At 46.3% G+C, this 144,179-nt stretch overlaps 1 protein-coding gene across 1 annotated transcript; it reads right to left on the reverse strand.

The window, feature by feature from the left end:
* Positions 1-3,682: 3,682 nt before the first annotated feature.
* Positions 3,683-76,833, reverse strand: PODXL (podocalyxin like). Its single transcript, XM_053407187.1, has 8 exons — positions 76,270-76,833; positions 25,122-25,565; positions 24,237-24,550; positions 23,797-23,868; positions 12,170-12,326; positions 10,539-10,600; positions 6,641-6,808; positions 3,683-4,160 (listed from the first exon to the last, which is right to left on the reverse strand). The coding sequence occupies exons 1-8, from the start codon at positions 76,352-76,354 to the stop codon at positions 3,966-3,968; spliced, it is 1,497 nt and encodes a 498-aa protein (XP_053263162.1). The 5' UTR covers positions 76,355-76,833; the 3' UTR covers positions 3,683-3,965.
* Between the last annotated feature and the right edge of the window lie 67,346 nt (positions 76,834-144,179).

Consider the following 144,179-nt stretch of genomic DNA (forward strand, 5'->3'; position numbering starts at 1 on the left):
AAGCGCACTCCATTGTCTCTCGAGACAAGTCGGGTTCCAGCACCAGCTAGGAGATAAACCAGTGGCACTTCTACTGGACTCCAGCTCCCATCAACCCCAGCCTGCAAGGGATGATGGGAGTTGTAGTCCAGCAACACCTCGAGGGCCATATTAGCTTTGGCTGCTTTGTTGAGGAAACGACGCTTTCACTGGAAGGTGAAGTGGGCTACTGATGTCACTGCCCCAGCCCAGAGCTGGTACCCACTTGAAAGATCTGAGCTGCGAAGAATTACACTCCGATCTCCCCCATGCCATCACTACCTCGGTCCAGTATATCTGAAGGAGCGTCTCCACCCCCATCGTTCTATCCGAACACTGAGGTCCAGCTCCAAGGGCCTTCTGGCGGTTCCCTCACTGCGAGAAGTGAGGTTACAGGGAACCAGGCAGAGGGCAGAGGGCCTTCTCAGTAGTGGCACCCACCCTGTGGAACGCCCTCCCACCAGATGTCAAAGAGAACAACTACTACCAGACTTTTTGACGACATTTGAAGGCAGCCCTGTTTAGGGAAGCTTTTAATGTTTGAGGCCTTAGTGTATTTTAATATTGTGTTGGAAGCTGCCCAGAGTGGCTGGGGAAACCCAGCCAGATGGGCGGGGTATAAATAATAAATTATTATTATTATACCTCTTGACACACCTGGCTGAAGAGAACAGGTTCCTCTCCATCCACTAGCAGCCATGCACTAAGAAACAAGGGTCTCAGAAGCCCTTTCCTTGGAACAGGAAGGGTGGGTGAGTGATGGAGGCAGAGATTGGGATAAGGGGACGTATTGCCATATTTGGCCCCCTCAAAGCTTCCAGTTGCCAGTCTCTTAAGAAGAGACCTTGGTGTGAGCCTACAAGACAACATTAATTTTCTTATGGCTATAGTAGAATGCCAGAAATAGTTTCTTTAAAAATAAAAAATCCGTGTGGCACAGCCACACAGTCACTCTAGTATTTATCAGTGAAGATAGGAAAATGTTATGCTGATCTTTTCTGCAAAGGCAAGGTATTTAATAGGAGCTGCTAGAATCCCCTTTTTCCTGGAATCTCCCTGGGCTGATACAGGAAGATGCAAGAACTGACCGCTCTGACATTTGAACGCTTCCTTCCTCCTGCGCCGAACTCAAGCCGGGCTAGTAAGAGACTCTAAATTTACAGCCTCTGAATTTACATCTCCTGCCCAGAGAATGGCTTTGCCAATGTTTGGGAGTTGGGAGTTCCTGTTCAAATGGATTAGGAACCTACCGATTTTTGACGGCGGGTTCCAAAGTTATATTTGACCTAAGATACAATCCAAATAGCTGTCATAAATCTGCTTTTAAAAAAGAGGGAGGGAAGGAAATATCAAAGGATCCACCCATCTTCCCATTGTCTCTCCTCAGAGGTGTCACAGCTGAGGGAAGACAAAGGGGCAGATTCATCAAAAGCCATCACATTGTCTTTTATTAATGGGACTTAAGGCATGTTTTATCTCATTCTTAATCTTTGTCTTCTGAATAGGACTAGGACAGGGTCTCATTTTTTTTTTAGCCGTTTCCGTTCCTATAACTTATCTCGAAAAGCATGATGAGATGTTCTCAACAACTTTCCCGTATCAAATGTGCAAGGGGACGAAGAAGGGACTTGCGATGGGTTCAGAACAGTTGTAGCGTTGGTTCCTTCCGCCCACAGCGATTTGTGTAAAGTCCATAAGAGCATCTCATTCGATGATTGTGAAATCCAATAACTAGGCTTAAATTAATCGACGCTTTGGAAAGGTCATGTTTTCCAAAGCATGACAAGAACAATGTGGGATTTTTTTAAAAAAGGGCAAATTTGGGAGAATGAAAGGCTTTGGGCCATCATCCAATTCCCTTTCCACAGAGATACAAGCTTCCCTTCTTGAAGAAACCAGAGGCCTTTCTCTTGGGCATGGTCGGCCAGTTGGTGTTAAAAAAGGATAGAACTTTCTTTATGTATGCTACAACAGCAGCAAGAATACTTATTGCAAAGTATTGGAAGACGCAAGATTTACCCACTCTGGAAGAATGGCAGATGAAGATGATCGACTGTATGGGATTGGCAGAAATGACTGGCAGAATCCGTGACCAGGGAGAAGAGTCGGCGGAAGAAGACTGGAAGAAATTTAAGGACTATTTACAGAAATATTGTAAAATTAAAGAATGTTGAATGATGTTGGATTGAAATTAAGGGGTTTCCAGCTGAAATGTTTTGAGATAAGGATTTGCTGAGTAAATAATTTGAATTGGAATACAAGAAGGGGAGGTATGAGGAGGTCAGGGAAATATGTCATTGAAAATTAAGTATTGTGAACTGTATTAAACTTTTTTGCTTTTTTCTTTTTGTTTGTATAAAATTGGAAACTTAATAAATATCTTTATAAAAAAAAAGAGATACAAGCTTTCCTTTGCAAACGTTCCACTGTTTCAGACCCCCACAGCTAAGATCCCCTATTGCACATGCAAGTTAGCTCACTCAGTAGCTTTACACTCTAAATTGCACCATTAAATGGATTTATGGATCAACCATGCATGTCAAAGGCACAAAACCCTCCACCTTCTCTTTCGATAAAAGCAACGGGTGGCTGTTTCAACTTGCATTGACTAAATATTGCTATAGCTATTATTAAGAAGAAAAACATGAGATGCTCTTGGAAGGGGAAGTGCGCAGATTAATGCTGGTCCCTTTAGCTCAATGCATTATTATATCCTCCCCTGTTTTTCTTTTTGCTATTTACCTTGGAACAGTTTTCAAAGTGGGCCTATAAACCTTGCTGCGAGCCTTGCCTTGCTCCCATGTACAAGGCGACGGTCTGCATGCAGAATGTCCCAGGTGCGATGCCCCGCATCTCCAGGTAAAACTGATCAAACCCTGGAGAATCGCTGCCGGCCAGTGTAGAACAGTATTGATCTAGATGAGCCCAGTGTCTTCTAGTCAAGTATAAGGCAGCTCCTATGTTCCTGCATACAAATCTCTCTTCTGAAATCCGAAGTTGTGCCACTGGGCTAATGCTCCAGTCGTAGCCCGTTTGGGTTTTGCGGTGCTTCATTCTTACACACACAAAAACCCCGGTCCCAAATTTGCATTCTACAGGAAGAATGCAAAAAAACCTGAATCCTCCTTGCATGGCTGGCACAGATTCACTGCAGGCGCCAGCTGTTGCAAAATGCTTACGTACTGGAACGGGCTAGTTAATGGCCTGATCCTGACCTACGAAGATCGGGAGAATGTTTTTTAATGCGTGGAGAAAACAAGTGGAGTGATAGAACGACCTGGGGTGGGGCAGGTAGAGAGAGACAGCCTTTTTTAGCTGTGCCCTGTTGCCAATATTCAGAGTCTCCTATACGCCGGAGCCCAATGCACCTCGGGTTTTGCATATCTGGTTGAGTTTTTGCATAATGCGCCCCCCTGCGGCCGCTAACCGTGAGGGAGCGATGCCTTGCAAAGCTGCCTGCAAACGGCAGAAGTTAAGCTCCTACTCTGCCCTCTGAACAGGCGCTCCCACCTTGTTCTCTGCAGCCATGGTGACTAGAACCTTGGCTCCTGTTAAAATGAGCATCACATCCAGCCTTGCTCTCCTGGTCCCTTGGCATCCAGAGGGGGAAGGGAGTGGGAGAATCTCCTGTCTGCCCTGCTCAACACTTAAATAGGAGGCACAGTCATTAAAAATATATATATATGTACACATATACACACACCAACACATAGAATTTGCTTAGAAAGCTAATGGGATTTTAGAAAACAAAACCAAACAAACAAAACAAAAAGGATTTGGCCACGGCAGATGCCCCCTTGACAAATCCTCTCGCCCAATAACCGCGAGGCCTCTTCTGCATGTCGGCACTTGTGGCTGCAAGTTTTGAGTTTTCTGTGTTTTCGAAATTTTCGCTTAGCACAAAGTTCGTTCTCTCTTTAAAAAACGAAACAAGAAGCCCCAAACAATTATAAATGCGTGTCCTCTTCATCCTCCAGATCCTCTTTCGTTAGGCTGTCCATGGGGACGATCCAGCTGTCTCCAAGCTCCCCGTTCAGGTTGACCTTCTTCTCCTGCATCTCTGAGGAGGTCTCCATCACCTCCAGGGTCGGGTTGTCGTGGTAACCGTTCTCCATCGTCTGAAGTTCCTCGGTCAGGCGCTGCTGTAAGGCGGGGACCGGGGGGGGGTTGGGTAGGAGACATATGAACAGGGACTGAAAAAAGCTGAAACCATAGAGTTGTGGTAAGGTAAAGGTAAAGGTTTTCCCAGTAGTGATGTATGGAAGTGAGAGCTGGACCATAAAGAAGGCTGATTGCCGAAGAATGGATGCTTTTGAATTCTGGTGCTGGAGGAGAGTCCCTGCAAGAAGATCAAACCTATCCATTCTGAAGGAAATCAGCCCTGAGTGCTCACTGGAAGGACAGATCCTGACGCTGAGGCTCCAATACTTTGGCCACCTCATGAGAAGGCTCCCTGGAAAAGGCCCTAATGTTGGGAAAGATGGAGGGCACAAGGAGAAGGGGGCGACAGAGGACGAGATGGTTGGACAGTGTTCTTGAAGCTACCAACATGAGTTTGACCAAACTGCGGGAGACAGTGGAAGACAGGAGTGCCTGGCATGCTCTGGTCCAGAGTTGGACACGATTAAATGACTAAACAACAAAGGTAAAGGTCCCCTAGATGGTTAAGTCCAATTAAAGGTGACTATGGGGTTGTGGCGCTCATCTCACTTTCAGGCCGAGGGAGCTGGTGTTTATCCACAGGCAGCTTCCCGGGTCATGTGGCCAGCATGACTAAACCGCTTCTGGCGCAATGGGACACCATGAGGGAAGCCATAGCGCACAGAAACACTGTTTGCCTTCCCGCTGCAGTGGTACCTATTTATCTACTTGCACTGGCATGCTTTCGAACTGCTAGATAGGCAGGAGCTGGGACAGAGCAACAGGAGCTCACCCCGTTGTGCGGATTTGAACCACCAACCTTCTGACCGGCAAGCCCAAGAGGCTCAGTGGTTCAGACCACAGCGCCATCTGCATCCAACAGAGTTTACCACAGAGTTGAAAGGGACCCAGGTGTCACCTAGTCCAAACGCCTGCTGGATGCAGAGGAGTGGTAGCAGGCGGCAGCTGGGGAACCCCAAGGGAAGAAGGCTCAGAGTGGCGGGGGGAACGATGAGTGGTCAGAGGGAGAAGGCTGGGAGGAGGAGGTGTCAGAAGCTGGCGAGGCAACAGGGCTTAGTGAGCAGGGAGAGTCTGTGGCAGAGAGAAGTCCAGAATCAGAATTAGAAGCTGAAAAGGCAGAGATGAGTCAGGCTGGTGAACATGCCAGGAGGGTCTACCCTCCTGCTATGACCAGCTCAGCTTCTCCCTGGTCTCCCAGGACCAGAAGAGGTATGAAGAGTGCAGAGCAGAGACAAAGCGATGAGTGTAGTGGAACTGCAGAAGACAATTGTATTTCGAGGAGTTAGGTGGCATGTCCCTTTCCCTTTAACACCCCCTGTTTGATTCTTGTGTTTCACCCACCTGTCGGGAGTTTCTTGGGTTCTTCTGTGTTGCAAGCGCTGGCTGGATGCCCGGCTGCAGGTAGTGGGAGACTCTCAGCCGCTCTGTATTAGTTCCATCTCAGGGTCCTGGGCTAATCATGAGTAATGCCTGGTGCACTTGATTACATCAAGGCAGGCTATAAAAGCCATAGGTGGGAGGGGCCTGGAGAGCTTCTGGCCAGATCAAAGGACCTGATGCTGGGAGACCGACGGTTGGGGTCTTTCTCCTGCTGCTCTACCTGGGGCTCCGGGCAGCTGAAGGGGAGATTGGGTAGCCCCTGTCGGGTATGTTTTATTTTATGCTTTGCATGCCTGCTGTTTATTTGTTGATAAAACTATTTTGGTTCCCCTTCCACCTCCTCATTCCTTTTGTCCTGATATTCTTGGAAAGAACTGCTGTGTTTGACAGCACAGGAGTCTCAGATTGCTTGGGAAAGACCCAGGTGAGGGGACGACTCTGGAAAGGCAGAGACTTTTGGTCCTCGCCCCTGTCCATTGGGGCAAGACCTACTGGGAAGAGCTGCCGCGCTCACGGGGCCTGAGCTGTTTTGTTTCACTGATGCATTGCGAATTGTGGCAGATAGGCTACCGACACCCGAAATTGACACTCTGCAATGCAGAGGGTTAGGGTGAGCACTGCCGATGTCTGCAAATGAAGTGGGATATGGGAGACCCTGGCCATAGCTGTCAACTTACAGATTTGAAAATAAGGGATCAGCAGCCAAAATAAGGGATCAACGGTTACTTTGATAAAATACATATTTTGTTGTGTGCAAATGGCTTGAGATACCCATTAGGTCCATAAATTACCATATAGCATATATTCAACACAAAAAAAGCAACAATTTGTTGTTGACAAAGGACAGCTGGACATAGAAAGGGCCCCATTACCTTCAGTAGCTTATTTAAGGGACATCATCAATAAGGGACAGCAGCGGGACATGGCGCTGGGATAAGGGACTGTCCCGCCAAATAAGGGACGCTTGACAGCTATGACCCTGGCTCAGAGCAGATAACTCAAGGGTCGGGGGTGTGAAGCTTGGCCCTACAACTCCTGCGAGGCCCATTTTGATGGCGCAAAATGCAAAAAGCCTGTTTACCTGGTCCTTCCTTTGGGAGAGGCGTTGGTGGCAGCAGCCGTAGATGGCGGCGCCAAGTAGCAGAGAGGCAGCCATGCAGACAATGGTGATGATCAGAGGCATGCTGAAGCGGTCCTCTATGTCGGGGTCCCTGCTCCTGCCGCCATGGGTGATGTTCTTCACTCCAATCTGTCAAAGGAAGAGGGGGGTGAATGGCTGGGAGCAGAGGAGTCGCCAGGGAGAGAGGGGCATTGGCTGGGCTACTGCAATGCAAGCTACATGGGTCTGCCCTTGAAGACTTATCCGAAAAAGTCAACGGGCGCAAAACGCCGCGGCCAAATTACTGGCCGGGGTTCCAAAACAGCAAAAGCCCTGTTTCAAAACACCAATGCGGCTGGCCACTTTGTCCCAGGGCCCGATTCAAGGTGATTAATTCCCTAAAAGACTTAAGCCCCCAATATCTGAAATGCCATCTGCATGGCTACTGACCTTCTTAAGGTGCGCAGAGGAGCTCTGTGTGTGGTTCCTGCCCTTGGAAGTGTGGGGGATAATGACCTGGGAGAGGATTTTCTCTGTGGCAACCCCTAAATTATGAAAAGCCTGCTCCACGTTGGTGCATTTAGCATCTTCCTCGTACTGCTCTGGAAGACCGCTGCAAACGCTCATCAGTTATCTTTGTTTTGTGGGACCCTCCTCTTTTACAGTACAATGCTGTACTGTTTTTAACACTCGACTGGAAGCCGCCCAGAGTGGCTGGGGAAACTCAGCCAGATGGGCGGGGTATAAATAACAAATTATTATTATTATTGAGAGTCCCATGGACTGCAAGAAGATCAAACGTATCCATTCTGAAGGAAATCAGCCCTGAGTGCTCACTGGAAGGACAGATCCTGAAGCTGAGGCTCCAAGACTTTGGCCACCTCATGAGAAGAGAAGACTCCCTGGAAAAGACCCTGATGTTGGGAAAGATGGAGGGCACAAGGAGAAGGGGACAACGGAGGACGAGATGGCTGGACAGTGTTCTCGAAGCTACCAGCATGAGTTTGACCAAGCTGCAGGAGGCAGTGGAAGACAGGAGTGCCTGGCGTGCTCTGGTCCAGGGGGTCATGAAGAGTCAGACATGACTAAACGACTAAACAACATTATTATTATTTTTATTATTATTATTATTATTATTATTATTATTATTATTATTATTTTTTTTTTTTACTGAATCTGTCCTGTCCTGGTTGCTGATGTTTTTCTTATTTAATTGTAACTCATTTACTCTAATTTCTGAAGTATGAGAGAGATGATGATGATTATTATTTTGCACCTCCTTGGATTGGCACCTTATGTGCAGTCACCACCACCCTAAATTGGACACTGAGGGGGAGAACCACTTGGAGCTCCTTGGAGAGAAAGTTAGCATAAAAATGCAATAATAATAAATAAATAAAATTTTCAGGAGCGTTACTCCCCAGAGGGAGTGGAATTTTACTACTTTCAGGAGACACCGGGGGCCTGTCCCTTAAAAGACTTTTTAAAATTATTAAATAAAAAAACCAAGCTGATCATCTGACTTAGAAGATTAGACGACTGAAGGGAGGTTACCGTGTTCACCACATTTTTTTAAAAAAGAAGCTCCATTGTGGTTGCTCACACAATGACCCCATCAAAGCTCTCCACCCTGCCAGCTGCGTTTCCTAGACTAGCAGGAAGGGACAGAATGTGCCTTGTTCCCAGGGCATCCCAGACCAGGAAATGCAAACTTGATGGAGAGAGTCAGCTGTGGTTGCTGTACGAGCAGTTGCAATGGGTGCAGCAGTGAAGTTCGTTGGACTAGGACATGGGGAGACCCGTGTTCAAATCAACACTCGGCCATGAAGCTCAGTTGGTGACCTGGGGCCAGGCACTGTCTCTCGGCCTAACCCACCCCGCAGGACAAAATGACTGGAGCGGGAGAGCCTTGCATGGTGCGCTTTGCACTTCTGGGAGGAAAACTGGGATGCAAACGGATTAAATAAGGCTCTTTTTCCTTTTTAAGTGTGTGTGGAGAGGAGGGGAGAAGCGCCATTGGGTGTTATTCAACTAAGTTTTGCTCAAGTGTAGGCCCACTGAAATTGACAAACATGCCTGAGCCAGGACCATTAATTTCACAGGGCTTAAAAACGTAAAGGGGCCCCTGACCATTAGGTCCAGTTGTGATCGACTCTGGGGTTGCGGCGCTCATCTCGCTTTATTGGCCGAGGGAGCCGGCGTACAGCTTCCGGGTCATGTGGCCAGCATGACTAAGCCGCTTCTGGCAAACCAGAGCAGCACACGGAAACGCCGTTTACCTTCCCGCCGGAGTGATACCTATTTATCTACTTGCACTTTGACGTGCTTTTGAACTGCTAGGTTGGCAGGAGCAGGGACCGAGCAACAGGAGCTCACCCTGTCGCGGGGATTCGAACCGCCGACCTTCTGACTGGCAAGTCCTAGGCTCTGTGGTTTAACCCACAGCGCCACCCGTGTCCCTCTTCACAGGGCTTTCTCTTGAGTAAAACTTAGCCGAGTACCACTCATCTGCCCAACCCCTTAGACCCCCATCTAATTCTGCTATTCAGTCCCCTCAAAACTCAGTGCCCCGTTTTTGAAGGGGTTTCCCTCTAAACTCCCCCAATTTCTAAATACAAACTAGGCTAAAAATATAGCACCAAGTTTAAATCCCCTGGCTCTTTTGTGTTTCCGAAGAGGCCTCAACCTCCCTTCTTATCCCTTGGGGGATGTCTGACATCTTGGCTCAACTGTTACTTGCTTTATTTATTAATTACATATTCCCACCTTTTTCTCCAAGGACCTCCTCCCCCCCCCCATTTTATCCTCACAACGACCCTGTGAGGGAGGTTAGACCAAGAGGCAATGACCGGCCAAAGGTCACGCAGTGAGCTTCCTGGACGAGTGGGGATTCGAACCCAGGTCTCCCAGGCCTAACACTCTAACCACTACACCACACTGCCTCAATGTCAACTGGACACAACATCAACTGGACCACCTCTATTCATCTACTTCCTTTGCCCTCTGAAAGGAGAGTGAGGCACGGCTGACTTGCCCTTGCAAAATCTCCGCCGTGTCTACTTCGCCCAAACCGGTTCCTGCTAATTCTATCTTTAATGATGATTTCCACTCGTTTCCCCAGAACATGTGTTAAGCTAACTGCCCTGCAGTTTCCCAAGTCGCCTTTGGATTCCTTAAAAACAAAATAGAAAAGCGTTCCATTGACCACTTTCCTAGTCCGACACTCTAACCACTAGGCAACACTGTCTCTCTGCTGCTGATTTAAGAGGGCTTAAATCAGCCCCCCCCCCACAAGGGCACCACCTCACAAATAATATTGTGAGGGGCAAGAGATAGGCTTCCAGGTGTCATAAGAAAGTGCAGAGATAGTGCAGGATAGTGCGCACCCCAGAAATGGTCTCTTTCAGCTTCTGCCTTCTGGAAGAAGGTACAGGGTTATAAAGACTAGGACTAGCCGCCTGAGAAACAGTTTCTATCCAAATGCGATTTTGGTTTTAAACGCCTTGTAATGCGTCTGTATGGGAGTATATTGTATTTAATTATGGGGTATCCGAGTTTTTAGGGGGCTAACCAGGCTGGGATAGCAGGCTTGTTGGTTTTTGAATGTCTGATGTAGATTTCTTCAATTTCGTTGTTCTGTATGGAACAATGACAATAAAGATTATCGTATCGTATACGGGCAACTGCTTTGCTTCCCTGCCTCCTTCAGAGAATCACTCAGCAAAGCACCCTTCACCCTTACACACCTTGAAGGGCTGTCCTTGAACCCCAGTTGGCAACGGCCGGTTGCCAAGCAACACTTCAAGCTAAAGATCTGAAGATGCCTGACTGAAAAGGCGACAAACCGAAGGAATGGGACTTCCTCAAACATCCTCCTTACCTTTTCCAGCTCTTCCATCTTCGCCGCCAAAGACTCAAACAGCTCCTTATCTGCAGAGTTTGCTAACAGAAGGAAACAAAAGGTGAGGAGAATAGAAACTATTTATTTACCTTTTTAAGGCGGTGCAGAAAACTGTGTGGAATAGCAACACATGCGGCTCAGTCATTAGAGCATGAGACGCTTTATCTTGGGGTTGTGGGTTCCAGTCCAATGTTGGGCAAAAGGTTTCCTGTGGGCTGGTGTGGGGGACTCCCTGGTCCTGAATGGGGTAACTGTGCCCCTGAAGGACCAGGTGCAAAGCCTGGGAGTCATTTTGGACTCACAGCTGTCCATGGAGGTGCAGGTCAATTCTGTCTCCAGGGCGGCTGTCTACCAGCTCCATCTGGTACGCAGGATGAGACCCTACCTGCCCACAGACAGTCTCGCCATAGTGGTGCATGCTCTAGTTATCTCCCGCTTGGACTACTGCAATGCGCTCTACATGGGGCTACCTTTGAAGGTGACCCGGAAACTACAACTAATCCAGAATGTGGCAGCTAGACTGGTGACTGGGAGCGGCCACCGAGACCACATAACACCGGTCTTGAAAGACCTACATTGGCTCCCAGTACGTTTCCGAGCACAATTCAAAGTGTTGGTGTTGACCTTTAAAGCCCTAAACGGCCTCGATCCAGTATATCTGAAGGAGCGTCTCCACCCGCATCGTTCTGCACGGACACTGAGGTCCAGCGCCGAGGGCCTTCTGGTGGTTCCCTCATTGCGAGAAGCAAAGTTTCAGGGAACCAGGCAGAGGGCCTTCTCGGTTGTGGCACCCGCCCTGTGGAACGCCCTCCCATCAGATGTCAAGGAAATAAACAACTACGTGACATTTAGAAGACATCTGAAGGCAGCCCTGTTCAGTGAAGTTTTTAATGTGTGACATTTTAATGTATTTTTAATCTTCGTTGGAAGCCGCCCAGAGTGGCTGGGGAGACCCAGCCAGATGGGTGGGGTACAAATAATAAAGTGAGAGCTGGAACATAAAGAAGGCTGATCGCCGAAGAATTGATGCTTTTGAATTATGGTGCTGGAGGAGACTCTTGAGAGTCCCATGGACTGCAAGAAGATCAAACGCATCCATTCGGAAGGAAATCAGCCCTGAGTGCTCACTGGAAGGACAGATCCTGAAGCTGAGGCTCCAATACTTTGGCCCCCTCATCAGAAGAGAAGACTCCCTGGAAAAGACCCTGATGTTGGGAAAGATTGAGGGCACAAGGAGAAGGGAACGACAGAGGACGAGATGGCTGGACAGTGTTCTTGAAGCTATGAACATGAGTTTGACCAAACTGCAGGAGGCAGTGGAAGACAGGAGTGCCTGGCGTGCTCTGGTCCAGGGGGTCACGAAGAGTTGCACATGACTAAACGACTAAACAACAACAACAACAAAAAATTATTATTATTATTGGACTGGTCTGCAACTACCAGGGCAGCAGAGCACAGGTATGAAAGTTCCTAGTTCTTACTCACGGGAAAACATCATCATCCCAGTGCACTCCAGGTGTTCTGGACCACAGCTGCAGCCAGCACATCTGGAGGGCGCCAAGTTGGCAAAGGCTGCCCTAGGGGCTCCCAGCAACACATGTGGTACCTACTCAACACAGCCACCTCGAGGACAGCCAAGTATTTGGGGTCGTCTTTGGAAGCCAGCCTCGCCAAACACCCATCCCGGCTCTGGTTGAAGGTGGGCTTCACCGCTTTGCAGAGGACATTCAAGAGAGCGTTTTTCGCGGCGCTCTTCTCCAAACTGTTCTGTAGAAAGAAAGAACAAAATTCGCCACGGTTAGGGCTTTGCCTAGGGCAAACTTGCTGGCGGCTGCCACCCTGGTGGGAATCGTTTCCTAACACAGGGGCAGCGTTAATCATAGTCTTCAAAGCAGAGAAAAGTGTGGGGTTCACACAGAAACCGGGGCGGGGAATCAATGGGATGAGAAGCCTCCAAGTGACTGTAGCAGCTCTTCAGTCTTCTAGTTGCCATGGGAAAGCCTCCTTTCCAATGCATGGCATGAGAAGACTCGCAATGTTAATGCTGTGAGCCTTTCTTTTTTATAAAAATATAATTTTTATCAAATTTTGTGTTTTGCAATTTAAAATACTCATTTTACATCCTTAAGATATCAATGACTTCCCTTCTTCTCTTTCCATGGTTCATTTTACATATCATAAATCCCTGCATATTTTACAAAAACTATACCATTCAGTATTCCATTATTGCATCCATCTAAACTTGTTTATAATAATAATAATAAAATCAGGAATATTAGATTTTATTATTATTATTATAAACAAGTTTAGATGGATGCAAAGTTCAGGAATATTAGACAAAGCACCACTACCTTTGGGACAGGACAAGTTAGAGAAAGTGATACCACCGTCAGAAAAAGAGGAACAACTGGGAGCAGTTGGAGGAAAAGCGATTTAAATACATCATGTCTCTGCAACTATTAAGCTGGAACATTCATGGACTGAATTTCCCGGAGAAAAGGAAGAAAGTCTTTCATCTATTGAAAAGAGAGCAATTGGACTTGATTTGCCTACAGGAAACACATGTAATAAGGCTACATAGGAAAATTCTGATTAATAAAAGATTGGGCCAAGAATTTATTTCATCGGACAAGGTTAAAAAGAGAGGAGTAGTTATTTATGCAAAAGAGAGCCTATCACCGAAATTTGTTTTTAAAGATGAACAAGGAAGATTTGTAGCAATTGAAATTCAAACACAAGGAGAAAAAATTATGATTGTAGGAGTATATGCGCCGAATGAGGGGAAATCTGAATTTTTTAAGAAGTTGCATGAGACTTTGTTGGATTATATGGACTATAACATTATTTTGATGGGAGATATGAATGGAGTGGTATCCACAAATATGGATAAGTCACAGAGACAGGTAGTAACTAAAGATGGCAGACTACCAAAAACCTTTTTTGAACTGATTGACAATATGGACTTGATTGACTTTTGGAGAACTAGGAACCCCCTGGGTAGAGAGGGAACCTTCTTTTCTGAAGCCAAAATGACATGGACAAGAATTGACCAATTTTGGATAACTAGAGGATTGGCAACTAAGATCCGAAAAGTAGAGATCTGCCCTAAAACGTGCTCCGACCATAACGCCGTGAGAATGGAGATGAAACTAACACCAACCGGTTCCTTCAGATGGAGGATGAATGACACCTTGTTCAGAGATCAAGAGGTCATCAAGAAGGCCCAAAAAACTTTGAGAGACTATTTTGAGATAAATTTGAACACAACCATTGAAAAAAGAGTAATCTGGGACGCAAGTAAAGCAGTTATGAGGGGGTTTCTGATTCAACAGAATTCAATAAAAAGGAGAGCTCAAAATGAGAAAAAAGAAAAAATCTTGGAGAAAATAAAAGAGGGCAAGAAGAAATTGAGAGTGAAACCTAACTCACAAGAGATTCTGAGAGATATAAAGTTATATCAAGTGCAATATATGAAGATGACGAGTCAGGAAATTGAATGGAAAATTAAACAAATGAGACAAAGAACTTTTGAATCGGCTAATAAATGTGGGAAATTGCTAGCTTGGCAGATGAAAAAGAGACAAAAACTTAATACTATTACCAATTTGGAAGTGGAAGGAAAGAACATTCAGAATCCAGTAGAAATCAGGAAATGTTTCCAGAGGTACTTTAAAGAGCTATATACACAAGGGCCTCAGAAGGAGTTTGATATAGACCAATTCTTAAAAACAAATGGATTACAAAAAATCTCTCAAGAGAACAAGACAATGCTAAACTATAAAATTACAGAACAGGAGGTAGAAGGTGCCATTCAGAGTATGCAGCTGGGCAAATCTCCAGGGCCGGATGGTTTAACCTCAAAATACTACAGAATTTTGAAGGACTGGATAATTAAACCATTAAAGGAGGTTTATAACGAAATTTTGGAGGGGGAAAAAGCGCCAGAGTCATGGAAAGAAGCATATATCACACTTATACCGAAAACTGAGTCTGAAAAGACACAACTTAAGAACTACCGCCCCATATCCCTACTTAATGTGGATTACAAAATTTTTGCTGATATTTTGGCCAAAAGACTAAAAAAAGTATTAGTGGAAGAGATTCATAAGGACCAAGCTGGCTTTCTCCCAGGCAGATATTTGTCTGATAATACGAGGAATATAATTAATATCTTGGAGAAGTTGCAAGTGGACATCAACACTAAAGCAGTTTTAATTTTTGTGGATGCGGAGAAAGCCTTTGACAATATTTCTTGGAGTTTCATGAAGAAAAATCTTCAGGGGATGGGGGTTGGTCAAGGGAGAAGAGTTGGTGGAGGAAGACTGGAAGAAATTTAAAGACTATTTGCAGAAATACTGTAAAATTAATGAATGTTAAAATGATGTTGGATCGAAAATAAGTGGTATTGGTATTAAGATTAACAAGAATATGCAAATATGGATTGATAAATGAATGAAAATATATAGTTATAATAGGTTAAGATATAGAGTAAAGATGGTTGAAAGAGGGTAAGGATTTGCTGAAATATCTTTGTGAATGGGAATACAAAAAGGGGAGGCGAGAGGAGGTCAAGGAAACAAGTAAATAAGTCCAAAGATATTGAAAAATGAATATTTTTTCTTTTTAACTTTTTTTTCAACTGTTTGCCTTTTTTTGTATTTTGTACTCTTTTTATTCCTTTTTTCTATGTGTGTTTTTTCTTAGTTTGTTAATTGTTATAATTTTAGTTTGTTAATTGTTGTTATAATTTTCTCTATTTTGTAAACTTATGTGTTTTTTCTTTTTTTTGGAAAATTTGAATAAATTTTTTTTAAAAATATAATAATAAAAATAAAAATAAAATAATAACAATTTATTATCTATACCCCGCCCATCTGGCTGGGCTTCCCCAGCCACTCTGGGTGGCTTCCAACAAAATATTAAAATACAGTAATGCATCAAACATTAAAAGCTTAATGTCCCCTCATTGCAAGAAGCGAAGTTACAGGGAACCAGGCAGAGGGCCTTCTCGGTGGTGGCGCCTGCCCTGTGGAACACCCTCCCAGCAGATGTCAAGGAAATAAACAACTACCTGACTTTTAGAAGACATCTGAAGGCAGCCCTGTTCAGGGAAGCTTTTAATGTGAGACATTTTAATGTATTTTTAATCTTTGTTCGAAGCCACCCAGAGTGGCTGGGGAGACCCAGCCAGAAGGGCGGGGTACAAATAATAAATTATTATTATTATTATTATTATTATTATTATTATTATTATTATTGAGAGACAATGGAGTGTGCCTCCAGGGGTGTTAACCACTGTGTTAAGCAGAACCAAAGTGACCTCCCTAGGGGGGAAAGCTTGGGCAGGGTGCATGGTCTGTTTTCCAGCGATATCTCCCCTTTTTCTTCAGGCTGCTTAGTCCAGGAGGCAGCGAGGAGTTCAAAAGCCGCCTCTTTTCAAAACCACGAGCCGGACCAGGCTTGGCCTCCATCCCTCCGTCTGGTCCCCTGCCATTCTTTATCTGAAGCCTGCAGCTGGGAGAGCGACAGGAATAGTAACTCCCACAGGGTCTCCTCGCGGGACGAGGGAGGGGCTGCTTTCTGCCACCCCTGCAAAGGTCGCATTTCCGCCCCCTAAAAAAGGAATGCAAGAGAGGGCGTGGACCCCCACTCAGTATCACAATAAACCCGACTCTCCCTTCCTCCGTCCACATGGTAACAGCCTGGCCTCAAGGAAGCTACAGTTCTGAAATGGTCCCAGGATGCTTGTTTCTTGTAATAATAAATAAATAAATAAATAAATAAATAAATAAATAATTATTTATACCCCGCCCATCTGGCTGAGTTTCCCCAGCCACTCTGGGCGGCTTCCAATCAAGTGTTAAAAACAATACAGCATTAAATATTAAAAACTTCCTTAAACAGGGCTGCCTTCAGATGCCTTTTAAAAATAATGTAGCTGCTTATTTCCTTCACATCTGAAGGGAGGGTGTTCCACAGCGTGGGCGCCACTACCGAGAAGGCCCTCTGTCTGGTTCCCTGTAACCTCACATCTCGCAATGAGGGAACCGCCAAAAGGCCCTTGGCACTGGACCTCAATGTCCGGGCAGAGCGATGGGGGTGGAGACGCTCCTTCAGGTATACAGGACCGAGGCCAGAAAGTTAGAATGTAAAGTCAGAACGGATCCTCACCCTCCACTGCCTTGCGGAATATCTTTGGACCCCATCAGGCAGGCCTAGAAAGGGGTCTTGTCGTCTGAACCTCCATGCACACTTGCCCTGGCTTGCACCCCAGGGAGGTCTCTTTGGTGCTTCTGACGCACCGGTTTGACTTCACCCCCTGAGGTGCACTACAATGTCTCTCGAGAACCACAGCCTGTCAGACGTATCAATTAGTGGCAACTGAGATGCCAATTGATCCTACAATGACAGTGAAGCGAGGGAGAAGAGGAGTTTGGATTTGATATCCCGCTTTATCACTACCTGAAGGAGTCTCAAAGCGGCTAACAGTCTCCTTTCCCTTCCTCCCCCACAACAAACACTCTGTGCCACATGTGGTGCAACGGGACACCATGACGGAAATCGGAGCACACGGAAACGCCTTTTATCTTCCCGCCTCAGCGGTACCTATTTATCTACTTGCGCTGGTGTGCTTTCGAACTGCCAGGTTGGCAGGAGCTGGGACAGAGCAACAGGAGCTCACTTCGCAGTGGGGATTCGAACAGCCAACCTTCGGATCGGCAAGCCCAAGAGGCTCAGTGGTTTAGACCAGAGCGCCACCCGTGTCCCAGGCACATTAAAACGGCACAGTCTTAACCCGCAAGGTTGTACCAGCATCACTTAGCTTCAGTTAATAAGAACATGAGACTGCTTTACCAGGATAGCGGCTCATTTAGTCCGGCATTCTATTCTCGCAGTGGCCCCTTTTTGTTTGATTGCACAATTTCTTTTATTTAGCAGGATTTATACCGCTTATTATTATTTTTTTAACCCTTATGTGGTTTACATAAAACAGTACAAACTAGTGATCAAGACAGACGTTTGAAACAGCAGATTTAAGATGATATTAATAGACAGGATTGTAAGTTTTTATATGCAGTGATGGCAGCAAGAATATTATTGGCACAAAAATGGAAGCAAGAAGAATTACCGACGAAAGAAGAATGGCGGATGAAATTGATGGACTCTGCAGAACTGGATAAATTAACAGGAAGGTTTCAAAACCTTCGGGACCAGAGTTTCTTAGAAGACTGGAGTAAATATATGAACTATTTGAAAAGTAATTGTAATGAACGGATTACGCTAGTAGGATTGCAAGAAGTTTTGTAAGGACGACTATTTGAAATATTGCAAGAAAGACTATGAGGCGAATTACTAGTTAATGATAATTAAGAGTAATAGAGAAATTAAGAAATGCAGAATAAGTGATAAAGAATGGAAAATGATCAGAGGTGTTGAAGGAAGTCTAAAATATTGTATAAGATAAGTAGTTATGTTATATGATTGTTGGAAATGATGTTAGAAAAAACCCAATTAAAAAGTGTGTGTGTGTGTGTGTGTGTGTGTGTATATATATATATATATATATATATATATATATATATATATGAAAGACAACAGATTTAACAGAATACAGTGGTACCTCGGGTTAAGAACTTAATTTGTTCTTGAGTTCCTTTCTTAACCTGAAACTGTTCTTAACCTGAGGTACCACTTTAGCTAATGGGGCCTCCCGCTGCCGCCGCCGCGCGATTTGTGTTCTCATCCTGAAGCAAAGTTCTTAACCCGAGGTACTATTTCTGGGTTAGCGGAGTCTGTAGCCTGAAGCGTATGTAACCTGAGGTGTCTGTAACCTGAGGTACCACCGTAATAAAAAAATAGATAAATGAATAGTTTTTAAAATAAATATACGCATAAATTTATCTGGGTAGATATACAAAGAAGTGTTCAGAAGGCACCGACAACCAAACCAACCAAGGCAACTGCGTAATGTCAAGAAGCTGGGAGTTGCAACAGATAGGCAGGACTGCACTAAAAGATTGGTTTTTTTTCTTTGCAAATGCAGTTATGTGGTAGCAGTTACGTCTGCGGGCGAAATGTCTCTGCCCTTCTTCCCCAGGAGAGACAGGGTTCCCCATTTAAGGCAGCTGAAAGCAGAGCAAAGTTCTTTCTCCCTTTCTTTTCCTGGGTGGGTAAGGCTGAAGGGGGAAATCGATGTCCTGGATTGTTCACTGTTTTGTCTAAATATTTGGAGAAATACTCTTTGGAGGTGCTAAGGGACGGGGACAGGACGCCGCGGCCTGCCAGACAGGAAGGAACAGTCCCTGGGCGTGGAACGACATTGTTAAGATGGATTGTTAAAGGGGAGGGGGTCAAGGTCTCCAGGAGAACGGAGCTGCGCCTGAACATCGCCTCCCCTCACTCAAAAAAATAAAATAAAAAATCTAGATCATATCCTTTCCCTTTCCACAGTCGAAACGGACTCACTGTGGCAAATTTAAGATTTTAAACAAAGCTGCTCAGGGACGAAATGTGAGGATAAGGAGAAGGGGTTGGAAGAGGACAGGCTGAGATGGAAGGGGGTTTGAGGAAAACCAGAATGGCGAAGGGGTGGGAAAGGTCTCTCTCTCTCTCTCTCTCATTGATTTATGAGGGAAAGCACTTTGCGCATGCTCAGAATTGCTACTACCAACTATTTAAAGGATTCTCCTGAACAGTGGGCGTTTTTGCTCTTTTTTATTTAATAACATTTTATTCTTTTTTCCATACATGAAAGTTACATTTGTTACTCGACAATTGCCGTATTTTCCTGTGTATAAGATACCCCCTTGTATAAGACGACCCCTATTTTTTTTTAACCCAAAATTAAGAAATTAAGTTGTTTAGCTTTTTTTGGGGGGGGGAGGTCGCTTCCACCAATCACTCACCCGCCTGCCCACCACTGCCGATCGCTTGCCACAGCCACTGCCAATCGCATACCTCGCCGCAGCCTCCAATCGGCCGCCCAATTGCCACTGCCAATCTCCTGCTTCCTGCCGCCATTAATCGCATGCCCCCCCCACATTCACTATCCATGAATAAGACGACACCCAATTTTTGCCTAATTTTTTCTTAGCAAAAAGCACTGTCTTATACGCGGAAAAATACGGTATATTCCAATGCAACAAAACTAGAGACTTCCTGCTTAGCCAGCACCAATGTTTCTAACTCAAATGACATATAGATACATTTTAAGGTTCCTTCTTGTCTAATTTCTTCCTCTCTAACATGTTTGCTTAATACATTCTGCTATTTTCTTACACTGCTGTGGTCCTCAGGTATGGGAAACAGCCTTTTTATATAGACTAGAAAGGGTTTCCAGTTTTCCTGAAAAGATTCTAAATTTGTCTCTTTTATCAGTGCTTTAAATTCTGCCACCTCTGCATATTCTAAGATTTTCATCAACCGTTGTCCCTTTGAAGATGTTCTCTCCTCCTACGATTTCTATGCACAGAGAATCCTTGCTGCTGTGGCCACATACATAAATGCTGTTGAAGCTTCCTTTGGGATTGCGCTGACTGGATGAGGCCAGTCCGGTTCACTCACGGGGTACCCTCCCCCCATCCCTTCCTCCCCCCAAAAGTCCACTTTGCACCCCTCTATGGCCTTTCAAGCATTGCACATTCTTTGGCGAGACTTAACAGGCCTGGACAATCTGAGCTAATCGAATTCCCACACTAGCAGGAATCTAAAACTAACATCCCTTCCCCAGAATGAGGTAATATCACTTGAATCAACAAACCGAGCACCAAACACATGCTGAATCAGAGAGAGTGAGAGAGAGAGAAAGTTTGGGGTGGGGTGGAAGGAAGAAACCCCCCCCCACTGGCCCCAGTCAGTCAGACGTCAAACCCCAAGCATGTTGGAGTTATAGCAGGAATTTGGTTCCTGGGTTTTCGGACCGGGTTGGTACATTAAAGGCTCAGGAGACAACTCTCCCCCACCAAGAAAGAGAGAATACAGTCATACCTCATGTTACGTTCGCTTCATGTTACGTTTTTTCAGGTTGCGTCCTGCAGTGACCTGGAAGTACCAGAAAGGGTTACTTCCGGGTTTTGCCGCTTGCACATCCACAGTAGTGCTAAATTGCACTTCGCGCATGCGTACAAGCGCCAAATTGCACTGCGCACTTGCAGCGCTTCAGGTTGCGGGCTTTTCACGTTGCGAACAGGCCTCCGGAACGGATCCCGTTCGCAACCAGAGGTACCACTGTAATCTGAGATTCCCACAAGTTTAAGGCTGGAACTAAGCAGCCTTTAGCTCGGCTAAAGTCGCACTTGAGGTACAATGGCAAGCAAATTGGCATAAGGGACATTTGGTGATAAGAAGCAGCTGGTAATAAGAAAGAGGCATGCTTCACCCTCACCCTCCCACTGATTCTTTATCTTCTTTATCTATCAGGGCAGAGTTTGGAGGAGAATAAAAAAACTTCCAGAAAAAGGCTCCCTTGCAAATGTCAACTCCACACCCAATTTTGGGCGTCACTGGGCAAACGAGGGAAACCATTGTAACTTTGCAATTTCCTGAAGGGAAAAGTATAGTGAAGGCAGGTGTCAACAGGCAGGGAGTTCCAAGTGTTAAGTGATGCCACACGAAAAGATTGAGTCCTTACAAATGCAGAACTGGGATTATGTGCCAGTACCTCAAACTGGAAAGGGCCGCAGGTGGTGCTGTGGGTTAAACCACAGAGCCTAGGACTTGCCGATGAGAAGGTCAGTGGTTCGAATCCCCGTGACGGGGTGAGCTCCCGTTGCTCAGTCCCTGCTCCTGCCAACCTAGCAGTTCGAAAGCACGTCAGAGTGCAAGTAGATAAATAGGTACCGCTCCGGCGGGAAGGTAAACAGCGTTTCCATGCGCTCCTCTGCTTTACCAGAAGCGGCTTAGTCATGCTGGCCACATGACCCGGAAGCTGTATGCCGGCTCCCTTGGCCAATAAAGCGAGATGAGCGCCGCAACCCCAGAGTTGGCCACGAGCGGACCTAATGGTCAGGGGTCCCTTTACCTCAAATGGGAGCTGTTGGTTGGGCATATATGGGGCAAGGCGATCCCTCAAGTAAACTGCGCCCAAGCCATTAAGGACTTTATATACCAATAGCAACCCTATGCATTTACTAGGAGCAGGAACGTTGAAAACACATTGGCAACAAGTGTTGAAAATGACCCCAAATGTAAGGTGTTTTTGTGACCTCGTGAAGAGGAACTTGGAATGAGGCAAGTGGGTCATCTGAGCCCTTGAGGAATATGTTGGGAAAGACCCAAATCCAGGTTTGGCTTTCTTCACTGACCCATCCACTGGAATTGCTTCCCACCGATCTACATGATCTGCAGCTGCTTTCAATGTGGAGCGGAACGCCTCAGGTAGGACTTGGGGGGGGGGGGACTGGCTCTGTTTGCATTTTGCCGTGAACCCAATTTGCCCTTCCTGGAACGGCACAGGGGCTGAAATGCAACTATCCTTCAAAACGAACACTTTACCAAAATTTTGCAAAGCGCACGTCCAACCACATTTCAAGAGGAAGTGCGCATAGATTGGTGAAAATAACAAAAATGCACATTGCAAGCCAATGTGCACAGACAAATGTTTATGTGAGGGGAAATGCACACTGAGGCATTTTTTTTAAAAAAAAGACAAAACACATTGCAAAACTGACACCTATATTTGGAAAACTAAAATTAAGACTGAAGAAACCCAGGAACTGAAAGAAATTGACGTGTTTGTCTACTCCAAGCATCAGAGGGTCTTGTTATCTGTTGAGAACCACCTGGGACAAAGGAGGGTTATTTTATTCATTTCTCCTCCTCCTGAGAGGAAAATTCTGTTCCTAAGAGAGGCCTGACGGAAGACACCCATTATTTCACAGCTGAATCTTGCCCTGCAGGGCAGCGAAGGAAGGTGAGGGAGAGGAAATTGCTATTGTGATTGTGGGAATACCCCCAGAACACCCCAAATAACTGTGGGGTTAGACAGTTCTGGAGGATTTCACGAGGGTCTGTTTCAAAACGTAATTGGCGCTTGTCGTTAGCGATTATTTCCGACAATGTCCCTGCGCAAATCAGGCCTGCAGACTTCCTGACTTGGCTGCCGGAAAAGATGATATCACAGCTGCCATAATGAGCTGAAAGACACTCGCCGCCTTGATTCACACGCTTGCAAGTCAACTCACAAGGGACAAGGGCAGGAGGGAGGGTACTGGAAACTGGGGGCCCCATGACTGTACTTAACCTGCTGTCTATTTTTAGCTGAATTGTAGGACTAACCTGCTGGACGTTGCATCAAACACTTTGCAGAGTGCACCCTGCAAACATTAAGTCTTAAAAATCCCAGCTGGATGGGGTTTTTTAGTGGATGCTGACAATTCAGAGCTTGTTCTGGCGGCTTTCAAACCACCCATTTCAAGTTAAAATGTGAATCCATCCCCATATGCAAATACAATGGCTGAGATAGGTACCTGGCCGCTGTAACCACACCCAGCTGGACTGCTGCAATTGTGTGGCATGCGGGGCAATCCTTGAAGAGTGTCTGGAATCTGCAGTTTGCTATCCGGAGCAGCGAGGAAGTGGGATCTCACTAATTCAAGCTGCTAGCATGGACAGCTTGGGACCAACTAGCCTGAGTGTTAAAATCCACTTAGGAGGGTTTGCTGGTGTTCAGGTATAATCAGTAAGCTTTGTGTATTGATTTCCACATTAGCTGAACTTTTAAAGGTCACTTGTAATAATATGCATAAGGTTTTAAAACTGGATAGTTAAGAGTGTAAGATTCTGTGGACGAGTATAAATAAGTAAAAAAAAAAATTGGAACCAGGAGGAGGAGCTGGAGGGAAGTCAATTAAGATGTATGATTTTGATTGTGATGTTCTTTGGGTTTTTTTTATTGTATTTTTGTTATCATAAAATTAATAAATTGTATCCAAAAGAGAGAGGAAAAGTTGCTTTTTCCAGGGTAGTGCAGATGGCAAAGAAGGGAATAGTGGCCAGGTGGCGGCAGCAGTGAGTAAAGTATGAGGCCAACCGGGGAGCTATCACAGCCTAACAATTTCAGGAAACTGAACGCTGAGCATTGTTTAAACTTGAGGGTCTTCAGAAGACGACAGCTCCAAAAGGGAAAGCACTATTTATCACCCCAGGATAAATAGTGCTCCCCCCCCCAAGGAGAGAAGCTCCATAAAATTCTAATCGTATGAGACCACCAAAAAGAGACTCCTTGGGAGGTACTTACACATGGCGTGGATTGGTTCAAGGTCAAAATGATTGCCTGGTCTTCTGGTGGCACCACTTTTTCACAGACAATCTAGGAAAAAACCAGACAACAAAAAGGCTGAATGAATTCCCATGGAATGGAAAAAACACACAGCATCTCTAACGAAAACAAAGGCTGTCCACAAAGGCAAACCTCTGGCCTCACCCTTGTTTGGGCTCTGCAGGGAAATAACGCAGTTGGAGCCCAGAGAGAAAAGTCCTGAGAGCACTTTACTGAGGCAAGCAGAACAAAAACGGTGTATAATTTGAAGGGGGAAAGGAACGGAAAGGTTTCACCTGTCTTCCTCCCGGCCTTGTACATAGCAGGGAGACCTTCAACCAAAGCATTCAGGGAGAAAACTCCCTCAGAAATAAGCAGAAAGTTAGAGGATACACTGCTTTGGGCTGAGCCCTGGGTACCTTGGTCTGGGCTACGAAAGAAGTATCGGGAAACGCGACGGGGGGCTGCGGAGAGGCTGAGGGGGTCTTCCTTGTGACTGAAGTCCCAGAACTTGAGCTGGGCGGTGGTGGAACTGCTCCCGCCGTATGCGTGGCTGTGCTGCCCGCCGTCCCCCCAAGTTCTTTCGTTGTCGCCGTTCTCGTTGTTGACTCGGCTTCCTTTGGCTTCTCTGTGGGCGTTGCAGCAGGGACGACGGCCTTGTTTGTAGATTTCTCTGCTGTAGAAGCAACAGTGGTGATGTCTCCTGAACCTGGCGTGGTGCCTGGGCTCTTCCCTGTTTAAAAAGAAAAAAGCCGGGGTGAGGAAAATCAACACTCCCTCCTAACTATTATTACTATCTAATTGATTTTTGAATTTTATTGTTATTCATGTTTTTATACTGCATTTTATGCTGCTTTTATAATTAAGTCTTTTAAAGTGTTTTAAATTTGTTGTTAGCCGCCCTGAGCCCGGTTTTTGAACCAGAAGGGCGAGATATAAATAAATTATTTATTATTATTATTATTATTATTATTATTATTATTATTATTATTATATGCAAAACCACGACTTCCATGGTCAGTTTTCTTTTTCACCCGAGAACGAGGCAGGGATTTTTCTGAATAAAACACCTTGCAGTCTGGGCTCGCAGGCACCTTTCACACTGGCGTCTCTTCCGCTGCACCTGTTGAACTCTCAGCCTGATAGGAGGGCGTTCCACAGGGCGGGCGCCACTACCGAGAAGGCCCTCTTTTGACGAAGGGTGGTATATAAATTTAACTAATAAATAACAACAACAACAACCACTGCTGCCAGCCAGTGTGGACAGCACTACACTAGATGGGCCAAGGATCTGAGTACAGTACCTGGAGTGGCAGCAGCTGAACTGCCTGGCTTCAGAGTCGGGGCACTTGTTGTCACAACGCCAGAGTGTGGCGTCGAGGTCACTGCTTTTGACCCAACGCCTGGCAAGGACGTTGTTGTCTCCCGGGGGGTCGCAGGTGTAGTTTTGGTTGATGCCACTACAGTTGGTTTGGGGGTGGTTGCAGCCACTGACGTAGCTATGGCGACAGAAGATCCCTTGACTCCACTTGAAGTTGTGTCTGTGGGTTTATTAGTGGTCCCCGCAAGCGTACTCAGTGGGGGGCTTCCTGCAGTTGTCGAGACACTGCTTTTGGCTGTAGTAGCAGAGACGGTGGTCTTCAGGGTCGCATTTGGAGGAGTGGTACTTCCGGGGGTTAAGGTGGTGGACTTAGCACTGCTTGTGGGCGTCACCAACGTGCCACTCATGGTTCCAGCTACGGTAGTTCCTAAAAAGACTCAGAGAGTTAGGCATGTTTTGGAAATGGTTAACTTGTTCTCTTTCCCCCATCCCCACAACCTTCCGAAGGACATCATCATCGCTAACACCATTTACTAAGCAGAGGCTAGGTGGGCCTCTGCCATGGATGCTTCAGTCGAGATTCCTGCAGAAGATCCTTGCAGGGTCAGGCCAATGCCCATCTAGATCCTGGTTCCACAGCGGCCAACCAGGCATCCCTGCGAGCAGGACCTGAGCACAACAGATCTCTCTTGGCGTGCGATTCCCAGCAACTGGTATAAACAATTGGCTTACATGCTGCCAGCTAGCCTGGGATAACCGTTGCTCCCAAGCTCTGATTGGTTCATCTATTCAACATGTGAGCTAGAGGCTGAAACAACAAGCTATGAGCTAATGCACAGTCAGTGCAAGGAGAATCGTAAACCACTTTTTCTGTCTGAGGGCCACATGGACAAGCACCCAAGGGCCACACATGCCTGGGGTGGGTAGGGCCAGAGGGAAAAAAATGGGCAGAGCAATGGATGCAAATATTGCATACACACTCTTTATCTTCCATCCAGCCAAGCAAGGAACATGTTCAAGGGCATATTCCAGTCAGGCAAAAAACATTTGGGGTGCAAAGGAGGGTCAGTGGGGGGCCAGTGAGACGGGCTGGGAGGATCAAATCTGGTCCCTGGGCTTCAGTCTCCCGAGCTTTGTGCTTGCACTTTGAATTTGATCCTATGAGAGAGACAGATTTCCTCTAGTTTAGATTGAGATCCTGAACTGTTGGTTGTGAGTCAGGATAGAGCAGTTATACCTAGAGGCAAGCTATTGGTTTGTTTGTGTATTTTATTAGAACAATCTCATTCATAAAGAAATAAGTCATAAAGGAATAGGAAAAACAAATTCTGAAAAAGAAAGGGGCAAAAGTGATACAGTAGGTAAAATCTATACATTTCCTATAGAGAAAAATGTTATACTCCTGATACAACTCTGGTTATTCATAATGTATTACATTCTGTATAAACTCATTCCAAATATCTGTACAGTGGTACCTCGGGTTACATATGCTTCAGGTTACAGACGCCTCAGGTTACAGACTCCGCTAACCCAAAAATAGTACCTTGGGTTAAGAACTTTACCTCAGAATGAGAACAGAAATCTCATGGCGGTGGCGCAGCGACAACGGGAGGCCCCATTAGCTAAAGTGGTGCTTCAGGTTAAGAACAGTTTCAAGTTAAGAACAGACCTTCGGAATGAATTAAGTACTTAACCCGAGGTACCACTGTATTATAAATATTTCTATTTAAGGCCATATTGGAGCAAAGCACCAAAGGCTTAAAAACAAAACAAAAACAAAAGCAAGAAAGGAAAAAGACTCGTCTCATTCCTTCCGTCCCTCCTCCACCTTCATCTGAGCCATTTAGGGGGTCCTCTTGCATCGCGTTCCCGATTCTTGTCTCGGGGCCATTTCCTATCTGGACAACTTCCTTCTACGTCCAGCCACCTTTGGTGACACGGCGCTTAAGGCTGGCTCAGAATCTATTAATAGCAGGAAAGGGAAATGCAAAAGAATAACTTCGGGAGGAGCAGGAGGGGGACACACCCAGCTCACCCCGTCCTGAGCCTGCTTGCGCCAACGTCAGTGGCATGGAGCCATAGAGGTGGTGGAATGCGAAGCAGAACTGTCTGAGGAACCACTGGCACTCCTGAGTGTGGGGACTGCAAGCTGGGCTTTGGGAAATCCCTTTTTACCTCTGCAGCCTTTTCCGATTAAGTGGGAGCAAAGGGGTTAAAGGAATCAAAGGCTTCTTCGCAGACTCTCTCAAGAGCAGCTGAGTTATGAGGGAGACTGTGAAGAAGAGAAGGTCCCAGAGTTGTATTTCTCCACTCCTGGATTTTTTAAAAAATTGCTCGCCATAAGCAAGGGAAGCAATGAATCTCACCAAAATCAAAATCTGGTCAAAAGAAGAACTTTCCTGCTGTTGCAAACAAACCTCCAAGTTGTCTGAAGATGCCTAGTTTGCTCAGCACAAATTGCCTATGTAAAAATGCATCGTTTGAAGGGATATCGCGTTGCAAAAATGTATGCGCTAGCGAAAATTGCAGGCAGAAATGGGCGTCTTAGGAGAATTTTGCACTAAAACGGTGATGACTTTTCAGGAGGACTTTAAAAAGGCAAATAAATCACAAACTGACATGGAAATGTTAAGGACTGGAGCTAAGGTTGGAAAAACGGGAAACCAAAATTGAGATATTCAAGTTTCATTCCTCCCTTGACGGGTCACCAGGGCAGGGTTAACTGACGGTGCTTTGGCCTTTGAGCTGAAGATAATAAATGCTTGTCTTTGCCGCCAGGGAGAGGTTAAAACCATTCTCAAAACCCACACGCAGTTCTTGCTCCCTATCGCACACAAACCTCCGAGGGGACAAGCTTGTTTGAGGATGTGTTGCTTGCTCCGCTCCCAAGGCGCTGGCTAGATAAAAATAATTTTCTGGCTCGGGCCAAGCGGATGGAGGAACTCGGCCTCCTGCTCTTATCAACCCGGCCCAGACGAGGCCAAGAAGGGTAACAGGTTCCTGACGGGCCTTGCTCTACGAGATAGCTGGGCCAGAGGGCGGCTGGGGCAAAGGCTTCTAGCCTAGTCTGGGACGGGATCGATGGCTGGCAGGGAAATAAACGTTCACGAAAAGCACCATATGGTAGCCTTGGAAACCTAGGGCCCGTTTGCCAGGAACAGAGCTCTCATTCTCAGTTGAAAATGTCTCGAGGAAGGGGCTTAGCGGTTGAGAAGAAGAAGAAGAAGAGTTTGGATTTGATATCCCGCTTTATCACTACCCGAAGGAGTCTCAAAGCAGCTCACAATCTCCTTTCCCTTCCTCCCCCACAACAAACACTCTGTGAGGTGAGTGGGGCTGAGAGACTTTAAAGAAGTGTGACTGGCCCAAGGTCACCCAGCAGCTGCATGTGGAGGAGCGGGGAAGCGAACCCGGTTCGCCAGATTACAAGTCCACCGCTCTTAACCACTACACCACACTGGCTCTCTAAGCATCTCTTGAGCATCCCCCAGCAACTCCAATTAGAGTTGGGGACCATACCCTGTCTGAAACCCTGGGAAGCTGCTTCCAGTAGTCATGTAATGTCAATGTCCCGTCAACATCTAGGAGCCTGTAGGTTCTCCATCCTGACTTGAAGCACCATCAGCTTGCAGGGCTTGGGGAGGTCTCTGCTTTGAGAACTGGAAGAGTCGTGTTGCATCAGAAGGGACAATACTGATGGTCTTTATAAAAGAGATTGCCTTATCATGAGTCAGAACATGGATCCAGCTAGTTCAGTATCTCCTACACCTATTGGCAGGGGATGTCCAGGATTTCAGGCAGGGGAGCCTCTCGCAACCCAACCTGGAGATGCCAGGGGCTGAACTTGGAGAGCCAGTGTGGTGTAGTGGTTAAGAGCGGTAGACTCGTAATCTGGTGAACCGGGTTTGCGTCTCCGCTCCTCCACATGCAGCTGCTGGGTGACCTTGGGCCAGTCACACTTCTCTGAAGTCTCTCAGCATCACTCACTTCACAGAGTGTTTGTTGTGGGGGAGGAAGGGAAAGGAGATTGTTAGCCGCTTTGAGACTCCTTTGGGTACTGATAAAGCGGGATATCAAATCCAAACTCCTCTTCTTCTTCTCCTTGTACATGTCAAAGCAGATGCTCTAACACTGAACTGCGAGCCACCAGCAGAATTGCAGTGTGGCATCTTCCTTTAATGGCAGCGCAGTCCCTGCTGATTTTCGGTTCCAACAAAGCTAAAGGATGTTCCTATAAATTACTGCTGGGCAGGGCTGGTGCCCGAAGCTGAACAAAGAGACCCTCTTCTTTTTTTCAGGCTGCTAGAAACAGATTTGCAAAGGTTGAGCACACCGTTTAATTTGAGGGATTTGAACCACAAAAGATGCCCTTCTAGTGCTGGGTTAGCTTCTCGCTCTGCATACCTTTTGCTTCAAACCTAAAAGCCGGTGAGGGGGGGGGAGAAAGATTATTGTTTTTAAAATGAAGCTAACTATTGACTTGCTAGTGAGCCGTGCCTGTAATATCAGCCCTAACATTGACCTCGTATATTCGAGTCGCAAGAAAAAAACCTCTCAGTCATGAGTCTTATGAGACAATTGAAAATATACTGTAGTAAAGACCAGATGTTTTGGCTGGCTAATTCATAGTCACGTAAGAAATTTGCCCCTTCCTCATTTCAAGGAAAGTTTAAGCTATGGTTTTCCCAGTAGTGATGTATGGAAGTGAGAACTGGACCATAAAGAAGGCTGATCACCAAAGAATGGATGCTCTTGAATTGTGGTGCTGGAGGAGACTCTTGAGAGTCCCATGGACTGCAAGAAGATCAAACCTCTCCATTCTGAAGGAAATCAGCCCTGAGTGCTCACTGGAAGGACAGATCCTAAAGCTGAGGGTCCAAGACTTTGGCCACCTCATGAGAAGAGAAGACTCCCTGGAAAAGACCCTGATGTTGGGAAACATGGAGGGCACAAGGAGAAGGGGACGATGGAAGACGAGATGGTTGGACAGCGTTCTCAAAGCTACCAGCATGAGTTTGACCAAACTGCGGGAGGCAGTGGAAGACAGGAGTGCCTGGCGTGCTCTGGTCCATGGAGTCACGAAGAGTCGGACATGACTAAATGACTAAACAACAACAACAACAACATTTCAAGGAGCGCTTTTTCATGAAGGGTACTTCCTGATAGGAGTTCGTTGTGAAATTGGTATCTATTTATTTTATTTAATTCTTCTGTATACAGTCAAACCTTGGATCTCGAACGCCTTGGCTCCCAAACAAATCGGCTCCCGAATAATCGAAACCTGGAAGTGACCGTTTTAGTTTGCGAACTGTTTTTGGAAGCCGAACATTTGACCGGGCTTCTGATTGGCTGCAGGAGCTTCCTGCAGCCAATCAGAAGCCACGCTTTGGTTTGCGAACATTTTGGAAGTCAAACGGAGTTCTGGAATGGATTCCGTTCAACTTCCAAGGTACGACTGTACTGCCTTTCACTCGTAGATCTCAGGGCAGTTCCCAACATAAAATTACAATACAAAAACCACAAAATATGTAATAAAAACAAGAACTACAGCAGCAAATCAATACCCCCCCAATCACACAAAACATTTAAAAGGGCATAATTCTCAAAATGCTAAGGCGTACTCATTTCTCATTTCAACTGGATTTCCCCTCACCACACAAAATCCAATTAATTCATAATAACCCGCTATGCATCTGCAAGTTTGGTAAAGGTAAAGAGACCCCTGACCGTTAGATCCAGTCATGGCCGACTCTGGAGTTGCAGTGCTCATCTCGCTTTATTGGCCGAGGGAGCTGGTGTACAGCTTCTAGGTCATGTGGCCAGCAGGACTAAGCCGCTTCTGGCGAACCAGAGCAGCGCACGGAAACACTGTTTACCTTCCCGCTGGAGTGGTACCTATTTATCTACTTGCACTTTGACATGCTTTCGAACTGCTAGGTGGGAAAGAGCAGGGACCGAGCAATGGGAGCTCACCTCGTCGCAGGGATTGGAAACACCGACATTTTGATCAGCAAGTCCTAGTCTCTGTGGTTTAACCCACAGCGCTACCCGCGTCCCACAAGTTTGCTAGTGAGCTTTAATTTCATATATTTGGTGGGGGTGATGTTTTGTTGAGGGTTCTCTGGGAAGGGACAGATAAGTCAAGCTGCAACATCTGTTTTGGACCGGCCATCCCTTCTCTTCCTGCCTGATAGTTCCTCTTTCATTTCCTGAGCTCTGTGAGTTGGTTTTTTCCATCTCTCTCACCGCGGACGATTTTCCAGGTTTTCCCGGAAATTTGTTCATGGAGAAGAGCTTGCGGGTGGGGGGCAATAGGTGTATTTATCCAGCGTGCTCCTTATGCACAGATGTGCGAGCAGTAGTTCTTCTTCTGTGTGTGCTGGACAAGCTTTTTGGGCCGCCGCCCCCTTGAACCGCTCCATTGGGTGGATTTCAGATGCCGCCTTTCCCTGCTGGAAAAACGATTTGCTCCGTCACCTTGCCGAACTTCACCTTCCCCTGCCTTACTATCTCACGGAGTGAAATGCAGCAAAACAAAATTATCGTGAGGAAAGAAAGCAGCTCAATGGAGAGAGGCTGCGGCCTTGAGGGCTTTTTAGTTCAGAGAAGTTCATAAGATTATGCCTGGCCTGGGGAAAGCGGACGAGGAAATTTTGTCTCCCTCTTTCACAACGCTAGAAATTGTGGACGTCTCATGATGCTGAACGTCAGAAAGATCCAGGGCAGTTAAAATAAAGTCCTCCTTTATGCAGCGCGTAGGAACTGCGGGTGGCGCTGTGGGTTAAACCACAGAGCCTAGGACTTGCCGGCGGTTTGAATCCCCGCGATGGGGTGAGCTCCCGCTGCTCAGTCCCTGCTCCTGCCAACCTAGCAATTTGAAAGCACGTCAGAGTGCAAGTAGATAAATAGGTACCGCGCTGGTGTGAAGGTAAACGGCGTTTCCATGAGCTGCTCTGGTTCACCAGAAGTGGCTTAGTCATGCTGGCCACATGACCCGGAAGCTGTATGCCGGCTCCCTCGGTCAATAAAGCGAGATTAGTGCCGCAACCCCAGAGTCGGTCACGACTGGACCTAATGGTCAGGGGTCCCTTTACCTTTACCTTTAGGAACATGCTCCCACAGGAGACAAAGATGGCCACCAATTTAGATGGCCTTGAAAGAAGATTAGACAAATTCATGGAGGACGGGGCTACAAGAGATGGCTAGGGAGACCCGGCTGGATGGGCAGGGTATAAATGATAAAATTATTATTATTACTACTATGCTCTGCCTCCACAGCTGGAGCTAGTACTGCTTTCACCCAGTGAGCTTCATGACTGGGTGGAGATTCGAACCCTGATCTCCCAGGTCCTAGTCCAACACTCTAACACCACCACCACCCTGGCTTCCTAGAGTCCTTCTGCTGGGGGGGGCAGCTCCATAAATTGAGCAGGTAAATAAATACGGGTAAAGCAAAATGTAACTTGGAGAAGGATATGAAGTATTTTCCTTGAAGCTTGAATTTGTTTTATTCTGGATTGTTTAATATGATGATTTATTGTGTTGTAAACTGCTTTGAGGTTTCTTTTCTTTAAAATATAAAGCAGTACAGACATACTTCGGGTTACAGATGCACCAAAACCCAGAATTACTGGAACTGGTTACTTCTGGGTTTCGGAGGTTGCGCATGCGCAGAAGCGCCAAATTGCAACCTGCACGTGCGCAGACGTGGTGCTGTGGGTTGCGAACGTGCCTCCCGCACGGATCACGTTCGCAACCTGAGCGTCCACTGTATATAAATGAAATAAAGAAGAAGAAGAAGAAATTTAACTGAGAAAAAAACAGTGCCTAGATATTCCGTTGTGGCCACCGCAACCTAGCTTTAAGGTGCCATTTGATAATTAGCTAATACAGTGGTACCTCAGGTTACAAACACTTCAGGTTACAGACTCCGCTAACCTGGTAGTACCTTGGGTTAAGAACTTTACTTCAGGATGAGAACAGAAATCATGTGGCGGCAGCGGGAGGTCCCATTAGCTAAAGTGGTACCTCAGGTTAAGAACAGTTTCAGGTTAAGAACGGACCTCCGGAACGATTTAAGTTCTGAACCAGAGGTACCACTGTATATCTGAGTTTCAAACACTGGTGTGCTCTAACAGTGCTTTCGAATCCCTTGTGGGGCAAACCTGACCACCAACCCTTTGCAAAACAGTGCAACTTATTTTTGTGTTCTGCAGAGTCCTGTTCCAATACAATGCAAGGGGAACAATACAACGTCGCCTAGTTATGCAATCATATCTCTGCCATTGGCTCAAAGGCTTTTTGTGCGAGATGGTCTTTAAATAGCTTTGAATGGGAGAAAGGGGGGAGCGCTGGCGTTCTCCACCCTTAAAAGAATGGGAGACTCTCCCCTGCCTGCCAAACATTCCTTCTCGTTCGTGGATGCTGGGAAGCTCCACCGTGAATACCCTTTGTTTAAATCAATGCAATTCTTGGACAAATGAAAATAGTAGACCCGGTTGTCAAAGGGCAAGGTGGAGACCCACAGGGGCTGATACGACCTCTTTCTCCCAACCTAAAGGCAGTCTTGGGGTTCCCCAATTTGGGACAGAGGCACAGGGCTGGTAGACAGGAATAATTCTCTTCCTCATAGTGCCCCCTGCAATTTAAATCCCCTTCCCATTGGCCAACGGGACAGGGAAGATAGGTGCAATACTGGGATGAGGAATCACAGAACTGCACACCTGGAAGGGGCTCCGAGGGTCATCTAGTCCAACCCCCTGCAATGCAGGAATCTCAGCTAGAACATCCCTGACTAGAGAATGCAACTTCTGCTTAAAAACCTCCAAGGGAGGAGAGGCCACCACCTTCCACTGTTCAGCAGCTCTTCAAACTATCAGAAAGTTCTTCCTGATGTTCAGTCAAAATCTCGTCGCTTGTCATTTGAATCCATTGGTTCAGGTTCTACTCAAGCAGCAAAAGAGACGCTTGTTTCACCTTCAGATATTTGAAGGTCGAGAAGGGCATGGGTATCAGGCACGGAAACACCGTTTACCTTCCCGCCACAGCGGTACCTATTTATCTACTTGCACTGGCGTGCTTTCAAACTGCTAGGTTGGCAGGAGCAGGGACGGAGCAGCAAGAGTTCACCCCATTCCAGGGATTCAAACCACCGACCTTCCAATTGGCAAGCCCAAGACGCTCAGTGGTTTAGACCACAGCGCCACCCACTTAGATGTTTCCCACAAAGTCATTGTGCAGCCCAAATCCTATGCTTATTTACTTAATGGGACTGGCTTCCTAACAACCCAGTCCTCTGCAAAGGCGTGCTGAAGCACATGCAGAATCCTGTAATCTCATGCTCAATGACCTCAGAATATGTCCCACTGACCACAATAGGGCATAAAAAGGTAAAGGGACCCCTGGCCATTAGGTCCAGTCATCACCGACTCTGGGGTTGCGGCGCTCATCTCGCTTTATTGGCCGAGGGAGCCGGCGTACAGCTTCCGGGTCATGTGGCCAGCATGACTAAGCCGTTTCTGGCGAACCACAGCAGCGCACGGAAACGCCATTTACCTTCCCGCCAGAGCGGTACCTATTTACTTGCACTTGGACGTGCTTTCGAACTGCTAGGTTGGCAGGAGCAGGGACTGAGTAACGGGAGCTCACCCTGTCGCAGGGATTCGAACTGCCGGCCTTCTGATTGGCAAGTCCTAGGCTCTGTGGTTTAACCCACAGCGCCACCCGCGTCCCACAATAGGGCATACACAGGGAATAATCGTGGTATCAACATAGGGACGAATTATAAGGCCAACCAGCTACAGCCTCTCTCTGCTGCCTTCAAGCTGGAGTTTGTCAGAGAGGTGGAAGACCACCAAATGGGGGGGGGGAGAGGAAGGAAAGGGAACATCGGTGCCCCCCCTTTTCATTTTTCCAGCTCTGCACAAAGGATCCCATCTGGCCCTTGTTATTGACTCATGGCTCAAGGTTGGGGGCGACTAGTGGCACCAGCTTCAAGAAAGCATCTGAGCAATGTGGCTTCGGGGATGCTCGATGTCTCGTTCCCACCGCTTTGCACAGCAGTGGGATGTTGACACAGTCTGTGTTTGGGCATTTCCCGTCTCAGGCTGGAAGGAATGTAGGGGGCAAGACTCTGGCAATGCGCTAAAGGAGGGAGAAGGGGAGGGAGGCCGCAGAAGAGTTGCCGCGGCAGATGTCAGCCCAGGCCAAGGTGGTCTTGGAAAAAAGCACCCCTGGTGGAGTTTGCAGAAGGTGGCAAAGTCTGATGAGGACTGCGCACCCACAGGACACATAATCTGGGGACTGCATCATCCAGGGCAAAATTACTGGGTGGAGAACATCTTCAGAGAACATCCCTTCCCCTGGTCAAGGGAATAAACAATTCTGAGCACCTTCAGCTAGAACAGGTTGCAAAACCTGCAAGAGATGCTCTTTATAGCAGCACGGAAAATGTGCCTCATTAATAAGAGGGGGATATTTTACAAACTGGTTTATCCTAATGGCATATAAATCACAGGTTCGGACAAATATCAGCCTGGCTTGTTCAGCAACGTCTAGGCAACACGATGACCATGTACATACTCAATAGACAATCTTTATAGAATTCCTTCAAACCATAACAAGTCCAAAATGAAATCTTTAGTCTCAAAGTCTCTCTGAAAATCTTTAAATGAAGCGAGGTACCAGACTCTGTGCGATGAAAGACAAGCTGTGAAGCTTTGTGTATTCAGCAAATATGATGTCCAACACTGAACAGTGATTCCGGATATTGACTACCGTTTCATAGAATTCTTCGTCAGCGTGGTGGGAGGATATAAAATTGCTTCATAAACCCATCTTATTTCAAATTAATGTATGTAAATGAAAATATCAAATGCTGTGGAGCAGTGCTCATGTAATAATGTACCGTATTTTTCGCTCTATAACACGCACCAGACCATAACACGCACGTAATTTTTAGAGGAGGAAAACAAGAAAAAAAATATTCTAAACGAAATAGTGGATATATGATTTTTGTGGTTCATGCTGTGGCCACAGACATGTGATCTGACAGTGAGTTTGGAGTAGCCCAATGCAAAAATCCTGAGGATCCATGTGGATCCATGCTTTGTAACCACGGAGGAGGGAAGGAAGGGGAACCATGGATCCTCTGCTCACGACTGCAGCAGATTCCCCCGCCACCTGCAGGCATTCGCTCCATAACACGCACAGACATTTCCCCTTACTTTCTAGGAGGAAAAAAGTGAGTGTTATGGTGCAAAAAATACGGTAGTCACTGCTGTTCAGAGGTCTGGTTCAAACATAAGGGTTTCAGTCTAATCAATCATGGTTCATTGGCCTACAACCTACTATAGTATGGTTTATTGAATTTGTATACCACTCTTCATCTGAAGATCACAGAGGGCTAGAGAATGGGATTCTTAATTTCAGGGAAATGGGTTCAAGTCCCATATTGGGCAAAAGTTTCTTGCATTGCAGTGGGTTGGACTAGATGACCCTTGTGGCTATCACGGCCTCCTGTGGGAGCCTTCTGAAATATTTCTCTCTGTTGGTACCTTGGATGGATTCAAACTGATTTCATGTACAGTGGTACCTCAGGTTACATATGCTTCAGGTTACATACACTTCAAGTTACAGACTCCCCTAACCCAGAAATATTACCTCGGATTAAGAAGTTTGCTTCAGGATGAGAACAGAAATCATGCTCTGGCGGCGCTGTGGCAGCAGGAGGCCCCATTAGCTAAAGTGGTGCTTCAGGTTAAGAACAGTTTCAGGTTAAGAACGGACCTCCGGAATGAATTAAGTACTTAACCCGAGGTACCACTGTACATCCTATCATAGACTTGACTCCTTCCTTTGCTGTGCCTTCTGTCGTCAGGTGAAGACTGTTTTATTCCAGCAGGCTTTTGGGGACTGTCTGTATTTTAAGGAAAGGGCTTTTAAATAGTTCTGCGCTATTTTTACTCTCTGTATTTTAACAGTGCTTTCATATTGTTCTAATTTAATTTTAAATACTTTTAAGCAATATGCATTCAGCCTTCTGGATTTTATCTCTGTTATTTTAAGATGAGTAAGTTGCCTTGAGTCCCAGTCTGGGGGAAAGGCAGGATATAAACAAATATAACAATATCATTTGCAAACATTTTTGTTTTTATGATTTTTTGTATAAAACACTTTTTTTTGTTTAAATGATTTTATGTTGTTAGATTTTAAATTGCTTTCAGTTGCCTCGCAGGTAGGGCTGGGCGATATAACAATATATCGTCCGAAGCCGGTTTGAAATCCGTAGCGTGATATCGGTTTCATAATTTTTGACCTGGCAATATATCACAAATCATGGTGTGTGTTTGTGTGCTCTGCAAAAATCACAATGTGGGAAAAAACCATGAAGCCACCCATTGCCTCTACATAAGGTAAAGGTAAAGGTACCCCTGACCGTTAAGTCCAGTCGCGGACGACTCTGGGGTTGCGGCGCTCATCTCGCTTTAGTGGCCAAGGGAGCCGGCGTACAGCTTGCAGCTATGCATCTGCAAGTTTGCTAAAGGTAAAGGTAAAGGGACCCCTGACCATTAGGTCCAGTCGCGGATGACTCTGGGGTTGCGGCGCTCATCTCGCTTTATTGGCCGAGGGAGCCAGCGTACAGCTTCCGGGTCATGTGGCCAGCATGACTAAGCCGCTTCTGGCGAACCAGAGCAGCGCACAGAAATGCTGTTTACCTTCCCGCTGGAGTGGTACCTATTTATCTACTGGCACTTGACACGCTTTCGAACTGCTAGGTTGGCAGGAGCAGGGACTGAGCAACGGGAGCTCACCATGTCATGGGGATTTGAACTGCTGACCTTCTGATCGGCAAGCCCTAGGCTCTGTGGTTTAACCCACAGCGCCACCCGCATAGCACCGGCCTTATTTCAGACATTGTGATGTATCAGTACATCACAATGTTTAGGCTGGTGAGACATCACAATGTTGAAAACCAGGTATCACCCAGCCCTACTTTTGGGAAGCCATTCATAAATGAAAAAAAAGTAATAATACAGATATTTTGGATTTAGAAGGTTTTAATAATATTTTTGGGTGGCATGCATATTTGTGGTACGACAAGGTTAAAGCACATAAAGGGTTTAAAAACCATATTGTCAGAAAAGCACTATTAAATGTCTGGACTAGATATAAAGATTTGTTGGAAAACAAAACCCCAAGGTGGTTGTCGCCAATGGAAGCTAAGGCAGTTAAAAAGTTAAATATGGAGTCTAAATGGCCAAGATATTGGGAAATTCTGGAAAAGGAAGGGGACAGACTGAGATTGCAGAGTTTTGAGAAACTAAAAGGGAAAGTGAGAGATTGGTTGCACTATCATCAAATAAATGAAGTGTTTAAAATGGACAGTAAAATTGGCTTCCAGGTGGAAAAATCAAAATTGGAGACTGAATTGTTAGAATCCAGCACTAGAAATTTGTCAAAAATGTATAATTTGCTGCTGAAATGGAATACACAAGATGAAACGGTTAAATCAAGTATGATTAAATGGGCTCTGGACATTGGTCATAACATTTTGTTTGCTGACTGGGAGAAGTTGTGGACCACCGGGATGAAATTTACGGCATGTAATGCCTTAAGAGAAAATATTATGAAGATGATCTATAGGTGGTACATAACCCCAGTCAAGCTTGCAAAGATTTACCATTTGCCTGATAATAAATGTTGGAAATGTAAGGAAAAGGAAGGTACATTCTTTCACCTCTGGTGGACGTGCCCGAAGATTAAGGCATTCTGGGAAATGATCTATAATGAACTGAAAAAGGTATTTAAATATACCTTCCCTAAGAAACCAGAGGCCTTTCTCTTGGGTATTGTCGGCCAAGGGGTGTTAAAGACGGATATAACTTTTTTTATGTATGCTACAACAGCAGCAAGAATACTCATTGCGAAGTACTGGAAGACACAAGATCTACCCACTCTGGAAGAATGGCAGATGAAGGTGATTGACTACATGGGCCTGGCAGAAATGACGAGCAGAATCCGAAACCAGGGAAGAGAAGCAGCGGAAGAAGAATGGAAAAAATTTAAGGACTATTTAAAGAAATATTACAAAATTAATGATAGTTAGAATGATGTTGGACTAGAAAGTAAATGGTTACTATTAGTAACGGTTAAGACAAGGAGAATAAGGAAGATAAAATTAAATTAAAATAAGGGAAGATTTGTTGAATAATTGACTAGAAATTGGAATATAGAAAAGGGAGGCATGAGGAAGTCGGAGAAGAAAGGTATAAGAAATTAAGATCTGAAATTGTACTTGTTTTTGTTTTTGTTTGTTTGTGTATTTGTTGTGTTTACTGTATTGTAATGTTATGTTTTTGTGGTTATAAAAAATTCTTTAATAAAAATATTATAAAAAAGAAAAAAGAAAAAAAAGTAATAATAACTTATACACACCCCCCCCCAACCTGAATTGGAGGGGGTTGGACTAGATGGCTTCTGAGGTCCCAACTCTAGGATTCTACGCTTTGGAAGCCTGCCTGTCCTTACAGTCCACACAGAGGCTTTCAATCAACGTGAAGCGTGCTCACAATGGTCGACTCTTGCAATACACACAACAAGCCAGACAGACACTCATCCCAGCTCCCCAAGCGCTAACAATCTCACAAAGGCTCACCAGCCCCTCTGCACTGTACAGGAGCTGATAAGAGGAAGCAAACGCAGTTGCGCCCCTGGAGAGCCTTGTTAATTTGGGCTTGCTGATTTTCTGTGCAGACAGCAAGATAAGCCCTTCAAAGGCTGTTGGCTGAGCTGGATCAGAAGGATGCCCACCCCTTAAAAAATAATAATAATTAAAAGGAGGGAGGGGGGAAAGCCAGCTGGCCACAGGTCTCATAGCCTTCCTACATCCTAGACGCCAAGAGGCTGAAGACGAAATCGGCTTAGCGCCCGAGGCTAATGAGTCCTTTTCCCAATAAGGCCAGAGGGCTTGTTCCATTTCACACATCTACAGACGAGGAGGGAAACTGAAGCAGGAGAAGTAACCCCAGGAAAACAAAGAGAAAATCCAATTCCTTCTGCCCTGCTTCAACACACACACACACACACACACACACACACACACACACACACACAAGCAATATGGCTGGCATCTCTTTTACTATTATTGCTATCGTTTGGCCCGGATATCCTGGAGCCATTGCTAAGGTAGGAGGCGATTTGCAAAGGAAGCGTCAGACCCCAGAGTTGTGCAATAATAAATAAATATAACAACAACAACAACAACAATAATAATACTAACAATAATTTATTATTTATACCCTGCCCATCTAGCTGGGCTTCCCCAGCCACTCTGGGCAGCTTTCAACAAAATATTAAAATACAGTAATGCATCAAACATTAAAAGCTTCCCTAAGAAGGGCTTGCCGGCTTTTCCAAGTCCCTGCAAAAGCTAAGCAGTTCTGGGTGGCAGCCAATGCTGCCTGCACTGACTGGCAGCAGCGCTCTAGGAGTTTCAGGCAGGGAGTCCCTCCCAACCCTGTACATGGAGAAGCCAAGACTCAGCCTGGCACCTTCCACATGAAAAGCAAATGCTCTGCGCATGAGCTACAGCCTTGACAATGTGTGCATGGAAGACAGATGTGTTAAGTCAGACCACTGGTCTACCTAGACTAATACTGTCTACTCTGACTGGCAGCAGCTCCCACCAGTGTCTCAGCCAGAGGTCCTCTCCAGCACTTCCTACTTTATTCATTTTCAAAACTATAAACATACAACATTAAACAGTACAAAATCCAAATATCGAGATTACTCTGAATCTCTTGACCTTCCCACATCCCTTCCATGGGCCTTTTAATTCTATTTTCAACTGCTTACCAGTACTTCTCCACTTTTTCATCTTCCTAAGTTATCTATATGTTCTGTTACTTTACAAGTGTATGTAAAATCCTGCTAATGTAGGCCAAATAAATAATAATAATAATAATAATAATAATAATAATAATAATAATTTATTTATACCCCACCCATCTGGCTGAGTTTCCCCAGCCACTCTGGGCAGCTCCCAATCGAGTGTTAAAAATACAGCATCAAACATTAAAAGCTTCCCTAAACAGGGCTGCCTTCAGATGTCTTCTAAAAGTCTGGTAGTTGTTTTTCTCTTTGACATCTGGTGGGAGGGCGTTCCACAGGGCGGGTGCCACTACCGAGAAGGCCCTCTGCCTGGTTCCCTGTAACTTGGCTTCTCGCAGGGAGGGAACCACCAGAAGGCCCTCGGAACTGGACCTCAGTGTCCGGGCAGAACGATAGGAGGGCGGCAGGCTGGGGGTGCCTGCTATAAGCAGTAAAAAACTTTGGCAGGATTCTAAAACAACACTTGCAATGTAACTAGAACTATGGTGAGAATTAAGTATTAAGAAAATATGGACAACATTATAAGATGCGGTTGGAAAAGAGTAACGATGGAAACCACAGAAGGTGTGGAGGGGTGTCTGGGGATTCAGAGGATCCTATGTGTATATGATTATGATTCACCGTATTTTTCGCTCTATAAGACGCACCTAGTTTTTGGAGGAGGAAAACAAGAGGAAAAAAATATTCTGAGTCCCAGAAGCCAGAACAGCAAGAGGGATCGCTGCGCAGTGAAAGCAGCGATCCCTCTTGCTGTTCTGGCTTCTGGGATAGCTGCGCAGCCTGCATTCGCCCCATCAGACGCACACACATTTCCCCTTACTTTTTAGGAGGGGGAAAAGTGAGTCTTATAGAGCAAAAAATACGGTATTTGTGATAATATTTGTTAAAGGCAAAAATGAAATATATATAAGTACAGAGAGCAAAATGAGGGGAACGGGAAGCTTTGCAAGACGGATGCAAGTATAACTCGCTTGGTCAATGCCACCCCACCCCCCCAATTCCCTCACATGAAACCTGTCTAGGTGAGAATCGATCTTCCCCTTTCTGTTTGCTTACTTGTATGTACTTTGCTGGGTTTGCAGAAACAAGACGTATTAACGCTGGCGCTCATCATGTGTGCACTTAAGCCGCGAGGAGGGGAGAAAGGGGCTCTCTGAATAATTCAGAGGAAAGCGCCAGAATGACCAGCTAAGCAAAGAATCCTAGACAGCACAGAACTTCCCCTTGACCTGGGAGTAATCGCTAATGTGTCATCAATATCTAGTAATGGCTAGCCAAGAGTCTCGCTCAGCCCCTTTGGCCTCAGACAGCCCAGTCTCTCAGCAATTTTATTTCACAGGCTTAGTTCTTCCTCCACCCGTTAGGATGGTAAAGGTAAAGGTAAAGGGACCCCTGACCATTAGGCCCAGTCGTGGCCGACTCTGGGGTTGCAGCGCTCATCTTGCTTTATTGGCCGAGGGAGCCGGTGTTTGTCCACAGACAGCTTCCCGGTCATGTGGCCAGCATGACTAAGCCGCTTCTGGCAAACCAGAGCAGCGCACGGAAATGCCATTTACCTTCCCGCCGGAGCGGTACCTATTTATCTACTTGCACTTGGACGTGCTTTCAAACTGCTAGGTTGGCAGGAGCAGGGACCGAACAACGGGAGCTCACTCCGTTGCGGGGATTCGAACCGCCGACCTTCTGATTGGCAAGTCCTAGGCTCTGTGGTTTAACCCACAGTGCCACCCGCGTCCCTTGTTAGGATAGTACAGAGGATGAATGGTGTGATTGTCTTAGCTAGACACGGCATTATGGCTGCAGGGCTGTACATCAGGGTTTTCCAAACTTGGGTCTCCAGTTTTTGGCTTACAACTCCCACAATCCCTAGGCTAGAAGGACCAGTGGTGAGGGATGATGGGAATCGTAGTCCAAAACCAGCTAGAGTAGAGTCCCTAAGTTTGGGAAAACCTGGTCTAGATCAAGGCATTACGGACCCCAACTCCAATCAGCCCAAGCAAGCATTGCCAGTGATCAAGGATGATGGGATTTGTAGTCCAAAACCTCTGGAAGGCACCACACTGGCTTCCCTGTTGATGGACATTACAACAAGGCAACTGCAAGTCAGTATTGTTTAAAACAATGGAAAAGGCAAAAAATAAAAAGAGGGGGAGGCAGAACAGACTTATGGCTGAGCACATGCAGAAATGGCATGGAAAATGAATAGGTGGTCCAGCCCATCACTTATGCAGACTAGGGTTATAGCAATACAGTGGTACCTCGGGTTACCAACGCTTCGGGTTACAGAAGCTTCAGGTTACAGAGTCCGCCAACCCGGAAGTAGTACCTTGGGTTAAGAACTTTACTTCAGGATGACAACAGAAATCGCGTGGCGGCAGCGGGAGGCCCCATTAACTAAAGTGGTACCTCAGGTGAAGAACGGTTTCAGGTTAAGAACGGACCTCCAGAACGAATTAAGTTCTTAACCAGAGGTACCACTGTAATAACTCTGTACAGTGGTACCTCGAGTTACAAAAACCTCAGGTTACAAACACTTCAGGTTACAAACTCTGCTAACCTGGAAGAGTTACCTCGAGTTGAGAACTTTGCCCCAGGATGAGAACGGAAATCGTGTGCCAGCGGCGCAGTGGCAGCAAGAGGCCCCATTAGCGAAAGCATGCCTCTAGTTAAGAACAGTTTCAGGTTAAGAACGGACCTCCGGAACAAATTAAGTTTGTAAATAGAGGTACCACTGTATAGCGCTACAACACTACTAAACAGCCAACGAAAAAACCCTCACTTTGGGTCCCTAGAACATTAAGGAGGTTCTCTTGTGCTGGTTGAATTCAGAATTCATCATGCGAAAGGCTGGGCTGGATGAACCCCAAGCCGGAATTACGATTGCCAGAAGAAATATCAACAACCTCAGATATGCAGATGATACAACACTGACGGCAGAAAGTGAGGAGGAATTAAAGAACCTTTTAATGAGGGTGAAAGAGGAGAGCGCAAAATATGGTCTGAAGCTCAACATCAAAAAAACTAAGAACATGGCCACTGGTCCCATCACCTCATGGCAAATAGAAGGGGAAGAAATGGAGGCAGTGAGAGATTTTACTTTCTTGGGCTCCATGATCACTGCAGATGGTGACAGCAGTCACGAAATTAAAAGACACCTGCTTCTTGGGAGAAAAGCAATGACAAACCTAGACAGCATCTTAAAAAGCAGAGACATCACCTTGCCAACAAACGTCCGTATAGTTAAAGCTCTGGTTTTCCCAGTAGTGATGTATGGAAGTGAGAGCTGGACCATAAAGAAGGCTGATCACTGAAGAATGGATGCTTTTGAATTCTGGTGCTGGAGGAGACTCTTGAGAGTCCCATGGACTGCAAGAAGATCAAATCTATCCATTCTGAAGGAAATCAGCCCTGAGTGCTCACTGGAAGGACAGATCCTGAAGCTGAGGCTCCGATACTTTGGCCACCTGATGAGAAGAGAAGACTCCCTGGAAATAGACCCTGATGTTGGAAAAGATGGAGGGCACAAGGAGAAGGGGACGACAGAGGACGAGATGGTTGGATGGTGTTCTCGAAGCTACCAGCATGAGTTTGACCAAACTGCGGGAGGCAGTGGAACACAGGAGTGCCTGGCGTGCTCTGGTCCAGGGGGTCACAAAAGTCGGACACGACTGAACAGCAACAACATTGTGCTGGTTATTCGGCGTTGATCGGCCATTTTGTTTCTCTTCTAAAGTTAGCGTTTTGAAGGGTTTTCTTTTTTAAAAAAAGAAAAGCATTGCTTTCATTGTATTCAGGTGCGAGGAAGGGTGGGGCCCCGCCTCAAGCCCCTTTGGCCTCTGCGGGAGGGAAAGGCATTATTGTCTCTGTGTTCCTTCTCCGCCGAGACTCCTGGCTCCCTCTCTGACCTTGGGGAGTAGAGGCAGCGCTTTCCTCCTAGGCCTCCGCCTTTCGCTGGCTATTAATACTGGACGCTCCAAGTCGGCCCATTTCCTGGCTCCCTGCCCTCATTCAATCGTAGGCCCTTACTTACCAGCAGCCTTTTACTCACAAGGAGACCTTGCTTGGGCCCAAGGGCTCATTTCAGGCCACCGCAGCGAGGGTGACTCGCTCCTTACTCCTCGGGGGACAGTTGACTGGGGAGTACGGAGGGGCAGATCTGTCAATTTGAGGTTTTTTTTCTCCCCAGTCTTATGTCCAATTTCTACATCCACGTCAGCTTGAGAATTCTTCACCCCCTAAGAAAAAGGTCCCCATGAAAATTCACCAGCTTTTGACTGCACACCTCTCCAAACAAAATTTTGCAAAGCAGTTTTCCTGAAGATAATGCATGTTTATATGCTATTTTACATTAAACCCTGCAGTTATAGGCACAATTTCCTCTAGAATACAGTGGTACCTCGGGTTAAGTACTTAATTCGTTCCGGAGGTCCGTTCTTAACCTGAAACTGTTCTTAAGCTGGAGCACCACTTTAGCTAATGGGGCCTCCTGCTGCTGCCGCACGATTTCTGTTCTCATCCTGAAGCAAAGTTCTTAACCCCAGGTAATATTTCTGGGTTAGCGGAGTCTGTAACTTGAAGCATCTGTAACCTGAAACGTCTGTAACCCAAGGTACCACTGTATGCATTTTTGTGCACTTAGCCTGGCTGGCGTACTGAAATTGCAAAATTTGGAGAAGAGCGAATTTTGAACTAGGGCCATGTTTCGGTTCACATACTGTTTTGCAAAGTGCAAATTAGGTACATTTGCTTTTAAATGCAAACTGGGGCTCTTTTCGCTCCCAGCCAGTACGTACCACAACTCAGTTCCTTCACCTCTCAGGTGGGTTTAATTGCCATTATAAGAGAACAAGGGAGGCGTTCATGGTGAATGCCAGCACCTCTTTCTCTAGAAAAATAGCACTCATGCAAACTAAATCGAATTTCTTCCCCCAGGCCTACTGTACATGGCGGGAAGAGTAGTCTGACTGACTCCTCCATCTCAAAGTTTCCCATTTTTCCTTGATCCTCCTCTTTGCACTATATTTTTCCTCCAATCCTCAGTCTGGTCATGGCTCCCCCCTTTTAGGACCGGCTCCAGAGAGCAGCAAGTTTGGATCTATGCTAGGATCCCCAAACCAGCAGAGGATTTTGCAAATCTCTCCCAGCCGGTGGGCAATGCAAGTTAGCCTCAGCTCCCAGCAGGTGATGAGGCAAACTGTATTGTACATCGTCTCTTAATCTTGAGGGCCAGAAGCCCTACTTTGTTTCCTTTAGACTTCTCAGACTTCACAGGTGTGGTCAATAAAATATCTAGTGAGAAATCTTTTTGTAAAAAATAAATAAAACAGATGGTCAAGATACAGAGCTGGGACACCAGTGCAGTTAGGGAAAAATGTATAAAACTAGTTCAAATGTATGTTGGAAGTGTAAGGAAAAGGAGGGGACATTTTATCATATGTGGTGGGATTGTAAGGTAATTAAATTCTTTTGGGAAATGATATACAATGAAAATGTTCCATCTAACATTTGTCAAAAAACCTGAAGCATTTTTGTTAGGGACTGTAGGGAAAGACATGCCAAAAAAGCGGAAAAACATCTTCATGTATGCGACAACAGCCGCGAGAGTCCTAATAGCACAAGGATGGAAGACTGAAGAAATTCCAACTAAAGAATCATGGCAAGAAAAATTGATGGACTATGCAGAACTGGCAAAATCGACACATAAGTTATGGGAGAAGGATAACTGTGATTTTAAAGATGAATGGGAACCCTTTACAAAATATTTGAAGATGCAACAAAGTGAATTGGACTCCTTGGCAGGTTTCGAATAAACATTCAGACACTTTTTATTGACAATAATTAGTTAAATAATTTAAGGATCTATACAACTTTGTAACATGCTGAGAACAGCAGTCTCAGAGAAACCAAAGGCTGGAACTGAGGGAAGTCGGGGGGGTGGGGGGGTTCTGTGGGGGAGGTTGGGAAAAACAGGGAAAAAAATAAGGATGATATGTTTTGGATAATATGTTTTGTTTATATTTTCACCCGCGGATGGTCCAGGAATCAGTGTGTTTTTACATGAGTAGAATGTGTGCTTTTATTTAAAATGCATCTCCGGGTTATTTGTGAGGCATAGGCATTTGTTCATTATTTTTTCCAAAATACAGTCTGGCCCACCACATGCTCTGAGGGACGGTGGACCGGCCCACGACTGAAAAAGGTTGCTGACCCCTGATCTAGCCCTCTGGCCAACTCTGATTGGCAACAGCTACCTGGGGACTCAGGTAGAGAAGAGCCTTTCCCATCCCCTGCTATTTTACCTTTTCAACCTGAGATGGGACGGACTGTATATCACAGATTTTTTGCATGCAATCCATGCGCTCTGCTACTGAGATAACGGCCCTCTGGAAAATTTTGCCAGGAGATGTTAAAATATCCACATGGCGCAGTAAGCAATCGCCTGCCTTCTGCAAGGTCATTAGCAACCACAGGGGTTTCTGTAGCAGCAGAGGTGGAAAAGGACTCTGCAGTATTTTTCAACTTTGGCTCCGCAGGTATCCTATCATATTTGACCACTGCCGTCGCTGGATGGCGATTATGTGAGCTGTATTTTTCCAACAGTATCTGGGGACCCACATTCAAAGAACCCTGTGCTAGAAGAACCCTGTCTGGGAGAAATCTGACTCTTGGACAAGCTAGTCAAAGACCTTAGAAGGCTACTCAGTGTTGGGAAGTCCAGATCAGGGAGACAGGAATCTGATACCCTCCAAAAGTTGTTCGACTGCGGATCCCATTATTCCTGACAATTGGCCAGGTTAACTGGAGTCTCCAGTAATATCTGGAAGGACACAGGTTGCCCCACTCCTGGCTTAAAAGAAGCATTTAATTAAATAATCATCATCTGAGAAATGTTTTTTTGAGGGAAGGAGACTGGCTGCACGTTCTCAGCTTTCGTATTTGATCTTTAAAATCACTCTTTGCATTGTACTCCCAATTTACCGCCGGGTGTGTTTTAATTGGCACTGTTTTGAAGCTGCAAGCAGGCCCAGGTTAGCGTTCTGCACAGCCATGTGGCAGGCTGTTTGCTTCAATAAATAGGCCAAATCAAAGAGAAATCTTCTGGGGCCTCGGTGGAAAACAGATCCCCAGAACAAATGGCCTAGGTCCTGGTGCAGACTGACTTCTGGGAGTTGCTGGGAGAGGCTGGTCAGAGGGGGTGCAAGAGAAGTGAAAGAAAGTCTTGGAAAAGCTACTTGGTGTAGACAAATTTCACAGATCAGTGAACACAGTGGACTCCTTCGCTGCAGGAAAAATACGAGAGAAGCCGAGCATCAGCCCTGCCTAGGCTTTATGGTCCACTCCTGTTAGCAAACTCACGCAACTGAGTCATTCCATTGGGAAATGGGGAACCAGAAATGATTCATTCTGAAGTCAACGGTACTGCAGAAAATACAGCGATTGTGCGGGATGGGTGGCTGGAGTCAACGGTTCCAAATACAGTGGTACCTCGGGTTACACACGCTTCAGGTTACAGACGCTTCAGGTTACACACTCCGCTAACCCAGAAATAGTGCTTCAGGTTAAGAACTTTGCTTCAGGATAAGAACAGAAATTGTGGTCCGGCGGCGCTGCAGCAGCAGGAGGCCCCATTGGCTAAAGTGGTGCTTCAGGTTAAGAACAGTTTCAGGTTAAGAACGGACCTCCGGAACGAATTAAGTACTTAACCTGAGGTACAACTGTATGTTGAAGAAGGCATTTATACATAAGGGGTGCATTTGGGCATGGGGATTATTTAGCTTTCCTGGCCACAACGCTAGCGGTCCTGTTATTATAATTTCCAACATTCCTTTCCCACTGTGCTACCCATTGTGTGATGAAACAGAGGCTTTTGGACCAACCTCCCAGCATGCTGTGCTACCTTTCCATCACACCAGTGGGCATACCGTGGCACAACGAGGAATGTGATTGGACGACACCGATCTCCTCCATCCTTCCCACACCTGCGGGCTTCTGTTCCCCCATGGCTTCTCCATGAAAATGGCGAGAAAGGGCTCCTCCTTCCGTGTAGCCATTAAGAGCTGAGAAGCGTCTGCTGTCATCTGAACTGGGAACCGTGGTAATGTCAACTATGGTTAGCTTAAACAAGCCAACCCAAGGAACCATGGTTTGACGTTGGCTTAAGGCTGTCACCTCAGGCAACACACCAAACCACATTTAAGGGGAACTAAAAGGAAAACCTTCCATATTCCTCCACTGGGTCGTGCAGCATTTTTGGGGGGAGCGGGGAAGAGTGTGAGAGCCCATGGTTTGTTCCTACTGGTTCATGTGGCACTTACAGCATGATGTGCGATTTCAGCCAGTTTCAGGTAAACTTCCGTCCACACTTCCTACAGCACTCCTACATAATGCCCACAAACAGCAAATATTGCACTTATCCCACTACGCCAACCTCTTTCAAGCTTGAGTCCCCAGATGTTGTTGGACTACAACTCCCATCATCCCCAGCTAACAGGACCACTGGTCAAGGATGATGGGAGTTGTAGTCCAACAACATCTGGGGACCTAAAGGCTGCTCTATGCAAATGTTCAGCAACATTCAGACTATATAGGGCTACCTTTGAAGGTGTCGCGGAAACTACAGCTAATCCAGAATGTGGCAGCTAGACTGGTGACTGGGAACGGCCGCCGAGACCATATAACACCGGTCCTGAAAGACCTACATTGGCTCCCAGTACGTTTCCGAGCACAATTCAAAGTGTTGGTGCTGACCTTTAAAACCCTAAACAGCCTCAGTCCAGTATACCTGAAGGAGCGTCTCCACCCCCATCGTTCAGCCCAGACACAGAGGTCCAGCTCTGAGGGCCTTCTGGCGGTTCCCTCACTGCAAGAAGTGAGGTTACAAGGAACCAGGCAAAGGGCCTTCTCGGTAGTGGCACCCACCCTGGGGAACGCCCTCCCATCAGATGCCAAGGAAATAAACAACTATCTGACTTTTAGAATACATCTGAAGGCAGCCCTGTTTAGGGAAGTTTTTGATGTTTGATGTTTTATTGTGTTTTAATATTGTGTTGGGAGCCAGCCAGAGTGGCTGGAGAAACCCAGCCAGATGGGTGGGGTATGTATTCATGTATGTATGTACACTGGTACCTCGGGCTACAGATGCTTCAGGTTACAAACTCCGCTAACTCAGAAATAGTACCTTGGGTTAAGAACTTTGCTTCAGGATGAGAACAGAAATTATGCAGTGGCGGCGCAGTGGCAGCAGGAGGCCCCATTAACTAAAGTGGTTAAGAACAGTTTCAGGTTAAGAATGGACCTCCGGAACGAATTAAGTTCTTAACCCGAGGTACCACTGTACGTATAAATAATTATTAACACTAATAATTCATTTTATGCTCCGGTTTTGAAGGATTTACTCCCAAACATGGTTACACTTCTTGTGCCTTCAAGGAGCAGCCAAAGTTGTTCTTTTCTTTTTTTAAACAAAAACCACACACATCCTAAATACAATAAACAGTAAGGTCCTACGGTCGCTTTATTTAAAATTCTCAACTTCCGCTTATTTGGGTCTCTAAGTGGGAGAGGTCTCTTCCCCACTTTCCTGCTTTTTAGCCTGGAAGGGAAACACCCTTCCGACTCAACTTCAGAAAGAAACTCATCTGGGCTTTCAAAAAAAAGAAAAGAATGAATAACAGCTGAACCATCTCAAGAGTGTTCTCCCTGATAAGGGCCGTTTGAAGGCACTGAGGCGTCCTTTGATCTAGGCGTAGTTTTGACCCCGACACGGCAGACTTCCACAGTTCAGTCCTGCCCGAGATCGCCTTGCTTAGCTAATTGGGAGAATAACCTGCGGCACTGAGTCAATATCCCTCTAAACAAAGGATGCCGAAATCCTCCTTAATCTCAACCAAAAGAGCAACCCCACCTCCGACCCCCAACTCCCAGAAATTCACATCCTTTGAAATCAGCCATGGGAAGAGTTGCTTCCCCTACGTTCAAAGTGCGTTCCAGCTGAGAAGAGCGTTATATCTGTCAGACTTGGCAGGGTTGCACACCATCCCAACGGGCCGGGTTTGATCATGACACAACGCTGTTTCTCGCTGCGTGTTATTTGCTTCTTGGGGTGTACAAAGTTTAGGCCCAGCGCCATGACAATACTGACGAGAGGATGAGCGAATGTGTCCATTTTGGCTCATCTCCACATCTTGTTTTGCAAGGCTCAAGTTCAGCTCACCTCACTTCCACATACGTCGGCGAATTCTTTCGTTTAACAGGCCCCCCACAAAAACTCAAAAACTGGGGGTTTTTTGCACGTTAATTCCCACTACATTGTGCACACTTGCTGTGCGAGCTTTTCACTGACAGACGCAGTTGTGCACGCATGCTTAGGTCGCACAACTGCATCAAAAAATGTGCAGGATTCTGGCTACTGTGAGAACAGAATGCTGACTAGCACATTTAGGGTCCCCTAGCACATTTAAGGTCCCCATCCCTAATTTGCGGGTTGCCATCCGATTAGATTTCACTTTGATTCTGATTTGATTTTAGGATGCATTTTAATTGATTGCTTAATTTTACGGTAATACGTTATACAGTGGTACCTCAGGTTACATACGCTTCAGGTTACATACGCTTCAGGTTACAGACTCTGCTAACCCAGAAATAGTGCTTCAGGTTAAGAACTTTGCTTCAGGATGAGAACAGAAATCATGCTCTGGCAGCAGTGGGAGGCCCCATTAGCTAAAGTGGTGCTTCAGGTTAAGAACAGTTTCAGGTTAAGAACGGACCTCCGGAACGAATTAAGTACTTAACCCGAGGTACCACTGTATATTCGATGTTAGCCGCTCTGAGTCCGGTTTTGGCCGGGGAGGACGGGGTATAAATATTATTATGATTATTATTATTATTAGATGGGCTGTTGGCCTGATCCAGCAGGCCCTCTTCATGTTCCCAAGTTCAAGCTGCAAATTGGCCCACAAAACGTGAATTTGTTAGGCTCACGTTAAACAGTGAATTGGACGGATTTGTCCCCCACTGCCAACATCAACCTAACATCACCACCAACCAACAGGATGGAGTGATACTCGCATGAGGAAAGGCTGAAGCATTCAGGAATTTGGAACGTGAGCAGAGGAAGGCAACTAAGATGATAATAATAAATAATAATAATATTTTTTTTATTTATAGCCCGCCCTTCCCGGTTCAAAAACCGGGCTCAGGGCGGCTAACAACAAGTTTAAAGCACTTTAAACACTTAATTATAAATAAATTAATTAATTAATTATAAAAGCAGCATAAAAGACAGTATAAAAACACGAACAACAATAAAATTCAAAAATCAATTAGATAATCCCCAGGGCTAGCTGGGTGAATTGGTCCTTCTTGGGCCAGTGAGGAGGCCAGGGGAGAATTAGCTGTGGGGTCTCAGAGCGGGTGATCTTCATAAAAGGGGAGGGGGAGGAAAGAGAAGGGAAATAAAAGATCAGGCTGAATTTAAATTAAAGGCCAGGCGGAATAGCTCTGTCTGATCAAGGGTCTAGAAGCCAAGCCTTATGAGGAATGGTTGAAGGAGCTGGGTAGGTTTAGCCTGGAAAAGAGGAGACTGAGAGGAGATAGAATAGCCATCTTCAAATATCTGAAGGGATATTTGGGAACAAGCTTGTTTTCTCCTGCTCTTGAGGGCAGGATTCGAACCAAAGGCTTCAAATTAAAAGCAAAGGAGATTCTGACTCAACATCAGGAAGAACCTTCTGACACTAAGAGCTGTTCGACAGGGGAATGGTCTCCTTCGGGGGGTTGTGGACTCTCCTTCCTTGGAGGTTTTTAAACAGAGGTTGGATGGCCATCTGTCATGGATGCCTGAGTTGAGATTCCTGCATTAAAAGGGGGTTGGACTAGAGGACCTTTTGGGTCCCTTCCAACTCTGCAGTTTGATTCTAACACTATCCAAGAGCATCAGTCTCTCTTGTGCAAAGACTGCCTCCAGTCACAAGCTGCGATTCCAGTGAAGTCGCCGAGAATATATACTGTTCTGCAAGCCTGCGGCGTTTATTGGAAACTGCAGAAGGATGAGTTTCTCCCCGAAAGGCTGATTCCTCCGGGAGATTAGTTATAGGAAACTTGAGAGGCAACCAAAGGCAAAAAATGCAATCTAGGGGGAACGGAGACAGGTTGGGGTCGCATTGTTGCCTGTTTCTTTGCAGCAGATCCTGCAATTTGCAAGTCACGAATGTTCTAGCTCAGTGTCTCTGGAGAGCAGAGATGCTCACCCAGGTATTATGCGACCTTTTATCCCGCTTGCGGTGCGGGCACCAAAATGACTTTTAGAACTCATTTTGTACTCTTGCAGAAGCCAGAAGGACTCGGCCATCAGAGCTCGTCTTATTATGCTGCAGGAACTCACTCAGTCTGCTGTGGGAAACTATATATATCTCTCTGCATATCTCTATATAACCCAAATAGCAAAACAGAACTTCATGAGACAAAACAGCTAAAAACTAAACCCAACCAAGTGAAGGCTGGTATATCCTGCCGCCGAAAACTTTACAGTGGTACCTCGGGTTAAGAACTGAATTCGTTCTGGAGGTCTGTTCTTAACCTGAAACTGAGGTACCACTTTAGCTAATGGGGCCTCCCGCTGCCGCCGTGCCATTCCTGTTCTCATCCTGAAGCAAAGTTCTTAACCCGAGGTACTATTTCTGGGTTAGTGGAGTCTGTAACCTGAAGCATTTGTAACCTGAAGCGTCTGTAACCCGAAATTCTTAACTCGAGGTTAAGAACGGACCTCCGGAACGAATTAAGTTCTTAACCAGTTAAGTTTTTAACTGTATAGTGGTACCTCTAGTTACAAACTTAATTTGTTCTGGAGGTCCGTTCTTAAGCTGAAACTGTTCTTAACTAGAGGTGTGCTTTCACTAATGCGGCCTCTTGCTTCCGCTGCGCTGCCGGCACACAATTTTCGTTCTCATCCTGGGGCAAAGTTCTCAACTCGAGGTAACTCTTCCAGGTTAGCAGAGTTTGTAACCTGAAGTGTTTGTAACCTGAGGTACCACTGTACAGAATTATTACAGTGGTACCTCTGGTTAAGAACTTAATTCGTTCTGGAATTAAGCAAAACAGAACTTCATGAAGTTCTTAACCTGAGGTACTACTTTTGGGTTGGAAGAGTCTGTAACCTGAAGCATCTGTAACCTGAAGCGTCTGCAACCCGAGGTACCACTGTATTTGGGTCTTCTTAGTTTCTACGCTGTTGCGGGGCTCAAGTCTGCTCAAAATTAATTTGGAAACTCAGTGCAAATAGAGATTATTTTGGGTGAGCAGTAGAGCAGCTGTTCAGTCCCTGGAATCTCCAGTTAGGCTGGGAATGTCCCCTGCTGGAAACCTGGAGAGCTGCTGCCAGTCAGGGTAGACAACATTGAGTTAGATGGAGCTATGGGTCTGACTCAGTAGAAAAGCAGCTTCCTAGATTAGGAGTCAGAGGTCATGAGAACCTTTCCCATGTTGAGCATGGGAAGGGAAAGAGGGCATGCACCCTTCCAGGTAGCTGTGGGATAATAAATATTATTTTAAATAAATATTATTAAATAAATATTATTTAAAAAAAAACAAAAAACAAAATGACTCCCAGGCTGCACACCCTGTCCTTCAGGGGCACAGTTAGTTGTTTCAGGACCAGGGAGTCCCCCACACCCACCCAACCTCTGTCTCCCAAAAAGAGTACTTCTGTCTTGTCAGGATTCAACTTTGCCACTTCCCCATTGTTCTGCTCTTGAAGCGAGCAAAGGAGTTTGTGGGGACCAGCTCTCCAAATCTAAAGCAAGCTACCCTGGGCTCAGCCAAATCCTTGCATCACAGAGCTCACTGCTTGTAGACGTGCCTTGCTTATTATATAATAGCGCTCAAGACATTGGCCTGGGTGCGTGTGTGCATAGGGAGAGAGACAGCAGTGAGGAAGAAAACGCAATTGACATGGATATTCCAGGATCTCAGCAACTCAATAAAGCTCAAGAAAGTAGGTCACTCTTCTGAGAGAAAAGGAGAAGATTAAGAGGCAGCCTCCGAGAGGTCACCGAATTCACTGGAGATGAACAATTTGTGAGAGAATCCATTAAAAACAACAACGCCACATTCTGCAAAGCGAACCCTTTTTAATATGTAGTAGAGAAATAGCAGACAGCCTGGGAGATCCAGGCCCCCTCCCTCCCCGAAGAAAATGGCTCATTACGGAAGGAAAGGAAATGGAATAAGCACTTATTAATCAGAGCTGACCAAGCCTTTCCTGAAAAAGGCCGATAGAAATAACACTTTGAAGTATCCTAAAGTATACGTGCAAAAAGGTTACAGAAATATTCTCTCAGCTCTGGAAACAGTCCTGAAAGGCATGGACTACATCCAATTCTACTCCTGCTCAGAGTAGACCTAGTGAACTGAATGACCTTGACTAACTTGGGTTCATTCATTTCAGTGGACCTTTTCTGAGTAGAACTTAACTGGGTGCAGCACAACGTTATTCATACTCAGAGCCAGCTCCCAGAAATTAATAGACCCAAGTCAGTCATGTATGTATGCAGCCAATAGGTAGAATTCGGTGCAGTGAGATTCAAACACTTGCTCCTACACATTTAGCCCAGCATCCTGTTCTCACAGTGGCACACCAGATGCCTTGTGGGAAACTCACAAGGAGGATCTGAGCACACGTTGGCATTCAGAAGCATAGCCATCCTGGCTGGCAGCTATCAATCTCCTCCATGCATTAATCTGATCCTCTTTTAAAGCCATGTAGGTTTAAACCTAGACAGCATCTTAAAAAGCAGAGACATCACCTTGCCAACAAAGGTCTGTATAGTTAAAGCTATGGTTTTCCCATTAGTGATGTATGGAAGTGAGAGCTGGACCATAAAGAAGGCTGATCGCCGAAGAATGGATGCTTTTGAAATATGGTGCTGGAGGAGACTCTTGAGAGTCCCTGCAAGAAGATCAAACCTATCCATTCTTAAGGAAATCAGCCCTGAGTGCTCATGGGAAGGACAGATCCTGAAGCTGAGGCTCCAAGACTTTGGCCACCTCATGAGAAGAGATGACTCCCTGGAAAAGACCCTGATGTTTGGAAAGATGGAGGGCACAAGGAGAAGGGGACGATGGAGGACGAGATGGTTGGACAGTGTTCTCAAAGCTACCAGCATGAGTTTGACCAAACTGCGGGAGGCAGTGGAAGACAGGAGTCCCTGGCGTGCTCTGGTCCATGGGGTCACGAAGAGTCGGACACGACTAAACGACTAAACAACAACAAGTTTAAACCAAACCCTATGAGGAACAGTTGAAGGAGCTGGGTATGTTTAGCCTGGGAAAGAGGAGACTGAGGGGAGATACGATAGCCATCTTCAATTATCTCAAGGGCTGCCCAATGGATTATGGAGCAAGCTTATTTTCTCCTGCTTCAGAGGGTAGGATTCGAACCAATGGCTTCACGTAACAAGAAAGGAGATTCTCACTCAACATCAGGAAGAACTTCATGACAGTAAGAGCTGTTTGACAGTGGAACGAAGGTTGTGGACTCTCCTTCCTTGGAGGTTTTTAAGCAGAGGTTGGACGGCCATCTGCCAGGGAGGTTTTATCCGAGATTCCTGCATTGCAAGGGACCCCTGGGGTCCCTTTCCAACTCTACAATTCTATCATTCTAGGTTTGTGGCCATCACCACCTCCTGTGGGAAATGATTCCTGTGCAGTGTATTTATTTCACATCTTTTGCAGAAAATGGGGCAGACCAACGCACGGACCACAGACGTGGCCCAGAAATAAGACTGTTCTTGTCAATCCCTAGGCAGTTGCATCCTGAGACGTTGGAAGGGAAAGGATGAATGTGTCACCCAGCAGGTGACAGCTGAGAAATCTGTGGGATCCCAAAGGAGGCAGGAGAGAGCCTGTCACAGCCCATCACTCCTGAGGAGCAAGCGGAGTTGTTACAACAGGACTACCAGGCATGGGTTCCCTGCTTTTTGGACTCGCCCTTCTGCTTTTTCAATCCCAGCAACTGAACACACGAAAACTAAGCAGGTGAAAATTCTTACACAGATGGAGATCTAGAGAGGCTGCAGCTCAGCATCAGAACATCTGTTTGACATGCAGAAGACGCCAAATTCAATCTCCAAGTAAGGCTGGGGGGTGAATCCAGTCTGAAATCCTGGATAGACCAAAGTTCTGCCTTGGTGGTATTATTATTATTATTATTATTATTATTATTATTTTGCCCAAAAAAAGCTCAACAGCTTTTCTGTCTGGAAAAGTTCCACCATTTGAAATATGGCAACCCTACTTTACCAAAAGGGACGCGGGTGGCGCTGTGGGTTAAACCACAGAGCCTAGGACTTGCCGATCAGAAGGTCGGCGGTTCGAATCCCCGCGACGGGGTGAGCTCCCGTTGCTCGGTCCCTGGTCCTGCCAACCTAGCAGTCGAGGGTGGGGGTCAGCCCCCCCCCAAAAGGCTAGCCTGGGTGGCACAGTTGCTCCAAACAAAGGGGGTAAACTCCAGAAAAGTTCTGCAGGATCTGAAGAAGGAAAAGACAAAGCTATAGGAGACCAAATAGCCATAAAATGGTAGCAACTGTTTGAACTATTTCCAATGGGAAGTGGCAGAAGCTCAGCTATATACCGTATTTTTCGCTCTATAAGACGCACCTAGTTTTTGGAGGAGGAAAACAAGAAAAAATTATTCTGAATCCCAGAAGCCAGAACAGCAAGAGGGATCGCTGCGCAGCGATCCCTCTTGCTGTTCTGGCTTCTGGGATAGCTGCGCAGCTTGCATTCGCTCCATAAGACGCACACACATTTCCCCTTACTTTTTAGGAGGGAAAAAGTGTGTCTCATAGAGCGAAAAATACGGTAAGCTAGATGCCAAATGGCTCCTTAAACCAAGGTTCCAGTCGTGAAGACGGAATGGCTAGCTGCCATTTTGGGGCAAGACAGCTGTAAAGTCTCCTTTCTCAAATGATGGACTGACTGTGGCATCTGGCTAGTTCAGATGGCAACTTTGAGCTAGGGGATGAACTTTGGAGAACTTAAAAGGAGAAAAGCCACTTGATCCAGGGATTGTCCACACACACACACACACACACACACACACACACACACACACCATTTTTCGCTCCATAAGATGCACCTGACCATAAGGCGCACCTAGTTTTTAGAGGAGGAAAACAAGAAAAAAAAATATTCTGAACAATACAGTGGACGTATGATTTCTGGGGTTCATGCTGTTGCCACAGACATAATATGGGATCTGATGGTGAATTTGGGGTGACCCAATGCAAAAATCCTGAGGATCCATGGGTTTTCCCTTCCCCCTCCCAGGCAGCCTCCTTTATCGCTAGAGTCCCTTATCTCCCTCCCGATCGCTTGCTGATCAGCTGCTCAGCGGCTTCGTTTCAACACCCCCTTCCCTTTCTTTTTTAAAAAAGAAGGGACCTGCAATTTGGCTCCAGGGACCACGCATTCGCTCCGTAAGACGCACAGACATTTCCCCTTACTTTTTAGGAGGAAAAAAGTGCGTCTTATGGAGCGAAAAATACGGTATATATAAAAGTGGCCTATTCCAACCACCTTTTCTCAATCGCAACACAGACCACTCATAATGTAGGAATATTCTCCACAACTGTTAGCAGGACAGCAGGACAGGGTAAGTGAAGACAAACGACAACAGTTAGCTATAACGTTGTTCACTGCTCCTGCTCAGACTGTACATGAAAAGCGTTTTGGTTCTTGAAATTCATTCTGATTGTGCAGATAAAATATAACAGATAGAATTCTCCAGGATGGGGTAATAGTGTGTGAAAGCAGTCAAGATCTAAGGATCCCCAGAAGGTGGAGATGTCAGGTTGTACTATTTTGTATATGGGCTGTAAGCTGCCCAGAGTGGCTGGGGAAACCCAGCCAGATAGGCAGGGTATAAATATTATTATTATTACTTGGTCACTATTGGCCGATAGACAGGTGTAAAAGTGTGCCTGGCTAATTTCGAACACTGCTCCTATGAGAAGTGGTAGGAGACCTGCTCTGCATGCAGAAGGTCACAGGTTCAGTCCCCAGCATCTCCAGGGAGGGCTGGTAGAGAATGCAGTCTGAAATCCTGACTGAGGGCAGCTGCTGCCAGTCAGTGTAGACAACAGTGAACTCGATGGACCAGTGGTCTGTGGCTCAAGGCTCTTCCTACAGTCCTAACTGTAAAATTATCACTAAGGTTTTCAAGGTACTACATGATGCTTCTGCATTAGAAGCGGCCATTAAGAACAATTCATAATTTAAGCCTTACTATGGCTCAGCTGATGTGGGCGGCGCTGTGGGTTAAACCACAGAGCCCAGGACTTGCCGATCAGAAGGCCGGCGGTTCGAATCCCCACAACGGGATGAGCTCCCGTTCCTTGGTCCCTGCTCCTGCCAACCTAGTAGTTCAAAAGCACATCAAAGTGCAAGTAGATAAATAGGTACCACTCTGGCGAGAAGGTAAACGACGTTTCCGTGCGCTGCTCTGGTTCGCCAGAAGTGGCTTAGTCATGCTGGCCACATGACCCGGAAGCTGTACGCTGGCTCCCTCGGCCAATAAAGCAAGATGAGCGCTGCAACCCCGGAGTCGGTCACGACTGGACCTAATGGTCAGGGGTCCCTTTACCTTTTACTGAAGAAATATACAATAATAAGAGTAAATTCATTTGTAAAAAAAGGAATATACAATGGGAAAGACAGGAAGTCTAGTGTGTTGGTATGTATATGATTTTTTTGGGGGGGAATTGTTTTTCTCTTTGTTTTTCTCTTTGTTCTTTTTTTTGTTTCATTTTCTTTCTAGGTATATAAAATTTGTATATAATTTTCGTATACATGTTGGAAATTATATTATAGTTAGTTCTGTAATGTAATAGGACAACGTTTACCGATGTAGTATAAGAATGTTAACAAATATATAAAATGCAAATTAAAAAAAAGAACAGTTCATAAATTAAGCCTTAAAATGGCCCAGCTAAATGTCATCTTGTAGGCATAACTGTGATACGGCTCGCAAACTTAAGCGAGATGCCGAATGCAGTGGTGAGGAGATGGGAAGGGAAGCGATGTTAAACCCTTTCCAAAGGAAGCAGAAGGTTTGCTCTCATCTTCCCTACAATTGTCGAATTTGCAGAAAAAGCCTGGCATGCCTTTGCAAGGTCTTGCTGTGCAACCGCGATGTAGAAGAATGCTCACAAACATTCCAATTGCTGAGGCTGAGAAACAGCAAGCGACGGATAGCCAACGCAGGGTGTAGCTCTTTCAGGAATGATAAAAGGTCAGTTTGATGGGGCAGAACACCTCTTGGGAAGCCTAGGGGCAGGAAGAGCTGAACGCTACAGAAAGTTAAAGGGAGGATAAGAAATCACACACGGGCCTGGGGACAGGAAGGTCTAGGTCAGAGGAGGGAAGCTTTTCCAGGTCTGGGGCTGCATTCCCTCGCGGTGGGAAAGTAGGCAGAGCCACCCACGTCCTGGCTTTGGACCAAACATAATGCAATGTTAAATGCGCATTTAGCATGTGGGTTTTAATAATTAGTCAGCTGTAGGGAGGCTGATAATTAACAGGGTCAGAGCAGGTGTGAAGGGAGAAATTTAGACATTCCTTCACAGCTGTCACCTTGAGGAAAATCCCTCCCTCCAGGTGCTATTTGTATTGAGTGGGAATTCCCACACTGGTGCCATTAGGAGATTTCTCCTCCAAACAAACACCTGCTTTAGAAAGCTGATGCAATTTGTATTTTACAACAAACGAACAAACAAACACCCTATGTTAAGTGCAAGGAGGCATTTAACCTGCAATTTAGCCCTCATTTGCCAAACCGTGATCTGCAAATCAGCATCAAGCCTGGGTTGGTGGCCACTTGCAAACCATAGTTTATCCGATGCTGTCAGCTCAGAAATCATGGCAAACCGTGGTTTGGTGCTACATTTGAACCATGTTCATGCTTAATTCAGATACCATACCGAACACGTCCACTTGAGAAAGGGGTTTTTCTGCAGGAATGTTTTCTGCTCTGTGCCTGTTCTGATACGGTTAATCATCAGCCTCACCAGAGCGGATGTAATTTGTATTTTACAATGAAACACTTCTACGTTAAGTGCAAAGAGGCATTTAACTTCTCCTGTACTTTGGCCCTCTGTCACTCATTTCCCCAGCTGAAAAGGATCCCAGGCAGCCGGACTTAGAAAAGACTTCCTGCCAAACACAGATGCTATCAGTTCAGATATCTGGACAAACCATGGTTTGGCAAACCATCTGAACCATCCTCATGCTCAGTTCAGACACCAGACCAAACCATGGAGGTACGGTTTTGCAACAACCATACTTTAGAACCCAAATTACAGTATGAGTTTCCAAATGTACCGTATTTTTCGCTCCATAGGACGTACCTGACCATAGGACGCACCTAGTGTTCAGAGGGGGAAATCAAGGAAAAAAATATGATTCCCCTCCCCCAGCTCTGGGAGCAGCGGACAGGCTGCAGGCAGCCTGTGCGCTTCTCCCAGACCTTCTTCCTGCTTTTGCGGGAGGTGGGGGAATTCCCCCATCTCCCGCAAACGCCCACAGGAGCCGTGCGCTCTTTAAAGGGGCTGGCTTTTCTAGGAGGTGGGGAAATTCCCCCACCTCCCGCAAAACCGGCAGAAACCGCACGCTCTTTAAAAGGGCTTCACCTGGCTTCTCTGGGAGGTGGGGGGATTCCCTCACCTCTCGCAAAAGCCCGCAGAAGCCGTGCACTCTTTAAAGGGTGTGTGGCTCCTGTGGGCTTTTCTACGAGGTGGGAGAAGGAACTGATGCGGCCAGTCAGTCCCTTTTCCCTCCTGGGGAAAAGCCCGCAAGAGCGCATGGAGCTTGTGTGCAGCTCTTGGGGGCTTTTCCTGCCTGCCTCCCCCCTGCATTTGCTCCATAGAATGCACACAAATTTTCCCTTGCTTTTTGGGAGGGAAAAAGTGCGTCCTATAGAGCGAAAAATACGGTACAACAGGAGCACTGTGGATGAGAAGAGCTGACCTGGCTGCTTTCCTTTTAATTCATCTCAGCCCTCGTCTTTCTAAATACTCATCACTCTGCTTTGCTCTCATTCCGCCAAGCAGTAGCCCCCTGACTTATGACTTCTCCATGACATCGCACAGAGAAGTGTCTGCAAACCCACCTCAAGCCATGGTTTTCAAGTGAACAGTCAACTGCAAACCACGGTTTATCGATTCAGACAACCTTTCAAATTAAAAAAAGACTATTAATGCCTTTGAGTGAGCACCTGTGTGGCTTAAAATGATGGCTGGGGAAGACACACAGGCAAGCCAAGCCCTAGCATGCACCAGGCTCGTCTTGGACTTCCTTGAGTGGGAATGGACCTCCTGATTAAAGGTCCTGATGGACCTTTAAAGCCCTAAATGGCCTCGGTCCAGTATATCTGAAGGAGCGTCTCCACCCCCATCGTCCAGCTCTGAGGGCCTTCTGGCAGTTCCCTCACTGCGAGAAGTCAAGTTACAGGGAACCAGGCAGAGGGCCTTCTCGGTAGTGGCACCTGCCCTGTGGAACGCTCTCCCATCAGATGTCAAGGAAATATGCTACAACAGCAGCAAGAGTTCTTTTAGCAAAGTATTGGAAGACACAAGAACTACCCACGCTGGAAGAGTGGCAGACGAAGGTGATTGACTATATGGGACTGGCTGAGATGACGGGCAGAATCCGTGACCAAGGAAAAGAGACGGTGGAAGAAGACTGGAAGAAATTTAAACTTTAGCTTAAGAACTGTTGTAAAATTAATGAATGCTAAAATGTCATGGGTAAGGTAAAACAGATTTGCAGTGGTAAATGATTGAGTAAGAGAAAAAGGATTAAAGAAAGTGAATTACAAGTAATTGAGATTAGGGGTTGCTGAAAAAGTTTAAAACAGGGATGCAGAAAAGGGAGGCATGGGGAAGTCGTTGAAATTGGGTTTAAGAAAAAGAGGTTATGAAATTATACTTGTTTATATGTTTGTTTGTCTATGTATTGTAAGTTGTAATGTGTCTTAATTTATGTTGGAAAATCAATAAAAAATTTATAAAAAATAATAATAATAATAATAAAAAAGATGTCAAGGAAATAAACAACTATGTGACATTTAGAAGACATCTGAAGGCAGCCCTGTTTAGGGAAGCTTTTAATGTTTGATGTATCACAGTATTTTAATATTTTTTTGGAAGCCGCCCAGAGTGGCTGGGGAAGCGCAGCCAGATGGGCGGGGTATAAATAATAAATTATTATTATTATTATTAGTAGTAGTAGTAGTAGTAGTAGTATTACTGATTATCTAGAGTGGCATGGGCTGGTTTCTCATCATCACTGTCTCCACCATGGCCCACTACCCAAGGACCCCATCGAACATAGCACCTGGCTGAGCTGGCTTAACAATGTGCATCACAGTGGTACCTTGTTTCTCAAACGCCTTGCTACTCAAACAACTTGGAACCCAAACACTGCAAGCCCGGAAGTAAGTGAACTTTTTCTGGAAGCCGAATGTGCTCTGTTTTGAGAGTTACGCTTCCGATTTGAGTGCCACACTTCCATTTTGAGTGTTACGCCGAGGTCTGTCTGTCTTTGCTATTTTGCATGGTTGTGCCTCTTTTTTTGTGACTGTGTGGAACCCAGTTCAGCTACTGATTGACTGATTGTGTGACTGCAGTACATTGTTTATTGCTTTCAGCAATGGTCTCATTAGTAAAATTCGTGTTAAATTGCTGCTTGAAGGGTTGTTTTTAAAAGTCTGGAACGATGAAGATGATGGAGTATATGGAACTTGCCGAACTGACTGGGAGACTCCGAGACCAGAGAAAAGAGATGGTGGAAGAAGATTGGAAGAAGTTTAAGGAATATTTGAAAAAAATATGTTACTATTTAAATCTTAGAATAGCTTTGGAAGTGGATATAGGCTGTAGGGTTAGAAGTAGAAGATAGTGTATTTTAAAACAGTATTATTTGAAAGTGATTAAATGTGAAGATTTTTACGGTTAAAGTAAGCGTGATAAAAAAATGGTAAGAAATTATGACATATGTAAACTGCTAAAGATGAAGTAAAATGAAAATCAGATGGGGGGACCTGGGGAAACCCAGCTAGCAATGTTTAGAAAAAATAAGGATAAGACAAGAATTTGTTTGTATTGTTTGTTTTTCTGTATGTGTTGTTTATTTGTGTTATAAAATCAATATTTTTTTTGAAAAATAAAATAAAAAGAAAAGTCTGGAATGGATTAAGTTTGAAAGTCAAATGCTTCAGGTTTGCTTCAGGTTACAGACGCTTCAGGTTACAGACTCCGCTTCAGGTTACAGACGCTTCAGGTTACAGACGCTTCAGGTTACAGACTCCGCTAACCCAGAAATAGTGCTTCAGGTTAAGAAATTTGCTTCAGGATGAGAACAGAAATCGTGCTCCGGTGGCACGGCAGCAGCGGGAGGCCCCATTAGCTAAAGTGGTGCTTCAGGTTAAGAACAGTTTCAGGTTAAGAATGGACCTCCGGAATGAATTAAGTACTTAACCCGAGGTACCACTGTATCTGTATTTTAATGAACTGAATAGAACAAAAGATTATGAGTCATGGGGGCATGGAGAGTGTGTGTAAGAACTTAAACTTGTTGGCATCCGTCTGTCTCAAGAGACCATGGAGTGTGCCTTTGGGGGTGAAGTCAAACTGCTGTGTTAGCAGCACCCAAGTGACCTCCCTGGGGCGCAAGCCTGGGCAGTGTGTCTGGAAGTCCTGGGCTGCCCAGACGACAAGATCCTCATCTCCTGGTGGACTTTTCGGAGCTAGCCGACCTGACTGGAAGTTTCCGCAACCAGAAGGAGGAGAAGTACCAGGAGGAATGGATGAAATTCAAAGACTATTTAGTTATATATGCTAAGATAACTTAATTGGAAAAACTTGCAAATGCCAGATAGGCCTAGGATTTAAATATGTGATGTTAGAGAATAAGATGTTTAAAGTTAAAATGAAAAGGAAAAAAGATGTTAAGTGATTAAGTTAATTTTATGAGAAAATTGGTTTTGGAAAACTGTTACAATGATATGCACTGAAATTCAGCCAGGGGGATTCGAGGAGGTCATTTAACAATATTACTAAGATTGGATTAAGTACAGTTAAGATGTTTGTTTGTTTGTTTAAAAATTTTGGAAAATCAATTAGAAAAAATTGGAAAAAAAGAGACAAGCTCCTCATCTCCACCTCGCTGATGTGGTCCAAAGGAAAGCAGAACAAGATGGTTGGCAGTGGCTTGGCCGCCAGACTTGCTGGAAGGAGGCGCCATCCAAACATCTTAGGGCCTTCTCTGTGGATTTTTGTAGGGTTTACTCCTGAGCCTTTTCTTCTCCAGAAGATATCCCCCAAGCCAGCGGTGGTTTAGGACCAGGGTTTTCCTTTTCCTAGATGGGCTACCTTCGCAGGTTGACAAGCCCCATCTGCCCCCATAAACTTAATGCTTAGCTTATTCCCCCCCCCCCAGTTGCTATTCTGTTAATGTTGTTTTATAGATTATCAATGCCGTATTGATTTGTTAATGATGCAATATGACTTGGGCTGGAGATTTAGCTCATTATTTATTTCCTGCTTTGTTAATACTGTTTTATAGATCGCAATTTTTATTGATGATTTGTAACTGCTTTATTGATAATTTGTTAATCGTTTTATATGATTTGTGCTGTATCTATGTGGTGTTTTATTATGTCCTATTGTTCTGTATTGTTTGCAAGCCGCTTTGGGATTCTTTTGAATGAAAGAGGCACAGAAATACAATTACTCATCCCTTTTAATCTTTGCATATTGAATCTGGGGGGGCTGAAGGGAGATTTGCCCATGACCAGGGGCAGAAGAAAGGAAAGCCACCAGTGATTTGGAGGTGAGCGAAAGATGCTGAGAGGTGCAAGTCTCACTTTCTCTAGGGCAAAAGGGCTGTGGGCTCCTTTGAGGCTGAAGACAGCTCTAATAGTTACTACGCACACAATGCAATCTGGATTAATCTTTCTGTCTGGCGGGATCACTTCCACTTACAGCTTCTCGACAGTGCATTCAGCATGCGTCAACAGATGGCCCAAGCTTTGTGAAAACAAGCAAGCACAGAGAAGGAGAAAGGGTGGAGATTTCCTTTTGTGCTGCCCCTCCAGGGGAAAAATAAAGTCGTTGCCCTCAGTCTGCATGCCTTCCCTGCTACGGTTTCTTGTGCCTTTAAGAACAGTAAGGTAAAGGTAAAGGGACCCCTGACCATTAGGTCCAGTCGTGGCCGACTCTGGGGTTGCGGCGCTCATCTTGCTTTATTGGCCGAGGGAGCCAGCGTACAGCTTCCGGGGCATGTGGCCAGCATGACTAAGCCGCTTATGGCGAACCAGAGCAGCGCATGGAAACGCCATTTATCTTCCCGCCGGAGCGGTATCTACTTGCACTCTGACGTGCTTTCGAACTGCTAGGTTGGCAGGAGCAGGGACCGAGCAACGAGAGCTCACCCCGCTGCGGGGATTCAAACCGCCGACCTTCCGATCAGCAAGTCCTAGGCTCTGTGGTTTAACCCACAGCGCCACCCGCATCCCTCTTTAAGAACACTACACAATGCAAAAGAAAAGAAGAAATACAATCCAACAGGAGCAGCTTATCCCAGCATGGATAACACCACCTGGTGAATTTCTGCCTGACATGCAACTGTTCTCATCATGAGCCAATCAGGGAACAGAAGAAGGTGGCAACTCTGAACAGAGTAGGGGAAGGTGGAGGAGTCTTGCCTGACTTCTGGAGTTTTTCTGTGACAAATCACTAAATGCAGCCAGAACTCAATTCTTTCCTGTCTGACTTGCCTCGTTGTTACTGCTCTACCAATGCCACGTCGCATCACCCTGAAATCTGTGCCTAACCACAGGATCCATAAACTGCCTTTGAAATCTGTGCCCAACCATGAGATCTAGCAACTTACTTTAATTTAATAAATAATCAAAATGACAGGGTTCTTGAAACATTAGCAAGCAGCTGTCGGCTTCTCAAAATACCCTCAAAGGTCTTATTCTGCAACATGCAGTGGCTCCTCATTCTTCCACATGTTACTGATGCTACTAATAAATGCTACTTTTTAATGATGTGGCAAGAATATATACGGCCTTTCATGAGATTCTTTTTCAGCCTGCCTTTCCTCTGTGCAAGCAGGTAGCAGCAGAAATGTTTAAAGGCAAGAGGATCATTTTATGGGAGGTTGGTGGTCAGTAATCACACATCTGGAAGGGAACTTGTGAATGGAGACAAGCAAAATAAGGACACAACTCTGGGCAGCATTTAACGAAACCATTCTCAGAGTAGGCCTATGGGAATCAACTGACCTACTCCAAGTAGGACTAGTTGCGGGTCATCCTTTATCAGCCTGAGGAACTCATAGCTCTCCAGATGTTACCAAATGCCGAGTTCCATCAGGTCCAGCCAGACTGAGGGAAATTACAGTCTAGTAACATTTGATGGGTGGCGCGGGTGGCGCTGTGGTCTAAACCACTGAGCCTCTTAGGCTTGCTGATCGGAAGGTCGGCGGTTCGAATCCCCATGACAGGGTGAGCTCCCATTGCTCGGTCCCTGCTCCTACCAACCTAGCAGTTCGAAAACATGCCAAAGTGCAAGTAGATAAATAGGTACCGCTCTGGCGGGATGTTAAATGGCATTTCCATGTGCTGCTCTGGTTTCATTGTGCAGAAGTGGCTTAGTCATGCTGGCCACCTGACCCAGAAGCTGTCTGCGGACAAACACCGGCTCCCTCGGCCTATAGAGTGAGATGAGCGCTGCAACTCCAGAGTCGTCCACAACTGAACCTAATGGTCAGGGGTACCTTTACCTTTACTTTAAACCACAGAGCCTAGGACTTGCTGATCAGAAGGTCGGCAGTTCGAATCCCCACAACGGGGTGAGCTCCCGTTGCTCGGTCCCTGCTCCTGCCAACCTAGCAGTTCGAAAGCACATCAAAGTGCAAGTAGATAAATAGGTACCGCTCCAGCGGGAAGGTAAACGGCGTTTCTGTGTGCTGCTCTGGTTTGCCAGAAGCAGCTTAGTCATACTGGCCACATGACCCGGAAGCTGTACGCCGGCTCCCTCAGCCAATAAAGTGAGATGAGCGCTGCAACCCCAGAGTCGTCCACGACTGGACCTAATGGTCAGGGATCCCTTTACCTTTACCTTACCTTTCAGCTTCTGCCTTCTGGAAGAAGGTACAGGGTTATAAAGACTAGGACTAGCCACCTGAGAAACAGGTTTTTATCCAAATGCAATTTTGGTTTTAAACGCAGTGTAAGGTAGTCTCTGTAGGAGTATATTGTATTTAATTATGGGGTATCAGAGTTTTTAGGGGGTTAACCAGCCTGGGATAGCAGGCTTGTTGGTTTTTGAATGCATGATGCAGATTTTTTTCCAATTTCGTTGTTCTGTATGGGACAATGACAATAACGATTATCGTATTTTGTAAAATTACAAGTCTGCAGGGCAGGTTCCAGGCAAAGGCTAGGGAAAACTAGAAATTGTAGCAGAATCAAAACGACTCCTCCAAGGTCACGCAGGCTCAAGGAGGAAAAACAACCGAAAACTCCTGCCGCAAGCCACTAGGCGATCCTTCCTCACATTTTCATAGGGGGCGGGAGCCAAGCTTGTTAAAAAGGGATGAAAAGGCCCTTTGTTGTGGTTCAGTTCCCAGGCATCGCCTTCAGGTATTCAGGAGTGACTGTATAATATTGTACATTCATGATGTACAATCAGGGCCGTAGCTCAGCGGTGGAGCATCTGCTTGGCATGCACAAACTCCCAGGTTCAATCCTCGTCCTCTCCAGGTAGGCTGGGAAAGATGCCCCACGTGAAATCCCAGGCAGCCACTCCCATTGAGCAATAATAATACCATTTGTCTGGCTAAGGCAGCTGAGGTCCCTATCTTCCTATATACATAAAAACGTAAGGCTGTCGTCACGTTGCAGTTCACTGGCTGCACAAACTCCAGCGTGATGACAAAATGGTAGGCAGACGAGCAAGCAAGTAATGTGAGGGGCAAATGCCCAGGAGAGCTATTTAACGGGGGGGGGGGGGAGAGAGATGCTCCTTTAAAGGGGGCAAGCTGGGAGGAAGGGGTGGGTGAAACGCAAAGGAAGGAGGGGTTGGCCAGGTGTGGGGGAACGGGGGTAGGTGAGTGGAGCAACGAATGGCGGCAGACCCTAATATTCCTATGGAATGTTTTTTAAACATGTCTTCAGGTTGATTTTTTTAAAAAACAGTGAGCCAGATTCAAAACGGGCAGTTCAATAGCATTTGGGCAGTGCAAATAATTCAAATCGTGGAAAAGTTGTATTATGTTTGGTTCTGTACATATTAGAAATTATGTTTCTAATATGAAGGAAATAATTCTAGAACAATGGAGTCTCCTTTCCAGTGTTCTGATGGAGGTAGCGATTTCAAAAGTTTCCAATTTGACATGCTAACATGAATATTGTTGCAGTAAAAGTATATGGAACAGTTGTGCTTGAAAATATAACCACCTGTTTTGACAGATTGTTAGGAATACCCGGAACATGGAACGAGGGTTGTACTCATTGGAAACAGCAAATGCCGGGCAGGCAAATGACCCAGGGTTCAAACCCTGGCATCTCCAGGTTGAGGAAACTCAGATGGAAGGGCTGAGGAAGACTTCTCTGGCAGAGAGGGTGAAGAACTGGCGGCATGTTATGTGGGGGAAAGCAGAGTTGTTAAAGTGGGCAGGAGAGCTTTGGACACCAGAAAGTAGGGAACTGAGAGACACAAGAAAAATATAATCAGGATGCTAATGTGAGGCTTTGCAAATGTTCGTCTCAAAACTCCTCTCAGCATCAGCCAGTACTACAACTAATCCAGAATGCAGCAGCCAGACTGGTGACTGGGAGCGGCTGCCGAGACCAAATAACACCGGTCTTGAAAGACCTACATTGGCTCCCAGTACGTTTCCGAGCACAATTCAAAGTGTTGGTGCTGACCTTTAAAGCCCTAAACGGCCTCGGTCCAGTATACCTGAAGGAGCGTCTCCATCCCCATCGTTCTGCCCGGACATGGAGGTCCAGCGCCGAGGGCCTTCTGGCGGTTCCCTCCCTGCGAGAAGCCAAGTTACAGGGAACCAGGCAGAGGGCCTTCTCGGTAGTGGCACCTGCCCTGTGGAACTCCCTCCCACCAGATGTCAAATAGAACAACAACTACCAGACTTTTAGAAGACATCTGAAGGCAGCCCTGTTTAGGGAAGCTTTTAATGTTTGATGTATTACAGTATTTTGATTTTTTTTGGAAGCCGGGCAGAGTGGCAACTCATGACTTCTGGAGGGCACCACTTTGCCTACCCTAGGCAGAGAGATGGGGCGGGAAACTGGCACATCTGCCTTGGCACTGGTGCAGTTCATCTGTGGCCCTCCAGATGTGGTTGAACTGCAGCTCCCATCATCCCATTCCATTGGCTGGGGAGGATTATGGAGTCCTAACTGAGTGCTCACTGGAAGGACAGATCCTGAAGCTGAGGCTCCAAGACTTTGGCCACCTCATGAGAAGAGAAGACTCCCTGGAAAAGACCCTGATGTTGGGAAAGATGGAGGGCACAAGGAGAAGGGGACGACAGAGGACGAGATGGTGGGACAGTGTTCTTGAAGCTACCAGCATGAGTTTGACCAAACTGCGGGAGGCAGTGGAAGACAGAGGTGCCTGGCGTGCTCTGGTCCAGGGGGTCACAAAGAGTCGGACACGACTAAACGACTAAACAACAACAAAATTATAGAAGTTCCTCTGGGCGGGGTGAGGGGGGGATGGGAGTCTAGCTTGCTGTCCTGGGCAAAGAATTTCCAACCAAAAGCACCACCTCATCACCCTCCAATCAATAACAATGGAACTAGCAATTAGGCAGCCTCTCCTTCACACTGCTCAGCAACAGGATTTCCTCCAAAAACAACAAGGGCTGAAGTCGGCTCCTAATTCAGGGGGATGTACGGAGAGCAGGTGCAAAAGGGGAATCAGTCACCTGCGCTACCAGCAGCTCTGCAGAAGGGGCAGGTTTCAGCAGGAACAGATGACCACGTTTGCCCTGGGCTCCTTCGGCAAGACGATGGGATATACATTTAACAAAGAAGCAAAGTCTCAACGCTGCAGAGCTGAGAACAGCTGCATCAGCCAAAATTTCCTCTATGCAACATTTGAATCCTGCCATCTATTGCATCTGTTCATCTTATTATTTTTGTAGATGGTGGGGGGAGGGGAGAAAGGGCCACTCTGCACATCCTCCACCCCCACTTATTATTCGTAATCAGCAAAATGCCCTTTGTTATATCGGGTGCTGTGCTAGTGCATGCAAATGAACTGGAGTTTGTGTATTCAACAGATCTGGGGTGGTGGGAGATCAAACCATATTTCTGTGGGGTTTTGGTGCAGAGAAGAAGAGTTTGGGTTTGATATCCCGCTTTATCACTGCTGTCAGATGGCTAGGGTGGTTGCTCGCGAGTAACCAGGCAGGACTCCGACCTGACTTTTACAGGTTTTATTTGGTGCAAAACTATTTACAGTGCAGAACCCCAAAGTTCATGTCTGCCTCAATTGCTAGCAGAATCCGGGAGTGGCTTTTTCCGGTTTTGTCCCCAACATAAGAACTTCGTCACCACCAGCCTTTTTCTTCCTTCTTTGCGCTTTACCCCTCTGCGCAAGGTGGGCAACGGAAGAGGCGTGCTTCCCTCCTGCTGGCTTGACCAGGAGTGGTGCTGGGGCTCCCAGCAGCATCCCCTTATCCCTTTCCCTCCTCCCCACTGGAGTCGTGGCTTTCCCCACCGCAGGAAGAGGAACTGCTTCGCAAGACTTTCAGAGGATCCCTGTATCCTCTACCTCCCTTCCCTGTTCCGATGGCAGTTCCCTGGCAACTACCCTAAAGAGTCTCAAAGTGGCTCGCAATCTCCTTTCCCTTCCTCCCCCACAACAAACACTCTGTGAGATGAGTGAGGCTGAGAGACTTCAGAGAAGTGTGACTGGCCCAAGGTCACCCAGCAGCCGCATGTGGAGGAGCGGGGAAGCGAACCCGGTTCACAAGATTACGAGTCCACCACTCTTAACCACTACACCACACGGGCTCTCCCTACAGAATCCCAAGCAAGAATGATGGCTGCTGCTGGGTAAACTTTGACCCCCTGTACTGCCTCCAATACAGTGCTTCTACGTAATCCCTATAGGAGTGAACAGCAATTTCCCCCTTATATGGGATGTAACTTAGGGTCACACACTTCAGGGAGGGACCCTGACGATGCAATGTGCTCTTTGTGGACAGAGATCCACTGCTTTCCTTATCTTACGGTATTCCTGTTTGTGGAAGGCAGGGTAAGGGTAGCTCTGGGGCAACCCCATACAGAAATGAATTTGAAGCAGGTGACTCAACTACTCAACTTGCAACCCAACCCAAGAGCTGAAATCAACAGTGCATAGAAAGTTGCCAAATCAGACCACTGGGTCCTACCATTGTCTACACTACGCTTCCTCAAACTCAGCCCTCCAGGTGTTTTCAGCCTACAACTCCCATGATCCCTAGCTAGTAGGACAAGTGGTCAGGGATGATGGAGATTGTAGTCTCTATCTGGAGGGCCGAGTTTGAGGAAGCCTGGTCAACACCGACAGGCAAGGGCTCTCCAGGGTTTCAGGCACTGGGTATTCTGAGCTCCACCAGGAGATGCCAGGATTTGACCCAGGGACCTTTGGAATGCAAAACAGAAGCTCTGTCACTGAGCTATGACCCTTCTTCCCCAGGATAAACAATTTGTTTTGGGTTGAGAAACTGCTGACATGCTCCTGCATAGTCAGTGTTGCATTAAAGGTAAAGGTAAAGGTACCCCTGCCCGTACGGGCCAGTCTTGACAGACTCTGGGGTTGTGCGCTCATCTCACTCTAGAGGCCGGGAGCCAGCGCTGTCTGCAGACACTTCCGGGTCACGTGGCCAGCGTGACAAGCTGCATCTGGCGAGCCAGCGCAGCACACGGAACGCCGTTTACCTTCCCGCTGGTAAGCGGTCCCTATTTATCTACTTGCACCCGAAGGTGCTTTCGAACTGCTAGGTTGGCAGGCGCTGGGACCGAACGACGGGAGCGCACCCCGCCGCGGGGATTCGAACCGCTGACCTTTCGATTGGCAAGTCCTAGAGGCTGAGGCTTTAACCCACAGCGCCACCCGTGTCCTAGTGTTGCATTAACTTCTTACAAAAAGGAAAAAAAATAAAAATTACCAGGAGATTTACAATAGCAATGGGCATTCAGGTCAGCAAATCGTGAGCAACGGTGACCAGAACCACCCACGCAAATGCCTCGTCTTATACGACAGGGATAAATCACGCATGCAAAACGGTGCGTCAAGAGTCGTGGAAATGAGCTACGGGTGGAAGCAAAAGAAAACAAGGTTTTCAAAAGCTGAACAAACATAGCTGGGAGTGTGATTCGGTGTGAGTAAAGAGTCTGTTTTGGCCACGACTGAAGTGAGTGTGTAGCTGGTGACCACAATGTCTGGGGCTGGACCCTGCACCAGGCCTGGGGAACCTGTGGCCCTAAAGATTGCCGTTTGTCTCCAATGTCCCTCAACCCTAGTCAACATGGCCAACGGTCAGGTAACGGTGGGGGAAACAGATGTCCCTGATTCCTGCTCTGCGCTTGCAGACTGTCCCAAATCACAGCATGCTTTGCAGTCTAGCAAACCCCAGGCTGAGCATGCTGGCCTCTGCATGTTGGAAAGCGGCTTTTAAAAATAGAGACAGACGAAGTGTGGTGTGTAGCAGCAAGATGGTCAAGCTTCATCACAAAAGACAGGTTCTAGAGAGAGCAACAGAGCTCTGCAACCCACAAATACTGTGTAGACAAACTGACATCAATAAATCCAAGCAGATAAAATTTTGTCCAACGTAACTAGCAGGTGTTTTGCCCAGCAACACTGGGGCCCTCTTTATCCCAGATACCCATTATTATTTACTGATTTCTACCACACGGGTGGCGCTGTGGGTTAAACCACAGAGTCTAGGGCTTGCCGGTCAGAAGGTCGACGGTTTGAATCCCCATGACAGGGTGAGCTCCCATTGCTCGGTCCCTGATCCTGCCAACCTAGCAGTTCGAAAGCACGTCAAAGTGCAAGTAGATAAATAGGTACTACTCCAGTGGGAAGGTAAACGGTGTTTCCGTGCACTGCTCTGGTTCGCCAGAAGCGGCTTAGTCATGCTGGCCACATGACCTGGAAGCTGTATGCCGGCTCCCTCGGCCAATAAAGCGAGATGAGCGCTGCAACCCCAGAGTCAGTCATGACTGGACCTAATGGTCAGGGGTCCCTTTACCTTTAGGTAAAGGTACCCCTGCCCGTACGGGCCAGTCGTGTCCGACTCTAGGGTTGTGCACCCATCAAACCGCGGACCATGCGATTGGCAAGCCCTAGGCGCTGAGGTTTTACCCACAGCGCCACCCGCGTCCCCCCTTTACCTTTACCACGCTTCTAATGCACAAAGCCTGAAGACTTTAGGGCAGGGCTGGGGATTTTTTGGCCTTCGGATGTAGCGGACTACAACTCTCCCAGCATCCCTGACCATTGGGCATGCTGGCTGGGAGCTGCAGAAATCACATCCCTATTGGAAAGACGCAGTTAACCAAGTTATACGCACGTTGTGAGAAAGGCAGGGGTGAAAGAATCTGGAGGGATCTACCAGCCTAAGAGGTATCACTGCTGCAGAGTGCCAAATGCAAGATAACAGCAGCAGCAGCACCATGTGTTTGCAGAGCAATAACAACAGACTGCAAGAGGATATCGCAGTGGTACCTATATCCATGCAGCTCAGACCAGTTCCTTAGCCAGAGGATGCTGTGTTGTAACGCCAAAGGAGGCTGCTGCAAAGTAATAGGTCAGCCAGAGGCAGGATGCAATCTGGCACATGGATTTGGCAAAATATATCTCTACAAAACTAATTCTCCAAGACATACTTGTCTAAAACCCAGCTGCTATTATTATTATTCAGTACATTTATATACCACCCTTCATCCAAAGATCTCAGGGTGGTTTACAAGATAAAAATACAAGATAAAATACAGGATAAAAAGAGACTTATACTGTCCCTCCTTTATGTTTCACCTGGGGATGGTGAACTCTGCTGTAAAGTATCAGCATATTTAAGTGAACCAATACCCCCCTATTGCCCACATTGGTTTCAAAAATGTCCTATTGGCACGTGCAAGGCAGACAATGAAGACACCCCAATCTCTGCTCAAAAGGAATTAAGCTGAGGAACTGTAAAACGAATATTATTGATATGCCTTTAAAGCAAAACAAACATGCTCTTTCCTCTTACTTGGAATCCCGGTCTCTAACCTCGATGTCAGCTGTGGTTATTCAAGGAGGAAACTCACTGCACATGCTCAGAAACACCCTTCTCAAGAAACACTTTCGGTATTCTAAAGTGGAACAGTGGCAGCAGCTAGCTCCTACGAGGCCCATTGACTTCAACCGCCAGAATTTTGTGCTGGGTAAGAGTGTTGCTGTGGGTCCCAGAACTGGATCGAATGCATAGAGTACACCCAGGTCCACAAGTGTTTGCAGATTTATCCATCTCTGTGTATCGGGGGGAGAGTTCCTCACAAATATAGCTCTAAGGACAGGTGACCCCATCCTTGCCTTCCCAGCCCTTTGACACCTGCGGGTCAAGTCACTGGGGGAAAGGCTGTGATTCAGCGGTGGAGCTCGCACTCAGTGTGGAAAAGATCCCGAGTTCGAATCCTGTCGTCTCCCAGTTGGGGTGGGCAAAATCCTGGAGAGTCGTTGCCAGTCAGTGTTGACAATACTGAACTAAAGAGACCAACTCTTTGACTGATGGGAAAACAGCTTCCTATGTGACTATCACAGCCTGGGTGGGTGGGTAGATAGATGCCTTATACAGAGTCAGACCATCTACCTCTGTGCTGTCTTCACTGGCTGGCAGCAGCTCTCCAGGGTTTCAGAATTTCAGGCAGAAATCTATCCCAGCCTTACTGGGGGACGCCGGGAACTGTACCTGGGACCTTCTGCACGCCAAGCAAGTGTTCCACGCTCCTTCCTCTCCAAGAACTGCACCCGTTTGGAGGCAATGCCAACGTGCTTCCCCCCCTCCCTGGAAATCAACAACCCCGCACGCTCGCGGGCCAGGAGCCTCGCGATCCCCTGCCCCGCCGCCCCGCTTCCCCTTGGATCCCAAGCTGGCAAAGTGCCCTTACTCACCCCTGCAGGAGGAGATTACGCCGAGCAACAGCAGCAGCAGCGCCGAGCGCATGGCGAGCGCTGCTCCAGGTTCCCCTCTGCGCATGGGAAGAGCGCGGACCCGCCAGCCGGGATGCCTCGTCGGGCGAACTTTGCCGGAGATCCGACCCCCGGCAGGATCAGTCCTTTCCTGGGGGTGGAGGAGGAGGGGAGCAGAAAGCGGCGAGCTGGTGGGGCGACGCCAAGCGCACGTTGCCTTCTCCTTTCCCCTCCTTTGTTGTCCCCGTTTCCTCGGGATCCCCTCGCCTCTTTTCCCGGAGATCTGCTTGGCAATGGGGGGTCAAGATCCGGGACCCGCAAACCAGCCGATCCTGCGCTTCCAGCTACAGAGCGAGCCCGGCGTTGCACCACCAATTACCGCAGAGCGCACGGCTTCCTTTGCTCCTCGTCCGCCTTTGGCTGACTGCGCACGCTGCTAGTCCCGATTGCGCACAGCTGCCTTTGTTCGCGGACGCATCAGACGCCTTAGCTGCTGTTGCTGCTGCTGCTGCACGGACTGCGATCCCGCAAGCTGGGACCCGGCTACTACGATCGAACGCCGAGGAAGGAGACGGCGCCCTGATTGGTCCGTAGCTCTCCAAACCGGCTCCCTGAATGGCTGGGGGTTTTCCCGAGCGGCGATTGGCCAGAGCGCCTGCCTGTCCGTTGGATCCCGCCCACTCTCTTTTTTTTCTCTGCAAGGGAGTGGGTTTCTCTTGGCCAGGCTTGAGGGTCAAACTGCAGATTCCCCACCCCTTTCCAATTATTATGTCGGTGAGCTGAATCATAAAATCGCATGCCCTCCAACATTTCTCCAATTAAAATAGTAACGTCCTATTCTAGTATTATTATTATTACTCTATCCTGCCCCTCTGGGTTTCCCCAGCCACTCTGGGCAGCTTCCAACATATATATATAATATAATCAGACATTAGACATTAAAAAACTTCCTATTCATGGCTGCCTTCAGATGTCTTCTAAAGGCTGTGTAGTTACTTATCTCCTTGGCTCAGGGCTTGCATAACTCCATACCCTCCAACATTTCTCTGATAAGATAAAGGGTAAAGGGACCCCTGACCATTAGGTCCAGTCGCGGATGACTCTGGGGTTGCAGCGCTCATCTCACTTTATTGGCCGAGGGAGCCAGCATACAGCTTCTGGGTCATGTGGCCAGCAGGACTAAGCCGCTTCTGGCAAACCAAAGCAGCGCATGGAAACGCCGTTTACCTTCCCGCCAGAGTGGTACCTATTTATCTACTTGCACTTTGACGTGCTTTCAAACTGCTAGGTGGGCAGGAGTGGGGACCGAACAATGGGAGCTCAGCCCGTCGCGGGGATTCGAACCGGTGACCTTCCGATTGGCAAGCTCAAGAGGCTCAGTGGTTTAGACCACAGCGCCACCCGCGTCCCCCTGATGAGAATAGGGACATCCTAAGGAAAAGCAGGACATTCCGGGATTAAATCAGAAACCAGGACTGCTTCTGTAAGTGTGTCCCTGGAAAATAGGGACGTTTGGAGGGTCTGTCTCACACCAAGAGGCTGGGTTAAGCACTTAGCACCCTCCCATCTCTCCTGGTTCTTAACGCAGGAACATAACAATCAAATACTACCCTAAACTAATCTTTGAACTGTTAAGCTTGAAGATCACCATTGCTGGGGAAAACACACCAAACAATTCCAATGCATGTGCATTTTGACATTTCCTTATTCTTCTTACGCTTGCAACATCCTGAATGCTGGGAAGAAATTGCCACCGGAGATCATATGGATGGAGGTGGATTGCGCTGTCAGTTGAATGGGAACCAAACCAGTTTGTCTTGTAAAGGGTCGAACATGAACTGGAATCAGTTCCCTTTTGGACATGCTGAACTTGAACTCGACCCTTTCCGGGCTCTGTTGCTGCTAGAACTCCTAGGAAGGCGATATAGTTTTAGCTTTATGGCACAATCAAAACATGTTTCTCAAATGCAGCTGAGTCAAGCCTTACAGCAGGCATAGGCAACTTCGGCCCTCCAGATGTTTTGGGACTACAATTCCCATCATCCATGACCACTGGTCCTGTTAGCTAGGGATCATGGGAGTTGTAGTCCCAAAACATCTGGAGGGCTGAGGTCACCTATGCCTGCCTTTCAGTTTAATTACACCGTCCAATATCACATGTGCAACCACCGGCTGCTAGCAATGTCCTTGAGCTGTGCGTGTCCTGGCCGAAGAGGACAGTCATTTTCCGTGAGAACAAACGGGCATGAATAACTGAAATTGTGGGAAATGCAGAGATCAGCCTGAGAGATCTCCAAGGTAACTGGATACTTTTCAGGGTCCCCAAGGAAAGGATTTCTTCACACTGTGCCTAATTGATTTGTGGCATTTGCTGCCACAAGACGTGTTGATTAATGGCCATTCGCTTAGCTAGGTTTAAAGGGGGGGGGGTTAGACAAATTAATGGTTTGCTAATGGCGGCTGGTCCTCATGAGGAAAGGCTAGAAGTGATTGCAGCAACTGGACCTGCTGGAGCAAAAGGTTGCAGAGTGAAGCTCTTCCATTTAGGAGGCCATCCATTCATCTCTAAGCCGTTTCCCAGGATATTGCATTCCGTCATATTAACCCCCCTCCTTTTTCTTTCCATCTCCTAACACGATACAAGTCATTGCTCCCAGTACGTTTCCAAGCACAATTCAAAGTGTTGGTGTTGACCTTTAAAACCCTAAACGGCCTCAGCCCAGTAGACCTGAAGGAGCGTCTCCACCCCCATTGTTCAGCCTGGACACTGAGGTCCAGCCCCGAGGGCCTTCTGGTGGTTCCCTCATTGCAAGAAGCTAAGCTACAGGGAACCAGGCAGAGGGCCTTCTCGGCAGTGGCGCCCGCCCTGTGGAACGCCCTCCTTTCAGATGTCAAAGAGATAAACAACTACCTGACATTCATAAGACATCTTAAGGCAGCCCTGTTTAGGGAAGTTTTTAATGTGTGACATCTTAGTTTATTTTTGGTCTTTGTGGAAGCCGCCCAGAGTGGCTGGGGAAACCCAGCCAGATGGGCGGGGTTCAAATAATAAATTATTATTATTATTATTGCAAAATTGGGGGGCACTGTGGCAGAATCCTTCAGAGCAGAATACTCCTGTTCAGGGTGTCAGCCAGCCAGCCATGCCCTGTTCCAGGACACTCCATTCCACTCCCCTCTCTTTTGCTTTTCGTCCTCCAACAGATATGTGGCATTCTCTGACTGCTGACCATGCCGCATGGCTCTTTAGCGATCCCACTGCGAACACAGACAACCATGCAGCAAGTAGCTACTTACCACAAGGTACAAGTAAGCACATTAGAAATCTGTTTAACCTCAGCACTCTCCATATAAGGCTTCCTCAAATTCGGCCCTCCAGATGTTGTTGGCCTACAACTCCCATGATCCCTAGCTAGCAGGACCAGTGGTTATGGATGATGGGAATTGTAGTCCCAAAACATCTGGAGGGCCGAGTTTGAGGAAGCCTGCTCCATATGGCGATCATTTTACCTCATCCCTTTATCTGAATAGAAACCCAGAGAAGCAAAGGGTCTAGTAATGGCCTCCTCAATACCAGCTTCTCCAGCTGCGACTATGTGGCCTGGTCAGTCACCTGTGGCTACTTATGTTCACTGCTGTTCCTATTTCACAGGTAGGAGGACTGAGGCCAAGAGATGGCGACTTGTCCAGTCATGTCCCAACCGAGAGAGCCCATTGCTCCATGGTAGAGTAAGGTTACCAGATTTTTTTCAGTGAATCCGGGGACACTTATTGTTTGCTATGTACATGTGAATGCTGAGAAAGCTGTAAATCCGGGGACTCTCCCTGGGAAACAGGGACATCTGGTAACATCCTGGACATGCCAAAAGTACATGTTCAGTCCCTGGCATCTGTAAGTAGGGTTGGGAGAGACCCTTGTCTGAAACCATTGCCAGTCAGTGTCTGGCATTGGGTCTCCAGCTGTTTTTGGACTACAACTCCCATCATCCCTAGCTAGCAGGACCAGTGGTCAGGGATGGTGGGAACTGTAGTCCAAAACAGCTGGAGACCCAAGTTTGGGAAACCCTGGTGTAGATCATGGGGTAGGTAACATTGTGCTGTCCAGATGTTGACCACCAGCTCCTGTCAACCCCAGCCAACCCAGCCGATGGACAGGAATGATGGGAGTTGGAGTCCAACATCCTCTGGAACAGGCACCCCCAAACTTGGCCCTCCAGATGTTTTGGGACTACAATTCCCATCATCCCTGACCACTGGTCCTGTTAGCTTGGGATGATGGGAGTTGTAGTCCCAAAGCATCTGGAGGGCCGAGTTTGGGGATGCCTGGTCTGGAAGGTTTCCTATTGACTACCCTAGGTGTAGGCAATACCGAGCTACAATGGATCAATGATCTGACTTGGTACAAGGCAGATCTCCATGTTCATATGTCTACCCCACCTCCCTTAGCTGTGGATTCAACCCAATAAGAATCCAGACCTTTGTCCAGACTTTCCCGGATAACCAGCTGTCTGGCCAATGTTGCACAGCTCAGATGAAATGTACAGACAGAAGCAATGCAGTCCCGTGGCTGTGAATTGGGCCCATTGTCTTCCTAGCTGTGCCATATTGTGATGGGGCATTTAGGCCAGATGTCGATCAGCTACTGATTTAAGCTTTGCCAGTGGTACCACTCAGTATCAAGGCATTGGTGTCACCAGGCTGGAAGGCTCCTGGTAGCTGCCTCTGACACACCGGATATTGAATAGCAGCCAAACTACATGTTACATACAAATACACGAGGAGCAGAAAATGTTCTGCTGCTGTATTTTCCTACGGAACATTTTATCATGTCTCAACCCCACCTCCAGCTGTTTCATAAAATTAATGCAGATCGTAATGCGTGGATCAAAATGTTAGGCCCAGTTAAAATGGGCAGTGTCAAAGTTCTAATTGGCTTCCCCCAGTTTAGAGAAATGGCAAGGAAGTTTTTAAAAAATATGCATTGCATGGAGAAAAGGGGTAGAGAACAGTATTTCTACCTCTCTCTTTTTTTAAAAAAATAATGTTATTAAAGATTTAAAGAAAACATATTATCCAAAAACATGTCATCCTTATTCCCCCCCCCATTTTCCTCCCTCCCCCCACCCTCCCCCACAACCCCCCCGACTTCCCTCAGTTCCAGTCTTTAGTTTCTTTGTGAATTCTGTTCTTTGCATGTTACAAAGTTGTATAGATCCTTAAATTGTTTAGCTGATTATTGTCAATAAAAAAATTTGTGAATGTTTATTCAAAACCTGCCAAGGAGTCCAATTCACTTTGTTGCGTCTTCAAATACTTTGTAAAGGGTTCCCATTCATTTTTAAAGTCACAGTTATCCTTGTCCCGTAGCTTGTTTGTCAGTTTTGCCAGCTCTGCATAGTCCATCAATTTTTCTTGCCATGATTCTTTAGTTGGAATTTCTTCAGTCTTCCATCCTTGTGCTATTAGAACTCTCGCGGCCGTTGTTGCATACATGAAGATGTTTATCAGTTTTTTCTGGAAGGTCTTTCCCTACAATCCCTAACAAAAATGCTTCAGGTTTTTTGACAAATGTTAAGTGGAACATTTTCTTCAATTCATTGTATATCATTTCCCAAATTTTTTTAATTACATCATTTTTTAATTACATTATTTCTCCCTCTCTCATAACTTTAGAACTCAGGGAGATAAAGCCCTGGGATAGCTCAGTCGGTAGAGCACAGGACTCTTAATCTCAGGGTCGTGGGTTTGAACCCCATGTTGGGCAAAAGATTCCTGCGTTGTAGGGGTTGGACTAGATGACCCTTTTGGTCCCTTCCAACTCTACTGTTCTATGATTACTTGGCTGGAGAACTGCATTGCAAAATTCAGAGAAGTGTGATTTTTTTCGAAGAATGGGATTGTTTGGGTTCACACACTTTTTCAGAAAGCCTGAATTTATAATTTTATTATTTATAAGCTGCCAAACTGACTCAGTTGCCCCAGCCGCTCTGGGCTGCTTCCAGCAAAATATAAAAACACAATAAAGCAGAAAACATAAAAAAAACCTTCCCAGTACAGGGCTGCCTTCAGATGTCTTCGGAAAGTTGTGTAGTTTTTGGCGGAAATGACTGGCAGAATCTGAGACCTGGGAGAAGAGTTGGTGGAAGAAGATTGGAAGAAATTTAAAGACTATCTGCAGAAACACTGTAAAATTAATGAATGTTAAAATGATGTTGGATTAAAAATAAGTGGCATTAGCAACAAAGTTAATAAGAATATGCAAAAATGAATTGATAATGGGTGAAAATATAGAGTTATAATATGTTAAGATATAGTTAAGATAAACGAAAGAGGGTAAGGATTTGCTGATTTGATTATTTAAATGGGAATACAAAAAGGGGAGGTGTGAGGAGGTCAAGGAAACAAGCTAATGAGTTTAAAGTAACAAAAATGGATTTGTTTTTAATTCTTTTTTATCTATTCGTTTTTTGTATTTTTCTTTTTCTTTTTTCTTTTTTATGTATCTTTTTCTTTTTATATGTCTTTTTTGTATTTTGTAAACCTATGTTTTTGTAAAATCTTAATAAAATATTTTATAAAAAGAAAAGGAAAGTTGTGTAGTTCATTATTTCCTTGACATCTGACGGGAGGGCGTTCCACAGGGCGGGTGCCACCACTGAGAAGGCCCTCTGCCTGGTTCCCTGTGACTTCACTTCTCACAGTGAGGGAACTGCCAGAAGGCCCTCGGAGCTGGACCTCAGTGTCTGGGCTGAACGATGGGGGTGGAGACACTCCTTCAATTTTGGGGTGGGTTGACCTTTAATTGTGTATCAAAGTTCTCCTTCATCCCTATTAGCCAGAAAGCTCCATTGGAAACAATAGGTTAAAATGCATAGGATTGCACTGATAGAAATCTCTGTCCAGGTTAGAAGATGCTGGAAGATACATACATGAGTCACATCACATAAATTTTACCTTTTGTTTTCTGCTGGTGGTAGCATTTGCTGCTCTGCATACTTGCCCAGAACGATCGTTGGAGCCATCAGGAGAAAATAACAAACAAACCCTGTACGTTCTGCAAGTCCTGGGACTTGAGGTTGGGCTGCGATCCAGGCATGGCTCACTTAACCGCCTGTCTGAGTTCCCCAGTAATCCTATGTTATTGAATGTCATCACCTCCCCAGTTAGAGCAGCGGGGCCCAAAGTAATAATGTTTGGAATTCAAACGTGGGATTAAGGCAGGAAGATGATCACAAGGGCATCAGCTACTTACCTATGCAGCAAAACAAACAGGGGGATGAATAAGGGCTGCCTGCAGGGTCAAAATATATGGGAAGGAGAGATGGGTGGAAGAAGGAGGAAGAAGACGAAGAAAAAATACTTTCAGGCTGACGTCTACCTGGCAGATTCCTCCATCTTTGAAAGGTGAAGGAAGAGGCCAAATGTGGAATGAAGTTTTTAAAAACAGAGTTGGGGGTGGGGGGAAGAGGAGAAAGAACACACCAAAACTCGTGGAGATCCAATACAGTGGTACCTCGGTTTAAGAACAGCCCTGTTTACGAACTACAGTGGTACCTCAGGTTACAGACGCTTCAGGTTACAGACTCCGCTAACCCAGAAACAGTACCTCGGGTTAAGAACTTTGCTTCAGGATGAGAACAGAAATCGTGTGGCGGCGGGAGGCCCCATTAGCTAAAGTGGTGCTTCAGGTTAAGAACAGTTTCATGTTAAGAATGGACCTCCAGAACGAATTAAGTTCTTAACCCAAGGTACCACTGTATTCGGTTTACGAACACCGCAAAACCGGAAGTAGTGTCCCGGTTTGCAAACTTTACCTCAGTCTAAGAACAGAATCCAAATGGTGGAAGGGCACCGACAGCGGGAGGCCTCATTAGGGAAAACACGCCTCCATTTAAGAACGGTTTCAGGTTAAGAACGGACTTCTGGAACGGATTAAGTTTGTAAACCAAGGTACCACTGTAATGTTGAATGTTGGAAGATTCAGGACTGAGGAATGAAAGTATTTCTCCAAACAGGGCTTAGGTGAACTATGGAAGTTGCTTCCAAAGGAGGCAGTGATGGAATAAAAAAAAAAATCGTACAAAAATGCATATATTAAGGAAATACGTGCACAAGAACTTCATTTGTCAGTGAAAATGGCACCACAATGCATTGTTAGAGAAAGTTGCTTGCAAAAAATTTGTGCACTGGGCAACATAAGGTAAAGTTAAAGGGACCGCTGGCCATTAGGTCCAGTCTTGGCAGACTCTGGGGTTGCGGCACTCATCTCGCTTTATTGGCCGAGGGATCCGGCATACAGCTTCCGGGTCATGTGGCCAGCATGACTAAGCCGCTTCTGGCGAACCAGAGCAGCGCACGGAAACGCTGTTTACCTTCCCGCCGGAGCGGTACCTATTTATCTACTTGCACTGGCATGCTTTCGAACTGCTAGGTTGGCAGGAGCAGGGACTGAGCAACGGGAGCTCACCCCGTCGTGGGGATTTGAACCACCGACCTTCTGATCAGCAAGTCCTAGGCTCTGTGGTTTAACCCACAGCGCTACCCACATCCCTGTACTGGGCAACGTAGCAACATGCAAATGTGTAACTGGCGAAGCACGTTCACAAAAACCTCCTATATCAGGGCAATTTGCATTGCAATGCAAAATGTTATGAGAAGTGCATGCTTTAGTGCTGACAATTTTATTTTTTTTGTAATGGCTTAAAGAAAATCACAAAGTGGTGCAAAAATGTGGCAAACTGAACTTAAGATCAGGAAAATGAGAAACTGAAACGAATGGATTCACCCTTCCCTGTGCTTGACTTGATTCGTTTGGAAAACTTTTGATCAGATTTGCTTTATTTTTGTTTCTATACCTTCAGAAATGGAATTGTGTAGAACGAAAAAGTAGAAACAAACAACTGAATCTGAATACTTAAGTGGAAAGCAAGTTCTCTGCAGACAAGATCAATGGTAAATGCTTGGTTCAGGATGTGTTCTTTTACTACCTTCGGTTTTGTATGGAAGTTTGCCTTATATTAAAAGGGACGTGGGTGGCGCTGTGGGTTAAACCACAGAGCCTAGGGCTTGCTGATCAGAAGGTTGGCGGTTCGAATCCCCGCGACAGGGTGAGCTCCCATTGCTCGGTCCCTCCTCCTGCCAACCTAGCAGTTCGAAAGCACAGTGCAAGTAGATAAATAGGTACTGCTCTGGCAGGAAGGTAAACGGCGTTTCCGTGCGCTGCTCTAGTTTGCCAGAAGCGGCTTAGTCATGCTGGCGACATGACCCAGAAGCTGTATGCCGGCTCCCTCAGCCAATAAAGCGAGATGAGCGCCGCAACCCCAGAGTCGGTCACGACTGGACCTAATGGTCAGGAATCCCTTTACCTTTACCTTTACCTTGCCTCATATTTGCCAAGTATATCTTCTCTGTTGTGATGCATTTGGTATCTCAGTACAGTATATGCAATTTTGTACGCATTGCTTTGCTGTAGAACTTCACTGTAAAATTCAAAGACGTGCAAGTTTCAAAAGATGGCTTTGCTGTGGTTCATGTATTGCTTTGGAAAGTGAGAATGTGGTAGATTCATCTTTAAACGTGAACTGAATCTAATTTCTGTCCCATCCCTACCTGGGGTACAAGCCCAGACATCTCCACCCCCCTCCAGCTAGGTGTTGATGCCTGAAATCAGGTGGTAAACTGAGTACACTCAAAAAGGAGCAACAATACAGCTGTGTTTAATATGTACACCTGACCTCTCTTATTGAACTAATCCAATCTGCTTGAGCAAGTGGCAATCTGGAGGGGTTATTGCTAACACATTCCAGGAAGCTGGGATTTGTGCTGTGTGCCTGAGACTTTCTGTTTCATGCTAGTGAGCATATAGTATTTGTGTGTGATCTGCAGTGTAAACAAACAGAACCTCATTGCTAACAACAGTGCGGGGAATTGGTGTGTGTGTGTGTGTGTGTGTGTGTGTGTGTCAAAACGCCCCTCCGTAGATTCCCAAACCCTTTGGATAATTCATCCGATGCAATGAAAAAGGCTCAAGCCAAGGGAAAGCTCATTTGTCTCTTAATTACTCTCAGCACCCTTAGCAAACTCCCAGCACTCTCAGAATTCTACGGGGGAAGCCATGACTATTTAAAGTGGTATCATTGTGCTTTAGGGACGCGGGTGGCGCTGTGGGTTAAACCACAGAGCCTAGGACTTGCCGATCAGAAGGTCGGCGGTTCGAATCCCCGTGACGGGTGAGCTCTTGTTGCTCGGTCCCTGCTCCTGCCCACCTAGCAGTTCGAAAGCACGTCAAAGTGCAAGTAGATAAATAGGTACCACTCTGGCAGGAAGGTAAACAGCGTTTCCGTGTGCTGCTCTGGTTTGCCAGAAGTGGCTTAGTCATGCTGGCCACATGACCCGGAAGCTGTATGCCGGCTCCCTTGGCCTGGAAAGCGAGATGAGCGCCACAACCCCAGAGTTGGCCACGACTGGACCTAATGGTCAGGGGTCCCTTTACATTGTGCTTTAAATGTATGGGGGAATGTTTAACATTGACTGAAGTTTCCCCTCCTTCTGCAATTGCTCACTTTACTATTTAGTTCGATGGAAGAATCCCCCAAGACTTCCCCATGCTATTTTGTGATATTTTGGTTGGCGGTATACAAGCATGGCCAGAAGACATCTTTCTTATAGGTGTGGATGCGGCTGGGCTGCCTTTACGTTCTGCAAAGAATTTACCCCACTTACTTCTTGGCTTTCCTATGAAGGCACTGTACACACACACTGTACACACTTGAAGGCACCTAGTTTCCTTGGCCTTTGGCTGCTGAATTCTTAGGGTGCTGAAATATACTCGGAGTCGAGAGTGGATTTCATGCTCTTTATTCAGCTCATAGTGGTGAGGAGGAAAGGAAGTTCCCCCAGAATGTCTGCTTTATATACATTATTTACACAATGGGCCCCACGTGATTGGCTAATTCCGGGATTCTCCTGTAGGCCAATCAGGTTGCGGATTCACTTCCACCTGGAGCTGGATTGGGTGGCTCCTGTGGACCAATCAGACTGCTGCATTCTGAATCCTATTGTTCTAGGACCAATCAGACTGCTGCATTTTGGATCCAATTCAACTCAGTACATAACAGGTGCATTTCCAGGTTTCCTGCAGGCGTCTAGTTGGCCACTGTGAGAACAGGATGCAAGACTAGATGGGCCTTGGGTTAAAGTTACCAGATTTTTTTCAATGAATCCGGGGACACTTTTCAACTTCAATGGATTTTGTATGGGGACTGATTTGTAAGTCCAGATCTGTCCCTGGGAAATGGGGACATCTGGTAACCTTACCTTGGGTCTGATCCAGCAGGGGTGTTCTTGTGCTCTTATGAATTTGGTTCGCTTTTCGCTATATTCTGAATTGCCAAAGGGAGGCATTTATTAATTTTTTTGGTCTTCTCCATGGGGTACAAATCATTTTGTGTACAGTAATGCAGAAAACTAACGTGAAATGAAGATTGAGAAAAGAATTAAACACATCAACGACGAAGAAAGAAAAGGAAACCCAGTTAAAATTTTCTAGAATATTTCCAGTGCAGTCTTCAGCACTGCGGTTTTCTGATAATACTAACAGAAAGCTAAATAAACAGACCCCGGTTTCAAAACGCAGGTAGAGAGATGAGCATGACTTGCCATTGTTCTAGAATAATCCATCTTTGAAGAGCTGTATCATTGTATGTACAGTTCCTTTTTCGTGTCTCGTTCAAGGTCAGTCCCAATGGAAAATTTCCTCGCCACGCTGAAAAATTGCATTATTCCCCGTCACAAAGGGCCCGTTTCAACAACCAAATGTTTCAGAGATTCAAAAGCTGCCAAGGACGTTTGGGAAAACCAAAGCAAAAGCGTGTTTCTGTGTTTTTGTTTTAATTTCATCTTTTGAGCAAGCAAGGAGACAGCAGACCTGCCAACGAATGAAGACTCTTACAGTGTGGGGAAGAAAAATTGACCTGGCCATCGAACAATAAGTGGTTTTTCTCTCTCCCCAAGCCAATGGGCATCTCCCAAAGCTACCCACCCAATTTTAGGAAGCCCCCCCCCACCTCCTCAGCACAATTAATTCAATGGTTTTCCTCATTTCCTGCAGTTTAGCTGCAAAATGCCAGGGGGTTGCCACGGCGACACCTCAAACCCTTGGCCTGGTTAGATCACTCTTTAATCCTGACAGCCAGCCAGAGGAATTTGGCTATTTGTTTTAAAGATAAAAGCCGCAAGCTCCCCGACATTCTCCCCCAATTTCGCCCCCCATTAGCTGCGTCCTTCTGTCATAACAAAAGCATGTGAGGGTTGTGAGAGGGAACAGGGAAGAATGTTCAGCTGAGAGCCGGGCACAGAGGGACTCAAAACGCACGTCTGAATGGGCAGCCATTGAAGTGGGGAGGGTGGGAAGGTCCTGTGTGAGTGCCTGGAGGCGGTTGGAGGATGGATGGCGGCTAACAGATTGAGGTTGAATCCTGACAAGACAGAAGTACTGTTTTGGGGGGACAGGGGGTGGGCGGGTGTGGGGGATTCCCTGGTCCTGAAAGGGGTAACTGTGCCCCTGAAGGACCAGGTGCGCAGCCTGGGAATCATTTTGGACTCACATCTGTCCATGGAGGCGCAGGTCAATTCTGTGTCCAGGGCAGCTGTCTACCAGCTCCATCTGGTATGCAGGCTGAGACCCTACCTGCCTGCGGACTGTCTCGCCAGAGTGGTGCATGCTCTAGGTATCTCCCGCTTGGACTACTGCAATGCGCTCTACATGGGGCTACCTTTGAAGGTGACCCGGAAACTGCAATTAATCCAGAATGCGGCAGCTAAACTGGTGACTGGGAGTGGCCACCGGGACCACATAACACCCATCCTGAGAGATCTGCATTGGCTCCCAGTACGTTTCCGAGCACAATTCAAAGTGTTGGTATTTTTTCCCTTTTTTTATGTATTTTTGTACTTTTTGTATTTTTCTTTTTTCTTCTTTTTTACTTTGTAACTTTTTTCTCTTTGTAAAACTTTAATAAATATCTTTTTTTAAAAAAGTGTTGGTGCTGACCTTTAAAGCCCTAAACGGCCTTGGTCCTGTATACCTGAAGGAGCGTCTCCACCCCCATCATTCAGCCCGGACACTGAGATCCAGCGTCAAGGGTCTTCTGGCGGTTCCCTCATTGCGAGATGTGAGGTTACAGGGAACCAGACAGACGGCCTTCTCGGTAGTGGCGCCCATGCTGTGGAACACCCTCCCTTCCGATGTGAAGGAAATAAGCAGCTATCCTATCTTTAAAAGACATCTGAAGGCAGTCCTGTTTAGGGAAGTTTTTAATATTTAATGCTGTACTGTTTTTAACATTTGATTGGGAGCTGCCCAGAGTGGCTGGGGAAACTCAGCCAGATGGGCGGGGTATAAATAATAAATTATTATTATTATTATTATTATTATTATTATTATTATTATTAAAGGCAGAAAATGTTTTGAGGAGATGTAGTCAATGCAACGTTCTGTAGATGCTACTGGACTCTAACTCGTTTAGCTACTGGACTAAATGACTAAACAACAAGTTATTTCCAACACTACCTGCCATACATCTCAAGTAGTGGGGTAGATTGTCAACAGGTGAGCCCCTCCTACTTTGCTGTCTCATCCTTGAACCAGACGTGGATTTGGACACTCTTACAAATCGAGGAGTCCTTCAAACAGAGGACTGTTCTTGGAAATCAGACTAGCTTAGTGGATGGAGATTAAGGGACTGTGCCAAAGGTATTTTTGCAGGGTCCTTTTCCAGCTGCCTATCTGAAGCAGCCCTTTCGCTGATGCACAGGATGCAGGAACATAATACGAATTTCCTTGCAGCCACAGGGGCTTGAGCACAGTGTATTGTAAGGAGGTGCTTTCCCCACCTCTGTGCCCAGTAGACAAATGCTGGAACGGTTCCAATGTCATCCCTGATTTCCTGCAGTTTCCCCCGATTGTTACCTTTGAAAAGTAGCATTGAGAGAATGCACCCCACGCCCAAATCCACCCAACGGAGCATGCTCAGCCTGCCTTTCTCCAGATATTTTCTCTGCCAAAACCTTGTCTGTTCCTACTCCCTGATCCAATAGGCATCGATGCACGTCTAGGCAGATCCCAGATGCTCTGATTATTGCAGTATCAGCAGAAACAGTTCTGTATCTCTGCATGAAGCCCACTTCGAACCTGACTCTCTAGCGAGTCGGCAGATTAACGGTGGCAGCTTCTTGAGCCTCCTGGGCCATTCCTACTCTTAGGGGCTCCCGTCTGTGCATCTCAGGAGTGCACAGCGGCCATCGGTGAGAACTGTGGGATGTGAAACACAAGAACGGTCAAGTACAACATTCCTAGAGTGAACATGTTTACACATGGGGAGGAATGTTTGTCCAGCCAGGAGGTAAACTTCCTGTTTCCTTCTGGGCTGGGACAGACTTCCTCTGCATGTGGCTAGAGGTGGGCGTGGCCTCACCTGTGCAGGTAATGACAAAAGCACAGGGCAGGGCAGCCATCTCTGTCTCTTTGATTACATCGAAGAAGCAACATCTGCTTAGTCAAAGATGCTCTCGTGGCCTCCAGGAAGTGGAAGAGGAAGTGGGACTGTCTCCTTATGAGATAGTTTCCAGGTGTATGTTACTTTTCTAAGCTAACCCTGCCTTCTGGGATCCGATTGTGAACAGAATGTGAGTAAACTCTTTTTATACTTTTACAGAAGACTGTGTCGTGTCTTATCTTTTATGAAGGAATAAGGGGGAAATACCAGATCAGTTATTATAGAGGCTTTAGCGAGCCTGAGCAAATGCATCCGCTGTGAGTTTAAAAAGGGGAATGTTACTCTGCTAAATTGTGAACTTGTTTACACAAGTTGGAAAGGCTATAATCAAACAATATATCCTCTCCTGCATCCCTGAACATTCCCACAAGAACTTCAGAAGAATCCTGCTAGACCCAGCGAGGAGCCATCATCCTAGTCCAGCATCCTGTTCTCCCAGTGGCCAACCACATGAGCAGCTTGCAAGCAGCACCTGAGTGCATCAGCACTGTCCCCACATGTGATTCTGAGCAACCAATCTCAAGAGGCAAACTGCCTCTGACTGTGGAGAGAGAGCCCTGCCGTTGAGTTTAGTTGCCATCGGTAGCTGTTACTCACCACCCCAGTCTCCGAGCAGTGAGAGGTGCCAAGAGTTCCAGCTCTTACTCAGGGTTCTGTTTCCTTGGTAGAAAGATCAACAGAGACTGTGATGTCTTTAGGATATGTGGTTTTATTTACATACTGGTATATATATATAGGTAAAGGTTAAGAACTCCTGGACGGTTAAGTCCAGTCAAAGACGACTATAGGGTTGCGACGCTCATCTCGCTTTCAGGCCGAGGGAGCCTGCATTTGTCCACAGATAGCTTTCTGGGTCATGTGGCCAGCAGGACTAAACCGCTTCTGGCTCAACAGAACACCGTGACAGAAACCAGAGCACATGGAAACGCCGTTTACCTTCCCACCAAAGCGGTACCTATTTATCTACTTGCACTGGTGTGCTTTCGAATTGCTAGGTTGGCAGGAGCTGGGACAGAGCAACAGGAGCTCACCCCGTCGCTGGGATTCGAACCGCCGACCTTCTGATCAGCAAGCCCAAGAGTCTCAGTGGTTTAGACCACAGCGCCACCCGCATCCCATATTATGCCTATACAGTGGTACCTCGGGTTAAGTACTTAATTCGTTCTGGAGGTCCGTACTTAACCTGAAACTGTTCTTAACCTGAAGCACCACTTTTGCTAATGGGGCCTCCTGCTGCTGCCACGCCGCCGGAGCACGACTTCTGTTCTCAACCTGAAGGAAAAGTTTTTAACCTGAAGCACTATTTCTGGGTTAGCGGAGTATGTAACCTGAAGCGTATGTAACCTGAGGCACCACTGTATATATATTATATATATATGTAAGTATAATATGGGAGATCTCACAGCATTAACACCTCAACAGATCTTTCTTCTCCATTAGTCACAGCTTTGGATCCATCACAGACCCGAAAAAGGCGGAAGCTTAATTGAAAGCATTAGGGTGGGCTGGACTAGTGGGGAAAGCGAAAGAGGTTGAGGTGGGGACTTTTGCAATGTGAAATTTCGGCAGCGTTTGTCTCTCTTTGTTTCCGCGCATTGACCCGGACAGAGAAAAAGGCAGAAGAATCCCAAGAATGTCCAAGAGCCTGCTCCCAGCCAGCTCTGCCTCTCATCCAGCCCCCGCCCTGAAAGTCCCTTCATCCGCTCATGTCTCTGAGCCCACAGTGGCTGCCAGTTGACAAAAGAATTGCTGAGGAGGAAAAGGAATCCATGACAGCGGGCTGTGGTGGGTGGGGGTGGCCTTTGGAGAGTTGCGTTTTCTCTGTCAAGATCTCCAAGATAGTGTTAGGGGAACATAAGGAGAGCCTGACTGCTGGATCAGGTCAAAGGCCCATTCAATTCTCACAGTGACCAACAGACGCCCATGGCGAGCACACAAGTAGGACCTGAGCACAACAGCCCCTCTTCCTATGTGTGATTCCCACTAACTGGTGTCATGTTGTTGTTGTTGTTGTTTAGTCGTTTAGTCGTGCCCGACTGTTTGTGACCCCATGGGCCAGAGCACGCCAGGCACTCCTGTCCTCCACTGCCTCCCGCAGTTTGGTCAAAATCATGCTGGTAGCTTCGAGAACACTGTCCAACCATCTCGTCCTCAGTCGTCCCCTTCTCCTTGTGCCCTCCATCTTTCCCCAACATCAGGTTTTTTTCCAGGGAGTTTTCTCTTCTCATGAGGTGGCCAAAATATTGGAGCCCCAGCTTCAGGATCTGTCCTTCCAGTGAGCACTCAGGGCTGATTTCCTTCAGAATGGAGAGGTTTGATCTTCTTGCAGTCCATGGGACTCTCAAGAGTCTCTTCCGGCACCATAATTCAAAAACTGGTGTCATACTCTCCAATATTTCTCTGATGAAAATAGCGACAGCATATATAATAATAATAATAATAATAATAATAATAATAATAATAATAATAATAATATTTAGACCCTGCTCCTCTGACTGGGTTTGCCCCAGCCTCCCTCATATATAAAAACATAACAAAACATTCAACAACTTAAAACTTCCCTCTACAGGGCTGCCTTCAGATGTCTTCTAAAGGTTGTGTACAGTGGACGCTCGGGTTGCAAACGTGACCTGTGTGGGATGCACATTCGCAACCCGCAGCATTCGTAACCCGCAGCTGTGCGTCTGTGCATACGCAGGTTGTGATTCAGCACTTCTGCACATACGCAAAGCGAGATTTAGCGCATCTGCGCATGCATGACGCCAAAACCCGGAAGTAACCAGTTCCTGTACTTCTGGGTTTTAGCGGTCCATAACCCGGAAAAACGCAACCTGAAGCGTCTGCAACCCGAGGTATGGCTGTAGTTACTTATCTCCTTGGCTTGCATAACTCCATAGCTTCCAACATTTCTCCGATGAAAACAGGGACGTCCTAAGGAAAAGTGGGACATTCTGGGATCAAATCAGAAATCGAGACGGCTTCTGTAAATCCAGGACTGTCTCTGGAAAATAGGGACACTTATAGAGTCTGTGGTATTCAGAGGCTGCTTTCAACAGTGAAGGTACAACATAGCCGTCATGGAGATACACACACACACACACACTGCCCTTTTGACTGGGTTGCTCCTAGCCATTGATAGTATTATCCACCCTAAAACTGCTGAATCCCCTTTTTCTAAGCCATTGAAGTTGGTGACCATTGCTACCTGCTGTGGGAGTGAGTTCTATGGTTTAACTATGCACTGTAAGGAGAAACACTTTATTTTGAACGATGTCAGTCAACATTTGATTATCCGCTTCTACCGGTCCACAATAGAAAGTGTCCTTTCATACTGCATCACGGTGTGGTACGCTGGTTTGACATCAACTGATAGGAAGTGCCTACAGAGGGTGGTGAATACAGCACAAGACATTATGGGCTGTCCCATGAATCCACTGGATGACATAGCAGGAGAGTGAGGGAAATTTTCAGGGATGATTAACACCCTGGCCGGCACTTTCTTGATCTCCTGCCTTCGGGATACAAGTTATACGAGTGACAATAAAGTATTTCAATATTCAACAGAAACTGCCCTTCTCACACCTTCTTAGGTCTCATCTCTGCAGGTGATGTTTGGGTTTCGTCAGCGAGGTATGCTTAGCCTGGGGAACAGACGATTGACGAGGAGATGTGATAGCAGCCTTCAAATATCTGGAAGCCTGTCATGCAGAAGATGAAGCAGACCTGCCTCCTGTTTCTCCAGAGGGCAGGATTAGAGCCAATGAATGGAATTTGTGGGGAAGAGGATTCCAGGAGGAATTTCCTAATGGCCAGAGCTGTTTGATCCTGGAACAGACGGCCCTGGGAGGTGATGGGACCTCCTTCTCTGGACGCTATCAAGTGGAGACTCAACAGCTATCAGTCAGGGATGCTCCTTCTCCATCTCACATTTCAGATCTAGACTAGAGGGCCTCCAAGGATCTGCCCAACTGTGGGTTGTAACCAATGTTAGTCCTACTTGCATGGATCAGACTAATGACCCATCTACTCCAGCCTCCGGGTCCCCTTAAGGACCATCCAGCTGCCTCTAAGAAGTCCATAATCAGGGCATGGGAGCAATAATTCTCGCCCACTGTTGCTTATCAGCACTGGTCATTCTGATGTGTATTGAAAAGAGAGGTTTTGGAAATAGATTCTTACTCTCTCATTGCAGAGTTAAGTACAATGATGACTGCTCCAAGCGCATTAAAACTCCTTTAGTTTTACATCTGCCCTCATCCACCTTTAAACAAACATTCCCCGTGAAAATGCTTAGGCTGTTAGGCTTAGGAATAAATCAGACGCTTGATTTCAATGGGTCTACTCAGAGTAGAACTTAACTGGGTACAACCCTGTATTTCTACTGCACGTTTTGCAAAAAAACCCCCAAGTGATTAAGCAATCAAAACATATTAACGTAAAGTTAGACATTCAATAACTCCGTCAGCAATAAAATAGCAGGTGAAATTTGCATGTCCGTGTTTATTTTACTTAAAAGATTGACAAACCACCTACTCATAAAAATTCCGTAGTGGTTTACAAATTAAAACAACATCCAATATATCAAACCGAGAAGACAGCCGCAAAATTGATAAAACGAGGTGGAATAGGAGCAAAGCAGCATTAAGAAGCTCACTTTGGAGCTTGGCAAGTTGGAAAAAAGACAGACACTAGCAGCAAAAAAAAGTCCCCGGAGCAGATGTGGAGAATATTTTCCCAGGTTAGGGGCCGCATTATTTTATAGACAATCTCGTGAGGGCCACATTCCAATGGTGGCCTGGAGGATGGAAAGTGGATGTGAGCAGGGTGGGTGAGGGGAGTGGCCTGAGAAGAGGAGGCGTGGCCTAGGCAGATTTGGACAGAGAGGCCTGGCGGTCTGCATTCAACTCCCACCCTTGCCTTGCCGTGTGACCACTTCTGCTGGACTATAAAGCAAGCGCCATCAGGCACTCTCGCTTTTCAGTGGAGAAAATTCCCAGAAGAGCACCAGGCTTGACTGTGCCTGGATTCTTTTACACAGCAGCCCATAGTTAAACTACGGAGTTTACTCCCTCAATAGGTAATGAGGACCCCCCACTTGGATGGCTTAAAAAATAAATAAATTGGGATTTGGCAAATCCATGGCTCTTTGCCATGATGTGAGAACAGCATGCTGGACGTGATAGTCTGTTGGTGTGATCCAGAAGAGCCCTTCCCAGTGCTGGATGTTGGTAGGCTCAGGACAGACAAATTGAAATACTTTATTGTCACTTGTACAACTTGTATACAGTGAGATTACATGAGCACCCCCCACTCAGCTCTCTTAGTCTTAATTCCCCTCGTTTACTGACGCACACCCACCAAACCCAAAAGTCAGTTGCCCTGTTGTTATCTTTTCATTCAGCAGGCTAACAGCCCACGGATAGAAGCTGTTCTTTACCCTGTTGGTGCGACTAATCATGCTTCTATATCTTCTGCCTCAGGGCAGGAGATCAAGAAAGTGCCGACCATGGGAAAGGCCATAATATCGTGTGCTGTATTCACCACCCTCTGTAGGCACCTTCTATCAGTTGATGTCAAACCAGTGTACCACACCATGATGCAGTATGAAAGGACACTTTCTATTGTGTACCGGTAGAAGGAGATCATCAAATGTTGATTGACATCGTTCTTTCGCATTACTCTGAGGAGATGGAGTCTCTGTTGGGCTTTCTTAACCACCTGGGTTGTATTTATTTTCAAAGTAAGGTCTTCACTGAGATAGACTCCTAGGAATTTAAAGGAAGAGATATTAATTAAAATAGTAATGCTGAGAAGCAAACCCAAGGTTGGGAAAAAATGAGAAATTAAGGCAAATCTAAACAGGCACATTTTCCCATTGTTCCTTTTGTCTCAGGACTGGAGCTAAGAGGCTGAGCTGAATGCTTAGAGGTTGACCTTTGATGGAGCTCAGTGCAAAAAGGGGTGCAGATAATAATAATAATAATAATAATAATAATAATAATAATAAACCAACAACCCAGTGCTGAGTGGGAGAAAACCTAGCCTTGCATCTTGCTAATCTATTTCCCGAAGTAGGAGGCAGTTAGACTATTCCTGGTCCCTCCCCTCCTCTGGCCAGCTGTCTATACTACAGCCGCCCACCAGACCTTAACCCAGTGCTGTAGAATGCCAGATGATGGGCTGGTCTCTCTCTCATGGAAAACAGCCTCTTTCTCTCCTCTGTTCTGCTGTGAAACCACAGCCATTCCCTTCCACCCCACCCTAGAGCTCAGCGCACATCCCTGAATGCTCCCACAAGGTGTTTCCTCTCCTGCGGACGATAATGAAACTGAATGCTATTTTAGGACCCATGTCTGTTGGCTCAGCCTGATGCAGTGCTGGGGGGAAAAAACCACAATTTGATCTGAATCACAACTAAACATGTTTACAGTCATCTCAGGGTGAAGACAGACGTATCGTTGTGTGTGTGGAGGGGTCATCTGGATAACTGAGAGCAGCAAAGGTGAAAGACCAGCATGCCTTTGAATAGCAATGGACGTGGCTTGAATTTTGAATGGATGCTCATTGCCCTGAAAACAAACGCCTTGGAATGGATGAAGCAAAACTTGCATCAGGGCCACACTTTTTCATCACTGTCTTCATCCTGAGAAACTATTGCCTTTGTCTTCACCCTTAGGAACGTTAAATATATTGCGGGATGGGGAGGGGATTGAATTAGGCTCAGTTGGATCCATCTGTTTTTTAAACACAAAAATAGCCTTACTAGTGGGGTAGGAGAAGTGGGGGTGGGGGGTGCGAATCACATCTGGCAACCAATGCGTACCTTGGGTTTCAGATAGTACATGTGTTTAATAATAATAATAATAATAATAATAATAATAATAATAATAATAATGTATTATTTTTTCCCCAGCCACTCTGGGCAGCTCCCAATCAGGTGTTAAAAACAATACAGCTTAAAATATTAAAAACTTCCCTAAACAGGGCTGCCTTCAGATGTCTTTTAAAAATAAGATAGCTGCTTATTTCCTTGACCGCTGATGGAAGGGCGTTCCACAGGGCAGGCGCCACTACCGAGAAGGCCCTCTGCCTCGTTCCCTGTAACCTCACATCTCGCAATGAGGGAACCACCAGAAGGCCCTCGGCGCTGGATCTCAGTGTCCGGGCTGAACGATGGGGGTGGAGATGCTCCTTCAGGGATACTGGACCTGAGGTCGTTTAGTTGTGTCCGACTCATGGACCATAGCATGCTTGGCACTCCTGTCTTCCACTGCCTCCCGCAGTTTGGTCAAACTCATGCTAGTCTCTTCGAGAACACTGTCCAACCATCTCGTCCTCTGTCGTCCCCTTCTCCTTGTGCCCTCCATCTTTCCCAACATCAGGGTCTTTTCCAGGGAGTCTTCTCTTCTCATGAGGTGGCCAAAGTATTGGAGCCTCAGCTTCACGATCTGTCCTTCCAGTGATCACTCAGGGCTGATTTCCTTAAGAATGGATAGGTTTGATCTTCTTGCAGTCCATGGGACTCTCAAGAGTCTCCTCCAGCACCATAATTCAGAAGCATCCATTCTTCGGTGATCAGCCTTCTTTATGGTCCAGCTCTCACTTCCATACATCACTACTGGGAAAACCATAGCTTTGGGAGCTGGAGACCGTTGGAACTGGTAGGGTGGAAGACAGAGAAAACAACATTAAGGGGACTGGGAGCTAGTGACAGGTGTTTGGTAGCAAGTCAGAAGGCAGGTAGAGGGGTCTGGCTGAGGCAGGCTGAGGTTGATGGGGCAATGCCCCATTCATGCTAATAGACCGGCTTCTCCTGTTGGTCCACCATCTATCACAGTGTTTCCCAAACTTGGGTCTCCAGCTGATTTTGGACTACAACTCCCATCATCCCTTGCTAGCAGGACCAGTGGCCAGGGGTCATGGGAATTGTAGTCCCCAAACAGCTGGAGACCCAAGTTTGGCCAACACTACTCTATCACATCCTTCCCGCTTTGGGTTGAATTAATGGCTGACTTGCTGAATATGCTGGTTAGAGGCTGAGGATATTTCACTGGAGTGGGAGAAAGCCAGAGCGTTGCAGGATGAGGCTATAAATCTGCCTTACTGGCTAACGAAGCTTTCATGCTGCCTTGGCACCAATGGCCCAACCCTGAGCCAAGGCTTGCAGGCAGCTAATTAAATTCAATGGCTGTGATACAAGGATGGGATTCTTGGAGGAGAGAGAGAGAGAGAGAGAGAGAGAGAGAGAGAGAGAAAGCAACGAAGTTTCTGCTAGGTGAAAACTAGACTGGTGGGCCGAAACTGGAAATCAAACAAATGTGGCCCTCAGTGCCTCTGAATCCGGACCCTGGGACTCTTCCCCAAGCTACACAACCTCACCAGGCCACACTTTCCCCTGGCTTTACTTCAGATCCTCCTTGAGTCAATAAGTTCTTCTACCACAAAGGCAAATGGTTTGCATGAAATAAGACACTGGGCTAACTAATACAAGTGAGAGGGCCCATTTGGCCCTCCAGGTGTTGCTGGACTACAACTCCCATCACCCCTGACCATTGGCCATGCTTGCTGGGGCTGATGGGAGTTGTAGTTCAGCAACAGCTGGCAGGCCGAACGGGCCCTCTCACCTGTATTAATTAGTCCCATGTCTTCTCTCACGTCAGCCATTTGTCTTTGTGGTAGAAGAAGCTATTGACTTTGGCTATTGTGGAAAAATGACATAAACTATGTATCTCCAGAGGATACCAATAATTTCTGATAAGTATTTTGGGCTGGGGAGTTATTGATACAATGTTTGATTGTTATGGGTATACATTTTTAGCTAGGTATTTTTCACAATACCTTTCAGGTAAAAATGCTCACTCAGTGAGGTGAAAAAGGAATGGGAGTGCCTAAATGAATACCTTAAAAGCCAAGGTTCGAGGAGAGAAATCTGGCGGAGTCTGGAAGAACCTTGTGAAGTGAAAGGATAAGAAAGAGGGATTTATATCTAGATGTTAGGATAGAGATGATAAGGAAAACAGGAAAACAGGAAGACATAATGAGAGGTAAAGGAGGTACTGTGGGATTGGTGGAAGTCAATGTTTGTTTTTCTTTTTAGTGTTTATATTATTAACATGTAAGATATGGATTTTTTTTTGTATGCTGGTTTTTGTGTTTTATGTATTGTTATTTTTTGGTATTTTTTGTGTTGTTGTGTGGAAAATACTAATAAAATTTATTATAAAAAAACAAAAAACAAAATGCTCACTCAAGGTGGTTTGTAATTAAAACCTTATAACCATTTATTCCCCCCTTTTTTTACGATTATACCTCACTTTGGAGACTTTTACTCAAAAATCCAAGGAAGGAAGGAAGGAAGGAAGGAAGGAAGGAAGGAAGAGAATAGGAAAGAAGGAAGGAATACAGAGAACAGGAGAGAGGGAAGGAAGGAGATTTCAGGGGAAAAATGGTGAAATAGCTTTCATAACCCCAGTCACATTTAATCATGCAATGCCGAGAGACTTTATGTACATCTAAACATTTGTCTTTGAGATTACATGTGCTTGGTACAGGAAGATGGGCTGGGGCAGTCTGTTTCTTGAGACTGCGGTTTTTTATTTTATTTTATTACAAGTTGAAGCACTTGGAAAGAATGCGGACAGGGCGCAGGAGATACCTGCCTGCCAGCGAGAAGAGGCAAACTCTGGCTGAACCCGCCTTTTATCACGGGGGGACGTGGTACAAGGTGGAACATTGTTTAGACACAAAATCCAACCTGCGCCTGTGAAAAGGACGAGCATAAATTATAGTGATTGGAGAGATGGCGCACTGCAGAGCGAGGAATGAAAAATTAATTACACTGTTTCTTTTTCAACTCTCTGCCTGACTTTGGAGAAATGTTGGAGGGTATGAAATAGGACGTCCCTATTTACATCGGTATGGAATTATGCAACACCCCCGCCCTCTGAGCCAAAGAAATAAGTAACTATACAACCTTTAGAAGACTTCTGAGGGAAGCCCTGTATAGGGATGTTGTAATAATGTTTAATGGGTGGTATGTTGTTGTTGTTTAGTCATTTAGTCGTGCCCGACTCTTCATGACCCCATGGACCAGAGCACGCCAGACACTCCTGTCTTCCACTGCCTCCCACAGTTTGGTCAAACTCATGTTCGTAGCTTCGAGAACACTGTACAACCATCTCGTCCTCTGTCATCCCCTTCTCCTTGTGCCCTCCATCTTTCCCAACATCAGGGTCTTTTCTAGGGAGCCTTCTCTTCTCATGAGGTGGCCAAAGTCTTGGAGCCTCAGCTTCAGGATCTGTCCTTCCAGTGAGCACTCAGGGCTGATTTCCTTCAGAATGGATAGGTTTGATCTTCTTGCAGTCCATGGGACTCTCAAGAGTCTCCTCCAGCACTATAATTCAAAAGCATCAATTCTTTGGCGATCAGCCTTCTTTATGGTCCAGCTCTCACTTCCATACATCACTACTGGGAAAACCATAGCTTGAACTATACGGACCTTTGTCGGCAAGGTGATGTCTCTGCTTTTTAATGGGTGGCATATCAATGACAAAATTTTTATAATAATTATAATGGAATAGGCCAGGGACCAGCAAACTTTTTCAGCAGTGGGCTGGTCCACTCTCCCTCAGACCTTGTGGGGGGCCAGACTATATTTTTTGGGGGAAATGAACATATTCCTATGCCCCACAAATAACTCAGAGATGCATTTAAAATAAAAGCACACATTCTACTCATGTAAAAGCACCAGGCAGGCCCCACAAATAACCCAGAGATGCATTTTAAATAAAAGGACGCATTCTACTCATGTAAAATATGCTGATTCCCGGACCGTCCGAGGGCTGGATTTAGAAGGCAATTGGGCCAAATCCGGCCCTCACTCCTTAGTTTGCCTAGCCATGGAACAGGACATCCCTATTTTCATTGGAGAAATGTTGGAGGGTATGCTCACAACTATCAATGCCCTTAACCAACTTCAGCTCCCAGAATTCTTGGGGGAAGCTATGACTGTTTAAAGAAGTGTTTTGTAGTAAGGTTACTGGGAGATGATATATAATGAATTGAAAATGATGTTTAAAATAACGTTTGTAAAAAACAAACAAACAGAAGCTTTTCTTTCGGGAATTATAGAACTACTGAAACTGTATAGAAATTTATTTGTGTACGCTACTACAATGGCAAGAATGTTACTTTCCCTAAAATGGAAAGAAGCCCAGCAAAGGAAGAATGGATACAAAAACTTATGGAATACGCAGAAACGGCAAAACTTCCTGGAAGAATAAGAAATCAAGATAAAAAACTTTTTATAAAAGAGTGGAAATGGTTTATTGAATATTTACAGATAAATTGTAAACAGATAAGAACTGACAGGATTATTGTAATAACCTGCAGTATTTTAAGAGTATATATTTAAAGTGGATGAATAATGAGCAAATTAAGTTGATCTGGATATGTAGAAGATATTAAAAATAAATTTAAGGAACCGAGGAAAGGGGAGAAGTCAAGTTTCTAAATGTTAAGATGAATGTAAAATTGGGGAAATGTATAAATCTGAAGGGATGCGGGTGGCGCTGTGGGTTAAACCACAGAGCCTAGGACTTGCCAATCAGAAGGTCAGTGGTTCAAATCCCCGCATCAGGGTGAGCTCTCGTTGCTTGGTCCCTGCTCCTGCCAACCTAGCAGTTCCAAAGCACGTCAAAGTGCAAGTAGATAAATAGGTACCACTCCGGCGGGAAGGTAAACAGTGTTTCCATGTGCTGCTCTGGTTTGCCAGAAGCGGTTTAGTCATGCTGGCCACATGACCCGGAAGCTGTACACTGGCTCCCTCGTCCAATAAAGTGAGATGAGTGCCACAACCCTAGAGTCGTCTGCAACTGGACCTACTGGTCAGGGGTCCCTTTACCTATAAATCTGAAAAGTATATATAAAATTTAAAAATAAGAAATATAGTGGTGTCATAGCACTTTAAATGTATGCTCTAAATGTATGGCCAAACTTGTGGGCCCTCCTAGACAGAGAAAACCCTCATAGCTCAATGGCCGGCTGTGTCTGTAATTCAGAATGTTGGGTGGAACTTGGAAACGGGGGAATCTGAAGAGCACACTTCTGAATTCTTTCAAGGTATCTCCAAGTGGTGCTTCTTGGCTCTTTGCCCAATGGCCCCATACCTCTGTTATTTGAAAAGGTTCCTCTTGCCCGGGCTTCAGATGAGGTTGACCTTAAAGTGTAAGGCACCTGCCCCGCCTGTCATCCTGTAACAGGCACTCCCAGCCTCTGAACCAGAAGATGTATGTGTTTATTTCGGAACATTTCAAGAGCAACGACGTGGAGGAGTTTGAAGGGTTTCTTTAGAGGGATTCTTGCCTCGGGAGGAGCAAGATTCTGGCAGAAGATGCACATCGCCAGGCTCTGGGTTAGCGGAGAACACAATTCCCACATCTCATTTTGAGCATTCTCTGAAGTCAAATGTCAGAGCATCCTAGACAATGACATATCCTCCCAACGTCTCACCAACGAGATTTGAGACATGACTCTACCTAGAGATGAACGAATCAGTCTATTTGCGGCCCAGGTCACTCTGTGTTCGCCCATAAATTTGTTCTGTGCCGTTTCCTCATTAATCTGCAGTTTAGTTGAATTAAGCTTTGTCAAAGTGCAAGTAGATAAATAGTTGCCGCTCCGGAGGGAAGGTAAACGGCGTTTCCGTGCGCTGCTCTGGTTCGCCGGAAGCGGCTTAGTCATGCTGGCCACATGACCTGGAAGCTGTACGCCGGCTCCCTCAGCCAATAAAGCGAGGTGAGTGCTGCAACCCCAGAGTTGTCTGCGACTGGACCTAATGGTCAGGGGTCCCTTTACCTTTACCTTTAATCTTGGTTTGCTGCAATGCCTGACCTGGACCGTTCAGAGTGGAGCTGTAGTCCGTCCTGACACTATCAAGCAGACATAGGCTTGATTCACACACAGTGCCAAATTTTAATTATGTTGTAATTTGTACAGTGGTACCTGACACACTTGTGTACTGAGCAATTAACAATCCAATCATTCAGTTAGGCACCCATTAGTGCTGTGGGTTAAACCACGGAGCCTAGCTGATCAGAAGGTCGGCGGTTCGAATCCCCGTGACGGGGTGAGTTCCCGTTGCTCAGTCCTTGCTCCTGCCCACCTAGCAGTTTGAAAGCACGTCAAAGTGCAAGTAGATAAATAGGTACCACTCCAGCGGGAAGGTAAACGGTGCTTCTGTGCGCTGCTCTAGTTCGCCAGAAGCGGCTTAGTCATGCTGGCCACATGACCCAGAAAAGCTGTCTACGGACAAACGATGGCTCCCTCGGCCTGTAAAGCGAGATGAGCGCCGCAATCCCAGAGTTGTCTGCAACTGGACTTAACTGTCAGTGGTCCTTTACCTTTTACCTTTTTTAAAAAGATCCACTACCCAAGTCCCCAGAGAGCCAGTGCCCATCAGCAGGGATGATGCCGGACTAGATGGACCAGTGGTTTGACTCAGTATAAGACAGCTTCCAACATTCCTGATATTACCCCTAAAAGCTTGCATACAAAATCCAGTCCTCAAACCAAACCACCATTACAACGATCAGTTTTCACAAAACAAGTAATCTCATATCCCATCTTTTCCCTGCACTCCTGAATGGCAGGAGGTTGGAATAGATGACTTCTGGGGTCCCTTCCAACTCTACAATTCTATCATTCCCCAAAAAAGGTTCTCGCTGAACACTGACAACTGGGAAACACTGGCCTGCAAGCGCTTCAGTTGGAGAAGAGCTTTTTCCAAAGGTGTCATGGGCTTTGAAAATAAATTAAAACAATTCTTTAAAAAGGCAGTTAAAAAGACTCTTCTTAAAAACCTAAAAACTCCCTTAAAAGAATCAAGTCTTCAAAAAAGTTATAGGATCTAAGAAAGTCTTTAAAAGAATCCTTCCAAAAGAATTTAAAAATTATAATGTAGCACCATAGAGACCAACTGAGTAGTTTTAGGTATAAGCTTTCATGTGAATGCACACTTCTTGGGATGGGCTTTGAAGAGACTCGAACTCAGGACGCAAGGGAGAAACGTGCTAAGAAGAAGGCACATTTGGAAAATCCACACCGTGATCAACTCCCACCCGGAAACCTATGTCCCCACTGTGGAAGGAACGTGTGGATCCAGAATTGGCCTCCACAGTCACTTATGGACTCATTATTAAAACCGTGTTTATGGAAGACAATCTTACGCGGCTACGAGTGATTGCCAAAGAAGAAGAAGAAGATTTAGGTTGAGCAAGGTTGTTGCATCCTGTGCCCTTGGGGCAGTTCATTTTACTGTACCACAACAGAAAGACTGGACTTGTTCTTTTTGTTTTTACAGCCTCTTCTGCCAAGGTTCTGCTGGTAAATCCTGCATCCAACTTCTGGGAAGAATAACATCCTAGCTCTTCGGCTGATGATTGTTCATCTAATAAGGACACCTGAGCTTTGGATGGAGACAAATGGTTTTGAATTACCTGCTGCAGATGAAGCCTCCATTCACTCCCTAGCATATTTTGAATATTTTCTTTCCAGATCTTTGCTACGTATCCGCCCCCGCCTTTACTGATTATTCCCCTGCAGTTATTAGCTCTGTAAAACATCTCCTCCCCGGAAAGTGAAGGGAGGCCTTTTCGTTCTGATGTGTGGAGCAAATGGAGCTTTGGCTCACCAAGGATAAGTGATGATGGCATAACACACCAAATAACATTGAAATGAATAAATAAAATACATGGTAAAGGTAAAGGGTAAAGGGACTTCTGACCGTTTGGTGCAGTCGTGGCCGACTCTGTGGTTGCGGCGCTCATCTCACTTTACTGGCCGAGGGAGCCAGCATACAGCTTCCGGGTCATGTGGCCAGCATGACTAAGCCGCTTCTGGCGAACCAGAGCAGCGCACGGAAATGCTGTTTACCTTCCCGCCGGAGGTAAACCTATTTATCTACTTGCACTGCATGCTTTCAAACTGCTAGGTTAGCAGGAGCTGGGACCGAACAACGGGAGCTCACCCCGTTGCGGGGATTCGAACCATTGACCTTCCGATCGGCAAGTCCTAGGCTCAGTGGTTTAACCCACAGCGCCACCCGCGTCCCAAAATATATGGCGCGATCCCTTAAAATGTGAAAGTTAAAAGCAAACTCAAACAAACAAACAATGTGAGCAGATTAAAAACCACAATGTGTTTTTATATTGTGGTTTTATGTTGTGAACCACCCTGAGATGGGGTGCTATACAAATAATAATAATAATAATAATAATAATAATAATAATAATAATACTGTACCAGTGGCATCTCCAGGGGTGGCTGGAAACATCTTCCTGCCTGAGCCGCTGCAGAGCTGCTGCCAGTCAGTGTAGGCAGTATGGAGCCAGATGGAGCAATAGAATGACCCAGGATATACAGCAGTCTTCAGGTCTGCCAACTCGCCCGCAGGGTTGTGGGTGCAATCTGCAATGCAGATGTGTGACGTCAGACGCACGAGCCTGCACACAGTGTGTGTGTGACATCACACGCATGACACACAGGCGTGTGAGTGTGACATTGCACATCCATGTTGTGGTGGCAGTGGCTCCTCTTCCTCTCTGCAGCCAGCGAGGCACCCCTTTCTGCGGGGAGGGGCTCAGACTCAGAGGCAGAGAGACTCTGGATTCAGCTATACAGCTGCAAACAAAACATTTCAATTGTGTTTTAAGTGCAATATACAATGGGACACTAGGTGGCGATGGTGATGATGGAAAATTCAATGTATTTTTTCTTAAAAAAAGGCTTTGAAGAAGCATTTTCAAAGCGGTTTTTATATGTGTCTAGATTCCACCTCTGCCTCCACATCTGAGCCTCACTCGCTGCACAGGGTGGAGCTGAACTGCTTCTGCTATTTTCTCATTGACTTTGTGGGTGCCCAGCCCCCCCCATTATATTATTGTGGGTGCCCAAACACCCATGGCCCCCTGGGGTTGGCTCCTATGGCAGTTTCCTATGGTCCTAACTGAAGCTCCCAGGATCCTTTGCACGAAGCCACGGCTGTTAACATGGCCAAAGCATGCTTGAAATCTATGGTGCGGTTGTGAGCTCTTTTTGTGTGTTGGCCTTGCCGTTTTAAGCCAAAACAAAGAACCTGGAGATGTGGAGTAACTGCAGGAGCAGATTAGGCTCAAGGTCAATAAATAATCTGATCCATTTGGAGAAAGCACTCATGTGGCCTTCACAACCAACCGAAGGAGAAACAACAACAACGACAAAGTCTAGGATTGCCTATGAAAAAAGAGTCTTTAAATATCCAGCGCGATTGTTTTTCAAGAGCGTTTTTACCGCCTTGGTAGGAAAGTTTATTAAAAACAGCGCTCGTTGGCTGGTGTTCTGCCGCCGCCTTTTCCTCTGCTATGTCAAAGTTGTTTGATAAGAGCTTTCTGCCCCTTCTCTTTTGAAGCTGGTAGCGGTTTCCCCTGGGGAATGCAAAGTGTTCTGAACAACCGCTTGCGACGAATAATAAGCAAGACAAAGAACATTATTAAGAAACTGCTCACAGAGGCTGGTGGGGCGTGAGAGTCCCTGGGGGAATTTTCTCTTGGGGAATGCAGGGGCCTGTCCTACCATACCACTGGTGACTGGGAGCGGCCGCCGAGACCACATAACACCAGTCTTGAAAGACCTACATTGGCTCCCAGTACATTTCCGAGCACAATTCAAAGTGTTGGTGCTGACCTTGAAAGCCCTAAACGGCCTCGGTCCAGTATATCTGAAGGAGCATCTCCACCACCATTGTTCCGCCTGGACACTGAGGTCCAGCACTGAGGGCCTTCTTGCGGTTCCCTCACTGCGAGAAGCCAAGTTACAGGGAACCAGGCAGAGGGCCTTCTCAGTAGTGGTGCCCTCCCTGTGGAACACCCTCCCACCAGATGTCAACGAGAACAACAACTACCAGACTTTTAGAAGACATCCAAAGGCAGCCCTGTTTAGGGAAGCTTTTAATGTTTTATGTATTATGGTATTTTAATATATTTTTAGAAGCCGCCCAGAGTGGCTGGGGAAGCCCAGCCAGATGGACGGGGTATAAATAATAAATTATTATTGTTATTATTCAGCAATCTTTCTCTACCTTGGGTCCCCAGATGTTCTTGAACTACAACTCAGACAATCCCTAACCACTGGCTATGCTGACTAGACAGGATGGGAGTTGGTTCTTCGTCATCCTGGAAAACAGCAACAAGTGAGGTGTCCTGGGCTTGTGGTTGCTCAACATCTTTATAAATTACTTGGATGAAGCTTTTGAAGGATTGCTCATCGAATTTGCTGATAACACCAAACTGGGAGGAATAGCCAATGTCACAGAGATTGGAGAACTGGGCCCAAAGTAACAAAATTAATTTCAGTAAAGATAAATGTAAGGTTCTTCACTTAGTCCAGGAGAACCAGCTTCACAAATATAAGATGGGGGACTCCTGGCTTACTAGCAGTACATGTGGAAAGGTTCTAGGGGTCTTGGTGGACTGCAAGCTGAACATGAGTCACTAATTCTATTCTATGCCTGCATTAGCAGTGGCGCTGTGGTCTAAACCACAGAGCCTAGGGCTTGCTGATCAGAAGGTCGGCGGTTTGAATCCCCGCGACAGGGTGAGCTCACATTGTTCGGTCCCAGCTCCTGCCCACCTAGCAGTTTCAAAGCATGTCAAAGTGCAAGTAGATAAATAGGTACCACTCCGGCGGGAAGGTAAACGGTGTTTCCATGCGCTGCTCTGGTTCGCCAGAAGCAGCTCAGTCATGCTGGCCACATGACCCAGAAGCTGTCTGTGGCCAAACACCCGCTCCTTTGGCCAGTAAAGCGAGATGAGAGCCGCAACCCCAGAGTCGCCCGTGACTGGACCTAACAGTCAGGGGTACCTTTACCTTTACCTTTTTAGTGTCCAGGTCAATGGAAGTAATAGTACCATATCTGCCTTAGTCAGACCACACCTGGAGTACTGGGTCCAGTTCGGGTGCCACAATTTAAGACGGATATTGACAAGCTGGAACGTGTGCAGAAGAGACCCTTGATCAACCAAGATGATCAAGGGTCTGGAGACCAAGCCTTATGGGGAACAGTTGAGGGAGTTGGGTATGTTTAGCCCGGAAAAGAAGAGACTGAGAAGAGATAGGATAGCCATCTTCAAATATCTGATTGTCACATGAAAGATGGGAGTGAGCATGTTTTCTCCTGCAGCAGAGTGTAGGACTTGAATTAATGGCTTCAGCTTACAAGAAAGGAGATTCCGACTGAACTTCAGGACACCTTTCTGACAGCAATACCTGTTTGACTTTGAAATAGACTTCCATGGGAGGTGGTGAACAGTCCTTCCTTGGAGATTTTGAAGCAGAGGTTGGATGACCACCTATCATGTTTGATTTGCAGATAAACCACAGGGTCCCTTCCAAACTTACAACCATGATTCTATGATTCTGTGTACTTAAATAAATGGGGGAAGAAGGGAAAAAACTGTTTGTGCGGTTGCCCTACAGTGAATTACACCACAAGATGGGCTTAAAGGTAAAGGGACCCCTGATTATTAGGTCCAGTCGTGGACAACTCTGGGGTTGCGGCGCTCATCTTGCTTTATTGGCCAAGGGAGCCGGTGTACAGCTTCCGGGTCATGTGGCCAGCATGACTAAGCCGCTTCTGGCAAACCAGAGCAGTGCACGGAAACGCCGTTTACCTTCCCGCCGGAGCAGTCTATTTATCTACTTGCACTTTGTGCTTTTGAACTGCTAGGTTGGCAGGAGCAGGGACCGAGCAACGGGAGCTCACCCCGTCGTGGGGATTCAAACCGCCAACCTTCTGACCGGCAAGCCCTAGGCTCTGTGGTTTAACCCACAGCACCACCCGCGTCCCTTAAGATGGACTTATTTGTTCTTAAATTGATGCGTTCCCCTGCAGCAGAAAAAGTGCTTATTGGGCATAAGCCAGTTTCTTAAAAGCCATTGCTTCTTTAACCTTCTAAGTTGCAAAAAAGGCAAGCAAGACTATTCCCCAAGCTCTGCCTTCCTTGCATTACCATCTTTAACCTTTGCTCTCACAGAAGTGGCTGGCAGCTTAGGAATGATCCTTTTGCTGCTTCAGGATGACCAGAATGCTCTGCTCGGAAACCGAGATATTTTCTTTTAATTATGAAGAAGAAGACCGCACAGCTGTCGTTGGGCTTTTGCTCACCTCTTCTAAATGTTAGGCTCATTAGCATTCTCATCACAGGCCAGCTGTTTCATCTCATTTGTTCGTTTAATTAGTCCTCCAACACATCAGGAGTAATGCCGGAGTTTTGCATCGAGATTTTTGTCCGTCTCCATCGGAAAAGAGAACATTTATGCCTACTTCAGCAGCTCCAGCATCTTGAGGCTCTGGGAACGGTGCTGTCAGCAAATTTAGATGCTTGCGATGCACAAGAGGGGTCCTGTATCCTCCTGGAAGGGTCAGGTCAGGGAATCTAAGTGTAGGATGAGGCAAAATAATTGGTTGGAGAGGTAAGCTTGTTGGGAGTCAAGCAACGGAGCTTGCAGTAAGCTACCTGAACTCTCTCTCTGTGTGTGAGAAAGACAGACAGACGGACAGAAAGGCAACATATTTCTCTCTCTTTTAGTAACTGTGAAATATACCCGGAGTCGAGTGTGGATTTCATGCTCTTTATTCAGCTCATAGTAGTGAGGAATCAAAGTTACCCCAAAATATCTGCTTTATATACATTATTTACACAATGGGCCCCACGTGATTGGCTAATTCCGGGATTCTCTTGTAGGCCAATCAGCTTGCGGATTCCCTTCCACCTGGAGCTGGATTGGGTGGCTCCTGCAGACCAATCATACTGCTGCATTGTTCTAGGACCAATCAGACTGCTGCATTCTGGACCCTATTGTTCTAGGACCAATCAGACTGCTGCATTCTGAATCCTATTGTTCTAGGACCAATCAGACTGCTGCCTTTTGGATCCTGTTCAACTCAGTACATAACACCTACTTGTTGGTACAGTAAATCATTTCTTTTAAGGCTTTACTTCCTTCCTGCTTATTCTCCAAGTATCATGCACTGGTTGGGAGGAACCAGGTGGCGAACCCCCAAGGAAAGACGCCTCAGAGCCCAGGGAGTGGTGGTGGAACAACACTGAGAAGTCCCATGGAGAAGGCTGGGAAGAAGAGGTATTGGAAGGGTTAGATGTAAGAGGGCTTAGTGAGTAGGGAGAGTCTGTGACAGAGAGAAGTCCAGACTCGGAGGCAGAAGCTGAAGCAGGACAGGAGGGAGACCAAGAGGCAGAGATGAGTCAGGCTGGTGAAGAGTCACGCGTGTCTCTCTCTCCTGCTTCGACAAACTCCCCCCGTCTCCCAGAACCAGGAAAGGCATGAAGAGGGAGGAGGAGAGACTGGCTGCATGCAGACACAGTCTCCGATTGCTTGGAGAAAGCCTTGGAGAGGAGGAGAAATAGACAGCTATGGGGAGGCAGGAGAAAATCACCTGCTGTGCTCAATAGGCCTGACACTCAGCCAAGAACTAATAAAGAGTTAACTTCAGTATTGGACTGTGCGATTTAATGGTCGGCATGCTCCGTGACGGGACACGGGTGGCGCTGCGGGTTAAACCACAGAGCCTAGGACTTGCCAATCAGAAGGTCGGTGGTTCGAATCCCTGTGACGGGGTGAGTACCGTTGCTCGGTCCCTGCTCCTGCCAACCTAGCAGTTTGAAAGCACATCAAAGTGCAAGTAGATTAATAGGTACCACTCCAGCGGGAAGGTAAACGGCGTTTCCATGCGCTGCTCTTGTTCGCCAGAAGCGGCTTAGTCAAGCTGGCCACATGACCCGGAAGCTGTACTGGCTCCCTCGGCCAGTAAAGCAAGATGAGCGCCACAACCCCAGAGTCAGCCATGACTGGACCTAATGGTCAGGGGTCCCTTTACCTTTACCTTTTATGCTCCGTGACACCAAGTTAGCTCAAGTTAGCAGCAGTGTGAGTCAGCATGGGCTAGTGGTAACTTCTTGGTTCTGTCTTGGACACAAGTAATGCCTGTAGCCCGAATACAGTCGTACCTTGGAAGTCGAATGGAACTCGTTCCAAAAGTACTTTCGACTTCCAAAATGTTCGGAAACCAAAGCACAGTTCTGATTGGCTGCAGGAAGTTCCTGCAGCCAATCGGAAGCTCCATTGGGCGTTCGGCTTCCAAAAATAGTTCGCAAACCGGAACATTCACTTGCCTGTGGCCATGTTTCCCCCCGAAAGCTATTTCCAGACAGGCGTCAAAGGATGCCCCGGGCAGAGCTCACTGCAGCAATCTAACCCAGCAGCCACCACAGGGCATGTAACTGGGGCATCATTTGAATGATGTTGTTCCTGAAGTGGCTGTCGGATGAGTGGAGGTAAAGAAGAGACTTGTTAGATGGCACAACACTGTTTGGCCACCATATGTACGGAGAGAAGAGGGCACTTATGGAGCTTGCCAATTCCTTCTGGCTCGGGAGGATATGTGGAAAGGGCAGAGGGGATCATTTTTTTCATTTTCTGCAGCTGGCTCCCACTCGAACGCCTTTTATAAATCAACCCAGTCAGAACATTCCTCCCTCTTGTTGTCAGAGGAAGGCTTTTAACTCCTTCAGGCTGAAGAGCCGGAGGAGGAAATGATGGAGGAGGTCAAAGGGCGGGGGGGGGGGAGAGACTTTCCCCTCCCAAAAAGCTGGCATCTCTGGGATGAGAGTCCTGCTGGGTCCCCTGTTCTCAGGCAGGTGCTGTACAGAGAAGATGTTTTGCCCTGTAATTTATTCCTGGTTTACTGGAAGCGGAGAAATTGCCGCCACAACTCTGTGCCAAGGGGAGGAGGGTGCTTCAAGCTAAACAATGGGGCTTGCCCCCCCTTCTTTCCAGGGCTGTGTCTCCTCTAGGCTTAAGGGGGAAGCAACAAGACAATTGTTGCTGAGTTAGCCCCAGTTCTGAGCCACGGAAGTTTTCCCCCCATGAGGATAATAAAACAGGCCTAAATTGCAGGAAGGGGGTTTTGCATCTGAAAACCATGCAGTGTCAGACGGAGTGCCTTTCCCTCAAAGTGGATGAGGCATTCTGTTTTTGACAAAAATTGAAATTGAAATACTTGTACAACTTGTATACAGTGAGATTACACGAGCACCCCCCACTCAGCTCTCAAAACAAAATTTTTTTTCCTTCCAGTAGTGCATGCACACTTCTTCAGATACCTGAAGAAGTATCTGAAGAAGTATCTGAAGAAGTGTGCATGCACACGAAAGCTCATACCAAGAACTAACTTAGTTGGTCTTTAAAGTGCTACTGGAAGGAAAATTTTTTTTTGTTTTTATTGTCACTTGTACAACTTGTATACAGTGAGATTACACAAGCACCCCCCACTCAGCTCTCTTAGTCTTAATTCCCCTCGTTTACTGACGCACACCCACCAAACCCAAAAGTCAGTTGCCCTGTTGTTATCTTTTCATTCAGCAGCCTAACAGCCCACGGATAGAAGCTGTTCTTTACCCTGTTGGTGGGACTAATCAGGCTTCTATATCTTCTGCCCGAGGGCAGGAGATCAAGAAAGTGCCGGCCAGGGTGTGAATCATCCCTGAGAATTTTCCTCACTCTCCTGAGGCAACGTTCTTCCACTATTTCGTCCAGCGGATTCACGGGACAGCCCATAATATCTTGTGCTGTCTTCACCACCCTCTGTAGGCACTTCCTATCAGTTGATGTCAAACCAGCGTACCACACCGTGATGCAGTATGAAAGGACACTTTCTATTGTGGACCGGTAGAAAGAGCTCATCAAATGTTGATTGACATCGTTCTTTCTCAATAATCTGAGGAGATGGAGTCTCTGTTGGGCTTTCTTAACCACCTGGGTTGTATTTATTTTCCAAGTAAGGTCTTCACTGAGATAAACTCCTAGGAATTTAAAGGAAGAGACTCTCTCCACACAGCCCTCCCCGATGTACAGCGGGGCTAGTTCTCCTCTCTTCCTCTGAAAGTCCAACAGCATTTCCTTTGTCTTGCTGATATTAAGGTGCAAGTTGTTCCCTAGGCATCATGTAGATATTTTTTGGACCTCCCCTCTATACGCTGATTCGTCTCCACCTGTTATTAAACCCATTATGGTGGTGTCACCTGCAAACTTAATAATTGCAGTAGGCGGGTCAGATGATACACAATCGTATGTATACAATGAATACAGGTAGGGACTTAGCACACATCCCTGAGGTGTGCCAGTGCTGATTTTTAAGGAATTAGATGTTATATGTCCAATCCTCACTGTTTCTGTCCGATCTATTCTTTAATCCAGTCACAGATCTAGTCTTTAATCCGATCTAGTCTTTAATCCAGTCACAGATCTAGTCTTTAATCCGATCTAGTCTTTAATCCAGTCACAGATAAAGTGAGGGAGGGCAGGGTGGGAGCAGCTCTGGAGCCAACTGAGGACTCCCAGGTAAGTTCCACCCTCTATTGTGTGTGCAGAGTGGTCCTAACCCTACCTGGTCAACTCCCCTGGCAACACCTCCCCAGCTGGGATTGGTCAACTGTCTGAGGTTAGGTGGGAACCTCCAGGTATCCCGCTTGGGGAGGCGAAACCAGTCTAACTGGGCTGGGGATCGTGTAGGGCCAAGGGGCTGCGCACGACCACACAAAAAGTGCCCCCCATTTGAAGTGGGGAGCGGTCATTGTCTGAAACCCTGGAGAGCCACTGCCAGCCAGTGTAAACACTATTAGCTAGTGCACCAGTGAGCTGAGCTTCCTATGTTCCTTGGAAGAAAAGGTGGCCGGGCCAGTGGAATTCTGACAGGTTAGTGACCCTACTTTTCAGGGTTGTTGTGGATACAGTGGTACCTCGGGTTAAGAACTTAATTCGTTCTGGAGGTCCATTCTTAATCTGAAACTGTTCTTAACCTGAAGCACCACTTTAGCTAATGGGGCCGCCCACTGCTGCTGCGCCGCCGGAGCATGATTTCTGTTCTCATCCTGAAGCAAAGTTCTTAACCTGAAGCACTATTTCTGAGTCTGTAACCTGAAGCATCTGTAACCCAAGGTACCACTGTACAGTCATACCTCATGATACGTTTGCTTCATGATACGTTTTTTCAGGTTGTGTCCCACGGCGATCTGGAAGTACCGGAAAGGGTTACTTCCGGGTTTTGCTGCTTGCACATGTGCAGTAGTGCTAAATCGCGCTTCGCGCATGCGCACAAGCACCAAATCATGCTGTGCACCTGTGCAGATATGGCGCTTCAGGTTGCGGGCTTTTCATGTTGCAATCGGGCCTCCGGAACGGATCCCATTCGCAACCAGAGGTACCACTGTATTACTGAGATAAGTTGTGGAAAGTATTTGAAAGCACATATGGGACAGGGGAAGATGTCAGATACAAAGGACCTGATCCAGTCATTTTTTTGTTCAGTCGTTTAGTCATGTCTGATTCTTCGTGACCCCCTGGACCAGAGCACGCCAGGCACTCCTGTCTTCCACTGCCTCCCGCAGCTTGGTCAAACTCATGCTGGTAGCTTCGAGAACACTGCCCCGCCATCTCGTCCTCTGTCGTCCCCTTCTCCCTGTGCCCTCCATCTTTCCCAACATCAGGGTCTTTCCCAGGGAGTCTTCTCTTAGCTGAGCACTAAGAGAGTTGAGGTTGTGCTGAAATCTATCCTGAAATCCAGGGGAATTAAAAATGTTTAATCATGCTGCACGCATTAGCTTTAATACATCACACTGAAAGTAAAGTGGCAACAGAAACCCATTTTTTTTTAAAAAAACCTCCCTTTGCAGATCACCCTCAGCAGTTTCCTCACCCTCTTGCAAACGCAAGCAGCTGCCAGAATCACAATTAAACTATTAAAAAAAATTAAAACGCGCCAAAAAATAAAAAGCTATTGAGAATATTGCAGAGAATTCTGAATGCTCAATGGACATTCATTAAGATTTGTGGCTCGAGGTGATCACGGGAGGAGGAAAACTTTCTTTGCAATTTGTAAGCTACCACACACCCTAAAGGTGATGACTTTTTTAAATAAAAAATGTTCTAAGCAATAAATGAAAATTTATTTTTGTTGTTGTTGTTGTTGGCATCTAAGCATTATTATCTTTTGCACGTACAACTGAAGCAACTGGATATGACTCACCCCGCTCCAAAAAAAAATAAAAAAAAATCATTTCAGCACAAGATGCTGTTGTACTACAAAGTATAAGGGGAGCTGAGTTTGATCTGACCGAAGGGAGAGAACATGCCACACAAAAGCCAGAGAATGTGGATTAGCCCTAGCCAAACCCCTGTACCTTCGTGGCTATAAATCTACTGTTAGGGATCAAGGGTTTGATGAAAGCAATCATCTCTGATGGGAACGTCCTCTCTGCAAGAGATGCGTAACCGCTTTGATTTTTCTGGTGGGCCTGCTCAGCGTAACTTTGCAGACAGGAGTGTCAGGAGAGCTTTGCTGACCTGGGAGGGCCGGCTCTGAAGTGCTCTTCTCAGCTGGGGGAGGCAGACCAGGCCTGGAGAGCCAGTGCAGAGCAGGTACCAGGAACGAAATCTTAAGGTGAAATTCCTCGCATTGCTGGGATATCACGGTGCCCTGTGAAACACTGCTTTGGGATGCACTGGGAGCTGGCTTGCCTGTTCTCAGAAGGGAGAGGGGGAATTTTAAGGGAAAGGAATTCTTTCACGATGCAGCTGTCGGAGACAAGAAGAGATTTCCTGGGTCAGGGCAAAGCCCCATCGAATCCAGCACATTCATCGAGTCCAGCAAGCAGAACTTGAGTGCAACAGCATTTCAGGAATATGATGAAGTTCGGCTTGGGTCCCACACCCTCCACATGACCCGGAAGCTGTACGCCGGCTCCCTCGGCCAATAAAGCGAGATGAGCGCCACAACCCCAGAGTTGGCCACGACTGGACCTAGTGGTCAGGGGTCCCTTTACTTTACCAACAGGACTCCCCTAGAGTTTTCATTTCATTTCACTTCACTTTTAATTTGTATGCTATCTTTCTACATAAAGGTAAAGGTAAAGGGACCCCTGACAGTTAAGTCCAGTCGTGACCGACTCTGGGGTTGTGGCGCTCATCTCGCTTTATTGGCCGAGGGAGCCGCTGTACAGCTTCCGGGTCATGTGGCCAGCATGACTAAGCCGCTTCTGGCGAACCAGAGCAGCGCACAGAAATGCCATTTACCTTCCCGCTGGAGTGGTACCTATTTATCTACTTGCACTTTGACATGCTTTTCGAACTGCTAGGTTGGCAGGAGCAGGGACCGAGCAACGGGAGCTCACCCCCGTCGCGGGGATTCGAACCACTGACCTTCTGATCGGCAAGCCCTAGGCTCTGTTGTTTAACCCACAGCACCACCCGAAACCCCTGTTTTTCTACATACATGAGGCATTTTACAAGCTGAAGAAACAACAAGGTCAACAGCAAATATCACACACGTAATGAAAATCTGATCCAACACAGAAAAGTCATAATAACCAACTTGTAGCAAATAAAGCAATATTCAGTAATCCGTTTCTTGGTGACTGGGTTGGAATATAAAGGACCGGGTAGTTCTTGAGATATCCTGGCCCCGTGTTGTTCTCTATCCCTGATTTGTTTTCAAGAGAGCCTGTCCAGGTTTCCTGAGCAGATTCCCAGTCATTCACCAAGCAGACTCAGACCTGCCCGGGTTTCAGCAAAGTTGTATGAGATACCCTCAGGTGACCCCATGAAGCTCCCTATCTCCCTGGCCCCAGAAGCTGACCAGAGTTTGAACGAGACTCATGTAAGAGTTCTGCTAAACAAAAATACCCATTGTTTCTCATTTGCTTCTTAACACCAATTGTTTAGTATAAATATTTGATCTTCCAACAGATGTCCCGGGTATGCGCTTTTTAAGCATTCCATATGTAAGGATATGCTTTTGGCATCCCTGTTAATTTTAGTTCTAACTTTGTCTTAGTTAACCTCACTCCACGTAGTTCCTGATGCCGACATTTCTGTAAATACATCGCCTCTTGATGCGTCAGGGCACACTTACGTTATCTTTCTCAAAATCGTATTTCTTTTATTAAGTTTTCCAAAAATGTAAAACATACCTTTCAATACATAAAACTTTTTTTCTTTGTTGCTGCATGGTGTTTTTATTTCCCTACCCCCTGTTGCAGCCTGACTTCTATCTCTGATCTCTTAACAACACTACTACAACCTTTAAGTTCTTCTGTTGCCCGGTCCTGCTCCCTTGTCCATCATAGCTCCCTGCAAAGGATCATGGGAAGTGAAGCTTGCAAGGGAGAGCGCTCAGAAATTTGGCTTCGAGCGAATCCCTTTATAGCAGGTGTGTTGGCCCTCCAGATGTTGCTGAACTACAACCCCCATCATTCCTAGCAATGGCCAGGAGCAGCAGAGGGAGTTATAGTTCAGCAACTTCTGGAGAGACACTCCTGCTTTATTGAACTATAGCGCTATAGTTCCCGGGCTTCCATTGGTGGTTGAGAACCAAAGCTCTGAAAGAGGTTTCAGGTGGTTTGCATGGACAATGTAGGCAACCATCTCCAAGGTCAGAATCTCCTTGCAGAGGAAAATATCCTTTTGAATTATATACCCAACACACGGAATCTAACAAAGGGACAGTATGAGTTTGACCCTTAGACAGCATCTTAAAAAGCAGAGACATCGCCTTGCCAACAAAGGTCCATATAGTTAAAGCTATGGTTTTCCCAGTAGTGATGTATAGAGAATATTAAAAACAATACAGCACCAGACATTAAAAATTTCCCTAAACAGGGCCACCTTCAGTTTTAAAAGTAAAATAGTTGTTTATTCCCTTCACATCTGGTGGGAGGGCGTTCCACAGGGCAGGTGCCACTACCGAGAAGGCCCTCTGCCTGGATCCCTGTAACCTCACTTCTCACAGCGAGGGAACCGCCAGAAGGCCCTCGGTGCTGTACCTCAGTGTCCGGGTAGAACGGTGGGGGTGGAGATGCTCCTTCAGATATACTGGACCAAGGCCGTTTAGGGCTTTAAAGGTCAGCACCAACACTTTGAAATGTGCTCGGAAACGTACTGGTGAATTGGAGAATACGAAACAAGATGATAGACCCTATGAATAACAGTACTGCCTTACAAGGAGAAAGGTCGAGGCTACAGGTGGATTTTCATCTCAGGAAAAAAATGTGTGGGGAAAGAGAGATAAGGAAAGACAAACCGGAGCCCTTTCTTACTGTGACCCAGATGATTGCGTCTAATCTGACCTGAGCTAGTGCTTTGACTGTAAAGACCCAATGTGGCCTTGGCTTAGGGAGCTGTCGTGGTGGGGCCTTCTCCTATCAGGTCTCGCTTGGGGGGTGCATTTGCTTGTTCTCCCCCCCCCCCACCAAAGCAAAGATTACCCGGGAAGGAAATCTAATCAGCTGCAGATAAACAGGCTAGCGGTGTGGGAGACTGGAGATTTTGCTCTTGCCTCCGGGAGGAAGCGCTTCCCAAAGAGACGTTGGGCTTATGGGAATTCTCAACAATGCAATCTCTCTCGGGCGGGGTGTGGGAATGAAACGCCGCCTGCTTAGAGCTGGAGAATGTCTCTCAAAGGCCGTTTGAGCCTCCCCCCTTGCAGCAGGGTACAGAAAGTTTGTCTAGGGCCGCATTCCTTACTGGACAGTGTTCTGGGGGCCACTTGGCACTGGTGGCAAGAGTTGCCACTGTTTTTCTGGCAAAATACGGGGTGAGGTGGGTTGGTTGTGGGACAATTTTATTTTATTTTTCATCTGGTGTTGCAGTGATTTCAAAGCAATCCATTACATTCTATTGTAGCCTAACAGGATGGCCTCTCTGGAATTTGTCTCACACAGAGACACCTGAATTTGGAAATCGGTCTGTGCTTGGGCTAAAGGTAAAGGGACCCCTGACCATTAGGTCCAGTCGTGACCGACTCTGGGGTTGCGGCGCTCCTCTCGCTTTATTGGCCGAGGAAGCTGGCGGACAGCTTCTGGGTCATGTGGCCGGCATGACTGAGCCGCTTCTGGGGAACCAGAGCAGCGCATAGAGCCAGCTGGGGGTCTGCCAATTGCCCCCGTTTCCTTGGGTGCATGCCAGCAGCCCACGCCCTTGCACCCCCTTCCTCCGCCACTGCTGCCCTTGGCCCTTGAACTCTGAGTCATGACTCACAGCTTGGAAGTTTAGACAGCCAATCACGTTGGGAGTGGGAGTGGCCCAGGCTTTCAGGAACGTATATAAGTAGTTGCTTTGCCCTTGTTTCCCAGTTATGTGGTTCAATGAAGGTTCTTGCTGTTCTCGCTGTGTCTTGCCTCATGGGAATCCGCCTATACAGTGGTACCTTGGGTTATATACGCTTCAGGTTACATACACTTCAGGTTACACACTCCACTAACACAGAAATAGTGCTTCAGGTTAAGAACTTTGCTTCAGGATAAGTACAGAAATCGGGCTCCGGTGGTGCAAAGGCAGCGGGAGGCCCCATTAGCTAAAGTGGTGCTTCAGGTTAAGAACAGTTTCAGGTTAAGAACGGACCTCCGGAACGAATCAAGTACTTAACCCGAGGTACCACTGTACTTCACAAAGGATAAGGAGATGTACTTCCAAGCAAGTGTGTACAGGATTTCAGGCTAAAGCCCTTTCCTTTTCCAGCGCTAGGAATAACAGTCAACGATTTCCCCACTTCTGCATTTGAATGCTCTGTGACTTGATGATAATGTTTACTGTTGTTTCCCGCTACAATTATCGATCTGCTTGTTTTGTGAATTTAACGCTGGGTCTCATCATGTTTGCATGATGTTCGTATTGCTTAGCTTCAACTAGAGGCTGCCGTGTGAGGTTATTGGCAGTACTGTCCCCCCGTCCCCCCCCCACCAAATGGAGACACAGGATGCCAACGTTCCAAATAAATGATCTTGGCTGCCTTCTTTTTCCTCTCTCAATTGGCTCCAATCCCCAGTTTCTGCTACTCAATGACTTTCCAAACTTGTTTGAAATCCACATTCTCCAGTCTGCAACCTGGAAGTAAGCTGCACCAGTGGCACAGTGTGGGAGGGGGTCAAAGAGGCAGTTGCCCTGCGTGAAAAATTCTTAGGCCTTTAAAGCCCTAAACGGCCTCGGTCCTGTATACCTGAAGGAGCGTCTCCACCCCCATCGTTCTGCCCGGACACTGAGGTCCAGCGCTGAGGGCCATCTGGCGGTTCCCTCATTGCGAGATGTGAGGTTACAGGGAACCAGACATAGGGCCTTCTCGGTGCTGGCACCCGTCCTGTGGAATGCCCTCCCTTCAGATGTGAAGGAAATAAGCAGCTACCTTATCTTTAAAAGACATCTGAAGGCAGCCCTGTTTAGGGAAGTTTTTAATATTTAATGCTGTATTGTTTTTAACACTCGATTGGGAGCCACCCAGAGTGGCTGGGGAAACTCAGCCAGATGGGCGGGATAATAATAATAATAATAATAATAATAATAATAATAATAATAATAATAATAAAATTAGGGTTGCAAAATTTCTGACTGATGAGCAGATTTGGGTGACAGTTGGTTGCTAGGGTGCTTTATGCACGGGCTTTAGAAAGGTACCTGTTCCTGACCAATCCCTTGTCCCGCTGCTCACTGGGCTTGATGCTCACAGGGCACTGTTGCTGCCACTCAGGTAGGTCACCAAGCTACTGCCCCTTCGTTCCAGTCTATCAGTGGGCAGTGCCAAGGATTCTTGCCTTGCCCCGGGTGCTGGCAGCCCATGATATGCCACTGAGCCACACTGAATTCAAGAGGACTTACCTCTGAGGAGAAATGAGTTTGACTCTAATCCGTCACAGCTTTCCTTCTTCCAGCACGTTCGCCACATTTTTTTTTTTTACAGTTTCTTAGTTCAGTCCTGCACCCACCTTCCTGGGAGAAAGTCCCATTAATATGGGAAACTAAGCCTTGTGAGGAGCGCTTGAAGGAGCTGGGTATGTTTAGCCTGGAAAGGAGGAGATATGAGAGGCATCTTCAAATATCTCGAAGGCTGTCACATGGAAGATGGAGCACACTTGTTTTCTCCTGCTCTGGAGGGTAGGACTCGAACCGGTGGCTTCAAGTTACGAGAAAGGAGATTCTGACTAAACATTTGGAAAAACTTTCTGACAGTAAGAGCTATTCGGCAGTGGAATAGACTTCCAAGAGAGGTGGTGGACTCTCCTTCCTTGGAGGTTTTTAAGCAGAGGTGGGATGGCCATCTGTCCTGGCTGAGATTCCTGCATTGCAGGGGGTTGGACTAGATGACCGTTGGCCCCTTCCAACTCTATGATTCAGTGTAGGTAACTAAGTAACTAATCACTGCAGATGGTGACAGCAGTCATGAAATTAAAAGACGCCTGCTTCTTGGGAGCAATGACAAACCTAGACAGCATCCTAAAAAGCAGAGACATCACCTTGCCAACAAAGGCCCATATAGTCAAAGCTATGTTTTTCCCAGTAGTGATGTATGGAAGTGAGAGCTGGACCATAAAGAAGGCTGGTCGCTGAAGAATTGACCAAACTGCGGGAGGCAGTGGAAGAGAGGAGTGCCTGGCGTGCTGTAGGCCATGGGGTCACGAAGAGTCAGACATGACTAAACTACTAAACAACAACAACAAACGAATCTGCAAACTAGCTTCCTCCTGTATTGTGGGGAATCTGCTCTGCTACATGACTCATTAGCGCGAGTGAAGGAAGGATAATATTTAATCAATATATCCTCTCCAACTATCCTTAACATTCCCACACCCTCCTTTCCAGGGTTTTCCCCAAGCAATCAGAGATTGCCTATGCGTGAAGCTAACTTCTCCTCTGCCCTTTTTATGTCTCTCCTGGTTCTGGGAGATCAGGGGGAGCTTGTCGCAGCAGCAGGAGGAAACACCTGTGCCTCTTCCCCAGTTGGCCTCCTCTCTGCCTCTCGGCCTCCCTCCTCCCACTTGCCAGCTTCAGCTTCTGCCTCTGATTCTGGACTTCTCTCTGCCACAGACTCCTCCTGCTCACTAAGCACTGTTGCCTCTTCAGCCGGCCAAAAGCAATGCAAGCCACAGTACATAAAACAATACACATTGAGAAGCAGAGGGGAGAGCAAGGCAGGTGGAAGGAGGCCTTGCCTGATGGAGTCTCTCCCCTCACCTGGGTGTGGCCACCATCGCATGCTGACAGCTTCTAGGAGCCACAGGTGAGAGCTGTTTGGGTCAGGATAATGGCCCATCCAGACTGGCATACTGATCGCGCAGCAGCCAATCAGATGCCCCCTATGGGAAGCCCATAAGCAGGTCCTGGGTATATTGCATCTTCTGAGCGCAAGTCTCATGGGATCTCTTACCGTGGGAGAGAAAAAACAGCGCTTTAAGCCGAGACCAGCTATCAACGAGAAACCAGAAACAACGCAGACCCGAAAAAAATATCCCAAATCGTGTTGTTTGTCTTTCGATTTCTGTGAGAACGGAATGCATTGCTGCTGTTTATAACTAAGTGACCTGTTATTGCTGGGATTATCAGTCAGGAGGTGGACTGGAAAACTCTAATCTCTTTCCTGCCAAAGCACGGTGCTTATCTGGAAAACCAAAAAGCCATTTGGGCTCGTGAGTGGCTCTGATTAATGAGCCCATAGAGGCTCTGCTGCTTGAAGGGGGGCACCAGAAAGAGAAGGAGGACAGTGGTGTTGCTGTGATGTCTGGTCCCAAGCTTCAGGGGGAAAGGAGAAGAGAGTCAGGCAGGAGGAGATAGCCAGATGCCTGGGGCTGTTCCATTAAGACCAAGTTCTTCTTGATCTATATAAGTGCCTCCTTCATCTTTTGCCGACAGGGATTCACAGCACAACACAGGTGGACATCTGTAAAAGACCAGACCATTGTTCTTCTCACGCTCCACCCGCTTCTCTCAAATCATCTCTCTGCATAAGCACGTAAGATGAAGCTGAAACTTTTCTTCTAGAGGGTAATAGCGATGGAAGTCCCCGGAAAAGATGGCTAAACTATTTATGTATGCAACAACGGCAGCCAGAACCCTGTACACATGCAGAAATGGAAAGAAGGACAAATACTCACTAAAGAGGAATGGCTTCAAAAGTTAATGGATTATGCAGAAATGGTGAAATTGGCAGCAAAAATAAGAGAAAACAGATGAACTTTTTTTACAGAAGAGCGGATACCCTTTTCGGACTACAGTGGTACCTCGGGTTAAGTACTTAATTCGTTCCGGAGGTCCGTTCTCAACCTGAAACTGTTCTTAACCTGAAGCACCATTTTAGCTAATGGGGCCTCCCGCTGCTGCTGTGCCGCCGCTGCCCGATTTCTGTTCTCATCCTGAAGCAAAGTTCTTAACCCGAGGTAATATTTCTGGGTTAACGGAGTCTGTAACCTGAAGCATATGTTACCTGAAGCGTATGTAACCCGAGGTACCACTGTATTTGAAGAACTGTTGCAGTCAAATGAAAACATGGGTAGGGTTCAAATTATGAGCAGTGGAATGAAAATAATAATAATAATATTTTTTTGTATCCCGCCCTCCCCGACCAAAGCCGGGCTCAGAGTGGCTAACAACAAGTAAAAATAGCATAGTGTACATAACATCACACAGTCAATTAATTAAAATACATTCTAAAATCAATTCAGAATCAAATTAATGGCAACCATTGGGTTAGATTTTTCGGAGGATTACAGAAGGAGAGAGGGGGTCAGACTGTGCCTTGGCCAAAGGCCTGGTGGAACAGCTCCGTCTTGCAGGCCCTGCGGGAAGATGTCAATCCCGCAGGGCCCTAGTCTCTTGTGACAGAGCGTTCCACCAGATTGGGGCCATAGCCGAAAAAGCCCTGGCTCTGGTTGAGGCCAGTCTAACCTCTCTGTGGCCCTGGATCTCCAATAAGTTTTTATTTGAATACTGTAAGGTCCTCCATGGGACATACCAGGAGAGGCGGTCCCGTAGGTACGAGGGTCCTAGGCCGTATAGGGCTTTAAAGGTCAAAACCAGCACCTTAAACCTGATCCTGTACTCCACCGGGAGCCAGTGCAGCTGGTTTAGCACTGGGTGAATGTGATCCTGTGGCGAGGACCCCGTAAGGAGTCTCGCCGTGGCATTCTGCACCTGTTGGGTTTCTGGGTCAGTCTCAAGGGCAGCCCCACGTAGAGTGAGTTACAATAACCAACCCTGGAGGTGACCGTCGTGTGGATCACAGTGGCGTGAGAGGTAAGAAGGTAATGATAAGTGAAATAGTGAAACAATGATAAGTGAAATATTAAAGTACGACATATAAAGCAGTAGGTGTAAGGTGGGAATAAAAACATCATGGAAGTTAGGGCAGAAGTCAAAATTGTAAGAAAAATTCCATATGCTGAAGTATAGGGAAATCTGTAAAACCAGTGAAAATCAATAAAAAGAAGATTTCCGGGGGGCTGGGGCTGGGGCTGGGTATATCTTCTTATTTGCACGCCATCTTTCTGTTGTTAAAACCAGGCTCAATGTGATTTACAACATGGCAAGGCTTACATCATTACAAACGCAGCGAAAATTGCAAACACCCAAAAGCCCGCAACCAAATTGAAACGATTTCTGCATACATCACAATGAAGACGCACAACTGAATATCATTACCAACAACACAAAACTCAAATGAAACACCCCAAACAATACTAGCCCAAGAGTGCTTTCAGCAGCTTTTGCAGCTGGAGTCAGTCCAGGGCCCTGACCTCCCAGGCCAGGTGGGGAAAGGTCCGTAAGGCAGGGAATAGGTCTTGCAGGACTCAGAGTCAAGATGGGTTGTGGCACATAGGAAAGGGTTGTCTCAGAGCCCAATGGCACTACCTGAAGTTTAGGCAATGCCTAAGGATGTGTGTCTTCTGGAAGCCAGGTGAGACCAGGAGTGACAAACACAGTAAGGCAAGAACACGAAGATGCTCTCCTGGAAACAGCATCACTGGTTCCTTAGTAGGACATCATGTGTGTGTCATTTTAGGCGGCGAAACTTTATTTTTTTGCAAATTTCTTCAGTGCTGTGGTCTTTAAAATATGTTTTAGGCTGCAAGGAATTAAGATCTGCTATTTTGTGATTGGACAACATTTAGCTTGGTAGAAGAATAGAATCATAGAGTAATGGGGCAGGGCAGCCGCGATGATGGGGATGAGGCTGCTAGTGTAACTGCACACCCCACAACCTTTCCAAAGCCCTGCCCCATCCCAGCTTACTGGGAGGGCAGCCCCATGTCCCCACCCCACAGAACTAGCCTCTCTTCCATAAGACAAGCTTACTGCATCCTTTAAATTGGCTGGGGTGGCCAGGAACAGAGATGAGTTGGAAGAATGAGTCATCTGTTACCATGGTGATGCAGGATGCTGACATATACTGAGTCAGACTAGCGGTCCATTTAGCTTAGCTGCTCTCCAGAATGCAGAAGGTCCTCTCTTTCAACCCTCAGCATGGATTGATTCTGACAGTGGAGGTCCACCCTGGTTTAGAATCATTGATAGCTCTCTCCTCCATGAAGCAACTGCCTCACTTTGCCCAATGATAGGGCTGGCCCTAGATTCCACTAATGGCCCACTTCAAGCTGAAATGACTAAACTCAATATATTGCTACGAGAAATATGAGCTTGGCTACAAAAATAAATGGCGGCATTCAGAATTTAATGGGGCAAATTTCAGAAGGGATTTCTGAAGCATTCACATTTGATGCTTATGGGTTTGTGAGTGTTGGATTCTTTCAGATCCAGTACAGATACTAGGATCATTAACTCCAAGTAAGGACATGGCTTTTGAGGACATTTGCCTGCAGTTTAAAGTTGTCTTGGCCACCAGAGGCAAAATTTCAATAACTTTCTTAACACCCCGGTGAACTTTACAGCTGGAAGCAAACGAGACAGAAATGTTAAAACCTTTAACAGCACTCAGTTGGCGAAATCAAATAATCTGTGCAAAAGGACAACCAACCAACCAGCCAAAAAAATGAAGCAGAATATGTTAAGTGGTTATGTTTTTGACCTTTAATGTTGTGAAAAGAAGGGATGAGCTTGCCCTCTTGCGGCAGTAACTGAGAACAGCACATTTCATTTCCCACTTCCGTACGAACATAAAAACAGCTCTGCAGGATTAGGCCAAAGACCCATTCACCTAGAATTTGCCAAATTACTGCCCTTTCACTCTGCTTGAAGAGATTGCTGCGGAACTATTCGGAATCCATTTTTTGCTTTAAACATCCTGAGTGACAGGGTACCATCAGCAAACCTGTGCTCCTCAATATAGCTTAATGAGTAAAACAAGCCTGCAGGAAAAGACCAATCAGGCTCCAGGAGGGAAGCAGAATCAGCCAATCAGACAGGACTCATTGTGTAAATAATGTATATAAAAGTCTGAGGTTTGGGGAGCAAATCAATTACTGTTTTATAAGTTGCAATAAAGAGCATGAAATCACTACAGGACTCTGAGTATATTTCAGCAGGGTTATCTGAAGATTTGTAAGATGAAATTGCTACCTATTCAGATTGAGTAATATAATATTTTAGGTAATGATATACAGTGGTACCTTGGGTTACAGACTCCTCAGGTTACGCGTTTTCAGGTTACGGATGCGCTGAAAGCCGGAAGTACTGGAACAGGTCACTTCCGGGTTTTGGCGCTTGCGTATGCACAGAAGCATTAAATCGCGCTTTGTGCATGCACAGAAGCGCTGAATTGCATCACACACGTGTGCAGACACAGCGCTGCGGGTTGCAAACGTGCCTCCAGCACGGATCACATTCGCAACCCGAGGTTCCACTGTAACAAGGATAGGAAACGAAGCGAAATGTAAAGATGTAAAGTTTAAATTCTGTAAAGCATCCGACGGGAGGGAGAGAAGCCATTAGGCTCAGTCGAGCCAAAGAGATAAAACAAGAGGATATGATGTTATGTATTGTGATTATATGTAAAACCAATAAAATCATATATATATATATATATATATATATATATATATATATATATGAGAAAGTGATCGCTTCTGCCACAGCACATAGTTAAACTATGGCACTCTCTCCCTCTGGAGGCGGTATTGACCACCAACCAAATGGCTTTAAAAGAGGACTAGATCCACACATCACCTTGCCAACAAAGGTCCGTATAGTTAAAGCTATGGTTTTCCCAGTAGTGATGTATAGAAGTGAGAGCTGGACCATAAAGAAGGCTGATCGCCGAAGAATTGATGCTTTTGAATTATGGTGCTGGAGGAGACTCTTGAGAGTCCCATGGACTGCAAGAAGATCAAACCTATCAATTCTGAAGGAAATCAGCCCTGAGTGCTCACTGGAAGGACAGATCCTGAAGCTGAGGCTCCAGTACTTTGGCCACCTCCTGAGAAGAGAAGACTCCCTGGAAAAGCCCCTGATGTTGGGAAAGATGGAGGGCCCAAGGAGAAGGGGATGACAGAGGACGAGATGGTTGGACAGTGTTCTCGAAGCTACGAACATGAGTTTGACCAAACTGCGGGAGGAAGTAGAAGACAGGAGTGCCTGGCGTGCTCTGGTCCAGGGGGTCACAAAGAGTCGGACACGACTAAATGACTAAACAACAACAACAGATCCACAGAGGAAAGGACTATTGATGGCTCCAAGCCAGGGTAGTTGTGCTCTGCCTCCTCGCTTCTTCTTTTTTCTTTTTAGAAATCATTTCTATTTGATTTTACAAAAAAAAAAAAAAAAATCATAACAATCCAAATATATACAGTATCCATATATAGAGATTAACCTGAATCTTGAGGCTTCCTTCCACCCGCTCCATGGGTCCCATTGTCAACATTTACAACTGCGTATTATTTCTTAGTCTATATTTTATATCACTCCATATAGTCCATGTTATTTGCTACATTATAAGTGAGATTAAAACCATGCTAATGTTTTCATCTGCGTGCAGTGGGGAGGCAGAGATGCTTCTGAAGAGGTTGCCATATGGACACACCTGGGATCCAGCCGTTGGGAACAACATTTACAGTCAATTTAAAAAACTATTTAAATTTACATTTCTAGAAAACCCAGAATTTTTAAATTAGGAATACTACCAAAGGAGATCAAACCTAGACAGCATCTTAAAAAGCAGAGGCATCACCTTGCCAACAAAAGCCCGTATAGTTAAAGCTATGGTTTTCCCAGTACAGTGGTACCTCGGGTTACATATGCTTCAGGTTATATACGCTTCAGGTTACAGACTCAGACTTCTGCTAACCCAGAAATAGTACCTCGAGTTAAGAACTTTGCTTCAGGATGATAATAGAAATCGTGCTCTGGTGGCGCAGCAGCAGCAGGAGGCCCCATTAGCTAAAGTGGTGCTTCAGGTTAAGAACAGTTTCAGGTTACGAACAGATCTCTGGTACGAATTAGGTACTTAACCCGAGGTATCACTGTAGTGATGTATGGAAGTGAGAGCTGGACCATAAAGAAGACTGATCGCCGAAGAATGGATGCTTTTGAATTATGGTGCTGGAGGAGACTCTTGAGGGTCCCATGGACTGCAAGAAGATCAAACCTCTCCATTCTGAAGGAAATCAGCCCTGAGTGCTCACTGGAAGGACAGATCCTGAAGCTGAGGCTCTAATCCTTTGGCCATCTCATGAGAAGAGAAGACTCCCTGGAAAAGACCCTGATGCTGGGAAAGATGGAGGGCACAAGGAGAAGGGGACGGTAGAGGACGAGATGGTTGGACAGTGTTCTCGAAGATACCAGCATGAGTTTGACCAAACTGCGGGAGGCAGTGGAAGACAGGAGTGCCTGGCATGCTCTGGTCCAGTGGGTCACGAAGAGTCGGACACGATTAAACAACTAAACAGCAACAACTAATGGATTTTTTTTAAAAAAAATAAGACCATTGTTTATGTACGCAGTTGCGGCAGCCAGAATAATAGAGGCAGGAAATTGGAAAAATGAAACCTTACCAACGATCACAGAGTGGCAAATTCTTATGATAGAATACCTGCAACTAGCAAAATTGACTGGAAAACATAGAGGGATGTCAAACCAAAAGGTATTTAGGGAATGGAAAATATATAAAGAATACTTGAAAACATACTGTACGAACAATCAGATACTTGCAGAAATAGAGTGATACTGATAACCAAGAATTATTCGAAATGTAATAATGGATTATATATCTATATACAATATACAAAATATACAAAATAAAATAATATGAATGTGTGCAAGGAATACAGATAACCTAAGTAGTATAATGGGAATTATTGGAAGTTATATATTTTAATATGGGAACTGCGTCTGGGCAAAAATCCCTGAAATGTCTGGGGAAATCTGGACGTATAGCACCCCAAATCGGAAGTGGAGATCTCTGCCATTTCTGTGGGGGAAAACAGCTCTAAAATCTATTTTTGTGTGTGTGATTTTGCCAAAAGAGTTCAACAACTTTTCTGTCTGGATTTTCACTTTCTGAAATATGGCAGCTCTACTGAAGACCAGCTTCTGGAAACCACAAGATAGAATCCTGCTTGGTCCAGAAACCGGATGCTAGACTAGACAGGCCATCGGCCTGATCCAGGAGGGCTATTCTTTAATTTTACTGCATTCAGCGCACTTTTAAAAAATGTTATGAAAATGATGTACAGATGGTATTTAACACCAACTAAATTTGCCAAAATGCATAAGACAAGAACTAATGAGTGCTAGAAATGTAAAGAAAAGGAAGGTATCTTTTACCACTTGTGGTGGACTTGCAAAGAGGGAAAGGCTTTCTGGGAAATGATATATAATGAGTTAAAGAAAATGTTTAAAAATACATTTGTTAAAAAACCAGAAGCCTTTTTATTGGGGATAGTGGGTGAAGAGATACCAAGGGAAGATAAAAGACTGTTTATGTATGCAACAACTGAGGCAAGAATTCTTTTAGCCCAAAAATGGAAACGACAAGAAGTGCCAACGTAAGAAGAGGGGCAGGTGAAAATGATGGACCTGGAGAAGCTGATGGGAAAAATCTAAAAACAGCACGATCAACCATTCCAAAAGGACTGGAGTAAATTTATACGATATCTGAAAGATTATTGCAAGCGATTAACATCACTAGCAGGGTTGTCTGAAGGCTTGTAATGAGAAACTCTCTACCTTTCTATATTTATTTAAATTTTGAGTTATTTTGTGTGTACAGTGGTACCTCTGGTTGTGCATGGGATCCATTCTGGAGGCCCATTCACAACCTGAAAAGAACGCAACCCGCGTCTGCATGGGTCGTGATTTGCTGCTTCTGTCATTTTGCACGTCTGCGCATGCGTGAGCGGTGAAACCCAGAAGTAACCCTTTCTGGTACTTCCAGGTCGCAGCGGGACGCAACCTGAAAACGCGCAACCTGAAGCAAACGTAACATGAGGTATGACTGTAATTAGAATTGGAAAACATACAAAATGCAATGATATTTTGAAAGCCATGAGGAAGGAAGGAAGGAAGGAAGGAAGGAAGGAAGGAAGGAAGGGGACAGGCTCTAAAGAGCCAGGGTTGTAAAGTGGAGTGTTATGATGTGAACATATATTATAAAATGAAAAATAAATATAAATTATATATAAAAACAACAAGAGGGATATTCTTAGGTTCTGTGAGAGAGCCTGCTCTTTCTATGCCCTTCCTAGGGTCTCACTCCATCAGCCATCGCCTGTATTGCTCTAACATCCCTTGCCACCAATGTGGTCTGAAATACAAATGCCATTAGAGATCTGATTGATGATAGTGGGAGGAGAAGTGGCTTTTTAAAGTTGTAACCTAAAGGGACTTGAGGGCACAAAGTTTCCAGCCCCAGAATCATCGAAAGATGGAGACCCAGCGTGGTGTAGTGGTTAAGAGCGGTGGACTCGTAATCTGGTGAACTGGGTTCGCTTCCTCGCTCCGCCACATGCAGCTGCTGGGTGACCTTGGGCCAGTCACACTTCTTTGAAGTCTCTCAGCCCCACTCACCTCACAGAGTGTTTGTTGTGGGGGAGGAAGGGAAAGGAGAGTGTTAGCCGCTTTGAAACTCCTTTGGGTAGTGATAAAGCGGGATATCAAATCCAAACTCTTCTGCTTCTCTTCAACGTTCTACATGTATCACGGGGGAAAAACCCAGACATGGTAAGAAAGAGGGAATCTTCAAAACAGCAGCTATCAAACAGTACAGATCAGAACTTGCCGCCTTCTGCATCCTGTATATCAAATTACTGTACATATTTCCCCTTTGTTACGATCTAATGTCCAAATGAATAACTTTTTCCATTTGACGTGCTTGATTTGATTTCGATTTGATTTGACAAATCCAAACATGATAGCTTTCACCTCGGCAGCTGTTAAAGGGATTGTGACTCTTTGCTTCCAGGAACATCGGAGTTTCAGGAAGTCTTTTAAAAATGTGCAGCTAAGTCTCTGCCTTAACAGAGACGGCTAAGAACAGCCATCATCAACTTGGCGCCCTCCAGAGCTTGGGGACTACAACTCCCAGCTTGGCTGGGGTTGATGGGAGCTGGGGGTCCCTAAAACAATGACAAACCTAGACAGCATCTTAAAAGCAGAGACATCACCTTGCCAACAAACGTCTGTATAGTTAAAGCTATGGTTTCCCCAGTAGTGATGTATGGAAGTGAGAGCTGGACCGTAAAGAAGGCTGATTGCTGAAGAATCGATGCTTTTGAATTATGGTGCTGGAGGAGACTCTTGAGAGTCCCATGGACTGCAAGAAGATCAAACCTATCCATTCTGAAGGAAATCAGCCCTGAGTGCTCACTGGAAGGACAGATCCTGAAGCTGAGGCTCCAATACTTTGGCCACCTCATGAGAAGAGAAGACTCCCTGGAAAAGACCCTGATGTTGGGAAAGATGGAGGGCACAAGGAGAAGGGAACGACAGAGGACGAGATGGTTGGACAGTGTCCTCGAAGCTACCAGCATGAGTTTGACCAAACTGCGGGAGGCAGTGAAGACAGGAGGGCCTGGCGTGCTCTGGTCCAGTGGGTCACGAAGAGTCGGACACGACTAAACAACAACAACAACAACACCTCGAATGTACCTGGTCGCTGAAGGCTGGCTAATTCACTCAATCTGCTAGAGCCTGCAGATGAAGTTCCTAACTCACTGAGGGTTTGAGACCCATCAGCTCCCCCCCCCCCCGGTTTAGCCGGCCGACCGAAGCCGTTCCTGGGTTGCGGCTTCTGTCTCATGCTGACAGCTTCTAGGAGCCACAGGTGAGCGCTGAGTGCAGGGTGGGGACCAAAGGTAGACAAACGACCCCAGAAGGAGCATGATGTGTCCCCCCACCAGAGGTACTACCCTCCCCTCACAACCCATACACCCCTATAAATAAATAGATCAATTATAGCACCTCCCAGTGATTCCTATTCATTGCCTCCCCCCCCTTCATTCTGCTCCTTGCCACAGACTCCCACCTTTTGTAAGTGAGAGTGCTGAGCTTTTCCCTCAGAGAACACCGGCCCTTAATCTCAGGGTTGTGGGTTCGAGTTCCAACTTGGGCAAAATATTCCTGCCTTGCAGGGGGTTGGACTAGATGACCCTTGTGGCCCCTTAGAAAGAATTCTATGATTCTACTGTATAATTCTTAAGCCCCTCTCACAAAACCACACTGGGCAACAGGGATGGCATTAATCCAAGTGAAGCTGGCAGCATTAATGAGGGCTCTGGGCATCCTGCAGGCCCTTCCTTCCTTCCTTCCTTCCTTCCTTCCTTCCTTCCTTCCTTCTCTCTCTCTTTCTTTCTCTCTCTCACTTTCTCTCTCTCTTTCTCTCTCTGCTTTCTCCTGCTGACCTCAAGATGGCAGTGATGCACTGGAAGCCAGGCAGCAAAGCAGCCCTGCTCCCTCCAAGGCTTTTGGGAAGAATTGCTGCCATTCCCTTGAACAACTCAGGCGGCGTGCCCCTGAGGGGTTCGTGATGTCGCTGCCATTCGCCCACGCCACCCTGGCTGCGCGGCTGTAGCCCTGCACTCTGTGAGCAGGTTGCATGCTAAGAAGGAGAAGGCAGATGAAATTTCTGACCGCTTTGGGCATCCTTCTTAAGCATCTTATCCAGGTGGGGTGCCCATGCTCGGTTTAGGCTCTAGGGGGCAGCAGTGCCCCGTACCTGCCAGCTCTTAGAACACAACACCCCTGGCTGCAAATAAATACATGGTATATAGGCCTACAAGGATCACTCCGGTCTCGCTGGTCCTGGAAAATGAAAGGTACTGAGGCTGCAAGAAGAATTGAGCTCCGTAGGAACTTTCTTCTGAGTGGACATGCCCTGGATTGTGCTGTAACCAGGGCAAAGCAGGTTACTGGGCAAAGTTGTACGAGGGGGTTATGGTTTGAAGGAAGAAAATTGGGTAAGAGATGTACGTCATGTACAGAAACGCTTCTGAAATCGAAGGCTAAAGTACATGCAAATGTTATGTACAGTGGTATCTTGGGTTAAGAACTTAATTCGTTCTGGAGGTCCGTTCTTACCCTGAAAATGTTCTTAACCTGAGGTACCACTTTAGCTAATGGGGCCTCCTGCTGCCGCCGCCGCTGCGCGATTTCTGTTCTCATCCTGAAGCAAAGTTCTTAACCCGAGGTACTATTTCTGGGTGAGCAGAGTCTGTTACCTGAAGCGTATGTAACCTGAAGCGTCTGTAACCCGAGGTACCTCTGTAAAGGTAAAGGTAAAGGGACCCCTGACCATTAGGTCCAGTCGTGGCCGACTCTGGGGTTGTTGTGCTCATCTCACTTTATTGGCCGAGGGAGCCAGTGTACAGCTTCCGGGTCATGTGGCCAGCATGACTAAGCCGCTTCTGGTGAACCAGAGCAGCACACGGAAACGCCATTTACCTTCCCGCCGGAGCGGTACCTATTTATCTACTTGCACTTTTATGTGCTTTAAACTGCTGGGTTGGAAGGAGCAGGCACCGAGCAACGGGAGCTCACCCCGTCGCGGGGATTCGAACCGCCGATCTTCTGATCGGCAAGTCCTACGCTCTGTTGTTTAACCCACAGCGCCACCCGCGTCCCAAGGTACCACTGTACATGCCACTTAATGCTACAGTTTCTCAGCAGTGCCCAGTAGGTTTAGAAAGAGGATATAATAGGGAGATGGCATATAATCAGCTAAACTTAATCCTAAAATGATGGGGGGGAGCCTCAACAACTGCTGGAAGTTCAACAGGAAGGGGGATTGTCAGATCTTAGCCAGAGGGGAGTGCCACAGAATTGGACCCACAATGGTTCCTGGTGCCAATAACCATGTGTTTAAAAAATACGTGTAGGATTATATATATATAATGTCCAGTAGCACCTTAGAGACCAACTACCGTATTTTTTGACCCATAGGACGCACCGCCCTATAGGACGCACCTAGTTTTTTTGGGGGGGAAATAAAGGAAAAAAAAATATTTCCCCCCCCAGGCACGGGGCTGGCGCGGGGGAAGCCCGAGCTTCCCCCGACCCCAGCCCCCAGAACAGCCTGCAATCCGCAAGCCTAGGGAGCCGCGCCGGTCTCCCCAGGCTTGCGGACAGCTGTCTGAAGCCCGGCACACTTTTCAGCGCACCCGAGGCTTCGGAATGCAGGCAGCTCTGCGCAACTCTCCGGAGGCCGGCGCAGCTTGGCGCCGGGCTCCGGAGGGTTGCGCAGAGCTGCGCGGACCCCGGGAGGGCAGGCAGCTCTGCGCGACCCTCCGGAGGCCGGCGCGGCTTGGCGCTGGGCTCCGCAGGGTTGCGCAGAGCTTCCTGAAGCCTGTATTCGCCCCATAGGAGGCACACACATTTCCCCTTCATTTTTGGAGGGGAAAAAGTGCGTCCTATAGGGTGAAAAATACGGTAAGTTTGTTCTTGGTATAAGCTTTCACATGCATGCACATTTCTTCAGATACCATGCATATGTATGCACACAAAAGCTTATACCAAGAACAAACTTAGTTGGTCTCTAAGGTGCTACTGGACATATATATATACATATATTGACTGCGTCAGACCAACACAGCTACCTACCTGAACCTAGAGTCAATGAAAGTGCAACTTAAGCCAATTGATTTCAATAGATCTGCTCCTCAGTATGAGTCCTGTTGGATATAATAATAATAATAATAATAATAATAATAATAATAATAATACCCCAACCATCTGGCTGGGCTTCCCCAGCTACTCTGGGTGGCTTCCAACAAAATATCAAAATGCAGTAATGCTTCAAACATTAAAAGCTTCCCTAAACAGGGCTGCCTTCAGATGTCTTCTAAAAGTCTGGTAGTTGTTGTTCTCTTTGACATCTGGTGGGAGGGCGTTCCATAGGGCGGGGGCCACCACCGAGAAGGCCCTCTGCCTGGTTCCCTGTAACTTAGCTTCTTGCAGTGAGGGAACCGCCAGAAGGCCCTTGGCACTGGACCTCAGTGTCCGGGCTGAATGATGGAGCTGGAGACGCTCCTTCAGGTATACTGGACTGAGGCCGTTTAGGACTTTCAAGGTCAGCACCAACACTTTGAATTGTGCTTGGAAACGTACTGGGAGCCAGTGTAGGTCTTTCAAGACTGGTGTTATATGGTCTCGGCGGCCGCTCCCAGTCACCAGTCTAGCTGCTGCATTCTGGATTAGTTGTAGTTCCCGGGTCACCTTCAAAGGTAGCCCCACATAGAGTGCATTGCAGTAGTCGAAGCAGGAGATAACCAGAGCATGTACCACTCTGGCGAAACAGTCCGTGGACAGGTAGGTTCTCAGCCTGCGTACCAGATGGAGCTGGTAGACAGCTGCCCTGGACACAGAATTGACCTGCGCCTCCATGGGCAGCTGTGAGTCCAGAATAACTCCCAGGCTGCACACTTGGTCCTTCAGGGGCACAGTTACCCCATTCAAGACTAGGGAGTCCTCCACACCCACCTGCCTCCTGTCCCCCCAAATCCGTATTTCTGTCTTGTCAGGATTCAACCTCAATCTGTTAGCCGCCTTCCATCCTCCAGCCGCCCCCAGACACACACAGGACCTTCACCGCCTTCACTAGTTCTGATTTGAATGTGTAAACATGCAACACCAGATGGCGCCTGAGAGCAGGAAATATTCAAACACAATTTTCTATAGAGATTTTTTCTTTTGTTATAATCTAATTTCTGACTTATTTAAGGCATTTCCACCCTGTGTTTAGATCCACCCCATATAACCTTTTTTCATACAGAAATGGCTCCATTCCCTTAACCATTTCAGTTGCTCTGAACCTTTTCCAACTCTACAATATGCTTTTGGAGTGGAGGCAACCAGGACTGTACAATGTATTCCTAATGCGGCCACGCTATATAGATCTGTACAAGGGCATTATAATATTGGCAGTTTTGCTTTCAGTTCCTTCACAGATATTCCCTAGCATGGAATTTGCCTTCAATGTGCTCTCCACTATCACACCAAGATCTTGTTCCTGGTCAGTCACCTTGTGTTTATGTAGATGTGATTTTTTTATTTTTTTATTTTTTTGCCTTGACATGTGTCAGGGAACTGCCATCGGAGCCCGAAGCAGAGGGAGGGCTCTGGAGGGGTTCTGGCGAGCGTCCCGGGAGGGAGAGAAGCAGCCCATCTTCTGGGGAAGGAATTCAGCGTAGCACCAGTGGAGAAGGGGGGCAGATGGGGAAATCGGCGAGGGGGCTCCAGGACTCCTTGCCGGAGACCAGCGGGGAGAGCACGTGTCCTCCGCTGCCCACACCCTCCCTGCGCAGAAGACTTCCACGCAGGGAGAGTAGGAGGAGACTAGGCGTCAAAGAGCTTCTTTGCTGGAAGAAGTTCAAGAAATGCCCACTGACGGATTCTGCCAGCGATTGAGACAGCCACGGGGAAGAGGCTGTCCAGACAGAAAGGGTTCACCCAGGTAACCTAGCCAGGAGTGGCGTCGATTTACGCACGAGCAACCCCTAGAACCATTACAACATGCATCAATGAATTGCACTTGCCATTTTACCTCCTATTCACTCAGTTTGGAGAGGTCCTTTTGGACCTCTTTGCAATCCTTTTTTGTTTTAACGACTTCGGACAATTTAGTATCATCACCAAATTGGCCACTTCAGTGTTCATCTCCAGCTCTAGATTGCTTATGAACAAGCTGAAAAGCACAGGAATTAGTAGTAGATGGCGGCTTTCTATGCTCCTCTGTGAAATACTGAAATCTTTCATTTCTTTTTCTCCTTGCCTTCTTTGTTTCCTCCTCCCTCCCATTCAAGTTGAACTGAGCATCCCTCAGGGGAAGGAGCCTGCTGATTCATCAACTTAAGGTTGCTGCAACCCTCTCTTTGCTCAATGGACGGGGCCTGCGCTACAACACAATAAATACACAACTTATCAATGAATACGATGACCATTGCAGAGGACCTCTGCCAGTTAAGGGGAGCATCAGTTTCCCGCGAACTGCTTCATGGAGGAAGCCCGTTAATTAAGCAGGGAGGCAGGGAATCTTCTAAACCCCAAGAGGCTCAGAAGGGAAATAAATATGATCAGGAAGGATTAGGAGAATCATCTGGAGTTATTGAAACAATATGCGGCTTAGGCTTGCAGGGTGAAATCGGGGAAGGAGGGAGTCGGTTGCGTTCTCCCGCTCCTGAGCTCGATAGCCGGGCAACAAAGAGGATATTAATACTTCAGTGGTCTTAATATTCTCGCTATGCAGCCTCCTCAAGGAAGGCTGGAGTGAAATTAGGATGGTTTGACTTCTTGAAGCTCAGAACGCTACTGCTATGAGATAAAAGCATGTTGCTCTCTGGGCTCCCTCTGGCAACTTGTTCATCGAACATCCATCCCAATTTGGTTGCAGAAAACTTATGCGGAGGTTAGACTTGTCCTGTCTTTATTGAGTATTCATTCTGGGTTTTTTTTTATGTGTGGGGAGGTTGTGCATTTAACTTGATTTGCTCATGGTTTGTTAATACATCTTCCAGTTAATCTTTTTAAAAGTCAGTCCTTTATTAGGTATAGCAAACCGCACATTATCAAACCAACACCGTATACAAATTGTGCAAAATACGAATTCAGCATAACAAGGTTTGTCCCAGTCAGATCTTTAACTCCAGAGAAAACCAATTTGCATAAATAATATGATATAACACTACCACATCACCGATCAATTAAGAACCACTAAATCTCTTTATAATGGCCCAGTCTTTCTACATGGACAGCACTCAAAAATTCAGCCACTATTAAAGTAATTTGATCATTCCTGTCCGAGAGCAGGTCCTGATCCGTTGGGGGCATAGAATTGAGCCTGTTAAGTTGTAAGGCCTCTAATAATTGTCTTCTGGCATAAATGCCAAAATCACAAGAATGTTAATCATTCACTCCTCTTGCGCTTATTGATGCCTTTCCTGATCACTTTCCTAACAGCAAAAAGTCTAGTTGTGTTTTGTTTTTTTTAAAAAAGAGGATTTGTTGCAACAGCAACCAATGGTCACTATCATCTAATCCGGGGGTCAGCAAGGTTTACTGGCCATGGGCTGGATCACACCCATGGAGATCGTCCGTGGGCCGGACTGGCACAGCGTGACACCGGAAATCGCGTCTACACATGTCCGTGGTGCCGGAAATCGCTTCTGCGCATGCCCAGACGCCGAAAATTGCCCTGCGCAGAAGCGATTTTTGGCATCTGGACATGCGCAGATGCAATTTTCGGTATCTGCATGTGCGCAGATGCGGTTTTCGGCGCCGCCCAGTGAGTCCCTGCACCGCGCTGTGCTGCAGCGTGCGGGGGACTCGCCAAGCGGGCAGCTCGGTTCGGGGGTGGCTCAGGGGCCGGTAAAACGGTCTTTGGGGGCCGCATCCTGCCCATGGGCCACACGTTGCCGACCCCTGATCTAATCTGTCTGCAGACAAATAGGAAATAACATTTTTTAAAAAGGCAAATGTCATCTAAAGGGGTAAAGGGGACCCCTGACCATTAGGTCCAGTCGTGACCGACTCTGGGCTTGCGGCGCTCATCTCACTTTATTGGCCGAGGGAGCCGGCGTACAGCTTCCGGGTCATGTGGCCAGCAGGACTAAGCTGCTTCTGGCGAACCAGAGCAGCTCACGGAAACGCCGTTTACCTTCCCGCTGGAGCGATACCTATTCATCTACTTGCACTTTGACGTGCTTTCGAACTGCTAGGTTGGCAGGAGCAGGGACTGAGCAATGGGAGCTCACCCCGTTGCGGGGATTCGAACCGCCGACCTTCTGATCGGCAAGTCCTAGGCTCTGTGGTTTAACCCACAGCGCCACCCACGTCCCAAACATCATCTAAGCTCCCTAAAAATGAATCAGAACAAATGCTAAAGAAAAAAAAGCCAATGTCAAATCAAGGTGATTGCTCAGTAAACAAGTTGTCTCAAAGGACCCTCAGTCTGCAGTGCCTTTCCACCCTTCTGAAAGGCCTGCAAAAGGCCTACAATCTTTGGTTGCCACTTGAATGATGCATCTCAAATGAGGAGCCACCATTGAGAAGGCTCCCTTGTACTATGAACCACATTAGGCGGCAGAATATGGTGCAGGTAAACTCCTCAAAAAGGTCTTAAGATCGACAGAGCTATAAATCTACGATGGAAAAAGTGATCTTATCTCCGAAGGTGACGATTTATGGGAACTATCTGCACTTGAGGAATGACGATGGGAAATTCACACAGGAGTATTATTGGCGTTTATCAGCTTAAGGAGACCATCAGAAGAGACCATAAAGGATTATAAAGGACAAAGAGAAAATATAAGAATAAGAAGTGATGTGGAAACAGCAAGAGAAGATTGGAAAGAACTATGAACATGTGTTTGGACTGTTGGAACATCTATTTGGACTTATCTGGACTGATTTGGACATTAATGCAGAAGTAAGGATTTAGATCAGAATCCTTCCTCGGATCTGGAAGTATGGGACCCCCAACAAAATTTAAAAATTCGGCTCTGTAATTTGGAATTTATGTGGTTTGATTTGATGTGATTGGCCGGTTAATAAAATTTATTTTAAAAAAAACAGAATATGGTGCAGGGCCTCTCCTGCACACCTTAGCACCTGGTCACACTGAAAGGGATGGGGAAACCTGCCAATTTCAGTTTTCCATTTCCCCATTTTTTTGTTCGGTTCTCAACATTTGCACATCAGTTAGAGATTTCTTTTTCAATTTTCTTTTTAATGACCCTGATAGGGCTGCCATACGTCTGGGATTTCATCTGCTGAAAATAGCATCCAGGCGGAATTTCAGAAAATTCGGCGTCTCGTTGCATATGCATATTTCTGGATGCATTTTTGCCAAGTGTATACCCATTTTTGCAAGGCAATTTCCCCTAATAAAATGTATGGCGTATTTTTTTCCACTAATATATGCACTTTTATGAAAATTTTAAGTATACACATTTTTGCACACACCAGCTGGTTGGAGAACCACATTTCAAAACACAGAGCATGGATTTTGTGGGATGGGTATCTTTTCAAAAAGCACAGATTACCATAGTTGGGCTCACCTGCTAACCTTTACAGTACAAAACATTTAATACCACTGTTGCAGCAAATCATATTTTAAAATATACATAGAATTGCTTTATTTTTCTCATATAAATAAAAACAGCAATTCGGAAGGTTGAAAGTGTTTCTGTTTGCATATTGTTTCAGAAAGTACAAATTAAATGGGTTTATAGTTAAGTTGCCTTTAAAAGTGCCTGGCAAAAACAATAATTTTAAATCCGGCGTTTTGCTAGATAGATACTATCCGGCGGTAGTATCTATGGTTTTTTTACATGTCTTAGTATAGTTTTTTTTTAAATGAAGTAGAACTGTCTTATAGTCTTACAGATTTTTTAAAATGCTGGTTTCAATGCATGTATATTTTTGTGTTTTGCTTAAAATATTGCAAACCACTTTGGGTTGCCACAGCAAAAAAGCAACTAATAAATTTAATTACTACTATTAAATTGCCTACTTAAAACAAAACAAAACAAAACATTTGTTTAGGCATATCCATCCCTAAATAGTTTATTTGCTTTTAAAATGGTTGATTTCACCTGCGCTTCATGAATTTGATTATATCTGCTTTTAATAATCATTTAAACAAATGACTGCATTATACCGTTAAATACTGTACATAGTGTGCTTTGATTAGAGATTCTTTTAAATATGATGCAGTTTCGAAATGCTTTTAAATAAAAAAAATAGTAAGCCACAGAGCTATAATTTGATTAAATGGTATATAAATTGTGCTAAACAATTTTTTTTTGGGGGGGGGGCAACAGGAAGTTGCAACCTATGCATTTTGAACCAGTTGAATTTTTGTGACATTATGAGAATATTCACCCAAGTATCGGTCCTGTCGGTTCAACCTTTGAATCAATGAATGATGGTGGCCCCTTGTAGCTGGAGACCTGGATGTGGTGCCTCCTCCACAGAGGACACCAGTAGCAAACTGGTAAGGGCTGTAGCTCAGTGAGCAGAGTGTCTGCTTTGTGGGCAGGATGTTGCAGGTTCAATCCCAGGTATCTGCGTGGACTGATGAATGGTCCAAGTAAACACCAGGAAGAACTTTGTGACAGCGTGAGCTGTTCAACAGTGGAATAGCTGTTCACCTTGGAAGGTGGTTTTCAGGGACTGGACAGGAGGAATGGGAAATGAGCCCTCGGTGTCAGATGTGAGTGCAGGAGCCAGGCCCTGTGACCAATAGGACTTTGCAGGACTGGGGCCTTCCTAAGTTTGTTCTGAAGAGGCACAGATGAGGCCGCTTGGTAACTCACTGCACCTGGTGGCAAGGGCCCGGAAGGGATATAAGGTCAGCATTTCCCTTCGGCTCTTTGCCACAGCATCACGCTTCCTGCCTTGCTGCGTTTGGCTCCTTGCTTCCTGATCCTTTAACCTTGGCTTTTTGACTCCCTGCTTCTTGATCCTCGGACCCCTGACTTCTTGACTCCTTGCTTCCTGACCCTCGGACCCCTGACTTCTTGACTCCTTGCTTCCTGACCCTTGGACCCTTGGCTTCCTGACTCCTGGCTTCTGGACCCCCGTTCCTGCTCCCACCCCACCATCTTGCCCTGATGTCCCCAGCCGGGACTTCGATCGCCTTTGAACCAGACAGTGACACTCGGTCTGATTAGCTCCTCTCAGAAGAAGAGGAGGAGTAGGAAGTTTTGCTCTCCCCGTTTCCAGCAGTTTCAGGAAGAGAGGGAGACAGGGATACTGTACAGCTGAATGGGGAATTGCCTAGCTACGAGATAGTAGTGGAGGAGGAGGAGGAGGAGGAGGAGGAGGAGGAGGAGGAGGAGGAGGAGGAGGGAGAAGTTAGAAGGCAGACAGCAGAGACCTTCCTGGAGAGTATGTTGATGGATCTCAACCAAAACTCTCTGCTACCGGCTGCTTAGTCCGTGTAGTCCAGGATGATGACTCAGGAACATAACATGCTGAACAGTAACTTGATTTGCATTTGCATTTGCTTTCATTATATACAGCGTATAGCACAGCTTTGTACAAGTTATTATATACACAGACTCGATTCAAACTCTACACACCAACCTCTGAACTCCAACACCAAACTACTGTGTCATGCTGCTTATAAGGGGGAACTTTTAGCCAATCACTGCCTGTTGCTAGGCTTCCCTTTCTCCAAGCCGACTTTCTCAGGTACTCTTGCTTCACTTGGCTTCTTGCCAACTCACTAATTGTCCACTTCAAAGCTGCAGTTTCTCACAAACCTCAACAGAGTATGGGAGACCCACCTAGTCCAAGGGCTAGAAGGTCCCTCCACATTCAAGAATAGAGAATGAGGAGGGATGTGGCTCCTCTGACATCCCGTAGGTTTCCAGGATGTTGTGGGAGATGGAAGAGGAGGGACTCAGAGTAGCCAATGTCCCCTATGCATGGAGACATGGATCTTTTGTCTTGCAACTAGATGACTGAATGAAAAGCCATAAAAGGTGAACTGTTTGTTCTTCTTGCCTCTGAGGCTACCAGGGGAGGAGAGGCTACTCCACGCCTGACCGTGGTGGACTGCCCTTCATTGGAGGCTTTTAAGTAGAAGTTGGATGGTCATCTGCCATGGATGCTTTAGCTGTGATTCCTACATGGAATGGATGGCAGCTAACGGATTGAGGTTGAATCCTGACAAGACAGAAGTACCATTCTTGGGGGACAGGGGGTGGGCTGGTGTGGAGAACTCCCTGATCCTAAATGGGGTAACTGTGCCCCTGAAGGACCAGGTGTGCAGTCGGGGAGCCATTTTTGGACTCACAGCTATCCATGGAGGCGCAGGTCGCTTCTGTGTCCAGGGCAGTTGTCTACCAGCTCCATCTGGTATGCAGGCTGAGGCCCTACCTATCTGCAGACGGTCTCACCAGAGTGGTGCATGCTCTGGTTATCTCCCACTTGGACTACTGCAATGCGCTCTACATGGGGCTACATTTGAAGGTGACCCAGAAACTACAACTAATCCAGAATGCGGCAGCTAGACTGGTGACT

This window comes from Podarcis raffonei, chromosome 10 (assembly GCF_027172205.1).
Source record: "Podarcis raffonei isolate rPodRaf1 chromosome 10, rPodRaf1.pri, whole genome shotgun sequence".
NCBI classification, from domain to species: Eukaryota; Metazoa; Chordata; class Lepidosauria; order Squamata; family Lacertidae; genus Podarcis; species Podarcis raffonei.

Excerpts from the sequence above, each read along its gene's own strand:
- PODXL (XM_053407187.1), bottom strand. The coding sequence starts at position 76,354 with ATGCGCAGAGGGGAACCTGGAGCAGCGCTCGCCATGCGCTCGGCGCTG. Across the intron at positions 25,566-76,269 it reads CGTAATCTCCTCCTGCAGGG|GAACTACCGTAGCTGGAACC; the intron begins GTGAGTAAGGGC and ends GAGTCTTTTTAG. Across the intron at positions 24,551-25,121 it reads TTCAGCTGCTGCCACTCCAG|GGAAGAGCCCAGGCACCACG; the intron begins GTACTGTACTCA and ends CTTTTTAAACAG.